At 42.9% G+C, this 143,318-nt stretch overlaps 6 protein-coding genes and 1 pseudogene across 17 annotated transcripts in view; 4 read left to right on the plus strand and 3 right to left on the minus strand.

The window, feature by feature from the left end:
• LOC112225401 (cystathionine beta-synthase) overlaps positions 1-16,627 on the minus strand; it is a 26,109-nt gene extending 9,482 nt beyond the window's left edge. Inside the window, exons 1-7 of one of the 2 annotated variants that reach the window (XM_024389347.2) lie at positions 16,367-16,625; positions 9,070-9,450; positions 5,378-5,484; positions 2,187-2,321; positions 1,763-1,842; positions 1,474-1,678; positions 1,286-1,377 (exon numbers count right to left, since the gene is read on the minus strand). In XM_024389347.2, the coding sequence (XP_024245115.2) occupies positions 1,286-1,377; positions 1,474-1,678; positions 1,763-1,842; positions 2,187-2,321; positions 5,378-5,484; positions 9,070-9,443 (993 nt within the window). In that variant the 5' untranslated portion in view covers positions 9,444-9,450; positions 16,367-16,625. Of the gene's footprint in view, positions 1-1,285; positions 1,378-1,473; positions 1,679-1,762; positions 1,843-2,186; positions 2,322-5,377; positions 5,485-9,069; positions 9,451-16,366 lie in introns of both variants that reach the window. The other variant, XM_042306324.1, reaches the window with a different exon arrangement.
• LOC112225402 lies at positions 10,553-11,604 on the plus strand (annotated as a pseudogene).
• Positions 16,628-34,402: 17,775 nt separating the features above from the next.
• On the minus strand, positions 34,403-47,187 carry LOC112225403 (splicing factor U2AF 35 kDa subunit). Of its 4 annotated transcripts, none has more exons than XM_024389349.2 (8): positions 47,051-47,187; positions 44,331-44,418; positions 37,012-37,078; positions 36,033-36,082; positions 35,688-35,786; positions 35,406-35,539; positions 34,907-35,002; positions 34,403-34,751 (listed from the first exon to the last, which is right to left on the minus strand). In XM_024389349.2, the coding sequence occupies exons 1-8, from the start codon at positions 47,092-47,094 to the stop codon at positions 34,616-34,618; spliced, it is 714 nt and encodes a 237-aa protein (XP_024245117.1). In that variant the 5' UTR covers positions 47,095-47,187; the 3' UTR covers positions 34,403-34,615. The 4 variants fall into 4 exon arrangements, with proteins under 4 accessions (XP_024245117.1, XP_024245118.1, XP_024245120.1 ...); XM_024389350.2 differs by lacking the exon at positions 37,012-37,078 and adding an exon at positions 38,959-39,025; XM_024389352.2 differs by lacking the exon at positions 47,051-47,187 and adding an exon at positions 38,959-39,025 and having other exon boundaries at positions 44,331-44,380.
• A 2,621-nt stretch (positions 47,188-49,808) lies between these two features.
• On the plus strand, positions 49,809-58,590 carry LOC112225404 (GA-binding protein alpha chain-like). Of its 3 annotated transcripts, none has more exons than XM_042306343.1 (10): positions 49,809-50,103; positions 51,704-51,801; positions 51,933-52,077; positions 52,302-52,386; positions 52,538-52,765; positions 52,970-53,164; positions 55,061-55,117; positions 55,533-55,661; positions 55,814-56,006; positions 57,819-58,590. In XM_042306343.1, exons 2-10 carry the CDS (start codon positions 51,725-51,727, stop codon positions 58,027-58,029), a joined length of 1,320 nt encoding a protein of 439 aa, XP_042162277.1. In that variant the 5' UTR covers positions 49,809-50,103; positions 51,704-51,724; the 3' UTR covers positions 58,030-58,590. The 3 variants fall into 3 exon arrangements, with proteins under 3 accessions (XP_042162277.1, XP_042162276.1, XP_042162278.1); XM_042306342.1 differs by having other exon boundaries at positions 49,810-50,103; positions 51,699-51,801; XM_042306344.1 differs by lacking the exon at positions 49,809-50,103 and adding an exon at positions 50,740-51,235 and having other exon boundaries at positions 51,699-51,801.
• Positions 58,591-60,693: 2,103 nt separating this feature from the next.
• Positions 60,694-90,487, minus strand: LOC112225405 (amyloid-beta A4 protein-like). Of its 2 annotated transcripts, none has more exons than XM_042306341.1 (17): positions 90,264-90,487; positions 79,468-79,635; positions 79,097-79,226; positions 78,917-79,029; positions 74,152-74,336; positions 73,769-73,959; positions 72,433-72,566; positions 72,056-72,130; positions 70,229-70,387; positions 67,514-67,642; positions 67,266-67,365; positions 67,010-67,077; positions 66,604-66,748; positions 66,407-66,460; positions 62,264-62,355; positions 61,883-62,029; positions 60,694-61,789 (listed from the first exon to the last, which is right to left on the minus strand). In XM_042306341.1, the coding sequence occupies exons 1-17, from the start codon at positions 90,321-90,323 to the stop codon at positions 61,688-61,690; spliced, it is 2,052 nt and encodes a 683-aa protein (XP_042162275.1). In that variant the 5' UTR covers positions 90,324-90,487; the 3' UTR covers positions 60,694-61,687. The 2 variants fall into 2 exon arrangements, with proteins under 2 accessions (XP_042162275.1, XP_042162274.1); XM_042306340.1 differs by having other exon boundaries at positions 66,407-66,463.
• A 5,508-nt stretch (positions 90,488-95,995) lies between these two features.
• LOC112225406 (CD276 antigen) lies at positions 95,996-126,667 on the plus strand. 2 transcript variants are annotated; one of them, XM_024389353.2, is made up of 6 exons: positions 96,000-96,260; positions 97,058-97,116; positions 111,213-111,521; positions 111,664-111,981; positions 112,605-112,738; positions 112,965-113,089. In XM_024389353.2, the coding sequence occupies exons 1-6, from the start codon at positions 96,247-96,249 to the stop codon at positions 113,031-113,033; spliced, it is 903 nt and encodes a 300-aa protein (XP_024245121.1). In that variant the 5' UTR covers positions 96,000-96,246; the 3' UTR covers positions 113,034-113,089. The 2 variants fall into 2 exon arrangements, with proteins under 2 accessions (XP_042162280.1, XP_024245121.1); XM_042306346.1 differs by lacking the exons at positions 112,605-112,738; positions 112,965-113,089 and adding an exon at positions 126,615-126,667 and having other exon boundaries at positions 95,996-96,260.
• Positions 126,668-135,241: 8,574 nt separating this feature from the next.
• LOC112225407 (phosphatidylinositol N-acetylglucosaminyltransferase subunit A) lies at positions 135,242-142,367 on the plus strand. Of its 4 annotated transcripts, none has more exons than XM_024389354.2 (8): positions 135,248-135,390; positions 135,672-136,415; positions 139,752-140,265; positions 140,486-140,756; positions 140,891-141,023; positions 141,108-141,240; positions 141,509-141,715; positions 141,863-142,367. In XM_024389354.2, the coding sequence occupies exons 3-8, from the start codon at positions 139,819-139,821 to the stop codon at positions 142,154-142,156; spliced, it is 1,485 nt and encodes a 494-aa protein (XP_024245122.1). In that variant the 5' UTR covers positions 135,248-135,390; positions 135,672-136,415; positions 139,752-139,818; the 3' UTR covers positions 142,157-142,367. The 4 variants fall into 4 exon arrangements, with proteins under 4 accessions (XP_024245124.1, XP_024245122.1, XP_042162279.1 ...); XM_042306345.1 differs by having other exon boundaries at positions 140,897-141,023; XM_024389356.2 differs by lacking the exon at positions 135,672-136,415 and having other exon boundaries at positions 135,242-135,390.
• Positions 142,368-143,318: the final 951 nt, after the last annotated feature.

Here is a 143,318-nt window from a genome sequence, read left to right on the forward strand (position 1 = left end):
TTCCACACTGATCTCGACATAACATTTCTGTATGGACCTGGCTTTGTGCGCAGGGGCATTGTCATGCTGAAACTGGAAAAGGCGTCCGCAAACTGTTGCCACAAAGTTGGAAGCACAGAATCATCTAGAATGTTATTGTATGCTGTAGCTTTAGGGGCCTAGCATGAACCATGAAAAACAGCCTCAGACCATTATTCCTCCTCCACCAAACTTTACAGTTGGCACTATGCATTGGGGCAGGTAGCGATCTCCTGGCATCTGCCAAACCCAGATTCGTCTGTCAGACTGCCAGATGGTGTAGCATGATTCATCACTCCAGCCGATGCTTGGCATTGCACATGGTGATCTTAGGCTTGTGTGCGGCTGCTCTGCCATGGAAAACCATTTCATTAAGCTCCTGACAAACAGTTCTTGTGCGGACGTTAGTGGTCCTGTTCTGTGAATTGTGTGGCTTACCACTTCACGTCTGAGCCTGTCACGATTTCCGCTGAAGTTGGCTCCCCTGCCTGTTCGGGCGGTGCTCGGCGGTCGTCGTCACCGTCCTACTAGCCGCTACCGATCCCTTTTTCGTTTGTCTGTTGGTTTTGTCTTATTAGTTTCACCTGTGTGTATTTTGGTTTAATTAGCTTCCCTATATGTAGTAGTTTGACCCGCCCTTGTTTTGTGCGGGATTGTCTTTTGTTACGTGTGTACATATTAGGTCGTGGTGTATTTTATTTTCTATACTGGACACCCTGTGATTTTGGGGTTGTCTGGTATAGTGTCCTGCGCCCTGTATTGTATTGGGCTTATCAGTTTGGTGTGCAGTAGTAAAGCACTTTACTCTGTTACTCTCTCTCTGCGTCTGATTCCTGCACACACACCTAGTCCCACGTGACAGAGCCGTTGATGCTCCTAGATGTTTTGCCTTCACAATAACAGCACTTACAGTTGACCGGGGCAGCTCTAGCAGGCCAGAAATTTGACGAACTGACTTGTTGGAAAGGTGGCATCCTATGACTGTGCCACGTTGAAAGGCACTGAGCTCTTCAGTACGGGCCATTCTACTGCCAATGTTTGTCTATGGAGATTACATGGCTGTGTGCTCGATTTTATACACCTGTCAGCAACGGGTGTGGCTGAAATACCCTATGGGTCTTAAATTGACGTTGTTGCCTTAAACGTTCAGCTAAATTCATTTGGAATTGTCTCTCCAAGACACAGAACACAAGACAGGGCAATAACATGCAAGTCAGATTGCCTTCTTATAGATCTTGGGCATTGTGTTTGTGACTCAGTGCACCACCTTGATGTTGGGGCATCTCTCCTTCAGCTTGCGGGCGATGCCAGTGATGGTGCCACCGGTGCCAGCTCCTGCCACCAACATGTCCACCTTACCTGCAAGAGCAGAGTGGCGCAGAAAGATTTGTCTATCAGCACAGTAGTACGAAAAGGGTATTCTTCACTCAATTTCTCTATCGCACACACACATACCATCACACTGCTCCAGGATCTCTTCGGCAGTGGTGTCGTAGTGGGCCAGGGGGTTGCTAGGGTTACGGTACTGGTCCAGGATATGAGAGTTGGGAATCTCATTCTTCAGACGCCAGGCCACGCCCACGTGGGATTCCGGCGAATCAAAGCGGGCGGTGGTTGGGGTACGCACGATCTCCGCCCCCAAGGCTCTAAGCACATCCACCTGAGGAACACAAGACCAGATTACAGTTAATTACATAACAAATGCCTACACATGGACACAGACACAAACACACAGCAGCCTCACCTTCTCCATGCTCATCTTCTCAGGCATGACGATGATGCAGCGATAGCCTTTAACTGCAGAGGCCAGGGCCAGACCAATACCTGCAGCACAAAAGAGAGAGAGAGAGAGAGAGAGAGAGAGAGAGAGGACAGGTGTAAATACAGGTGTGAATACCTGCAGGTCATGTCAGCAGTACAGACCATACTGCACAACACAGGGTTGCAGTAGATCCTAATGTCAAAGGTAGGCTGGGAGGTCTCAGTGATCACACCAGGCAAAACTCATTTTAAACGCACACACACGTGTACGCACTTGTATAGGCATACTCACACAAAAAAAACACAAACAAAAATCCTTTAACTGGGGTGTAATCTTTCTGCTGTGAGTCACATAGCCAGTTCCACAGAGAGGGCCTTGTCGGTCTGTCTCTCTCTCTCATGCGTACCTGTGTTGCCAGAGGTAGGCTCGATGATGGTGTCTCCTGGTTTGAGGATCCCATTTCTCTCTGCATCCTCCACCATCCTTAGACTGATACGGTCCTTCACACTGCCCCCTGCGTTAAAGAACTCACACTTGGCCACTACACACACACACACACACACACACACACACACACACACACACACACACACACACACACACACACACGTGTGAGGAAATGTTGAATTATGAATATGTACTGCGCTGGCTCATATTTAGAAAACACAATTTAGAAAACACTTAAGATCTTTTAATACCACAGAAAAGACTCAAACTAAAATCCCACTATGTACAAGTTAACTATAAAGCCCCTCAACAACACAAGGGATTACTTTAGAAGTTGCCCCAGGCATGGGGGGGATCATGGGAAGAGACTGAGCCCCCATGAGCCGATTTGGAAAATGAGGGGGGAGGGGGGGGTCGTCCAAAGGTCCGCACACATACCACACCCACTCTCCCTTTCACACGTACACAAGTACAATAGCCGATTGGCACAGATTCCAAACTGCCCCAAATCCACTATAGACAGTCAAAAAGTACATCTGAATCACGTGAAAATCCATGGAAGTACCATGGAAACAGGCCTCTTTGTCCCACTAAGCCATGTGAATCAACCAGAGATGGACTCTAAACAATCAGGCCCATAAAAAACACTCACTGGCGAGAGGGGAAAGATTTAGACTGAGGACCGTGACATGGTTCACATGCGGTGAACTCAAAACCCCCCCAACATGGAGGGTGGTACAAAACGGCACTATTATTAAGTCTAGTATTATCATACTTTACCGGTCATTGGTCAACTGTACCAATCAATCAGAGAAAAAACAAGGGTCTGTCTGAGCTAGTCGCCGGGCAGAATAACTGGTCTTTAACAAGAACAACAGATGCTACTATGTAATGACGGGAACATTTCCCTCAGAATCGACCTCCTGACTTCCCAAGACTTCCAAAGCCTTGTGACTGTCACAATCCTGCCTAGTGGCACCTGATACAAGACCTTGCCCCTCTCCTGCCGCCCCTCCCACCCCACCTTGCTACAGTGGCCCTAAGGTCACCTATTCCCACACAGCAGAGGGTCTTTCAGGTGACCATACCCCCCTCCACCCAGAGTGGACTAACCTACGTCAGACAAGACCTCTACCATCATACAGTGAAGCCTAGTGGACTGTAATGTCAGGAAAGGAGGCTATGTGATACCCTTACGTTTACTGTGAAGTAATGACAGTATAACAAAGGGTTCACAGCTAAACTGTACTACAGGAGGAGTCTAGAGAGCCTCCTCTACCTCGCTCTTGCACTCTTCTTTGGTCAATTATTGAATTCTCCCTCACTTCTATTTTATCCCTCTGTCTATATTTCTTTCTCCATCTCCTTCTCCCTCTCTCCATTCCTCCTAACCCTCGCTCCTTCCTCTCTCTCCATCCCTCCTAACCCTCGCTCCTTCCTCTCTCTCCATTCCTCCTAACCCTCGCTCCTTCCTCTCTCTCCATTCCTCCTAACCCTCGCTCCTTCCTCTCTCTCCATTCCTCCTAACCCTCGCTCCTTCCTTCTCTCTCCATTCCTCCTAACCCTCGCTCCTTCCTCTCTCTCCATTCCTCCTAACCCTCGCTCCTTCCTCTCTCTCCATTCCTCCTAACCCTCGCTCCTTCCTCTCTCTCCATTCCTCCTAACCCTCGCTCCTTCCTCTCTCTCCATTCCTCCTAACCCTCGCTCCTTCCTCTCTCTCCATTCCTCCTAACCCTCGCTCCTTCCTCTCTCTCCATCCCTCCTAACCCTCGCTCCTTCCTCTCTCTCCATCCCTCCTAACCCTCGCTCCTTCCTCTCTCTCCATTCCTCCTAACCCTCGCTCCTTCCCTCTCTCCATCCCTCCTAACCCTCGCTCCTTCCTCTCTCTCCATTCCTCCTAACCCTCGCTCCTTCCTCTCTCTCATCCCTCCTAACCCTCGCTCCTTCCTCTCTCTCCATTCCTCCTAACCCTCGCTCCTTCCTCTCTCTCCATTCCTCCTAACCCTCGCTCCTTCCTCTCTCTCCATTCCTCCTAACCCTCGCTCCTTCCTCTCTCTCCATTCCTCCTAACCCTCGCTCCTTCCTCTCTCTCCATCCCTCCTAACCCTCGCTCCTTCCTCTCTCTCCATTCCTCCTAACCCTCGCTCCTTCCTCTCTCTCTCCATTCCTCCTAACCCTCGCTCCTTCCTCTCACTCCATTCCTCCTAACCCTCGCTCCTTCCTCTCTCTCCATTCCTCCTAACCCTCGCTCCTTCCTCTCTCTCCATTCCTCCTAACCCTCGCTCCTTCCTCTCTCTCCATTCCTCCTAACCCTCGCTCTAACCCTCGCTCCTTCCTCTCTCTCCATTCCTCCTAACCCTCGCTCCTTCCTCTAACCCTCTCCATCCTCCTAACCCTCGCTCCTTCCTCTCTCTCCATTCCTCCTAACCCTCGCTCCTTCCTCTCTCTCCATTCCTCCTAACCCTCGCTCCTTCCTCTCTCTCCATTCCTCCTAACCCTCGCTCCTTCCTCTCTCTCCATCCCTCCTAACCCTCGCTCCTTCCTCTCTCTCCATTCCTCCTAACCCTCACTCCTTCCTCTCTCTCCATTCCTCCTAACCCTCGCTCCTTCCTCTCTCTCCATCCCTCCTAACCCTCGCTCCTTCCTCTCTCTCCATTCCTCCTAACCCTCGCTCCTTCCTCTCTCTCCATTCCTCCTAACCCTCGCTCCTTCCTCTCTCTCCATTCCTCCTAACCCTCGCTCCTTCCTCTCTCTCCATCCCTCCTAACCCTCGCTCCTTCCTCTCTCTCCATCCCTCCCTCTTTGTCATGTCCTCTACTGCTGGATTTATGCTTTAAAACATATAACTGCTCTCTTGAAGACAGCTGATCGCCCACAATGTGTAAATCAAACACACTCACAGTTTTTTTTTTTTTTTGGGGGACAGAAAATGTGAGTTAAAAATGACACAGCCTGATAAGTTTCTGTATTTCCATCATGTTGACACAAACAAGGAAGTGCAAATACAGACATTGCCTTTATCTGGTTGTCTTCTGGCTAGTGTCAATATGCTTAGTGGGTGCCGTGCTGTGTGTGTTGACTGTGTGTCATGCCTTCAAGGTTGACTGTGTGTGTCATAACATGACTGTGTGTGTATGTGTAAATACTCACAGAGTTCACACTTAAGGCCGAAGGCTTTGGGGATCTTGTTCATGCGGACCAGAGGTGTGTCTCCGATCTTCCCGAGGATGTTGGGTAGAATGCTGGGAGCTTCAGTCCTGAGAGGCGGGTATGGGATGGAGACTCCGTTAATATACACAGAGAAAACATGGATCATTCCCAAATAGACAAGGAAACAAGGCAACAAAAACAAATCTAATTGTATTTGTAAAATGCTCTGTAAACATGGGTATATTTGATCCAAAGTACACTATATAAAAAAAAGTATGTGGACACCACTTCAACTTAGTGTATTCGGTTATTTCAGCCACACCTGTCGCTGACAGGTGTATAAAATTGAGCACTCTGCCATGCAATCTCCATCGACAACACTGGCAGTAGAATGGCCTTACTAAAGAGCTCAGTGACTTTCAACGTGGCAACGTCATAGGATGCCACCTTTCCAACAAGTTAGTTCATCAAACTTCTGGTGTGCTAGAGCTGCCCCGGTCAACTGTAAGTGCTGTTATTTCGAAGACGAAACGTCTGGGAGCAACAACGACAAAGTGGTAAGCCACACAAGCTCACAGAACAGGACCACTAACGTCAGCACAAGAACTGCTCGTCAGGAGCTTCATGAAATGGTTTTCCATGGCCGAGCAGCCGCACACAAGCCTAAGATCACCATAAGCAATGCCAAGCGTCGGTTGGAGTGGTACAAAGATTGCCACCATTGGACTCTAGAGCAGTGGAAACGCGTTCTATGGAGTGATGAATCACGCTTCACCATCTGGCAGTCTGACAGATGAATCTGGGTTTGTTGGATGTCAGGAGAAACGCTACCTGCATGAATGCATAGTGCCAACTGTAAAGTTTGGTGGAGGAGGAATAATAGTCTGGGGCTGTTTTTCATTGTCCGGGCCCCTTAGTTCTAGTGAAACGAAATCTTAACGCTACGGCATACAATGATATTCTTGACGATTCTGTGCTTCTAACTTAGTGGCAACAGTTGGGGAAGGCCCTTTCCTGTTTCAGCATGACAATGCCCCCGTGCACAAAGCGAGGTTCATACAGAAATGTTTTGTCGAGATCGGTGTGGAAGAACTTGACTGGCCTGCACAGAGCCCTGACCTCAACACCATCGAACACCTTTGGGATGAATTGGAACGCCGACTGCGAGCCAGGCCTAATCGCCCTACATCAGTAAGTACCCAACCTCACTAATGTCCTTGTGGCTGAATGGAAGCAAGTCCCTGCAGCAATGTCCCAACATCTAGTGGAAAACCTTCCCAGAAGAGTGTAGGCTGTTATAGCACCAAAGGGGGGACCAACTCCATATTAATGGGCATGATTTTGGAATGAGATGTTCGACCAGCAGGTGTCCACATACTTTTGGTCATGTAGTGTATCTTCTTGAATGTTGTTACAGTTTTGTAATTTGGAAACTTTTGTAACAGGGTAACCTCTGTATCATGAAATCTTTGGGACAGAGAGTTTTGTAACATGGTACTGTATAGCCTATGGATTCTGTTTGTCAGTGAGACAAACACGCCTGTGCATGTGGCAGGCAGCACTGAGTTGTTGATGCTTTATATAACAACATATAACAACTTACATTTATTGAGTGGAGAGACTACAGTGTCAAACAGCCAGACTGTGCCAGAGAAATGCACACGCACATACCCTTTTCCCTAGGCCAAAATGCCAGCTCACTTCAGTGTTGCTGGAAACAATCCTAAAATTGCCATGTCATGGTGAAACACCAACCATCTTTTGCCCAACCCTTCCTCATTCCTGGGTCCTCTGTGGCTCTGGCCCTTTCAGGTGTGTCATTATGCAGGAAAATGGAGCCAGGCTATATATCAAATTCTTGCAAGTCAAAACAACATCCTGTTTTTAATGTTGTTGCTCAACAAAATGAGAGACATAAAAGCACATGGAGATGGGTTATCTTGGTTCTGTTTTCCCCTTTCAAGTGAAGCAAGCTGGTGACTATATCTTATCTACACAAGGGAAATTAGTGGAGTCAGTGAACTATGTAAACTATACAGTGCATTCAGAAAGTACTCAGACCGCTTGACTTTTTCCATATTTTGTTACGTTACAGCCTTGTTCTAAAATTGATTAAATCAAATAAAAAATCCTCATCAATCTACACACAATACCCCATAATGACAAAGCAAAAACAGGTTTATAGACATTTTTTGCAAATGTATTAAAAATATAAAACACATACCTTATTTACATAAGTATTCAGACCCTTTGCTATGAGACTCTAAATTGAGCTCAAGTGCATCCTGTTTCCACTGATCATCCTTGAGAAGTTTCTACAACTTGATTGGAGTCCACCTGTGGTAAATTCAATTTAATGGACATGATATAGAAAGGCACACCTGTCTATAAGGTCCCATAGCTGACAGTGCATGTCAGAGCAAAAACCAAGCCATGAGGTTGAAGGAATTGTCCGTAGTGCTCCGATATCTGGGGAACGGTACCAAAACAATTCTGCAGCATTGAAGGTCCCCAAGAACACAGTGGCATCCATCATTCATAAATGAAGAAGTTTGGAACCACCAAGACTCTTCCTAGAGCTGGGCGCCCGGTCAAACTGAGCAATTGAGGGAGAAGGGCCTTGGTCAGGGAGGTGACCAAGAACCCAATTGTCACATTTTGACAGAGCTCCAGAGTTCCTCTGTGGAGGTGGGATAACTTTCCAGAAGGACAACCATCTCCGCAGCATTCCACCAATCAGGCCTTTATGGTAAAGTGGCCAGACGTAAGCATCTCCTCAGTAAAAGACACATGAAAGCCCGCTTGGAGTTTGCCAAAAGGCACCTAAAGGACTCAGACCATGACAAACAAGATTCTCTGGTCTGATGAAACCAAGGTTGAACTCTTTGGCCTGAATGCCAAGCATCACGTCATGAGGAAACCTGGCACCATCCCTATGGTGAAGCATACTAGTGGCAGTATCATGCTGTGGGGATTGTTTTCAGTGGCAGGGACTGGGAGACTAGTTAGGATCGAGAGAAAGATGAACGGAGCAAAGTACAGAGAGATCGTTGATGAAAACCTGCTCCAGAGTGCTCAGGACCTCAGACTGGGGTGAAGGTTCACCTTTCAACAGGACAATGACCCTAAGCACGCAGCCAAGACAACACTGGAGTGGCTTTGGCACAAGTCTCTGAATGTCCTTGAGTGGCTCAGCCAGAGCCTGGACTTGAACCTGATCGAACATCTCTGGAGAGACCTGAAAATAGCTGTGCAACGACGCTCCCCATCCAACCTGACAGAGTTTGAGAGGATCTGCAGAGAAGAATGGGAGAAACTCCCCAAATACAGGTGTGCCAAGCTTGCAGCGTCATACCCAAGAAGATTTTAGCCTGTAATCACTGCCAAAGGTGCTTTAACAAAGTACTGAGTAAATGGTCTGAATCCTTATGTAAATGCGATATTTCAGTTTCTTATTTTGAATACAATTTCTAAAAAACAGTTTTTGCTTTGTCATTATGGGGTATTGTGTGTAGATTGATGAGGAAAACATTTGTTTTTATCCATTTTAGAATAAGGCTGTAACGTAACTAAATGTGGAAAAAGTCAACTGTTCTGAATAGTTTCCGAATGGACTGTAGGTGTTCAAAGAGGACGGAGGATCAGCAGAATATGTGTAAATACTCTGGTTCTGCTATGGAGATGTGACTCACAGTTCAGAGTGGCAGTGAGGGGACTCTACGGAAGACCCGCCCAGTTTCCAAGTGCATTTGCTGGGCAAGTCAGGACGGATCCACTGCCTCTCCTCCACGCCTGCGGCTGCCTTCTCTAGATCGTTCTCCCCCTCATGCCCGTTCACATGGACCGACCCATTCTGGGCCTTACGGCCAGCACTGTCCTCGTTCACTTGAGCCGATCCATTCATGGAGAGCTTGTGGCCGTTCAACATGGCTTCTCCGTTGACCTTGGATCCCCCTTTCAAAATGGCAGCCACTCCGTTGGCTTGTGCGTTGCTGAGCTTGGCTGCATTGGGGCAGACGGAGGGCTCGGCGCCCACAGAGTCCGTGCTGGAGAAAACCGACGACATGACTCACCTGAGAGAGAGAGAGAGAGGACAGAGAGAGAGAGAGGATACAAAGAGTAACTGAAAGATTATCAAATTATTGTAGTAAAATGTACTACCCTTCTCAGCTAATATGCAGATCTATGAAAAATAACACACACCCAATGTGGTTACATTCCGTATATGTATACATTATTACCATTCCTGTCCTTACATAACAAGGACAAGCCAGGATATGTCCAGGTGAATACTGCCAGGGAGAATAGAATGCTCCCCCAACAGGCCTACACACTGCAACCCAGACTTTCACACAGGTAACCTATATAGGCTACACACTGCAGAGACTAGAGTATAAAGCACGAAACCTCGGTCTCTGCCGTTGGGTCTCTTTTAAAAGGGCCGATTAGCCTAGCTCTGCATTCACAGACACACACGACTTATCCTGATTACTCTATTGGATAACAATGACAACTCTCCCTTTCTGTACGGCTTGAATAGACAAGCAAAGTACTTCTGAAATAGCAGTCTTCTCAGGGATTGCAGGTAGAAAGCCTAACAGGTCAAAATGGACGAAATGTACAGCAACTTTGACCAAACAAAGGTCCAATGTGAGAAACAATGCTCTGTCCAGGGTTCATTTGTAAATTCTGTTCATGCTCAGCTGGATTGGCCATCTGTATTCAACAGCACTAACATTCAAGAGCAATAAAACAAGCAAAACTCAATTGTATCATTTTAAGGCTCTTGCATTTCTGAATGTTTTAAAAGCCTTCACATCCCTACTCTCGTGACTGACAGACCATGACATGTGATAATCTGTAATCCATATAAAACAAAAGGGTCCAGGAAAGTAAGACATTCTTACTAAGTTGATGGAGTTCAAACTCATAAATCGAGATAATCTCGTACAGATCCCAATGCACTTTACATTTTCTAAGCTGGCAAACACCCAATCGCCTACGAATCTCATTACAACCCCCCTCGAGGTCTCTGATCACTACTTTTTCCCTTTTCTGTCTCCCTCTCCTCCAACCCCAGCCTCTCAGCCTCTACCCTGATGGTCATGTGTCGTCGTAATCTTCGCTCTCCTGATTCTGCCGCTTCGAACCTACTATCCTCCCTTTCCACATCCTATGACTCGCAGACTGCTCTTCTCTGTGTCACGAAGGCTCCCCCGCACTGCCAAAGCTGACTCTCTCTCCTCTGTTCCCATCCTTCTAGATCTATCCGCTGCCTTCGACACAGTGAACCATCAGATCCTTCACCACTCTCTCAGTGCTGGATGCCTCAGGCTCTGGATTGCATCCTACCTGGCAGGGCGCTCCTACCAGGTGACGTGGAGAGGATCTGTGTCTGCACCATATATTCTCACTACTGGTATTCCCCAGGGCTTGGTTCTAGGCCTTCTCCTCTTCTCACTATACACCAAGTCACTCGGCTCCGTCATATCCTCACATGGTCTCTCCTATCACTGCTATGCGGATGACAATCAACTACCTTTCTCCTTGCCCCTTCTGATACCCAGGTGGTGACACACATCTCTGCATGCCTGGCAGATATCTCAGCTTGGATGTCGTCCCACCACCTCAAGCTCAATCTCAACAAAATGGAGCTGCTCTTCCTCCTGGGAAAGGCCTGCCCCCTCCAAGACCTCTCCATCACAGTTGACAACCCCACAGTGTCCACCTCCCAGAGTGCAAGGAACCTTGGTGTGACCCTAGACAACATTCTGTCGTTCTTTGCAAACATCAAAGCAGTGACTCGCTCCTGCAGGTTCATTCTCTACAACATCCGTATAGTATGACCCTACCTTACACCGGAAGTAGCACAGGTCCTAATCCAGCCACTTGTCATCGCCCGTCTGGACTACTGCAACTCGCTGTTGGCTGGGCTCCTCACTTGTGCCATCAAACCCCTGCAACTTATCCAGAACGCTGCAGCCCGCCTGGTGTTCAACCTTCCCAAATTCTCCCATTTCACCTCGCTCTTCCGCACAATCCACTGGCTTCCAGTCGAAGCTCGCATCCACTAAAAGACCATAGTACTTGCCTACGGAGCAGCAAGAGGAACTGCATCTCCCTACATACAGGTTCTGCTCAAACCCTACACCCCAACCCAAGTACTCCGTTCTGCCACCTCTAGTCTCTTGGCCTTTCGTGAACTTCAGTACCACTAGCACTTGACTCCGTTCCCTCTTATTAGCTCTGACCTTGCTGATAGCTACTTTATTGAGGGAAAACGTACTTACTATGACATGTGGTTGTCCCACCTAGCAATCTTAAGATGGATGTCGCTCTGGATAAGCGCGTCTGCTAAATAACTCAAATGTAAATGTAATGTAGCAACATCGGAAAACAACCATAGAGATGGTCCACAGCTAACCCCAGCTCTGGGTGATGATGCAAGAGGAGCAAGGTCACCTTCACAGTGCGGATTATCCTGTCCTTTAGCTTACGACTACCCAGCAGGTAACAAATGGTTGAGTCAGCATCGTTTCCTTGTTATTTCAGGATACCCTTTCAACATTGCATCAACACTGCTATTAGGATGAATTTATAACCCGAGTCTATATGTGTTTTTGTTTAACACAGGTTAACAGAAAAAAGTCAAATGTTTCTACTTTGTTTTTAAAGGTCCAATGGAGCCATCTATCTCAACATCATATCGTTTCTCGGAAACAATTAAGTACCTTACTGTGATTGTTTTGAATTAAAATTGTCAAAAAGAAACAAAAATAGCTTCTTAGCAAAGGGAAATTTTTCAAGCAAGGACTGTCCGTGAGTGGTCTGAGTGGAGAGGGAAAAACTGAAAAAATAACAAATATTCTTGGCAGAGAGGTTTGGAACGTGTTCTTATTGGTCTATTAACTTAACTACCGCATGGTGATGCCACCATGGAAGGCCAAATCTCCATCCCACCAAAACAAATTCCAACTTCATAGTGTGGAAATAGATATAAAACACAGAGAAATGTGTTTTTGACTGCACTGGGCCTTTAAAATGTCAGATTGTGTGGGTTAACAACTCAATCAAATATCTATTATCACTGGACAGTGGTCCGTCATCTTTTCCTGCGAGTACAACGGCACTGAAAGGGTCTGGTTTAAACAGAAGTAGCCTACCAAAGCTGCTGGTTAAGTTGTTAACAAACAGAACACAGCAGCTTCTCCTCTGCCTGGCTGAGCATAACCTATTCTATGGTGAACTAGTCTGAACTTTAACGACTTAAACCAGGTAGAAAGTGTGTAGAAATGATCATGAACATACATGTTTTAATAATTTAATCTCTGAAAAATGTTTCTTCAAATCACAGTATTTTCAATATAGAGCTATTAGCAAAAAACAGTGAAATCACAGACGGTCCGGCCCAAAAAACAGTGAAACCACAGACAGTCCGGCCCAAAAAACAGTGAAACCACAGACGGTCCGGCCCAAAAAACAGTGAAACCACAGACGGTCCGGCCCAAAAAACAGTGAAACCACAGACGGTCCGGCCCAAAAAAAAAACAGTGAAACCACAGACGGTCCTGCCCAAAAAACAGTGAAACCACAGACGGTCCTGCCCAAAAAACAGTGAAACCACAGACGGTCCGGCCCAAAAAACAGTGAAACCACAGACGGTCCGGCCCAAAAAACAGTGAAACCACAGACGGTCCGGCCCAAAAAACAGTGAAACCACAGACGGTCCGGCCCAAAAAACAGTGAAACCACAGACGGTCCTGCCCAAAAAACAGTGAAACCACAGACGGTCCGGCCCAAAAAACAGTGAAACCACAGACGGTCCGGCCCAAAAAACAGTGAAACCACAGACGGTCCTGCCCAAAAAACAGTGAAACCACAGACGGTCCTGCCCAAAAAACAGTGAAACCACAGCCAGAGCGGACTGACAAAATGTAAAGTACTTTTCAAGGTCCATGGACGTCCAGTGTCAGTCAGTGCTCAGTAGGTGCGGATGATGGTTTCAGTAAATGGAAAGTGAGGGGGCTCATGGGTTGGGTAGGTGTTAGTAAGAGCCAGGAGAGGTGACATTGAAAAGAGGAGGAGGGGCTGTCCAGACTGTTTTCAGTCTTGCTTTGACCACCAGACAGAAAGAGAAAGAAAACAGTTATGAGCTGAACATAACAGTATGCCAGTGGAAGGGAGTAGCAAGTGACCCAACTGTGACTACTCTGATATCCCATTGTAGCAATTCAATTGCAGTAAGATAATTACGAGTTTTGATCACTTAATAATTCATAAACAAAACATGACATAAGTAAAAACACTATAACTAATTGGTAGGTCTACCTTTACTTGCTACTTCTATGAACTTGTATTATCCTCCCTCCTCATGAGGGAGAGAAATTAGAAAATATATTAAAGATAAGTGGGGTTTTGGTAAAAGAATTACAAGGCAATGTTTCTTAAACATACAGAAGGCAAATCATTTCTCCAAAACTAAATATATAAGTGTTGATATTAGTTGGCGGGGTCTATTGGTGTATTTGTAATATCTTTTAAGACGTTTTCTTGACCAGAAATCAAAGACTTTACTTATGCCAAAAACATTTATTATTGAAAATGGTTGAAAAATGAATCTATGCCTTAATTTCCCTAAAATATAGACTTAGCTTTAATTTGACACCCAATTTGATATGCTCCCATGAACTTGACGTCGCTCATGGGTCCTTTTACATGGAAATGACAATAGGCACACACAGTCTGTATCCATCAACTCTAAAAGCAGTTGTTAATGAGTGCTAAGGGAAAGGAACACACACAGGAACACACACACCTGCCCGGCACACACTGATTGACTGGTTACATGATGATGATGATGCAGACCAGCTCACACAGACAACAACAGCATAAGAAGCAACAGTGTTTGCCGTTTCCAAGACTGTGTACTTCAGTATGAGGCTGCAACATCCCTGCTACAGGTAAACTGATAGGGCTTTCTGAATATTCAAGTAAGCCTATGCAGACTAATTGACGTCTTACACATTTTTCCAAGGATCATATTAGTTTTTTGTTGTACTTATTTAACCCTTATTTTACCAGGTAAGTTGACTGAACACATACTCATTTACAGCAATGACCTGGGGAATAGATACAGGGGAGAGGAGGGGGGATGAATGAGCCAATTGGAAGCTGGGGATGATTCGGTGGCCCTGATGGTATGAGTGCCAGGTTGTGAATTTAGCCTCAATGAATAGTAATTTAGTCTGCCAGCTATATCGGATCATTAAAAAATGATGTTTTCCTACATTTATTCTACTATCTAAAGGCAAAACCAGGATGCACTGGTCTTTGTCACATGCGCCGAATACAACAGGTTACAGTGAAATGCTTACTTACAAGCCCTTACCCAACAATGCAGTTTTAAGAAAAATGAGTGTTAAGAAAGTATTTACTAAATTAAACTGTAATAACAGCGAGGCTATATACAGGGGGTACCGGTACAGAGTCAGTGTGTCGGGGCACACAGTCGAGGTAATTGAGGTAATATGTACATGTAGGTAGAAGTAAAGTTACTATGCATATATAATAAACAGAAAGTAGCAGCACCATAAAAATGGAGGTGGTGGGGGGGGGTCAATGCAAATAGTTCCGGTAGCAATTTAGTTGAGTTGTTCAGGAGCCTTATGGCTTGTGGATAGAAGCTGTTAAAAAGCCTTTTGGACCTAGACTTGGCGATCCGGTACTACTTGCCGTGCGGTAGCAGAGAGAACAGTCTATGACTAGGGTGGCTGGAGTCTGGGCTTTCCTCTGACACCGCCTGGAATACAGGTCCTGGATGGCAGGAAGCTTGGCCCCAGTGATGTACTGGGACATATGCACTACCCCCTGTAGTGCCTTGCTGTCAGAGGCCAAGCAGTTGCCATACCATTTATGATTCTAGTTATTGATTATAGGTTTAGTGTCAATTTGTTCAAGTGTCAGTCATCTATTCAGCATTAGATAAAGTGGACAGACAAACCTGTAATAAAGTGCACAGACAAACCTGTGGAGACTAATCTATTAAAAAACAGTTAAGTAACATTAGACCTAAAGTTTAAATTCTGACATCAAATTGATAGCTGCTAAAATGTATCCTTTCTATTGTAGGCAACACTTTTTCCCCTTCCATCGTAGGCTACTAAATTCTACACATCTTCCATCCACCATCATGTCAAATTGTACTTTCTGTTAGGCTCCAAAATTTCGTAAGAGATAGATGATGCAATCGCCGCATTTTACACTGAGGAGGTTCGTTTATCTGGCCCGGGTTACCCTAGTGGGAGGAGTTTACCCCGGGTTAAAAGTGATTGCATTCGTTTTGGAACAAGGATGTGTCCCGGTCGTGAGCCAGGTGTTCCGCTCTGGCGGATAGCGAAGACGCCTAAAAACAAAAGTGACGTAATTAATTGTTATACAAGCAAGCAAAAGTGATTGCTTTTGAAAAAAACGCTTTTATCTGCCTTCCCAATGAAAACTAGTTTGAAGAGACAACATTTATTTCATGGAAAAGAGATGTTTGTTTCTGGACGATGCACCATCTGCCTTGTTGACACCATGACCAATCGGCACAGATTACCGTTTGATATGAGATAGGCGCTCCTCCCTATCTTGACGGGACATTGCCCGGTTGATCCCAAACCAGCGTAATAGGACTCCACCATTGTCCCCGTTAGCTACAGTAGGCTACCTTGGCGCGACTGATGATGCTACTGTAAATGGTATTTCATCATGCTTGTTCATGTCACTCAGTTGTTTAAGATGGTCAAGTCACTCTACATGACACCACAAAATCAATGAACCCTATAACATAACACTGTAATAGATTGGAAAGAGACAGCGCGCTATGATGTTCAAGCGCCACACGTGAGGAATGATGGTATGTTCTGAATCAGTCAAAACAATACTCAAAAATAAAAATTCTAGGGTTATTAATATCGTTCTTTGGTAGTAACATTGATGTTCACTCACCTTTGAGTTAATTGAGGAAGCTAGTGGTGATGTACCGATATGTGATCCAATTTCAAAGGTCTTTCGTAGAATGCGACTATTTTAGCACTGCCAGCAGCCCAAGAGTGACAACGGTCCAATCTGATTCGAGTGTATTTGTTTGGTGTGTGCGTTGATTGGCTACCGTGGGGGCTTTTGTCGGTCTTGCTCTTCCAATCAGAGTTTACACATTTTGTCGGGCCTTTGCGCACATAAGACGCAAGATAGATCTACCAGAGATTTTAGAAAAGGAGGAGATAAGAATCCATTGGTAAATAGATGGCGAAACGTCTCATGCTCCGCCCAGCAGACTGTAGACCAATCGTGTTACCGTTGTCATTCTGCGTCACTCAGTTGCTAAGGGAATCGTCACGTAATCGTTTCTTAAAAGGTATGATGCCTTGTTCAGGGGAGATATGGCCTATTTCAGTCATGGATCAAATCATTCTGCTGGTGTTTTGACACATTCACAAGTTTAAAGGTGACGTTCTAGATTCCACATCTTCACAAGACGGGAGATGGGTCATAGTAACTGTTAAACTTGACAATGCTATTTTCATCATCTGTAATGCATATGGACATTAACGCACATGCTCCCAATAAGACCCTTTTTACCCAATTTACCAGGAAAGTACAGGATTTAAGCAACAAATACTCAAAGGCTTTTCTAATTATTTCAGAGGATTTTAATGAAACACCCGATGCATCTGCTGATCGTTTTCCTCCTAGAACGAGTCAAAACCCTCAAAATAGTAACATTATCATTACATTATGCAAGGATCTCTGTGTTGAGGATGCCTGGCGTTATTTGCTAAGGGTTATACCTGGACCAACAAAACTATGTCACGTACATCTAGAATAGATTTATTCCTAATTTCCCCTTTTTTGTTACAATTTGTTATAGATGTAGATCATCAGTTGGCTCCCTTTTCTGATCATCACTTGATTTCCCTGAATTTACAAGCTACTAAAAAATCTAAAGGTATTTGAGGATACTGGGAATGAAACAACACACTTCTTAAAGATACTACTCTCATTGAAAACATCAAATCATTAGCTAAAGATATTTTTGCAAAAAAAGACTTGGGTCATAGAAGTAGATTGGAATTTTTCAAATATGAAATCAGAGTGGTAGCCATTAAACGTGCCAAAGAGCTGATGCAATTAAATAAAATTAGAGAAAAGGAGATGGTGAGGAAGCTTGAGAGTTTTCTAAAGAAAGATAATCTATCTGAAGAAGAGGAGTCTGTATTCAAATCTTTACAACTAGAATTAGAACAGCTTTACACGGATCTGGCAATGGGTGCCTTTGTAAGGTCAAGAGTTAAATGGATTGAAGAGGGGGAAAGAAACACTAGTTACTTTTTTTGCACTTGAAAAGAGAAACTACCAAAGAAAATCTATAACTGCACACAAAATTAACGATGTTTTATGCAAAGATCCCATTACCATATTATAATTTGTCAATTCCTTTTATGAAAACCTTTACAGCTCTCAATTTCAGGAAGATGGTTGTGAAAGCTACATTTGCCACATTCAGAATTATGTCCCTGTCATTGAGGATAATTTCCACTCAGTTTGCGATTCACCTGTGTCAATTGAAGAAATTAGAGAGGCTCTGAATTCAATGAAAAAAGGGAAATCACCTGGCCCTGATGGGCTGTCAGTTGAATTCTATAGACAGTTTTGGGAGTTACTAGAAGACCCGATTTTCAATATGTTTCAAGATTGCATTAAAAATTGGGAAATGGTCTCCACTATGAACCAGGGCCTTATTTCATTGATTCTGAAGCCTGATAAAGACCCTTCTCTCATTGACAATTGGAGACCAATTACTTTACTAAATATTGATTACAAATTGATTGCTCTGGTTTATGCCAAAAGATTAAAGAAAGGAATAGATACCATTTTAAACGAGACTCAAACAGGATTTATGAAGGGCCGTCACATAAGCTCTAACATTAGTTTAGTCTTGGACCTTATAGATTATTCAGATGCAATTGACTCAGATGTGGTTGTCCTATTTTTGGACTTCTGTAAAGCCTTTGACACAATTCAACATGAATTTCTCTTTTATTAAAGTAATTTGCATATTTTACAAAGATATAAATAGTTCTATGCTACTAAACCTTAATACTTCCAAAAGATTCGGTATCAACAGAAGTGTACGATAGGGATGCCCAATTTCGCCATTTTTATTAATTTTGGTTGTGGAACTTCTATCTCTAGATATTCTGAATAATGCAAATTTGTATGGCTTAACCATTTTTAACAAAGAAATCAAAATCTCCCAACTGGCTGATGATGCTACTCTTTTCTTAAGAGACAAAGACCAGGTCACCCATGCCCTTAATGCTATAACTGCATTTTCTATTGCATCAGGATTAAAACTGAATGTTTCTAAATGTGAAATCTTATGTTTATTTGACTCTGATGATAAAGAAATAGAAAATATTCCTGTAAAGGACTGTGTTAAATATTTAGGAATACTCCTGTCAAAAACCCACTTAGTCAGACAACATTTGAATTTCTCTCCTAAAATTAAGAGAACTAAAAATATATTTAATAATTGGCTACAAAGAGATCTTTCTATACTTGGGAGAGTACTTCTGTCCAAGGCAGAGGGACTGTCACATTTTGTGTACCCCTCATTATCGTTATGTGTAAATCCAGCTACTTGTAAAGAGATTAATAAGACCTTTCTTGACTTCATCTGGAAGAATAAGTCTCACAAACTAAAAAAATCTGTCCTTTCTAACCAAAGAGCTGAAGGCCGTCTAGATGTGTTGGATTTTGTTGACATAAATAACACTTTCAAGATAAACTGGTTGAAAAAATGTTTGATCAATACTGATTCAATATGGTATTTCATTCCAAATAATGTGTTTAATAAATCTTCAATTTTTACTGAAATGTAATTATATTCCTGAAAGATGACCTGCTTAAATTGGCTAGGTTTCACCAACAAGCTTTAATGGCCTGGAAAATATGTTTCCTGCACAATTTTCCCCCACATAAAGCTCTTTTGTGGAATAATTCAGACATAACTGTAAGGAATAAGTCATTGTTCTACCCCAGCTGGCATGAGAGGAATATTGACTTTGTTCTTGATATTTTCGACAATAAATAAAGGTTAAATAAAGGTGAAATAAATAAAAAATAAAACAAGGGTAATATTCTCACATATGAACAATTTATAACATTGAACGAGTTTCCAAAACCTTTCACAGAGTTTATTTCTGTGATCAACGCCGTTCCCAGTGGTCTAACTACACTTATGAAAACTCATCTTAATTTTGGGACTGATCACAAAGTTTATCCAGAACTCAGATTGGAAGGCATGGGCTTACTTGAGAGATCTTGTTGTAATAAATATATAAGACAAATTCTTCATTCACAAAACCAACTTACACTGAGAGGAAAGTTTTTCTGGAACATGCTTATTCCTGCAATTGTCTGGAAAAATGCATGTTTATGCCTTACAAATACTGTATACCAAACAAAGTTAAGGAAGTGTAATTCAACATTTGACATAAGATATATCCATGTAATTCTATGATATCCACATTTGTGGCTATTGATGATATCTGTGTTTTCTGTGAAGAAGAAGATGAGAATCTGTCTCACTTGTTCTTAGAATGTCAATTTGTGTCAGAATTTTGGAAAAACCTTGCAAAATACTTATTTACCATTATGAACACTGCCTATGTTTTTGACATGAAAGATATAATATGTTACTATTGCAATGATAACAAGACCACTGAAATTATTGTTATTTTTATTTATTCTTGTTGCCAAAAACTTCATACACAAACAAAAATTCTATACCAAAATTATACATTTTTCTGATTGAATTGAATTATCTTATTAAAACATTAACCCTAGTTAATAACAACAAGAATAACATCTTCCTGAATCATTATAATAACATATTTTCAGAGTGAATACAATTGCACTAAAATTGATTATTTTTTGTATTATTTTATTTGATATTGATATTGTATGTTTGAGTATTTTCTTGATAATACCTGTGTTTTGTTTTGTTAGACATGTTTGATGTAGCAATGTAAGTTGATTTTTGTATTATGAATTTAAAAAAAGATTTTTTTAAAGATTTGAAAGAAAAAAAAAAGTTGCCTTGTTCACATCTACTCGGAAATCTTTGATTTCCCATTTCAGCGCATTCAAATCAACTGGGAACTCGTGGAAAAAACTATCTCCAACTGCGAAAATCATTTTAAACGGTCATACAGAATTCCAAGTTGGAAACACTGGCATCCTTCTACAACTCTGACTCTCCGACCTGAAGATCACTGACCATGATTTGACTTTGTTTTTTTCAGAGTTCCCAGATGTCCCAGATGTGTAGGCAGTCATTGTAAATTAGAATTTGCTCTTAACTGACTTGCCTAGTTAAATAAAGGTTATATTAAAATAATAAAAATTAAAGGCACCGTGAGTTGAGAAACCTGCCTATTATTTTCCTCTTAAGTATTAATGTCACGATTTCAAAGCTATATGATATTACAGAGAACATGTTAATTATATGACATCTCGGGAAAATATTTGAAATGTTTTAGCTTTACGTTATTCATGTTCATGTTGAGATTTCAAGCTAGTGCCCAATTGACTCCCATTCACTCCTTCCAATGGAGTTTCCCATCTAATCAAAAATATCTCTGCCTGGATCTACTAAGGATTTTGGTCAGTACTATCCAGGGTCCTTGGGATGTTCCCTTAAACCCTATCCTTAACACCTACCCTTACTATAACCTTAACCATAACCTTTACCTAACCTTAACCATTTTAAAGTTCTACTTCAATAGAGTAGGGATGTCCCAAAGATCCCGGATAGGACAGACGTTTTCTAAGGCTAACCAGCTTCAGCTTCATATTCCAGCTCAGGCTTCATCCGTACTATAACGGTGGATATTGCTCGTCCTCCTGCTGCTAAAGCGTAAATCATAGTCCACAGACGCTGAGACACGATAGTTCGCTGACCCATTGTGACATACAGTAGGTACGCGACTCTGAAACCACACCCACGAACGCGCACCTCCACACAATTCCCAACCAACGTGTCTCCAGGTATATGTCATCTATTCATTTGAATGTGTTGACAGTTGGAGAAATTGCTTGATCAATTTCGTGGCATTTTCCTGTAAAGATAACAAAAAATACAATTCCATGTACAGATCAATAGTTAAGCAGTTAGATTAAACAACTCCATTGTAAAATGAATGTTTTAAAATTAAACATGTATGGAAACAGGTGAATTAACACTCCTCAGTTAGCAGACTCAAGCAAGCTAAAACCCACATGGTAGCAAAAACTAACTAGCAGAAATTGTTAACAAACAAGAAATGATTTAAACACACTTTGCTGTAGGCTACTATTTACTAGTTAACAAAAAATCATGTGTCATATAAAATATATTCATACCACCCAGTATTGTAATCAAAACTTACCAGAAAGCATGTAGTCCTTGGCTCTTGTGTGCAAGATCTTGAGAATCAGCAGTACATGTGTTGGAGGAGTGCACTGCACATGTGATGGAAGAATGCACTGTGCATGCAGAGGGTTGCAATTCCATTGAACCAAAATATGCCACAGGACCTAGAATTGCCTTATGTGTATCCCACAAAAAAAGATTCACTGTTATAAGCTAACCTTTTTGATGAATTTAAGCAAAATTCCTGGGCTTAACTTCCCATGGAACATTTTTGGAAAATGTTTGACCCTTTGAAATCCTACTTGTAACTGGTCAAAATTAAAGAAAAGTTCTGTTGTAGTTATTGTGTAAAAAAGCTTTTTAGAAGTGCCACCTATATTTAAGTCATTAATGCAGACTTTGTTGTGCTTTGGTGTGCTTATCAATGCACAACAACAAGCACCTTTCCCCCCACTCCTATTGATAAAATAATGTACTGAAGTCATACAAAAGTGTTACTGAGCATGAAGTTGAAATATAATTCTGCCATTACTAAATGCGTAATGTGATATATTTTAATATTACATTTATTTTTTGTATATATTTTTTTAAAACATTTGATTAGTACAATATGTAAAGCTGCAATATGTAACTTTCTGGGAGACTGACCAAATGCACATAGAAATGTGAGTTATAGATATGTCAATCTCATTGAAGGCAAGTCTAAGAAGCGGTATATTTGTTCTATGTAGGCTATTTCTATGCTTCCCTTTCTTATGTTTTGTTTTTGTGTCTTTTCCTTTTGGTTTTGTACACCAGCTTCAAAAAGCTGAAAATACATCATTTTGGGTGCGTTGGTAAATTCACTGTCTATCTACTGCGATATCAGAGCACTCTTGTCTAAGTGTGCCAGAGCGCAGAATAACTGATTTGAGCGCTTAACACCCGTTGAATATGGCCATGCCAGTAAACGTTGAGTAAAAAACATAATTAAATTGTTGCCAGCAGCACAATTGCAGTCACCAATGCCAACTCTGCTAAGGCGAGGTGTTCTCTCATTTGTGTCTGGAAGTAGCTAGCAAGCTAGCCAACTTTAGCCAGTTAGCTTGAGTGCTTCACTGCTGTTGTGAGCTCGGATCAACCCTACTCCTTGGCCAGAGCATCCAGTATGCACTCTGAACGCTCCAAGAGCGAACCCTCTGAATTTGCGAACCCCAGAGCATACTCTGAGCGCACTCAGGCACTCCAGAGCGAATTTACGAACTCACCCTCAATAGGTGTTGCGCATTTGTAAATTCCTCAGTTATTCTGAGCTCTGGTACACAGAGGAGAGTGCTCTGCAATTGGAGTAGATAGCCCGAGTGAATTTACAAATGCACCCTTTGGGTTATAGAAAATATAATTGGATACTACGAAATTGGGGAGAAAAAGGGGTAAAATTCAACAACAAAAAACACAAAAAAAGAATCTATATCCACAGTAAAACAATTCCTATATCGACATAACCTGAAAGGCCGCTCAGCAAGAAGAAGCCACTGCTCCAAAACCACCATAAAAATGCCAGACTACGGTTTGCAACTGCACATGGGGAAAAAAAGACTGTACTTTTTGGACAAATGTCCTATGGTCTGATGAAACAAAAATATAACTATTTGGCCATAATGACCATCGTTATGTTTGGAGGAGCCGAAGAACACCATCCCAACTGTGAAGCACGGGGGTGGCAGCATCATGTTGTAGGGGTGCTGTGCTGCAGGAGGGACTGGTGCACTTCACAAAATAGATGGCATCATGAGAAAGGAAAATTATGTGGCTATATTGAAGCAACATCTCAAGACATCAGTCAGGAAGTTAAAGCTTGGTCGCAAATGGGTCTTCCAAATGGACAATGACCCCAAGCAAACTTCCAAAGTTGTGGCAAAATGTCTTAAGGACAACAAAGTCAAGGTATTGATGAGCCACTTTCGTGTGACCAGAGATGAACTCAGAGTTGGCCCAAAGTTACCTCGCTAATTCCTCAATGGATTTTGGCCGACATGATGCTAATTTCTCATTGTACATTATGCTAATTTCTCATTGATTAAAAGTTTAATCTCAGTACAGTTTTCTGTTCCCAAAACTAAAACCTGTTACGAACAGAGTGGACTAAGTTTTGTAGATTTTACCCTTTGCCAAAGTTTTAAAAGGAGTGCAAGGGTGAATTGATTCATTGCAGAAGTGCATTTCACAGAGTAGGAGTTCCCTAACTGAAATATGTTCTGCCCACTATGACTCATTGTTCCTTTTTAGAAACAACAGGCTGTGGTCTATTTTGGGTTAGTTATAAAAGTCTTTGGTTAAGCTCTCTTTTTTTCTAGATCCAGCCAATGACTTATACAAGATGACTAAAAGGGGCACCTTGTTGAAACCACTGTGCATTCATCTTGGCACTCCCCCACCTTTAGAATTTTTTGGAAGCTATAGAAATGCATTTATCTACATTTGTTTTTGCCACATTTATTTAAGAGGCACTGTTGCGCCATCTTCACCACACTGTCTGTCTGTGTGGATGGACCATTTCAGTTTGTCCATGATGTGTATGCCGAGGAACTTAAAACTTTCCACCTTCTTCCTGCTGTCCCATCAATGTGGATAGGGGGGTGCTCCGTCTGCTGTTTCCTGAAGTCCACAATCATCTCCTTTGTTTTGTTGACGTTGAGTGTGAGGTTGTTTTCCTGACACCACACTCCGAGGGCCCTCACCTCCTCCCTGTAGGCCGTCTCGTAGTTGTTGGTGATCAAGCCCACTGCTGTTGTGTCGTCTGCAAACTTGATGATTGAGTTGGAGGCGTGCATGGCCACGCAGTCATGGGTGAACAGGGAGTACAGGAGGGAGCTGAGCACGCACCCTTGCGGGGCCCCAGTGTTGAGGATCAGCGAAGTGGAGATGTTGTTTCCTACCTTCACCACCTGGGGGCGGCCCGACAAGAAGTCCAGGACCCAATTGCACAGGGTGGGGTTGAGACCCAGAGCCTCAAGCTTCATGATGAGCTTGGAGGGTACTATGGGGTTAAATGCTGAGCTGTAGTCAATGAACAGCATACCTCTTGTCCAGATGGGATAGGGCAGTGTGCAGTGTGATGGCGATTGCATCGTCTGTGGACTTATTGGGGCGGTATGCAAATTGCAGGGTGACAGGTAAGGTGGAGGTGATATGATCCTTGATTAGTCTCTCAAAGCACTTCATGATGACAGAAGTGAGTGCTATAGTCATTTAGTTCAGTTAGCTTTGCCTTCTTGGGTACAGAAACAATGGTGGCCATTTTAAGCATGTGGGGACAGCAGACTGTGATAGGGAAAGATTGAATATGTCCGTAAACACACCAGCCAGCTGGTCTGCGCATGCTCTGAGGATGTGGCTAGGGATGCCGTCTGGGCCGACAGCCCTGCGAGGGTTAACACATTTAAATGTCTTACTCACGTCGGCCACGGAGCAGGAGAGCCCACAGTCCTTGGTAGCGGTGGCACTGTATTATCCTCAAAGCGGGCAAAGTTGGTGTTTAGTTAGTCTGGAAGCAAGACGTCCGTGACATGGCTGGTTTTCTTTTTGAAGTCCGTATTTGTCTGTAGGCCCTGCCACATACGTCTCGTGCCTGAGCCGTTGAATTGCGACTCCACTTTGTCCCAATACTGACATTTTGCTTGCTTGATTGACTTGAAGGCAATGGAGCTCCGCTGGGTCTTTTTTTACATTTGGCACAGGGGGAAGCGTAGGCTACTGAGTGATAGTGAAAGGGCAAGATACAGTATGTCGTGTTGGCATTTTTCACCCGATTTGTCCAACTCAACACCTCTAAAATGTAAATGAAACACTATAAAGAGTGAATATAATGTCTCATTACATACATATTTGAAGGTTTGTGTCAAATTTGAATAGGGGTTTTAGGGAGGCGCTAAAGTTATCTTCACAAGTAAACTGCGGCTGTCACCGGTTTTGAGAGTCATGATGGCTCGCAGTGATGACACAAAAAACATTAACGATTGATTGAATGAACTATTGATGAACTCAAAAGTAATTCACTTTACACTCACCATCGATCATTCCTTGATAAATAAATAGCGTTAAATATACGAGTTACACAAAGTAGGGAACTTTATTTTCAGAGGGGTTGGATGTGATTCTGTTCAAAGAGAGAGATGAAGGAATATAATGTTACTTTATATAATGTTAACGTCTATACATATTGTTGAAAGTTTATCTAGCTTCTATAAACTAAAATTGTCATTTTAAAGTAAGTTACGTTTACAACGCTTGTGTGATAACCTTGTCTGGTGGTAGCTGGCTACCTAACTTGTCTCGTGTTGCTATGACAACAACTGCATAGCTAGAGAAGTCAACTATCACAATCACCACTGAATTATTGTCAGTTCTCCATGTTTGTGCTACGTTAAGGCTGAATCATTCAGCCAATTGAGCATTTCTTGCCGTTCTCATATCTCCAATGTGTCAGTTAATGCAAGATATTTAGGAAATGGAGTGAGACATTCAGGTGTATTAGGAGGATTTTAGTGATAAACACCGCTGTGGGTCTAACATTGAGTGGAGAGGGAGGACTGTTGTGTCCTAACCTGCCAGGGAGGGGAGGGATTCTTTGTTTCATTTGTTTTGATACATTTTGCAGGGTTATTGGGGTAGAATGGCAATCTGAAGGGATTTGTAATTCTACATATATCTGGTTTACAATTATTTAGTTGGCAACTGAATAGTCATTTTATGACTATCGTAAGTTACTTTTCTACCCTTTTATGCATCAAACTGGTATTCACATCACCACAGATGGATCATGGCTAAATTTGTGATCATTTCCTGAAATCTGAGGGGTTATAATGAGCCAAATAAGTGAATTAAATGTCTTGATTTAGGAATAAAGTTGACATTGCTCCATTGCAAGAGACACATCGTTTAGAGGGTGATGTCCAGACTTCAAAACAAATACTACAAACTGGCAGCTGCTTCCTGCTTTACATCTAAATCTAAATGGGTGCTTATTCTACATAAATGCAATCTACCCCTTACAATTGAAAAAAGTGGAAATTATAAACTGGGCAGATTTACTTACGTAGCCTAGTGGTTAGAGCGTTGGGCCAGTAACCAAAAGGTTGCTGGATTGAATCCCCGAGCTGACAAGGTAAACATCTGTCGTTCTGCCCCTGAACAAGGCAGTTAACTCACTGTTCCCCGGTAGGCCGTTATTGTAAATAAGAACTTGTTCTTAACTGACTTGCCTAGTTAAATAAATAAAATAAAAAAACATACATATGCTCCACTCTGTATGGAAGGAAAATAGCATTTGTATCTATTCATGCTCCTAACTCATATGACAAAGATGGTCTCCCTTCTGTAACCAGAAGCCTGATCAATTGACCAGATTATACGCTTGTTATTGGAACTGACATGAATGTCATTACTGATTCTAAGCTAGATAGATCTGGACCTTCTCATAGCTCATCACAAGTGAATGCTTCCAATGCACTTAAACCATTTTCTTTTTTAAAGATCTTCATTTTATTGACTGTTGGAGATTTTATAATCCCACAACTAAGGACAGCTATTATATCCCTACTATTTATTTTGTTTTTATTTAACTAGGCAAGTCAGATAAGAAAAAAAAAACGTATTTTCAATGACAACCTAAGAACAGTGGGTTAACTGCCTTGTTCAGGGGCAGAATGACAGATTTTTACCTCGTCAGCTCGGGGATTCGATCTTGCAAAATTCTGGTTACTAGGCCAACGCTCTAACCACTAGGCTACCTGCCGCCCCATAGAAAGATGAATGACTTTCTCGAGAACTGACTATGTTTTAACATCTACTGATATTACAGGTTACATGGAATTTATAAAAACATTATAAATTCTCTCTGATCATAATCCCAGTCTTTGTAAATGTCCAATGTTCCCAATGAAAAAGCACTGAGATGGAGCCTTAATAATACTTTACTACACAAGTCTGATTTCATCTTTCAGTTTAGATCCAGTTTTTGAAATAAATGACCACTCAGTGGAGGACTCAACTATGGTATGGTTAGCTGTAAAAGGTTTCATAAGAGGAAACACGACACATTTTTCCTCTAATTTGCAGAAATTAAGACTTCAGAAGATCAGTGAATTGGAATATCATTGTAAAATGCTGGAAGGCGTTTTGAGCTAAAAACAAGTAGACTGGAACTTAATGATCTGTTGCCACGTAGAGCAGAATTCACTATGCAGAGGGGAAAAAATACTTTTTTCAAGGGAGTAGGCTGAGCCACTTACTGTTGCTGCTGTTTATATCTTGAAACAAGATCAATACAGCTGATCAGATCCCATACTAAGGGACTGATATCTGATCCTGCAGAAATAAATACAACTTTTAGAGCATGTTATTCAAATTTATACAGTTCCTCACATAACTTTAATACTTCTGCTTGTCGGCAGTTCCTGGAGAACCTTACGTTGCCCAAACTTTTTTTTTAGAGGAACCTGTCACTTTATCTCAACTGAAAGCAGATCTTTTAAATATGAAGAAAGATAAAGCGCCTGGTATTGATGGAGTACCTCCAGAACTCATTTTCAACTTTTGGGATGAGCTAGGACCAGTTATTCTTGAATCGCTTAACATTGCTATTGAAAAAGGACAATTTCACAGAGACATCAATACGCTATTATATCCCTTATCCCTAAGAAAGGAAAAGACCTCACAAATTGTGATCATTTTTGGCCAATCAATTTAATCGGAACATAAATTAAGATGACAAAGTTCTAGCCATATGACTAGAGAAAGTTATTAACAAGCTCATACATCCTGACCAAACAGGGTTTATTGAGGCTCGTCAGGCAGCTGATAACATGGACCTGTTTCTTTTTTTTTATATATATTTTTTTACCCCTTTTTCTGCCCAACTTTGTGGTATCCAATTGTCCCATCACTGCAATTCCCATAAGGACTCAGGAGAGGTGAAGGTCAAGAGCCGTGCATCCTCAGAAACGTAACTCAGCCAAGCCACACTGCTTCTTGACACAATGCCCGCTTAACCTGGAAGCCAGCTGCACCAATGTGTCAGAGGAAACACCGTACACCTGGCGACCTTGTCAGCGTGCTTGCGCCCGGCCCGCCACAGGAGTCGCTAGAGCGTGATGAGACAAAGACATCCCGGCAGCCAAACCTTCCCCTGACCTGGACGGTGTTGGGGCAATTGTGCGCCACCCCATGGGTCTCCCGGTCTCCCGGTTGCAACAGAGCCTGGACACAAACCAGACCACTGCACCACTCGGGAGGCCCCATGCCACCTGTTTCATGTGGTTGCTAAGGCTTCCAATCTGGATTCCCCATGTGCTGTGTTATCATTAGATGTAGAGAAAGCCTTTGACCGCTTAGAGTGAGAATATTTATGGGTTGTTCTTGAACATTTTGGTTTTGGGGCTACATTTATACGTATGATTCGCAGCATGTATGTGAATCCATCTATTATATCTACTGGCACTACCCATTCTAATCCATTTACCATACAACGAGGACGTAAGCAAGGTTGTCCTGACTCCCTTGTGCTATTTGCTCTCGCTCTTGAACCGCTGGCACAAAGCATACGTAAAAAATTACGCTTCATCACATATCAAAATCAAACAAACTGAACAAGCAATTTCTCTGTATGCAGATGACATACTGCTCTACGTCGCAAATGTTCAGAAACCCTCCAGCCAATAATGTCTATTTAAACAGCATTCAGCTCATGGTCTGGTTACAAGATCAACTGGTCTACATCAGCTCTACTACCTCTTAACTCAGCTAAGGGAAGTGTTCAACTACCACCCATGATCCCAGTGAAGAAACAAATCACCTACTGTACCTAGGTATTACCGTATCCCCCTCATCACCATAACCCCTCTATTCACACAACTTGCAGGAAGAACTACTTAGAAACCTTTCCAAATATCAAAAAATACATAAAAAGACGGTCCGCTATGGCCACTTCTTTGCATGCTGAAATCTCAACGATTCAAATGATTGTCCTCTCTCATATCAATTTGATGAGTTCCATGTTTCCACTGCCTCCTCCTGTAGACTATTGGTCTAAACTTGACTCTGTCATAAAGAAGTTAATTTGGGGGAGAAAGAGACCACAGATTAAATATGCAACACTACAGAGGACAAAAGCATTAGATGGTCTTGCAGTTCCAAATATAACATTTTATCACCTAGAAACCCCAATCACCAATTAATAAATGTTTACTTTTGCCATAGAACCTATCTAACACCTCAAAAAAGACATCACATGGGTATCAGTCCATCACCATTATGTGTGTTCTGCACCACAGTGGACCTTGGTACCTTTCAGCATCTGGTTGAATTCTGGGGGAAAGTCAACGATGTCATCTCTGTACTTATAGATACAATTCTGCCATTAGATCCAATAGTGACGCTGCTTTGTGATGACTCTGATTTGCACTTGTCAGAACGCCAATGGAGAGTGTGGTTGGCAGAAACCACAGCTGTTTGCGGAATCCACCTCATCAGTTACCATTGCGACAATGGCTGCTCGCATTTAAAGAAATTGTACTTATGGAGCTCTCCACGGCCAGGATCCACAGGGCCAAGGTGTCTACTCTAGACACATAGAAAAAAGCAGTAGTGGACATTTCTGAACTCTTAACCAACGGGCCTTTACATCCATGAATGTGGATAAATAATTTAATACTATTTCTGAGATGTATTGTTCAGTAGATTTAGTATTTAGTAATATAAATGTATTTGTTTTTATCTAATGATTTATTTTGCATGCTATCAGATCGCTGGTGGGGCGTGGGGTGGGGATTCAATTGAGTTTATCTATAAATGTATTGTATGAATCCTATGAATTGAAATTGTAAAAAATCTACAGCAAGACTTGAAAATGGCTGTCTCACAATGATCAACAACCAACTTGACAGAGCTGTAAGAGAAGAATGTGCAAATATTGTACAATCCAGGCGTGCAAAGCTCTTAGAGACTTGCCCAGAACAACTCACAGCTGTAATCGCTGCCAACATTGACTCAGGGGTGTAAATAGAACTTATGTAAATAATATATTTCTTAATTTAATTTTCAATAAATGTGCAAAATTGTCAAAACATTGGTTTTCACTATTGGGTATTGTGTTTAATAATAACAACTGAAGCTTATCAAAGCACTTTGCTATACTCCTTCATTGCAGCTGCAGTACTGGTTGTAGCGTGAGTGGAAGTTAGCGTTGACAGTGCTGAATGACAACTTAAACTTGAACTTACTCATGAAAACTGCAGATCTTTGATGTATTCGTTGAGTCTCTCAAGTCACGGTTTTAAAAGTTTTAAAACCTCACATTATCAGCTTTGCTGTGCGTACAGTCTATGACTCGAGGAAACTGTGCAGACAAGTTGATCTTATCTATCTGATTGGCCAGCGGTAGACCTATAGGTGCACTTGATTTGCTCTCTGAGTTCTACCTTCAGACACATGAAATGGTTCAAAATGGGAACACTTTGCCTTCCCGGCGCTACTGCTGAATCATGTGCACCTTCCGCCAACAGCGCGAAACAAATATAATAAATAGGAACGCAAGGCTTTATTGTTGGGTGTTTATGCCTTGGAGACCAGTTGTGAGCAATGCAATAATAGCACAGATATAAAGATGAGTCCTCTATTTATCTCTATGGACTGCTTCTACTCGGGAGTGCCAATACGTCCGACCTGTGGCTTTAATGCCTCTCAACAGCCAATGCATAGCATCAGAAATCCAGGGTTCATACAGTGCATTTGGAAACTATTCAGAGTACTTGACTTTTTCCAGATTTTGTTATATTACTGCCCAATTCTAAAATTCATAATACCTCATAATGACAAAGTGAAAACAGGTTTATAGAAATGTTTGCAAATTTATTTAAAAAAATAAAGAAAAATGAATCTTATTTACATAAGTATTCAGATCTTTTGTTATGAGACTCGAAATTGAGTTTAGCTGCATGTTTCCATTGTTCATCCTTGAGACCTTAAATTGATTGGACATGATTTGAAAAGAGGCACAGATCTTGGGGAAGGGTACTAAAAGATTTCTGCTGCATTGAAGGTCCCCAAGAACACACTGGCAACCATCATTCTTAAATGAAGAAGTTTGGAACCACCAAGACTCTTGGCCGCTCGGCCAAACTGAGCAGTAGGGGAAGAAGGGCCTTGGTCTGGGAGGTGACTAGGAACCTGATGGACACTCTGACAGATCTCCAGAGTTCCTCTGTGGAGATGGGAGAACCTTCCAGAAGGACAACCATCTCTGCAGCACTCCACCAACCAGGCCTTTAATGGTAGAGTGGCCAGACGGAAGCCACTCCTCAGTAAAAGGCACATGACAGCCCGCTTGGAGTTTGCCAAAAGGCACCTAAAGACTCTCAGACCATGAGAAACAAGATTCTCTGGTCTGATGAAACCAATATTGAACTCTTTGGCCTGAATGCCAAGTCTGGAGGAAACCTGGCACCATCCCTACGTGAAGCACGGTGGTGGCAGCATCATGCTGTGGGGATGTTTTTCAGTGGCCGGGACTGGGTGACTAGTCAGGATCGAGTGAAAGATCAACAGAGCAAAGTACAGAGATCCTTGATGAAAACTTGCCCCAGAGTACTCAGGACCTCAGAATGGGGTGAAGGTTCACCTTCTAACAGGACAACAATCCTAAGCACACAGCAAAGACAACGCAGGAGCGGCTTCGGGACAAGTCTCAATGTCCTTGAGTGGCCCAGCCAGAGCCCAGACTTGAACCTGATCGAACATCTCTGGAGGGACCTGAAAATAGCTATGCAGTGACACACCCCATCCAACCTGACAGAACTTGAGAGGATCTGCAGAGAAGAATGGGAGAAACTCCCCAAATACAGGTGTGCCAAGCTTGTAGTGTCATACCCAAGAAGACTTTAGCCTGTAATCACTGCCAAAGGTGCTTTATGTAAATGTGATATTTCAGTTTATTTGCAAAAATGTCTAAAAAACAGTTTTTACTTTGTCATTATGGGTATTGTGTGTAGATTGATGAGGTGAAGAAAACAATTGAATCCATATTAGAATAAGGCTGTAACGTAACAAAATGTGGAAAAAGTCAAGGGGTCTGAATATGTTCCGAATGGACTGTATACATCATTGGACACAGCCCACCCTGTTCCAGCCCACCCTGTTCCAGCTCACCCTGTTCCAGCTCACCCTGTTCCAGCCCACCCTGTTCCAGCTCACCCTTCCAGTCTAATCTGGGAGGCCAAGTCAAAGCATTTTTACAGTGACTTTAACCACTCACGACCAGATGTAGCACTTCAACATCTGAAACAAGATCGAACATCGTGTGTACAATTTCCCTACAGACATACATTGTTTTTAGCTCAAGATTTCTCTATCCTTCCCACTCGTGCTCTGTTCTTTCTAAAGGGTGTGTTCCCTTTTTATGGTGCTGTATAACACTGTGTACCGATGAGTAGGTACAGCCAGACTGTTTGACATTTCTGCTTGCTGTTTAAAGAATGATGGTACAGGTTCTCAACAAGCTATAACTTTTTTTTCCAGCAAAAAAAGACAACCGTTACATAGGCAGCCTTCCTGTTATCAAACTTAACCATGATGTACTGGCAATTACTGTCTAGGGTTCTCTGTACAGAGGTGAAGAGACAGTGTTAAACTAATGGGATAGTGTCATTGATAGGTGGAGTGCTTTGTAAATCAAGCCTGTAGTCCAACACTCACTGAACAAAGCCTTGGTTTCAGTTTGAAATACAGTTGAGACTTTCAGACTTTGCATCCACCTCATGTTCACTTGCCATGTGAAATTCTGCATCTGGGGCAGTATTCTTGTCTCTGGCACTGTGCTTCTGTCAATTCTGAATGGAAACTACTTACAGTACCAGTCAAATTTGGACACACTTACTCATTCAAGGGTTTCTTTATTTTTACTATTTTCTACATTGTAGCATAATAGTGAAGACATCAAAACATTGAAATAACACATGGAATCATGTAGCAAGCAGAAAAGTATTAGACAAATCAAAATATATTTGAGATTCTTCAAAGTAAACACCCTTTGTCTTGACAGCTTTGCACACTCGTCATTCTCATATTGAATGGAAGTACCCAGAAGAATTCTGGATTAAATGTGTTACTTCAACCACACTATGGCCTTGACTCCTCCCTCTCCAGCCAAGTCAATTTATCCAAAATTATAGGTCAACAGTCAATAATATGTACTTGTAGACATAATCCAAACAGGCAAATGTTGGCATGGGAAACTGGAAAAAAAGAGGTATGATATGGTTATGGTTTAGGAGATAATCCTTCATATCTATGGCAACTGTCTTTTTGAGCCAAGTGAACACTCAGTTCACAGCTGAGCATGTTCTGTGTGAGAAATTAGCTGAGGGAGTGAAGTTACTGGGAGTCTATGGGAAGTATTTAAATTCCCTCACAGTAAGCCCAGTCTAGAGCATGATGACTCAAGGCAAAAGTAACAGTTACTCATAGCTGATCACTATAAAAACATTACTTTTTGTTTTCCAGAGTAACTATTTCAAAGAAATTTGTACAAATCATAGTTTTTTTAATGAAAAGAAAAGCATTCCATTTCTTGAAAAAAACAAAACATGTCCAACATTTTCCAATTAATGTCATTGGGACGCAATTATATGAAAGGGCCAAGGGTGAATTGATAGGCCGCAATGGAGGCAAGGATAGAGAGATTTGGGGATGGATGGAGAGTGATAATGGAGATGGGAGGGATGGCTGTTTGGTAGATGCTCTGTTTAGAATCTTCCAGAGCGTTCTCGGTCTCTGGAGCGCCTTTTCTCGCGGTCGCGTCCACCTCCACCACCTCCCCTTCCTCTGTCCCTTGAGCGCGAACGACGTTCCCTGGAACGGGAGCGAGAATGATGCCCCCCTCTGAGGAAGAGGGAAAAAAAGGAGCCATGAGAACTTGAGAACTTTCCCCCTCAAACATACGTGAAAACTATCGCGGCAGAAAGGTGCATTCCAGAGAACACTTGAAAGCAGCATAAGTTTTATGATTAGCGTTGACTCTCAGAGCCTGAGCTTACCCCCTCTTCCTGCGGCGTCCGTATAGCTCCCTCCTCAGCTCCCTAGAGATGGGCTTCAGGTGCATGAAGTTACAGAAGCCTCCTCGAGTGCACTCCCTGTAGAGAGAGCGAGAATGCAGTCAGTGCACTCCCTGTAGAGAGAGCGAGAATGCAGTCAGTGCACTCCCTGTAGAGAGAGCGAGAATGCAGTCAGTGCACTCCCTGTAGAGAGAGCGAGAATGCAGTCAGTGCACTCCCTGTAGAGAGAGCGAGAATGCAGTCAGTGCACTCCCTGTAGAGAGAGCGAGAATGCAGTCAGTGCACTCCCTGTAGAGAGAGCAAGAATGCAGTCAGTGCACTCCCTGTAGAGAGAGCGAGAATGCAGTCAGTACACTCCCTGTAGAGAGCGCGAGAATGCAGTTAGTGCACTAACTGATACAATGCATTTCTGTAGGTGTCACCATTAATGCAATGTTGAACTGAAAATGGTGTGCGTGTGGTCCAGCGGTGGAGTACTGACCCCATCTCGTACTGGCGGCAGCAGGCTTCTCTGAAGTCGGTAACGGGAGAGAGCTCGGCGTGGATGGGCTGACCGTTGAACCAGCGGTTATTCAGATCCATCACTGCCTTCTCCGCGTCTTCTTCACGACGGAACTACACAGAGACCATCACTGAGTTAGTGTGTGTGCAAATGTAGGTTCTAATGAGGCTGAGAATGACAGTGTGATTGAATGAGAAGAGGAACGTGTTTTCGTAAAAATTTTTACACAAAACCCACCATTACACACAGTCAGTGACACACCTTCACATATACGTTTCCGACCAGATGGTCTCCCAGGTTATCGCACACGTTCATCTCCTCCACCTCTCCATACTTCTCCTCCATCTCTGTGAAGACCTCCTAAAGCAAGAGAAACCGAGGGAGAGAGAATGGGATTGACAGACAGAAGGGCGAATACACTGTTTTAAATGGATTTAAATTCAAAGTACATTTCCCACACATGCTCAAAATACATTTGTATTCAGTTTCAGTACTTTGTACAATGATTCCCACATGGGCTGTGTGGAGGGGGAAGAGAAGCAAGGTAGACCTGAATTGCATCATCCACACCATTCAAATGGGCGTACTACCGCATCACTGACTCACCTCAAAGAACTCGTCATAGTGCTCCTGCATCTCCACATCACTGACGGCACCTAGTGGCCACAGGGGAGAAACTCACACATCAGGGACCAGTCAACGTGTTACAGTAGGTGACATCAGCATTGTGGTTTCATAAAACTACATGCACAGGATAAATATTTCTAACACCTAGGAGTCTGGACTACTATTAAAAATGTATTCAATCTAATAGCACACAGTCCAGTACAGATGAAATAAGGACGACAGCAAAGACAAAACTGTCCAGAGGCAAAGGGTCAATGCGAAAAATACGCTCATTGTGCCTCTGCACACCAAGGACGACAGTAAGCCTGGACATTTGACCTTTGAGAGGACAGAGTCTTTTGAGACTAATTTTAGTTACATTCAGTGAGTGCTAAGTAGTAATGGTACGGTCTGGCATAGACAATACAGCCTTCAATTGATGTTAAGGAATGGGACTCACTGGGGCCTAAACACAATGTCAGTCATACTCAATTCACCAAAATCACACCCCATGTGTCATAATTTTGTACAATAAAAACTAAAAATTTATCCTAAATTAGTTTGACCACCTGAGACTAGAGCAGGGTTAACCTCTAGAATATAATAGTGTTTTTTGTGTGAAGCTGTAACAATGATGAATAAAATGTTTTCCTAGAATACGTGTTAGGTTTTGAATGAATAGAAACATACTGTATGCATCAAAACATAATTTGGACTATTTCAGTTACACTGACTACATGGCACCAGAACGGTAGTATACATGGTCTGTTTTACTTAACATTAGTACCCGTTTTATAACATGTATATTACAGCACTAAAGGGCAGAGAATGTAGATCACTGATCATGTTAAAGGGCTAAATCTTAACATGTCAGATAGAGGTCAGATGGCACCCCAAAGGGAAGTGTGGGCAAATGAAGAGAAAGATAAAATGATAACATTTTGTGCCACAGGTCCCTGTTAACAAGTGGGAAACTTACAGCGCAAACCATCGGCAGACTGGGCAGTGTTTTGAGGGTTACGGTAAATGTTCAAGAGGGCAATGGTCTGAAATACAAAATGTACATTTTTGAGATAGTTTCAGGCAGATTTCTAAAATGGTAGTTAAATAGGTGCATTTACTCCCATCCCCATCCCTCAAAACTGTGTACTTGTGCCCCAACCAGGCCCAGAACAGGGTAGGAAGGGATGACTGAAAGAGGTTAAGATGATCCATGGGACTGGTCCACGCTGAAAGAGATGGAGCTGGAAGAAGTGAATGTCTCAGCATGACAATATTTGACTATGGAAAATCCAATACAACCGAAAATTTAGCCTCCCAAACATTACATACCAGGTCATGGAGGCTTGAAATGACCTCTAGAACTTGCTGAATCATAGGTGATTGGATGCCAAGATGTTTCTATTACTAGTTATCATTTCTTCCTTTCAATACATTTTTAAAAGTAACTTTTTGCCAGTCATTCTGAGTTTCTCAGCTGAGAAACAGAACAGTTACACATGACAGCAACAAGACCACAAACCCACGACTTACCTTAGAGGAAGCGAGTGGCAATGCATCAGCTCTGCTAGCCGGGGCTCAACATCAGGGTACCATTTACACATTTACAATATGGCTGATGACGTCTGAATCAGTCTAACATAAAGGGGCGGCAGTATTGCAAGAGCAAAAACCCCAAACTGTTCTGTGTCTAGACAGTAACTCATGTAGATTTGTTTGCTGTCTATAACCAGGTTCTTCTCCAACCTTTTAATGCGAGTAGAAACATGTCGGATGAAAAGAAGCCATGACAGGCCTGATGGAAACATTTTTCATTCAACTTTCCAAATGTCGACAAAACAAAATACACTAGACAAGGTGGGATCTTTTTGAGTTGGTAAAATTAATGCGAGAAATGTTGGTGGAAACGCTTTTAAGCGCAAATATTGATATATGACGTGGTCCTCCCACTATGACTCGTCGGTAAAGCATGCAGTTTATTAGACTACAGATAAAAGTTACAATGAACTTCACAGGGTGGTGAAAGTGCAAGGTGATGAGCTTAATGCTCCTTTCCAATAAATATTGAGGGTCTTGTTCTGATGACATGATTATCGATACTTGGCTGCCATCTGACAAAAATAATCTCACTCTTTTGTCCATAATAATAAATGTAATCATGTAGGCTGTACACGCACTCTAGCCAACAGTGCGTAGACAGCGCTGCTAGAGAGAACGTGCCAATACCAGAGTGGGCACACTGGCGATAACCCACGTTCTCTTGTGAGAAAACCATCAGTAGAGTTGAAAATGCAATGGAAACCAATTAAACAGCAAACTATTTTTTTATGTTCATTCTCATCACGCACAGCCTTTTATCTGCAACAGAAAAATATCTCATGGGGGAAAATGTGCACATCGTTTTATGCAGATTTTTGAATATTCCCATAAAATGTTGCCAATTGGATGGAAACCTAGCTATTCACAAACGCATGTTGGGCACTAGGGCAGGTGTATTGTCAGTCTTCTCTGAAAGCGCCTGAAAAATACCTAAAGTCTGTCATCTGTGCATTATAACTGTTAGAAAACAGGTACTATGTGGAGATTTCCTGTGGATAATAACTTTAAAGATCCAATATGAATTGTGGGGATCAAGGCATTATTTTTTTGAGTCCTTTTCAATGTCACTATCAGAGCATGTCATTCTACACCTAGGCTTAGACCTCTGAATGGCAACGGATTAAAAAATATATTTAATTTTTTTTTGATTCGATTGGCGATATACTAAAGTGTTGAGGTAGTGTTGTGGTACCCCCTGCTACCAGTGCTGAGACAGACCCTCCGAAGCCCTGCAGGAAGCCAGTGGAGACGCAGACCTAAAATCTGAGGAGGGGGAGAGAGCTAGAATGACCTGGTGGGCTGAGAGGACTGGACCGGAGGCACTTACAGTGGGAGCCGTCTGCCGTCTGCGCACTGTTTTGGGGGTTACGGTAGATGTTTTGAATCACGATGGTCTGCAGAGGGAAAAATCAAAAAATGGTTTATAAAAATACAAAAACTAAACCCCCCAAAAATAGGCTATATAGCTAACTAAAACAGACTTTATTTTTAACCCACAGGTGGTGCTGAAGGTAGAGGACTGTTTGGCCCCTCTTGCTAAAATGTGAAAAGGTTTAATCAATAAAATAAGAAATCCCGATACCTAGAACCTATAGGAGGGGGCGGACCAAATCCCGATACCTAGAACCTATAGGAGGGGGGGCGGACCAAATCCCGATACCTAGAACCTATAGGAGGGGGCGGACCAAATCCCGATACCTAGAACCTATAGGAGGGGGCGGACCAAATCCCGATACCTAGAACCTATAGGAGGGGGCGGACCAAATCCCGATACCTAGAACCTATAGGAGGGGGGCGGACCAAATCCCGATACCTAGAACCTATAGGAGGGGGCGGACCAAATCCCGATACCTAGAACCTATAGGAGGGGGGCGGACCAAATCCCGATACCTAGAACCTATAGAGGGTGGGCAGACAAAATCCCTGGATGTAGAGGAACCTTGAGTCTGTAGGAGGGGTAAGGGCAAAATAAAGCAGGAGTCCGTGCTTGACCGGTGGACACGCTGGGGAGTTTGTGTCTTTTCTCTGTCCCATGCAGGCAAGGCGAGCTGTAGGGAAACCTAGAGGAAGCCTAGAGTATAGATGTGCTATGTTCTAATATCTGTTCAGTGAGAGAGATACATCTGACTTTGAGATGGGAACGGGCCACAGAAATCCTACCACTTCAGACAACCCATTGCAGAGAGTAGGCCAACTGGTGGAAAAGTGCTAGCTATTGCAAAAGCTTGAGATTACTGTTGATAAAGAGGACGGAAATTATGTTCAGTGACTCGGTCATATTTAGTCGAACGCAGTCACAATATGTATTAATAGGAGGGAATGACGTAGGGGTGTGAAAGTTTAAACCAAATTGGGATCATTAATGTTAAGGAAAAAAAATGTCCAATAAAAATTGAAGTGTAGTTACCACAAAACATTTTCCATTGTATCGGCTAAAGACATGGGGAACGTTGCGCAATTTAAATAAAACCAGAGAGAAAGAGGCAAACTTGAGTCGATTTTGGTGAATTTGGCATGCAAGAGATTACCAAGACTAAACACACGTATATGTCTTCGGTCTGTTGTGTATAGAATACCCTAGCCTATTCATTGATGATAGGCCCTGCTTTACTGAAGTTGCGAGATATTGCAAGCCAAGAAATTGCGAGATACAGCATTTGATTGCCAATAGATAAGCCTAGTGCACGGTTCTGACTTGTCTGCCTGGTGTCCGACCTGCCTATACGGTACCCCTCTCCTCTCTCCACCTAGCAGTTAAGAGCATTGGGCCAGTAACTGAAAGGTCGCTGGTTCGAATTCCTGAGCAGATTAGGTAAAAATAAAAAATGTTGATGTGCCCGTGTACAGGCCACTTAACCCTAATTGCGCCAGTAAGTCGCTCTGTATCAGTGTCTGCTAAATGACCAAAATGCAAATGTTTGTGTTGTTGAAAGTGCATCAAAAAAAAAAAAAAGAAAGTCTCATCTGTTCCAAAAATACTGAATCTTAAGAGTTGATTCTGCTTGACACTCAGAAATAGGCGTTCACGTGCAAGGAAACAATTATGTTTGAGTCAACTGTCCACCACTACGCCATCATTGTTAATAGTTGGGGATACCAAGTGGGGTTGCACAACTGAATGGATTCAACCAAAATGTGCCGTCCAAATTTAACCCCTCGAGGTAGTACAGGTGCCATGCTTAACCATCTGAAAGGAACGCACCATAAGACCCAAACAGTTGCTAGCAGCAGCAAAGCTGCATTGTGAATTCACATGGAATCTTCAGATTTTTTGTTGTTGTCACATCCCTACAAGGGACATCAGGCGCATGACTGTCAATAATCCAGCCAAATGGTTTGAGCTCTGTCAAAAAACTAAGAAGGATTGCCAACAACCTGGAGAGAATAGTGAAAAACCCACTCTAGGGTAGAGTCAGATCTAACAGAGGCTGGCCAGAGTAATTTGCAGTCTGTTCAAGCAGACAACTTTCTGCATGGAATCTCTTGCAAAAGGCATGGCCAGCAATTTCAATGGAGATGCAGAGGCCATGTCACTGAATTACACTCCACTACATACACATGTGTGTAGATAGTGATGCTAACATTTTTAATTTGGCACTATATTCCAGCATGTTGGATTTGAGATCAAATGTTTCATATGAGGTGACAGTATAGAATCACCTTTTATTTTAGGGTATTTTTACACACATCAGATTTACTGTTTAGAAATGAAAGCTCTTTATAGATCTAGTCCCCCCCATTTGAAGACGTAACAAATGTCACATAGTATTAAAGTAGTCAAAAGTTTAGTATTTGGTCGGTATTCCTTGCACACAATGACATCAAGCTTGTGAATTGTTGGATGCAGTGTTGCCAACTTCGCAAGTATTCAGACCCCTCTAGTGACATATTTTCAAGAAAGCGACTAGCGACAAATGTAGCAAATTTTTCTGGTGTTATTGGAGACTTAGTGCTTGCGTATCGTTCTTACTCTTCTCAACAAGCAGAGGGTGCAGCCGTGGGCCCCAACCCTGTCCAAAGCACTCACAGGTGGTCCTCATGCTGCAGTCAGAGCAGGAGATGTTCACCCCTCCTCGTCCACACCGCAAATTTATCGCACATGCGGGAAGCCGCTGCTGGCTGATCCCGCCCTGGCTTACATTAAAATGAAAACTGAATTAGGGCAAGACTAGTTACCATAATGCTCTCACATTGCCATTGACAGTTGTTTCTATTGTCTCTTTTTGGTCCATTTAGATTGTATACAATTTTTTTTATTTTATGTTATGGTTAAAAATGTTCATGTTTTTACTGTGACTTGTTGTAGGCTCCTAAGTGGACCATAAGATTAAAAACCAAATCAAACTAAAAAACAAAAATGTTTAATAAAAAACTAAGTAACTCCGCCAGAGTCTCTCTTTTGGGTCACTTTTGCAGGTCCCAAGCCCAGATAAAGGAGGGTTGAAATTGTGACATAAAAAATCAATTTAAAAAAAGAATCGACAGAAGAAATTAAATTTGTAGTTCTAAACACATTTAGGGTGTTTTTACTCACTTTTTGTCTCTCCCACGACATTATTCCTCTCTCCTACAGCGTCCATCACAATTACATGGACAATTATGAAAATTAGGCGATGACATCATTTGGCGACTTTTAGGACAGCCAAATAGCTACTTTCCAACTGAGGAGTTGGCAACACTGGTTGGATGCATTTTTTGGTTGCGTTTCAGATTATATTGTGTCCAACGGGAAGTGAATGATGAATAATGTATTGTCATTTTGGAGTCACTTATAGTAAGTAAAAATAGATGTTAACACCTCAACATGAATGTGAATGCTACCACGATTACAGATAATCATGAATTAAATTGTGAATGGTGATGAGAGAGAAAGTTAGAGGGACAAAGATCATACCCCCCAACAACGCTGATCTACCCCATTATTGGTAATGGTGAGAGGTTAGCATGCTTTGTTGTAGCCGCCAACTTTCTCACTCGTCATCATTCATAATTTTTCTTCATCGTGGCATTATCAAGATTATTTACTCAATGTTTCTGAACACTTCTAAATCACTTAGAATGATAAATTACTCCAGTCATCCTTCAGTTCATATTGGGAAAAACAACCCCAAACAATCTGCAAATGCATCCAGAGTTTGTAAAGTCACAAGCTTGATGTAGCTAGACATTGTGTGCTAGGAATACGGGAACCATTTACTGAACTTTTGACTACTTTGGTACACTATAAGTGAAATTCCACCAAACACTTACGACATCTTCAAATGGGGGGATCAGATATGTATGAAAATGCCATCAACATCCAAAATGCTGGAGTAGAGACAAATGAACAAAAACAGGGAGTGTAAGAGAGCGACTCATGGGACCCCCGGGTGAATCTAGCTCTCAAGTCAAGCTCTCCGGCTCTTTAGATATTTAAAATGTGACGAGTGAAAGGGATGGAGGAGAGGATGACCTAGATTCAGGGCAGACATTTCCCTAAAAATTAGGGTTGTGACAATGCCAGTATCGCAATATGTTATCCTTGGCAAAAAATGAAAACAAAAGCAGACCAACCTCTTTGGTCCTTTAAAAACCTGCTGTATGTAAAGTATTGTGTGTTATAGCTTGGGGGAAATGTTTTATGTGACTCTGGATGACACCATAATGATGTTAGTTTCCAACCTTAGGGCTGTTTTCCTGAAGAAGTTAAAAATCAGCTTTGTGATTTGTTTCCTTGACAGGACACTAGCGAGTATCGCAATACTGGTATCATCCTGGCCCTACTAAGATTAGGAATTATTTGTCCTATTGGCATTAGAAACCGTACCTGTTAATTTATGATGGACTAGCTAGAGAAAAACGGTAAAGCAGGGAGACACTGTCGTTTGAGATATTTTTGTCTGGTATACTGAGACGCAGGATGCAAGAAATGCTTTGGATATTCGAAGAGAGGTCGCTGAACAGGCTTGGACCACCAAAAATGGAGGAAGTGTGTATATCGCTGTGCTTGTGTCAGTAGTATAGCTGCATAAAACACACTTCCTGTTTCATATATTTAGGACACTAACTTGAACAGTATTTAGTGATCTACATTCAAACTCATAACTTTCATCTTTTAGTAGTGTTGTCATTCAAGAGGATTATTGACAAGCCCTTCTGTTTTCATCAAAGGGAATCAGCTGATGCACAATCAAGCCCACATACACAAGCACACATACACAAGCACACATACACAAGCACACATACACAAGCACACATACACAAGCACACATACACAAGCACACATCCATCTCTCTGCTAGAATGAATCAAAATATATGTTAATGGTGGGAGAAAGAGTTATTCACACAACATTGAATAACACTCCAATTCAATGTTAATCAATTCCACTATTTTGTTTCACTATCTGAAAAACCAGTGCTGATAAACCTTTCCAATCTCTGATTAGAAGAACAAGGTAAACAAAGCATCAATCACTGGATCAAAGATAAACCAAAGATAATGGCCATTTTAATAATCTTGGTTAAACCAGAACTAAAATCTCACATAATTTGGTCATGCAGCATAGTTCCACAAGAGGTTACCATTTGTCAAAACAGCCTAGAGCATGACAACCACTTTATCTTGGCAGGAGAAGTTTTACACATGCTATTCCATTTCATGCAGCACATCTGGTAGAAGCAAATATTTTAAACAAGTTTGCTTTACTGAATTGACTTACCTGGCTGAAAGTTGGTTTATTATGTAATCTGGAGCATCGGTCACCATGGCGGCAGGCACCAATTTTAAAGTAGAAAGAACAGTTCACCCTGAAGGACAAAAAATAGCTAGCTAAACAGTCCTGAAATGCATAACTAGCTAGGTACATGAGTTCACACTCATGTACCCAGATGCAAATTAAATGAAATGTGCAACATTCCATTAAGTGATCAAGTTTGGAAAACAGCAGCATGTTCAAAGTCAAATTGCATTGGATTTATCAGTCACATTAGCTAGCTAGAGCAGATAGTATAACTAGGACCGAGGTAAAGTTGGTTGTATATTCACACATTCGGACATTGACAATCAGACATTCATCAGACATTCGCCAAACGCCATTTAAAAATCAATAACTAATAAATTGATCGTCACAGAAACATAAAACTAGATATGGTTTATTCTATAAATGTCTAGCATACTTTTAAAACCTTTGTTTTGAGGAAAAATTCCAGTTTTGACTTGATAGAAATACATATCTATAAAATGCCATTTAAAGCAACATAAATCAATGTTTTCAATTATGACAGAATCAAACTAGGTATGATTTACTCTATAAATGTCTAGTATACTTTTACAACCTTTGCTTTGAGAAGAAATTGCGGTTTTGATTTGATAGACATACAAAAAAAATGTCAAATATAGCATTTAAAGATGAAGAAATCAATAACTCTTTCAGTGATTGTCTCAGAAAGAAAGAAAAAACACTTGCAATAACTTTAAATGTTCATTTCAAGTGCCATTTGTTCTATATGAAGTCAGACAATGTTTACAATCTTAAAGTGTATGCCAAATCAATGTCTGCATTTTTAGTGCAACAGTTCCACATTTTAAAGTAGTTACAAGGCACAACAGTCCTTTATATGTGTCTAATTTAAAACAGCAAAGAGGTCCCATCCAATCATTATCTATTTTGGTTTTGTTGAAGTCCTTTGTCATCCCTAGACAAGCTGAATGGTACCATCTCGGGCACACAGCATTATGTCTGCAGTATTATAAACATAAAACAGGGTTATCTTTATTTACATGTAAATTACAGTTCTATAATACCCAAATTCTATTACATGCTTTTGCAATAAGGAACATTTTCAAATTGAATTGGATTTTTGTTCAATTGCTAAATTGACATGCATTTGACCACAACCTTGACAAAAGCACTTTCTTTCTTCTCCAACACTGTGTTTTTGTATTATTTAAAACAAATTGAGCATGTTTCATTATTTATTTGAAAGGTTGCTGGATCAAATCCCTGAGCTGACAAGGTAAAAATCTGTCCTTCTGCCCCCGAACAAGGTAGTTAACCCACTGTTCCCCAGTAGGCCGTCATTGTAAATAAGAATTTGTTCTTAAGTGACTTGCCTAGTAAAATAAAAGGTCCAATTTAAAAAAAAAGGTAAAAAATAATGTCAGTCTTTGAAATCAAAATCAGTTTAAATTGTGACTTGTGCCAGATACGTGTGTGCCTATTAAAGTAAATCTAGTGTCTCTCATAGTAGAATAATAAAATAAGAGTCATGATATTAGAACAGAGAAATAATACAAGGATAAACCTGATAGATGTTATGCATTTCTATCCAAACTAGAATTGCAAAGGTTGTAAAAGTATACTGGACATTCATAGAATAAATCATACATAGTTTGATGATTGTCATAGTCAGTGAAAATGTTATTGATTTATATAGCTTTAAATGGCATTTTATAGATGTTAAGCATTTCTATCAAGTCAAAACTGGAATTTTTCCTCAAAACAAAGGTTGTAAAAGTATGCTAGACATTTATAGAATAAATCATACATAGTTTGATGACTGTGACAAATGGGTGAATAAATTAATGGTTTATACAGCTTTAAAATGGCCTTTTAAATATTGTATGCATTTCCATCAAAACCGGATTTTTTATTCAAAACAGAAGTTTGTAAAAGTATACTAGACAATAATAAAATAAAGTATATCTATTTTTTATGTGACAATTAATTCGTTTTTTAAAACCATTTTAAATGGCTTTTGGCTAATGTCTGCTGAATGTCCGAATGTGTGAATATAAAACCAACTTTACCTTGGTATAACTAGGGCCCATATCAACTAACGTTAATAAATTGTGAACGGCCTAGTTACCTTATTGTCTCAATTTATTTAACTTGGATACACAACACGGGCATCAGTGGAGGAATTTGGGACTTGGAGCTAGCTAACTAGTTATCGTTAGCTAGTTACTGAATGTATAGCCACAGATTAAATAAATAATTGGTACAGCTAGCCTAGCAGGCTAATTTGGCAAATAGAGAAAGTTGCCCAGGCCTCACACGAAATAATGCCCCAAGCCAAGCCTAAATTGTCTGTCTTAACAAGTTAGCTAGCTAACTTCAGTAATATAGCTAATGCACATTTTAGAGAGATGGTACTGACAAACTGCTCACCACACACACAAAGATCCCTTATCCATCTATGCACACAATTGAGCTATAAAAGAACGGTCGGTGCATACGTTCAAACAACATATTACCCCATGCTAATGTTAGCGTCTAGTGTAGCTAGCTAACACATTGACGTTTCACAACTTCTAATGCTGCATGATATATCATAGGTAAGTAGCCAAGACAGCCACATGCAATGCGAAAGTTATCGTAGGCCTAAATCGTATGATTGTTTGACCAAATAAGCAAGCCTATAAGAACATTTTACTCACTTATCTTTCTCTGTACCGAAAATGGACGCCAGGTATTCCGCCATTTTCGATTATGTCGACTAAACCAAAGAGTGTAAAATGTGGACCACCAACAGAAAGGGTAACCCAGACACGTCAAATGGGCTATAAAGCTGAAGCATCCGTTTAGAACGTTTTCTCACCCCCAAATATGGTAGTGAGAGGAAGTCCAGTCGCGGGTAGTGGATGGAACTAGGCCAATAATTCTGCCAATTTCCTCATAAATGAAACATCTGATCTCAATACATTGGTCTGTTCCCAAAACTATAATACATTACGAACACAGTGCACTAAGTTTTATGGACTTGAAGCTTTGCCAAAGTTTTTATTTATTTTTTAAATTGCGTTGTCTAGGAGTGCAAAGTCGAATGGAGTAGGTGCACACCCGCGCTCAATCAAATGTATTTATAAAGCCCTTTTTACATCAGTCGATGTCACAAAGTGCTGTACAGAAACCCAGCCTAAAACCCCAAACAGCAAGCAATGCATCAATCAATCATGAATATTTTTGATTAACTTAAATTAGGTATCAAAAGCTTAAATAAATCTAGAAGTGGAATAGTTGGCCCATCTTATCAGAAATTATCAGGGGAGCTCTGTTGCGCATAGAAATCAAGGCTATCGTTAAACTTTGTAGGTAATCTTGATATGCCCCATAACTTGACTGGCCCTTTAACTTGATAACATACAAACACTGAAATTGGCTTATAACTGTAATATATTGTGAGATTGATTGATTGATGTACGTGAAGAGGGCACAACAAAGTCTTTCCCCCTCAGGAAACTAAAAAGATTTGGCATGGGTCCTGAGATCCTCAAAAAGTTTTACAGCTGCACCATCGAGAGCATCCTGACGGGTTGTATCACTGCCTGGTATGGCAACTGCTTGGCCTCCGACCGCAAGGCACTACAGAGGGTAGTGAGTACGGCCCAGTATATCACGGGTGCCAAGCTTTCTGCCATCCAGGACCTCTATACCAGGCGGTGTCAGAGGAAGGCCCTAAAAATTCTCAAAGACTCCAGCCACCCTAGTCATAGACCGTTCTCTCTGCTACTGCACAGCAAGCGGTACCGGAGCGCCAAGTATATGTCCAAGAGGCTTCTAAACAGTTTCACAGCTTCTACCCCCAAGCCATAAGACTCCTGAACAGCTAAGGGGGAAGATGCGTTGTCATGCCCTCTTCACAACTGTTACGGTGTGTTTGGATCATGATAGGGCCTTAGTGATGTTGACACAGAGGAACTTGAAGCTCTCAACCACTCCACTACAGCCCCATCGACTATTTACAACCCCCCCCCATACACTGCCGCTACTCTATTATCTATGCATAGCCACTTTATTAATAACCCTACCTGCATGTACCTATTTATCACAATTACCTCGACACCAGTGTCCCGGCACATTGACACATTGACTCTGTACCGGTACCCCCTGTATATAGCCCCGCTATTGTGATTTACTGCTGCTCTTTAATTCTTAGTTTTTCCTATCTTTTACTCTTTTTTTGTATTTTCTTAAAACTGTATTGTTTCTTTGGGGTCGGTGTCCCTTCCACAGGATGGTTGAGCTAATGTAGGCTAATTGTTAATGTAACCACACTGTCCAATTTACAGTAGTTGTTACAGTGAAATAATAACATGCTATTGTTTGGGGAGAGTGCATAATTTTGAACATGAAAAGTTATTAATAAACAAATTAGGCATATTTGGGCAGTCTTGATACAAAATATTGAACAGAAATGCAATGGTTCATTGGATAAGTCTAAAACTTTGCACATCTAGTGGCCAAAATCTAAATTGCAACTGGGCTGGAATAATACATTACGGCCTTTCTCTTGCATTTCAAAGATGGCACAAAAAAATTCAAAAGAACGGTTGGTTTTTTCTTTGAATGATCTTTTACCAGATACATTGTGTTATATTCTCCTCCATTCCTTTCACATTTCCACAAACTTCCAAGAGTTTTTCCTTTCAAATAATATGCAAATCCTTGCTTCAGGGTCTGAGCTAGAGTTAGATTTGAGTCATTTTAGGCAAAAATGTATCAAAAAAAGGGGCAGATCCTTAAGAGGTTGGGCTTGTAAGTAAGCATTTCACTGTAAGGTCTACTACACCTGTTGTATTCACCACATGTGACAAATACAATTTGATTTGATCATGGCTACTGAATGTGTTGCCCAGTCTGAAATCAGTCTATTGCCTACCACCCACTCCTTGCTTACTTGCTTCTTCCCTTGGGAAATTATTTTTGGAGTGAGAATGTTTGAGGTGTCTGAGCATTATGCATATGTCACTTACTGGTACAAGATTAGTATTCTTGGTGACTAGATATATCAACATTACATACAATATGTATTCATTATGAACAGGCACTGCAGCAATAGGATACTATTTAGATAATTACATTTTAGTAATTTAGCAGATTCTCTTATCCAGAGCGACTTACAGTTAGTGCATTCATCTTAAGAAAACATATCCCAGGCACACTTTTCCTCAATAAAGTAGTAACATGTATCAGCAAAGTCTGATCTAGAAAGGGGTGGGGGTCAAGTGCAAGTGTATACTAGATAACACTTTGAAATTAATAACACATCCTTCTGTAATAAGAACTCATTCACTTTACATGTTTGTTTGGGGATTTTATTAATAACATATTCAAATTTAGAATTTACTAGGATATCTATGGGAGGGACATTGTGGAATAAGAACTACTGATGGCTGGTTTATTTCAATACATAAGTGCAAGCATACAGCGACTATCTACAACAGCCTGTTGTTCCAAGTGGGTTAAATGCTAAAAGTCTGTAATTATGCTTGATTCAAACATCACATACATATACATAATTCATTACAACCAAATATCATTATGTATTTGTTTACAAGAGTAAACGCTGGTCTGTCTAAAAGGCAAGCTTGTCCCCGCCCCCTCGTTGACCAAAAACTTGCATGAATTCGATTTGAGTGAAGGCTAGCTAGCTTGTTATCCTACATCGACTCATAGCAAGTCCACAATCGTGGAGTGTACATTTGAAGAGGTATGAGTATTAACTATTTTTAATTTATATATATGAAATCCATAATATATGACAGGAAGTGTATCTCCTTTTACTATGCCTCATCGGTCTTCCCGCTTTTTGTATCAAACTATGTTTGCAAGTTAGCTGCTAGCTAACTAACGTTAGCTTGTTGATCCGCTAATGTTATGCCACATGCCATGGTGGATGCATTAACCTAACTAAAAGCAATAACATCAAATCCTAAATACTACTGAAATGAATAGTTTTCAGACGACTTTACAACTACAAAATAGCTTTCTAAAATGAGTTGCCTTCGATGTACCTCAAATCCCAAATCCAACTTTCGACACGTTTGCTACTAACGTTAGCTAGCTAGGTATAGTGCTAGCTAATGCCAACGACAGCTTGCGCGGTCCAGTTGTTCGCCGTGTTGATACGTTATACGGTTAGCCAAATATAAATAAGCTTTCTTAATGTCATAGCTAGCTAAATATAATTTTATAATCGAGCAAATTACTCCGGAATTTTCCCCTCACCGCTCTCGGAAGTCTAGACAACACTGTAAACTTAGCCAGGATTTCCGGCTCCTTTGCATTTGCCCCTCTGCTGTTTTGTTTCCGTTTCTTCCATTTCCGTTTCAAAGTTTTCCAGATTATAAGTTTCATAGTATATTTTCATCGACATTTAAATCAGTTATTTTAGTGAATACTTTTTTTACAGTCAGTATCAATTGTGTATTTCACATGAGAACCAACCCCCGTTTGGCGCTTGCCTCACCCCTCCACGTAACATCGCTGACAAATATGCTGGCTAGCGAGCTTTGTATTGCTACAACATTGTAGAGCTATGCTACGCGTAAAATGAGTATTCGTACCGATATATATATACACGAAGTGTTTGCTTTCAAGGGCGTTAAATTGATAAAGTTTATGTCATGATTTATAAACTAATGGCCCACCGCAAGGCCTATGCGTTGGAGAGGCCTCGCCCTGGAGTTAGTACTTAAGCGCACACAACTCTCTGCCGCCCAATGAGAAACCGATGAACTCTATTCATCAAAACTGTCAGTCACTGGTCATGAACCTTGTAGATTTTATTTTTTTAAGCATTTTATTTGGTAAAATGCCACTTTTCATTAAATGCATTCAAGGTAATTTACTAAATGTTTTACTGAAGTGACAATTTTGTTGCTATTCCTCAATGTTATTTTAATTGTATATGAAACAATATACCACGGGTATGACGATAAACATTTTTTTTACTCTTCTAATTATGTTGGTAACATGTTTCATAATAGCAATAAGGCACCTCCCGTTTGTGATATATGGCCAATATACCACAGCTAAGGGCTGTAGGCACTCTATGTTGCGTTGTGACCACGAACAGCCCTTAGCTGTGGTATATTGGTCACATGGTATACTGGCCATATACCACAACCCCTAGGTCCTTATTGCTTAAATATACCAATCAGCATCCAGGGCTCAAATTACCTGGTTCATAATTGATGATATCTGATGTGAAGCCATTATATGTGTTTTTAACATAACATCAGAAAATAATTGATGTAATCTAAATGTTGATTGATACTTACCCCCTGCCTGTCTTTTCTTCAGAATAGGTTTAATCTTGGTGTACAGCGATGTCTAAAAGCGAGACCGAGGAGATGATAGAGATCGAGATCGATGGACAGGAGAAACAGGAGTGTCTGGAGGAGGGGTGTGTGATATATTTTACAATGTGAAAAGGCACCCATAAGCCCATCAATTCAAACCCAGCTCCCTCCCTACTACTGATGACTTAACGTTACTATTTGTGTGTTTTTGTTTGTGTGGTTGTGTCATTTTCAGGGTTGAGGAGCAGACCATCACATCAGCCGATCTGATCCAACAGGACATCGACATCAATGAGCCAATCGGTAACCTGAAGAAGCTCCTGGAGCCCCGTATCCAGATGCCATTGGACGGATATGAGATCTGTCTACAGGACATCCAGGTACTGATAGAGGCCTGTATTTAAGGGGTTGAAATATCTGTCTGACCTGATACTAATGGAGAGTCTCATGTGTTTTAGAGTTTATCATTTGATGGAGAAATGTGTTTAGCATTATCTAATTTATTATGATCTCCCTTTCTGACCCTCCCATTTGCTCCCTCCTCTCTTATTATTCTGTCCTTTTCTCTCTCCCTCTCCCGTCCACTTTCTTTCTGTCTTTCCAGCTACATCCAGACCACAGCCTCTTTGATCAGGGAGTGAAGACCGATGGCACAGTGCAACTCAGCCTACAGATCATCACCAAGCCAGGTACACACATAAGACTGCACTAAGACTTTATCAAAACCCAGGCACCCAAACTATAGACGCACACAAATGTTGCACCATAACAATTAGACTGTCGATACTATTGAATCGCACTCTAACCTCCACTCACCCCCCCCTGCCTCCTTTCATCCAGGCGAGGAGAAGCTGAACATCCTGGAGATTGTGAAGCCGGTGGAGACGGTGGAGGTGGTGATCGACCCAGATGCAGCGGGGGAAGAGGGCACCCTGATGGAGGAGGAGGGCCAGCTGATCTCAGTGGAGCGCTCTTCCCTGTCAGACGACACATCGGAGCAGGTGACCCGCTGGGCCGCCGCACTGGAGGGCTACCGCAAGGAGCAGGTCCGCCTGGGGATACCCTACGGTGATGAGTACACACACTGAAACACATGAATAAGACACAACACAGATACACGCACACTCTGAAACATAAAAACATAATTAATCAGGCAGTTACACACCATTGTACAAAGTGAGGCCAGTTTGCTGCAGTTGCCTTGACATTTTTAACAGACAAAAAAGCTGTAGTCCGCATCCTAACAGTCTTGTAATGTGTCTCTCCTCTCAGACCCAGTACAATGGACGGCAGACCAGGTGATCCACTGGGCAGTGTGGGTGATGAAGGAGTTCAGCATTGACGAGATGGAGGTGGGTGGGATTCACATCCTGGGTTGCGACCTCTGCACTTTCACCCAGGACGAGTTCCTGCAGAGGGTCCCCAGTGGAGAGATCCTCTGGAGCCACCTGGAGCTGCTTCGCAAGTGTGAGTCACTGAGTTAGTGTGTTAGGGTTAAGGGTTAGCCTAAGTAGAGCCATAATAACCATATTGTTTACACATACTTTGTCCCTTCCCACTGAGAACAGACATCAAATAAAATTGTATTCGTCACATTTTTTTATTTTTTATTTATCTAGGCAAGTCCGTTAACAACAAATTCTTATTTACAGTGACGGCCTAGGAACAGTGGGTAAACTGCGTGAAATGCTTACTTACGAGCCCTTTCCCAAAAATGCAGAGTTAAAAATGACAAAAAAATAGCACAATCAAAAAAGGAAATGGTAACACAATAAAATAACAAGGCTATATACAAGGAGTACCAGTACAGAGTCAATGTGCAGGAGTACAAGGTAATTGAGGTACATGTAGGTAGGGGTAAAAGTGACTAGGCTATCAGGATAGATAATAAACAGAACAGCAGTGTGTGTGTGGTGTCAATATGCATATGTAGTGTGTGTTAGAGTGTAAGTGTAGTGTGTGGGTAGAGTCAATGGCCCCCCAAAAAGGGTATCAATGCAAATAGTCAGGGTATCCTTTTAATGAACTTTTCAGCAGTCCTATGGCTTGGGGATGGAAGCTGTTCAGGAGCCTTTTGGTCCCAGACTTGGTGCTCCGGTACCGCTTGTCGTGCAGGTAGCAGAGAGAACAGTCTATGACTTTGGTGACTGGAGTCTTAAACCATTTATTAGGGCCTTCCTCTGAAACCGCCTGGTATAGAGGTCCTGGATGGCAGGGAGATCGGCCCCAGTGATGTACTGGGCCGTACACACTACCGTCTGTAGCACCTTCTGGTCAGATGCCAAGCAGTTGCCAAACCAGGCAGGGATGCAGCCAATTAGGATGATCTCGATGGTGCAGCTGTATAACCTTTTGAGGACCCATGCCAAATCTTTTCAGCCTCCTGAGGGGGAAGATGCATTGTCATGCCCTCTTCACAACTGTTACGGTGTGTTTGGATCATGATAGGACCTTAGTGATCATCATAATGCCAGGTTTCTGACCTCCCTATAGGCTGTCTCATCATCGTCGGTGATCAGGCATACCAACGTCGTGTCATCGGCAAATGTAATAGTTGTGTTGGAGTTGTGAGCGGCCACGCATTCGTGGGTGATCAGAGAGTACAAGAAGGGACTTAGCACGCACCGTTGAGGGGCCCCCGCATTGAGGGTCAGCGTGGCGGATGTGTTGTTGCCTACACTCACTACCTACTTCCTGTCAGGAAGTCCAGGATCCAGTTGCAGAGGGAGGTGTTCAGTCCTAGGGTCCATAGCTTAGTGATGAGCTCTGAGGAAACAGCATTCTCACATAGATGTTCCTTTTGTCCAGGTGGGAAATGGCAGTGTGGAGTGCAATAGAGATTGCATCATCTGTGGATCTGTCGGGGCGGTATGCGAATTGGAGTGGGTTGAGGGTGCCTGGGATTATGTTGTTAATGTGAGCCACGGCCAGCCTTTCAAAGCATTTCATGGCTACAGATGTGAGTGCTATGGGGCAGTAGTCATTTAGGCAGGTTACCTTCGATCTTGGGCACAGGGACTATGGTTGTCTGCTTGAAACGTAGGTATTACAGACTGGGTAAGGCAGAGGTTGAAAATGTCAGTCAAGACACTAGCCAACTGGTCAGCGCATGCTTTTGAGTGTTCGTATTGTTAATCCGTCTAGTCTTACTCACATCGGCTACAGGGAGTCTATTCCACGTTGATTTCATTGAAATGATGTGGAAACATTGATTCAACCAGTTTGTTCCTAGTGTGTTCAGATCTGAAAATTCTGAAGGGATAGAGGCTATGAAAGGGGATTGAGAGCCTGGCCAAGCATGTTAATTGAAGTTGGTTTTTAGCTCATACTGTATCTGTCCCTGGCTGTCCCTGTTCTTTACAGATGTGTTGGCCAGTCAGGACCAGTCTGGCCAGGAGGCCACAGTCACCATCGACCAACGTATGTTTATTTCCTCTCTCTCTGACTCACTGTCACCCTGAATGCACCTACCACACTATCTTTCCCCTGTGTGAGTTGTTGCCTGTAATAAAAAGCATGAGCTGGTGCACACCCAGAGAAAATTATTTTAATGTGGAGGTGCTGACTAACGGGAAATAAACTGTAAGCTATAAAAAAAAATTGTTTCAGCATCACTGTGCCTTCTTCGGGGTCTTGAGAAGGCACGGTGATGCCGAAACATTGATGTTTTTTTTTTATAGCTTACAGTTTATTTCCCGTTAGTCAGCACCTCCACATTAAAATAATTTTCTCTGGGTGTGCGCTTTTAATTAGGAACACCAAACTGACCATAGATCAGTGTCTAACTTAATCATGTATGTTTTTGAGTGTTTGAACCTTCTGTCTCCGCCACCAGAGGTCCAGATCATCCCGGCTGCTGTGCCGACCTCGCACACCACCATTAAGGTGCTGAAGCAGAGCCGCGGCCCCAAAACACCCCGCATCTCCGGAGGAGAGGAACGCAGCTCACCTGGCAACCGCACAGGTATGCATACATGTGTGCGTACACCTGAAGAGCATAAGTCTTGATGTTTTTTATGAGTGCCTTAATGGTGTAAGTGTATGTGCTCAAATCTGATGTGGATGTACACACACACACACACGAACACACAAACGTCCTCTCACCTGTCCTTGCAGGTAACAATGGTCAGATCCAACTGTGGCAGTTCCTGTTGGAGCTGTTGACTGATAAGGATGCTAGAGACTGTATATCCTGGGTGGGAGAGGAGGGAGAGTTCAAACTCAACCAGCCTGAACTGGTTGCCCAGAAATGGGGCCACCGCAAGAACAAGCCGACCATGAACTACGAGAAACTCAGCCGAGCACTCAGGTATGTCAATCGGCCTGTCCCCCCCCCATTTTCCTCTCTTAAATTTCCTTTGCATAGATTTCTTGTCTTGTTTCATTTGAGCCCTTTGGCCTATGATAGGGCTAAATTGAAAGGTTTCTTACAGAAGAAATATGAAATTCATATGCATAAGCATGGTAGCAATTGAAAGGGAACAGTTTGGAGGTTATGGGAAAATGATGGGAAAAGCCCAAATGTGCGTAAACAACAGTTAACCTGACACGACTGAATTCAAACATTACACTGTAAACGTTTTGTGCATTTTACATATACTGTACTTTTTGCCGCATTTGTTGATAGCTAAATATGAACATACTGTGAATACATTCAGTCACATGATTAGGATATTCCTGTAAAATGTGTGGTAGGTGCAACATAAGAAGAAAACAAATGACAAAGGTTTGAGTGAGAGGACTAACTGGTGTCTCCAAGTGGCCACACACTTCTCCAAAATGCACAGTTCCTAAGTAATTTCAATGCACTTTTATGAAAAAATGTATTGAACTATAATATGCTTTCTTTGAGCTCTCCTAGCTGTGCCGTTGAGGAACTAGAGCAAGCACACTTGTAGTTGTTTTGTTTGGAACACAACCCGGTATCCCCATCACACAGTTATTGTTGTTTACGCAATCCAAAAACGGCCCATTTATCAATCGCAATCTGGGTCAGGAGGCCATCATTTGAAAGCTTGTTCTTTTACCAACATGACTAGCTAAGTTATAAAATCCAATCTTAGTGTTAGTTTCACAAGGCAATTCAGAGATGTTTTGGTGTGCATAGAAAGATTCAGGTGTGTGTTCCACAACATATGATCTTAAAAATAGACTGATATACTCTGTTCAGAACAGCCCAGGTTATGACGCCATGTCATCTTCTACCTCGAATATAGTGGCCATAAACGTTGACACTGTAAATGACATGAGTGTTTTATGGAAATGTGAGAAGAAAAAACACGACGTAGCACCCTTATGTAGACATAGCTCCACCCACATCTGTTCCATACACCAAATATAACCATGTGCATTTCAGAAATATTCTAATTAAGTGTTTACGTAAACATGTCTGTAAAACCAGAATGAGGACAACGTGGTTTTACAAATATGTTTTATGTTAACACTATTAGAATATTTATGAAATGCACATTGTTATATTTGGTAACCTGTATTTTCCCTCGACTCAACCCCATTCGATGCATGGAACGGATGTGGGTGGAGCTATATCTACATAAGGGTGCTAATAAATAAAACTCTCAAGCTCTGACGAAGGCCGTGAGGCCGATACGTAAGGCGTATTAAAGATCAGTGATTACTATTGAGAGCAGTGTGCGGGTTTCTTTTTTCTCCCTCATCTTATTCAACTGTTACCATGCACCTGCAAAAAACCTAGCTCAGATGTGCAAGTGCCTTTTGAATTATGATATGGAAATGTGTAGTGCTTGTATGGCATCACAGCGGTATTTATTATAATCCTCAACATCTCATCTTTCAAAATACATTGAGTCCTCTTTACAGCATTTCTCTCACTCCGATAACAAAACGTTTGCAAAAGTTGCCCAATTAGCGGGAGGGATGTGGGCAACTTCTTGTCCCGTGCAGTGCTCAAGTTCAGAACAGCTGTCAGTCAAAACCCATACAGCGCTGTGAAACGTAGGGCCTGGGCTCTGGCCATTTCATAGCATGTTAATGTACAGCCACTGCATTCCAATGTAGGTGCTTATCGGTGCACAAATCTGCCATTTTCAACCCCTATACAGGTATGAGTGTAAAAGGATACTTAATCTGATTATTTTCTCAGGTATTACTATGATGGGGACATGATCAGCAAGGTGCAGGGCAAGCGCTTTGTCTACAAGTTTGTGTGTGACCTGAGGACTCTGATTGGCTACAGCGCTGCTGAGCTCAACAACCTGGTGACTGAGTGTGAGCAGAAGAAGCTGGCCCGCATTCAGTTGCACGGAATTGGCCAGCCCATCACCACTGTGTACGCCTCCGCACAGGACAGCTGAGGGGGAGGAGCCTGGGGCTCTTTGATAAGGGTAGAAGTTGCCCATAGGCACAGATCTAGGATCAGACTACTATGACCAGCCCTAAGCTTAACCATTAGAAGGTGGAAATAATAAACTGACCGTAACTGTCTATGGGCAACTTCATCCTACTCCTTTGGGTTTGATTGGAGACGGGGCTGAGGCAGGATGGGGAGGTTGTTTTCTTATTTTATTTTAACCAGGGCGGGAGAGTGTCTGTGGATATTGTGTGTGTGTGTGTTTGAGTGAAGGAGTGTCTGGATATTGTGTGTGTGCCTCAGTGTGTGTGCATGAGCGTTTGAGTGAAGGAGTGTCTGTGCTTGAAATATGAGCTTTGCATTTTTTTTGTTCCTTTATCTGTAGCTTAGTATCCTTTCCATTGTATATACCGGTTCTCCATGTTTTTGATAGCCACAAGGACAGTGTATTTTCATATTTTCCATTTATAAATGATCTGTTTTGTATTTTATTTTGAGTGTCTTTTTCCCTGATGAGCTGGACATTTTCTGTCCTCCAGGGGGATTAAAATTTCAAGTTTTTTCCTAAGGACTCAGTGTAACATTGCTCCAATGTAATGTGTATACACAAACACACTCTTTTGCGCCATAACGTTTTCAAATGTTTTATAGTTCCTCCTATATAAAACACTTGTCATTCACACAGTACTCAAGCTCTGTCATGAATAGAGCAGAGCTCTGTATGTACATAACATTTTTTTTTATTGATGGGATGTGTGTAGAAAGCTTTGTAAAGGTACAACGAAAGTCAGAATTAACAAATGAAATATGGCACGAGAATCCTTGACAACACATTTACCTGATTCAGTTTGTGTGTGTGTAGATCTGTGGAATAATTGCACAATATGAATGTCACATTCATGTCTATTGGAGGCTGTAGTTTGACTTAATTTTGGGAGGGGGTATGTCTGGTCTCTACTACTGCCTCTAAATACTGATCCCAGATCTGGGGTGTGTTCAGTGAGGTGAAACATTCTGAATGGTGCAGATAGAAATGTAACAAACACTACCTAATAGACAATGACATCTGATCTAAACATTGACGTTGTGCCCTCCATATCAGGACCCAGATTCACAAAACCTTAAATGTATTCTTAACTGGCATTTTTTTCCTTAACTATAGATTTAAGAAGGAAATCAAGTTGCTATTCTTCAAAGGTTATTGGGGAAAACAATTGCGCTATTTCTTATGTTTTGCCTTGAGAAAAACATTAATAAATTAGATTATTTTCAACAATGTCCTTAATTCCAAGATATAGCTAAACTCAGGGCAGTGAGAGAAAAAGCTCATGAAAGCAATTGAACATATTTAATTCACTCAACCTTCATCTGAAAGTTTCAGTATTGATTATTTTAAATCCAAGAACATGTTTTACAACAGTATTTTCAGTAAGGAATATGCTAACACATTTGCCATGGCTAGCTAGACACCTTTTTTTTTAATGGCAAGAAGATATGAGATGTTCGTAAGAAAATAAGATTGTTGAGGAATTGCACTTAGGAGCTTATTTTTCTTAGGTTTTTGCACAATACGTGTTTTGTGAATCTGGGATCAGGTCCGTTTTTCACCTCGCACACATTGGTCCGAGATCAATTTTACCATCAAACTGGTCTGAGGTCAGTATTTCTTTAGCCTCTGCTTTTAAATTCAGGAGGTCTGAGACTTCGAGATTTGACAAGACAAGCAAGAAGGGGGATATCCACCATGAAACACAGGTACATGTATCAAACACTGGAGGGAATGTGTGTGTGAAGAGTGATGATACGAAAGGTGTCAGGGAATGTCAGATTTGTACGTTCTAATTTTTATCACACTCGATCCCTGCCCATCTCTATCAACATAAACTAATTCTCTTATACCAACTCCAAAGCGCCGCACACACACCAAGCCGACACAGCACAAAGAGAGAAGGAGTAGTAGAGAAGGGATGGGGAGCAAGGCTGTTGGGGGGGGCTATGGGACAGAGAGAGGGAGTGATAGAGAAGGGATGGGGATGGGACAGAGGGGGGTGATAGAGAAGGGATGGGGGACATGGGAGAGAGAGGGAGTGATAGAGAAGGGATGGGGAGCAGGGGGTTATGGGACAGAGAGAGGGAGTGATAGAGAAGGGATGGGGAGCAGGGGGGGGGGTCTATGGGACAGAGAGAGGGAGTGATAGAGAAGGGATGGGGAGCAGGGGGGTCTATGGGATAGAGAAGGGATGGGGAGCAGGGGGGGGGGGTCTATGGGACAGAGGGTGGGAAAGAAAGAAAATGAGTGAAAGCCTGAGAAAAATATAGATTATTTCTGTTCCATAAATTATATTCATAGATATTCACAGATGATATAGGAATTGGAAAGATTTCTGAAATAAAATGAGGAATGGAGCTGAAACACAATTCTATGGACATGGAATATCAGTTAACAGACAGGGAGTGCCGATAAACAGAGCAGTAATACCAGTAAATCATCTGACTCTAAATGAGTGCATAGAACACAAACAGTAACACATTCGACTTCCTTTCAGATACTATTACACTTCATATTACATATAGAGCATGCAGCTAAGACAGAATGAGGCATGGGGGAGGAGAAAACAAAGGAGAGCACAGATTCTGTTTAAAGCATGTCTCCGTGACAACAAAAAAACAGATTTGAAAAACTTTTTTTCTCTTCATATCACAAGATAAAAGAAGACAGTAAAATGTTCGATCCTGCTAAGTGTACATGTGAGGCCCAGTCCCCACGACAGGAGCCAGGTTCTCTATGTATATCCGTCATCAATATCACCATGCACTACATATAGTTACAGCTTTTTTCTGCCTTGTTTCAATACATTTTGCACAAAATAAAAACATTCAATATTTCTTCATTTACATATTTCTGAGGACATTATATATATATATATATATATATATATATATTTTGTATATATGTTTTACCTGAAAAACAAACCTGAAACTCTTGGGATATAATCCTGCAGAGAGGAGCTCAGGGTAGACTGAGCCCATCCTCCCTTCACTAGCACTAAGAGCTGTTATATCATCACCAAAAACAGCACAGCCGTCATCTGAGGGGCAGTGGGAGAGATGGAGGGAGGAGGGGGGGGAGAGGAGAGTACTTCAGAGGGAGGAAGATTACAGGTGTATATGAGGCCTCTGTTTAGCCCTCTTAGAGATGTGAGTGCTGTACTGTGGGGGAGGGCCAACCCACAGATACATGGACAGATAAATCAATGTGTTTCTCTACTCTGTACAAACGCTACAGGATCTCACCTGTGATTGGCTAAAAATGTGTAGGTGAAGAAGGATACCCTTGTCTGACTAATGCCAGCTATGGATGTTGATGTGCTGCACTCTACGAGGAAGAGATGGTGAGTGTGTGGCTTGGTTCCATTTAGCCTCCTAGTCCCTTGGCCTTCACCACCCCTGGGTAGCTATAAGTAATATGACCACGGCTCTTTCTAACCCAATAGATTTACGTGGAGCTTCAGTCATACTGGTTTCACCAATCCAGTCCTTTAAGATCCATTGAAATTAAGAGTAGGAGCGAGGAGAAGGGTTTAGGGACCAAAATGCAACGGGGCCTAGGTGTGAGGGGTTAAGGAGGGTTCAGGGTCAGTGAGGGATCAAAGGGTAGCTCCTTAGTTCTGCATCTGTTCGAAGAACTTGTAGGTGGGGTTCTCATAACCATTCTGCTGCATCTTGGACAGGTGTCGCTCCTCTGGGGTCACTGCAGCATCCACCTGCAACACACACACCAGGTTAACACACAGGTACAGAATACACACGCACAGACAAACACAAGCACGCACGCAAACACACACACTCTGTCTTACCTCGATGACTCCGTGATGGATGGAGGTGTACTGCTTCTTCCTCAGCATGATCAGAGTGATGACGATGACTGTCGCTATGACAACCCCGCCCACCATCAGCCCAATGATGGCACCTTTGTTGGAGCCAACATCCTCAGCAAAGAACACCTGGTAATAATCAACACAACACATGTCAATCAAACTGGATATGGTGAGTTTTTGTTGAGTGTTTCTACAGGTATAGACTGTGATGAAAACTGTGTCAACAAGTCTCCAATGCACAGATAAGCCATTATAGACATGTTCCCGTTTCTATGATAAACATGTGAACTACTGAGCCAGTTTGTGATGTATACATGTACGAACATGTACCAGAGTATAGGTACTGAATGTTTTCCGTACCAATTTTTGATGATGTACTCTATAGCTGGCGCTTTGCCACTCTCCTTTCTCCATCCGCACCTCATGGAACTCCTCAGGCCTCAGAGCAGAGACTCAACACACACAGAGAGAGAGAGCATCATACACCATGTAACGGTTTTCTAGTGGTGATGAAGGAGAGTCGGACCAAACTGCAGCGTGTCGATTGCGATCCATGTTTAATATAACAAAGAAACACGAACTTACAAAAAACAATAAACGAAACCGAAACAGCCTATCTGGTGCAAACTAACAACGAGTACACATAGGACACTAAGGACAATCACCCACGACAAACTCAAAGAATATGGCTGCCTAAATATGGTTCCCAATCAGAGACAACGATAAGCACCTGCCTCTGATTGAGAACCACTCCAGACAGCCATAGACCTTGCTAGACAACCCACTAAGCTACAATCCCAATACCACCACCAAAATCCCAAGACAAACACACCACAATTACAAAAACCCCATGCCACACCCTGGCCTGACCAAATACATAAAGATAAACACAAAATACTTTGACCAGGGCGTGACAGAACCCCCCTAGGTGCGGACTCCCGAACGCACCTCAAAACAATAGGGAGGGTCCGGGTGGGCGTCTGTCCATGGTGGCGGCTCCGGCGCGGGACGTGGACCCCACTCCTTTAATGTCTTAGTCCCCTCTCCCTTCGTCCCTGGATAGTCCACCCTCGCCGCCGACCATGGCCTAGTAGTCCTCACCCAGAACCCCACTGGACTGAGGAGCAGATCGGGACTGAAGGACAGCTCGGGACCGAGGCAGCTCGGGACTGAGGGGAAGCTCGGGAGTGAGAGAAAGCTCAGGAGTGAGAGAAAGCTCAGGAGTGAGAGAAAGCTCAGGAGTGAGAGAAAGCTCAGGAGTGAGAGAAAGCTCAGGAGTGAGAGAAAGCTCAGGAGTGAGAGAAAGCTCAGGAGTGAGAGGAAGCTCAGGAGTGAGAGGAAGCTCAGGAGTGAGAGGAAGCTCAGGAGTGAGAGGAAGCTCAGGAGTGAGAGGAAGCTCAGGAGTGAGAGGAAGCTCAGGCAGGTAGATAGATCTACCAGCTCCTGGCTGGCTGGTGGTTTCAGCAGATCCTGGCTGACTGGCAGATCCTGGCTGACTGGCAGATCTGGAAGAGTCTGGTTGACTGGCAGATCTGGAAGAGTCTGGTTGACTGGCAGATCTGGAAGAGTCTGGTTGACTGGCAGATCTGGAAGAGTCTGGTTGACTGGCAGATCTGGAAGAGTCTGGCTGACTGGCAGATCTGGAAGAGTCTGGCTGACTGGCAGATCTGGAAGAGTCTGGCTGACTGGCAGATCTGGAAGAGTCTGGCTGACTGGCAGATCTGGCGGCGCTGGGCAGACTGGCGATGCTGGGCAGACTGATGGCGCTGGGCAGACTGGCGATGCTGGGCAGACTGGGGGCACTGGCGGCGCTGGGCAGACTGGCGGCACTAGCTGCTCCATATAGGCTGACAGCTCTGGCGGCTTCTTACAGACTGACCGCTCTGGCGGCTCCGTGCTGACTGGCAGCTCCTTGCAGACTGGCAGCTCCTTGCAGACTGGCAGCTCCTTACAGACTGACAGCTCCGTGCAGACTGACAGCTCCGTGCAGACTGACAGCTCCTTGCAGACTGGCAGCTCCATGCAGACTGACAGCTCCTTGCAGACTGGCAGCTCCATGCAGACTGGCTGCTCCATGCAGACTGGCTGCTCCATGCAGACTGACAGCTCTGGCTGCTTCATGCAGACTGACAGCTCTGGCTGCTCCATGTAGACTGGCTGCTTCATGCAGACTGGCAGCTCGGGCTGCTTCATGTAGACTGACAGCTCTGGCTGCTCCATGCGGACTGACAGCTCTGGCTGCTCCATGCGGACTGACAGCTCTGGCTGCTCCATGTAGACTGACTGCTTCATGCAGACTGGCAGCTCGGGCTGCTTCATGTAGACTGACAGCTCTGGCTCCTCCATGCAGACTGACAGCTCTGACTGCTCCATGCAGACTGACAGCTCTGGCTGCTTCATGCAGACTGGCAGCTCTGGCTGCTCTATGTAGACTGGCTGCTTCATGCAGACTGGCAGCTCGGGCTGCTTCATGTAGACTGACAGCTCTGGCTGCTCCATGCGGACTGACAGCTCTGGCTGCTCCATGCAGACTGACAGCTCTGGCTGCTCCATGCGGACTGACAGCTCTGGCTGCTCCATGTAGATTGGCTGCTTCATGCAGACTGGCAGCTCGGGCTGCTTCATGTAGACTGACAGCTCTGGCTGCTCCATGTAGACTGGCTGCTTCATGCAGACTGGCAGCTCGGGCTGCTTCATGTAGACTGACAGCTCTGGCTGCTCCATGCAGACTGACAGCTCTGACTGCTCCATGCAGACTGACAGCTCTGGCTGCTTCATGCAGACTGGCAGCTCTGGCTGCGCTGAACAGGCGGGAGACTCCTGCAGCGCTGTGTCGGAGGAAGGCTCTGGCTGCGCTAAACAGGCGGGAGACTCCGGCAGCGCTGGAGATGAGGAAAGCTCTAACAGCGCTAGATAGGCGTGAGACTCCGGCAGCGCAGGAGAGGAGAAAGGCTCTGGCTGCGCTAAACAGGCGGGAGGCTCCGGCAGCGCTGTAGAGGAGGAAGGCTCTGGCTGCGCTGAACAGGCGGGAGGCTCCGGCAGCGCTGTAGAGGAGGAAGGCTCTGGCTGCGCTGAACAGGCGGGAGGCTCCGGCAGCGCTGTAGAGGAGGAAGGCTCTGGCTGCGCTAAACAGGCGGGAGACTCCAGCAGCGCAGGAGAGGAGAAAAGCGCTGGCTGCACTGAACAGGCGAGGCACACTGAAGGCCTGGTGTGTGGTGCTGGAACTGGTGGTACTGGATCGAGGACACGCACAGGAAGCCTGGTGCGGGGAGCTGCTACCGGAGGGCTGGGGTGTGGAGGTGGTACTGGATAGACCGGACCGTGCAGGCGCACTGGAGCTCTTGAGCACCGAGCCTGCCCAACCTTACCTGGCTCGATGCCCACTCTAGCCCGGCCGATACGAGGAGCTGGAATATACCGAACCGGGCTGTGCACCCGCACTGGAGACACCGTGCGCTCCACAGCATAACACGGTGCCTGCCCGGTCTCTCCAGCCCCCGGTAAGCACAGGGAGTTTGCGCAGGTCTCCTACCTGGCATAGCCATACTCCCTGTGAGCCCCCCAAGAAATTTTTGGGGCTGACTCTCGGGCTTCCATCCGCTCTGCCGTGCTAGCTCCTCATAATGCCGCCTCTCTGCTTTTGCTGCCTCCAGCTCGGCTTTGGGGCGACAATAATCTCCAGGCTCATTCCAGGGTCCTTTACCGTCCAATTCCTCCTCCCATGTCCATATCTCCAGGTGGTGCAACCTCTCCCACTGTAGCTGTTGCTGCTCCTGCTGCTGCTGCCTCTGTTGCCTCTTCTCCTGTTGCTCCTTTGGGCAGCTACACTCCCCTGGTTTAGCCCAGGGTCCTCTCCCGTCGAAGATCTCCTCCCATGACCAGAAATCCTTGGTGAGCATCTCCTTTTTCGGCTGCTCCTGCCTGTTGACACGCCGCTTGGTCCGTTGGTTGTGGGTGATTCTGTAACGGTTTTCTAGTGGTGATGAAGGAGAGTCGGACCAAACTGCAGCGTGTCGATTGCGATCCATGTTTAATATAACAAAGAAACACGAACTTACAAAAAACAATAAATGAAACCGAAACAGCCTATCTGGTGCAAACTAACAACAAGTACACATAGGACACTAAGGACAATCACCCACGACAAACTCAAAGAATATGGCTGCCTAAATATGGTTCCCAATCAGAGACAACGATAAGCACCTGCCTCTGATTGAGAACCACTCCAGACAGCCATAGACCTTGCTAGACAACCCACTAAGCTACAATCCCAATACCACCACCAAAACCCCAAGACAAACACACCACAATTACAAAAACCCCATGCCACACCCTGGCCTGACCAAATACATAAAGATAAACACAAAATACTTTGACCAGGGCGTGACACACCATCCAAACATACACACATAATCAAAGAGACAAACACAACCGAAACCACAAACATACCCATGCAGCGTAAACACAATCATACACATACTATAGGAACACACACACACTTACCAGGCTGAGTGGGCAGACCTCTATCTGGAAGTGGACGAGCGTCAACAGGCTCAACTGCTTTAACAGAGGAAACACTCACTGACAAAAAGCTTTAGAGCATGACCAATTTAATAAATAATGCACGAAACAGCTGTTCTGTGTGTGTATTTCCGTGGTTTTCTGGGCTGTGTGTTAGGCTGGTTGTGTTAGTGTGTTACCATGGTTGTCGGTGTTGGGTTGGTTGAAACTCTCTGGGTGGATGAAGCCGAGTCTTTCCAGGCCCATGCCAGTGTCCAGAGGGGCAGAGCTGTAGGCCTGGTCAGGCATCAGGGCATCGTTCCCATAGCTCACCCTGACATCAGTCTGCAAACACAGGATACACATGACTGACTTTCAGTGTGTGTATCAAGTAAACTTCAATAACAGTTCTATATATATATATATATATATATATATATATTTTTTTTATATATACATATATATTTTTTTTATTTTATTTTATTAAATCACTCCCTGAATTGATTGCCTTCCATCTGAATTGGTCCCAGCCCTGGTGTGTGTGAGATAGGAGAGATTGTAACATTTTTATGAATGAGAGTGTGCATGCCTGTGTATAAAACTCACCCTCTCATCACTCTGCAGAGATGAGACTTGCTGAGACAGCTCTGACTGAACCCTCTGCATCAGGATTGCTACACACACAGAGACAGAGACAGAAGGGGAAAATAGAAGGAAAAGGAGACAGAATGAACAAGCCAGAAAGGAAAAGGTATAGTCGGTACATAAACTCTGTAATAACACAATATAGTATTACACTGTGTATGGACCGAATAATAACACGAAACTGCAGTATATGGGTAGGAGTAGGGCGGACACTCACAAACTTGGTCTTGGATTTTGTTGGCCATGCTGGGCACTTTGAAGAGCAGCCCCAGGGATTGGTTCATCCTCTCGTCAATCACACGCAGGTGGGTCATCACCTGGAAGTCAGAAGTGCTGAGGTCAAAGGAGTTACACGGGACACAGAGTGAATGAATGGGCTGAATGTAGTGTATTATAGTAGGTTGAAGGGTGAGCATAGGGGCTTATGGGTAGTGGAGTGTGTTATAGTGGTGGTGGGGGGTGTACCTGGGGTCGGATCTGAGCAGCCTTCTTGGGGTCCACCATGCGGACGTGTTCGTAGTGTTTCAGGGTGTGTTGTCTGTCCTTCTGCTCCGCACGGACATACTTCTTCAAAAGCCCCAGCACCTGACGAGGCTAAGGGGGGGGATGGAGGAGAAGAAAGTGAAATGAGGGAGAGAGGAAGTGAGAGAAGGGGGACAGAGAGACAGAAAAACTAAAAGAGAGAAATAAGAGGTATTGATGTGGACAACGTGTGTGTACAAGTGAGGATGTGTTTGATTATAGTGAGAATGACTGGTCAGTGGGTATCCACAGTAAGAGTATATGTACAGTATGTAATGAGTGAGTATCTGTGTACATTATACATGGTTAGGGATAGATATATATATATATATATAGACAATATGTATATCTATGGTAGTGTGTGTATAATATGTAATATATATATAAGTTTGGGATCACTTAGAAATGTCCTTGTTTTTGAAAGAAAAGCACAATTTTTGTCCATTAAAATAACATCAAATTGATCAGAAATACAGTATAGACATTGTTAATGTTGTAAATGAGTATTGTAGCTGGAAACAGCTGATTTTTTGTGGAATATCTACATCGGCGTACAGAGGCCCATTATCAGCAAACATCACTCATGTGTTCCAATGGCACATTGTGTTAGCTAATCCAAGTTTATAATTTTAAAAGGCTAATTGATCATTAGACAACCCTTTTGCAATTATTTTAGCACAGTTGAAAATGTTTGTTCTGATTAAAGAAGCAATAAAACTGGCCTTCTTTAGACTAGTTGAGTATCTGGAGCATCAGCATTTATGGGTTCGATTACAGGCTCAAAATGGCCAGAAACAAAGAACTTTCTTCTGAAACTCGTCTATTCTTGTTCTGGGAAATTAAGACTATTCCATGCGAGAAATTTCCAAGAAACTGAAGATCTCGTACAACGCTCTGTACTACTCCCTTCACAGAACAGCTCAAACTGGCTCTAACCAGAATAGAAAGAGTAGTGAGAGGCCCCGGAGCACAAGTGAGCAAGAGGACAAGTACATTAGAGTGTCTAATTTGAGAAACAGACGCCTCACAAGTCCTCAACTGGCAGCTTCATTAACTAGTACCCGCAAAACACTAGTCTCAACGTCAACAGTGAATAGGCGACTCTGGGATGCTAGCCTAGGCAGAGTTCTTCTGTCCAGTGTCTGTGTTCTTTAGCCCATCTTAATATTACATTTTTTTTAAGATTAAGATTACCCTTCACTGGAACTAATATTAATTTTTTTTTAAGATTAAGATTACCCTTCACTGGAATTTAGGGGCCTATACTGAACCATGGAAAAACAGGCCCAGACCATTATTCCTCATCCACCAAACTTTACAGTTGGCTCTCTGCTTTGTGTCAGGTAATATTCTCCTGGCACCCGCCAAACCCAGATTAACCCGTTAGACTGCCAGATGGTGAAGCGTGATTCATCACTCCAGAGAACGCGTTTCCACTGCTCCAGAGTCCAATGGAGGCAGGCTTTATACCACACCAGTCAACGCTTGACATTACGCATGGTGATCTTAGGCTTGTGTGCGGCTACTCTGCCATGGAAACCCAATTTCATGAAGCTCCAGACAAACCGTTATTGTGCTGAGATTGCTTCCAGAGGCAGTTTTGAACTCAGTAATGAGTGTTGCAACCGAGGACCCTTTTCACTCGCTTCAGCACTTGGTGCTCCTGTTCTGTGAGCTTGTGTGGCCTATCACTTCGTGGCTGAGCCGTTGTTGCACCTAGACGCTTCCACTCCACAAAAATGACACTTCCAGTTGACCGGGGCAGCTCTAGCAGGGCAGAAATTTGACGAACTGACTTGTTGGAAAGGTGGCATCCTATGACGGTGCCACGTTGAAAGGCACTGAGCTCTTCAGTAAGGCCATTCCACTGCCAATGTTTGTCTACAGAGATTACATAGTTGTGTGCTCGATTTTATACACCTGTCAGCAACAGGTGCTGGGACATTTTCAGCTTCCAGGAATTGTGTACAGATCCTTGCGACATGGGGGCGTGCATTATCATGCTGAAACATGAGGTGATGGCGGCGGATGGCATGACAATGGATCTTGACACTATCTTGATAAAATCCAATTGTGTTCATTGTCTGTAGGTTATGCCTGTCCATACCATAACCCCATGCCACCATGGGACACTATTCACAATGTTGACATCAGAAAACAGCTCACCCACACAACGCCATATACGTGGTCTGCGGTTGTGAAGCCGGTTGGATGTACTGCCAAATTCTCTAAAACAACATTGGAGGTGGCTTATGGTAGAGAAATTAACATTAAAATATCTGGCAACAGCTCTGTTGAACATTTCTGCAGTCAGCATGCCAATTGCATGCTCTCTCAAAACTTGAGACATCTGTGGCATTGTGCTGTATGACAAAACTGCACATTTTTGAGAGGTATTTTTTTGTTGTCCCCAGCACAGAGTGCACCTGTGTAATGATCACGCTGTTTAATCAGCTTCTTACTATGCCACACCTGTCAGGTGGATGGATTATCTTGGCAAAGGAGAAATGATCACTAACAGAGATGTAAAATAATTTGAGAGAAATTATATTTTTGTTCGTATGGAACATTTCTGGGATATTTTATTTCAGCTCATGAAACCAACACTTTACATGTTGAGTTTATATTTTATTTTTGTTCAGTATATACTGTATATACCCTGGGTGGGTTGGCCTGCAGGGCGCTACGGTAGTTATCCAGGGCCATGCGACGGCAGCTGTTGAGCAGGGCCTCCACCCGGGCAATGTGGGTCTCAACCAGCTGCTGTCTCTCTCCTGCTGCCTCCTGCTCCAGGGCCTCCACCTTCTCCTGGAAGTGCTGCACACAAGAGCACACAGAAACATTCATACACACTAGTATACACACACACACACACACACACACACATTACTGACACGCACATAGGCACGCACGTGTATTGATGGGCTCATCTGTAAGGGCTCATCTGTAAAAGAGACCTTGGTTTCAGCATGACTCTATGTCATAATTAAGGTTAACTTTTTATGGCTGCAGGGGCAGTATTGAGTAGCTTGGATGAAAAGGTGCCCATATCAAACGGCCTGCTCCTCAGTCATAGCTGCTAATATTTGCATATTATTAGTAGTATTGGATAGAAAACACTCTGAAGTTTCTAAAACTGTCTGAATGATAACAGAACTCATATTGGCAGGCAAAATCCTGAGTTGAAATCAAAATAGGAAGTCAGAAATCTGAGTTTGTATAAATTCACCAGAGTCCCCAATGAAATCCCCTTGAGATATTAATGATGTTGCACTGCCAAGGGGTTCCGCTAGATGTCAACCATCAATAAAAATTATAATGAGGCTTCTATGTTGTTGTGGGAGTGAATGAGAGCAGAATATATCAGATGTCCATCAAGCAGCCATTTTGTGATCCCACTTTTTCCTCATGGTAGTCACTTGCGTTCCATTGCTCACGAAGACAAGAAAGAATATTCCGGAACTTTATTGAAGCTATATGTTAAAAACATCCTAATGATTGATTCTGTACTTAGTTTGAAATGTTTCTTCGACCGGTAATATCACTTTTTGAAGTTTTTGTCCGATATAACGCTAACCAGAATTAGCGTTTGGATATGTATACCAAACGCTTTAACAAAAGAAGGTATTTGGACATAAATAACGGACATTTTCGAACAAAACAAACATTTATTGTGGACCTGGGATTCCTGGAGTGCTTTCTGATGTAGATCATCAAAGGTAAGGGAATATTTATCATATAATTTCTTGTTTATGTTGATGCCATCAATGCGGCTGTGGTGTTTTTAAATTGAGCGCCGTCTCAGATTATTGCATGCATTTTGTTTCCCGTAAAGTTTTTTTGAAATCACACACAGCGGTTGCATTAAGGAGAGGTATATCTATAATTCCACGTGTATAACTATATTATCATCTACATTTATGATGAGTATTTCTGTTGAATGATGTGGCTATGCAAAATCACTTGATGTTTTTGGAACTAGTGAATCTAACACGCCAATGTAAACTCAGATAACATGGAGTCCTATGAGTGTCATCTGATGAAGATAATTCAAGGTTAGTGATTCATTTTATCTTTATTTCTGGTTTTTGTGAAGGCTATATTTTGCTGGGAAATGGCTGTGCTTATTGTGGTTTGGTGGAGACCTAACATAATCGTTTGTAGTGCTTTCGCTGAAAAGCCTATTTGAAATCGGACACTTTGGTGGGATTAACAACGAAAATAGATTTAAAACGATAGACACGTATGTTTTAGCATGTGACCAAGCATTTCGCTACACTCGCATTAACATCTGCTAACCATGTGTATGTGACAAATAAAATTTGATTTGATTTAGGATTTGTAATTATGAGATTTCTGTGGTTTGAATTTTGGCGCCCTCTATATTCACTGGTAGTTGTCATATCGATCCCGGTATCGGGATTGCAGCCATAACAGGTTCAATAAAAACTATATATACTGCGCGCGCACACACAGCCCAGGTACCTGAATGACAGCCTTCTTGTCAGCGTGAGGGAGACTCTTGGCCTGCCTCTCTGCCTCCTCCCACTCTCTCATCACCTGGAGAGAGATACATCAGAAAACACACCTTTCAGTTCACATCAGAGAAGGGATCTCACACACACACACACACACACATACGCACATCCGATAATGCCCCTAATATAACATGGTGAGGTAACTGGTAATTTCATTTCATTTGGAACCTTTGCATCATCACATCATAAACCCAAGGTCAGTTATCGTCACCCTGTGTGTGTGTTGATATGCTGTGTTATGGGCAGAATGTAACTATTCTCGCTGTTAATGCGGTGACGTGCCAAAACTGACTGACTGACTCTCTCTAGCTCAAACACACACACCTGGGACATCCTCTCACGGTGCTTGGCCTCCAGACTCTCTTTGGCCTTCTGGAAGTCGGCGTGTTCGTTGTCGTCTCCAGTAGACTCCAAGTAATGGTCGACTACGTCAGGGGGGGCAGGGGCCATGGTGGGCACTGGGGGAGAGGGGAGGAGAGGTAGAGCGGAATGTGGATGTCCACAAAAGGTTCCAGAGAGAGAAGTTAACTGTTAAACAGTGACATAGCCTCCTCCACAAGTCTACATTATCTGCCACTGTAATCTAAAACTGTACTAAGACGTTCGAGGCCTGTCTGGCGGCACAGACAGATTACAGCAGCTAAGCCTGTCAGCCAGTGAGCGACCGGTCATATATCTGTTTGCCTTGACGTGTGTGTGTGTGTGTGTGTGTGTGATGTGGGAGACTGGAGATAAGATATGTGTATCAGGGCAGGTGCTGAGTCATCCTCTCCCGCTGAGGAGTGTTGTGCTTAACTGGGCGGAAAGTACCAGAAAAGAGAGGGACAGGAAAAACAGACACAACCCACAGACCCACACTGATAGTCATATGAAGAGAGACTGTTGTTGTTAGGTTAAGCCAGTTAGGATATGAACTCATTAACACACACACAGTCAGACGAGCATAAATCACTAGACATAAATATTGTCGCACACACAAGACTCATAAGCTCCAATGTTATTGAGCTGATTAGTAAGTGATGGAGTGAGTAAGAGAATTGTTGTGAAAGCAGTAAAAGGTTAAGTGAGTAAGTGAGGGAGGGAGTGTGATGGCTATTTTCCTGCTTAGATAGTTCCTAATTTCTCAGGTGTTTCTTAAAAGTCTCTATCTCTTTTTTTAAACCAGAATGACCTAATCGAAAGGTTAACCTCTGTCTGTACACCCACTAGATCAGACTATATTGATAGGAACCCTCTGCACTTCCCACAGTATTCAATAGCTGAGATGGACTCAGGCCCCGCACTCAGGCCCCGGACTCAGGCCCCCGAGTCAGACCAATGAAAGACCAATAAAAGGTCTGAATGCAGTGTTTTTTTATTGACCTTCCATTGTCCTTCATTGCTTAATCTCGAACAGAAACAAGGCCCAAGGTAAGGGGCACAGAGGGCCGACTCAGCACGTGTCCTACATACCTCAGAGACACACACACTCTGGCGCTGCAGTACAGCGCCCTTAACCACTGCGCCACCCAGGAGGCCTACACACACACTCTTAAACACACACACACTGCTTGGGTGTGTGTTTACACATAACATGTTCAAACATACACACTCCATCTTATCCATCTCCACAAATCAACCAACAAGTATTTCTCTCTTTCCATCCATGGCATGTTCTTACCTCTGACAACTTCCTCAACCGACTCGGTGGTGGTCGTGGTGGTAGTTGTCATGGCGATGTTGGAGGTGCGTTCACCACTGTCCCGTTTGTCAGTCACATCATCTTCATCCTCATCACCGTCCTCTTCCCTATCGAAGGCATCCTCATCATCCTCAGTGGTGGCAGCCCCCTGATCCGCCTGGTGAAGCATGCTGTAGGGAGGGTGGGTGTTTGTGAGTGTGTAGTCTGGTAGTGAAGGTTATCTGTCAAAAGTGTTTAACCACTGGTTTATGAACTTGAGTAAGAATTTAAGATTATATATGTGTGCTTAATTGTCTGTGTTTTTGTGTCTGACTGTATGCACCTGTGTGTTTGTGTGTGTGTGTGTGTGTATGTGCGCATACCCATTATCGGTGTATTCAGTCTCGGCTCCGCCCCACCACACGTCAGACTCAGTCAGCTCGACGCTCTCTGACTCGCGATGCGTGTCTGCCGGGCAACACACAAACTCCACCCCTCGGAAACGGTCGATGCCACATGGCAACAGCATGCCGTAGTCATGGAGATTCATGGTGCGGTCTCTACAGGACTGATAATAATAGCAATTTGAAAGAATCTCTTTTTGAGACACAGGTCTTTACACGCAATTACATATCTCTAGACGGTTTCCTGGTCAGGTCACATTGTCAGGAAAAATCAATCATATGAAGCAAAAAATAACCTTCTTACAATTATAACTCTGGTTGATTATTTCTGTGAAATAATTGGAGGGAGGAATGCAGGAATGGATGGATGGAGACAAAAAAATTGCTGAGTCACCACACCACAGCACACACTCTCCCAGAATACTAGAGAGAAAGGAAAGAGAGGAGAAAGAACACTAGATATGTCACGTTCTGACCTTTATTTCCTTTGTTTTGTATTTAGTTAGTATGGTCAAGGGCGTGAGTTGGGTGGGCAGTCTATGTTTGATTTTCTATGATTTGGGGATTTCTATGTTTCGGCCTAGTATGGTTCTCAATCAGAGGCAGGTGTCATTAGTTGTCTCTGACTGAGAATCATACTTAGGTAGCCTGGGTTGCACTGTTTGTTGGTGGGTGATTGTCTATGTTGATGGCTTGTTTCAGCGCAGCTCGCATTAGCTTCACGGTTGTTATTTTGTTTACTGTTTTTGTATAGGGTTTCAGTGTTCAGTGTTTTCTTTATTAAAATTCATGATGAGCACATATCACGCCGCATTTTGGTCCTCCGATCCTTCTCGCCTCTCCTCTTCAGATGAAGAGGAGGACGACCGTGACAAGATAGATAGAAAGCGGAGAGGAGTAGAGAATACGAGAGAGAGAGTGAGAGGAGGAGAGAATACTAGATAGATGGAGAGAGCAGAGGAGGAGAAAACACTAGAGAGAGATACAGAGATAAAGAAAGATATTAAAATGACAAGGCACGGAAAGAGTACAAAGAGAAGCTCCTCATGGACAATCCAGAGACACTTTTTGCTGACTGCTACAAAAATGGAAACGTAAGCAACCTAATCTCAAACACAGACCATCCCTGGGCATGGCACACAGTGATAACAGCACACTACCCCTCTTTTAAGAGGGTATTGGTGGAGGTAGGAAAATCAGAATAGTGGAAAACAAGGACCCTGAGACTGAGACACCCTCTGTCAACCTGTACAACAATGGAACAGTGGTGGTGCAGGGCAACTTCATACATTTCCAAAAGGACTTCCACAGAATCAAAGTGAGAGCACGGCAGGAGAAGCCTCGCAACATGACAGCTGCACATATTCCCAGGCTGTGAGCAGAGCAACAGGCCCAACCCCCACTAATAACCCACCCAAGCCACATCCTGCGACCTAAGAGGTATGTATCAGATGCTCAACATGCTCTGCTCACACCTACTGTAATGGTCCGGGCCTAAATCACACAAAAAAACTAGAAAATATGGAACACAAAGCTTTTAATATCTCATCCTGGAACATACAAGGTCTGAGGTCATCTGCCTTTGGCCTAAAGAGCAGGAATCCATACCTCAAAAAATTGGAAATACAGACATTGTCATCCTACAAGAAACATGGTACAGAGGAGATGGACCCACTGGTTTCCCTCTAGGTTACAGAGAGCTGGTAGTCCCATCCACCAAACTACCAGGTGTGAAAAAGGGAAGAGACTCAGGGGGTAATGCTAATTTGGTATAGAGCAGACCTAACCCACTCTACTAAATGAGTCAAAAAGGGAACATTTTACATCTGGCTAGAAATTAATAAGGAAATTATCTCAACATCGACAACAGCCACCCTCGAAGCAGCGTTACCCATGCAGAGCAAGGGGAACAACTACTCCAAGTCTCAGAGCGAGTGACGATTGAAACGCTATTAGCGCGCATCCCGCTAACTAGCTAGCCATTTCACATCGGTTACACCAGCCTAATCTCGGGAGTTGATAGGCTTGAAGTCATTGCGAAGAGCTGCTGGCAAAACGCACGAAAGTGCTCTTTGAATGAATGCTTACGAACCTGCTGGTGCCTACCACCGCTCAGTCAGACTGCTCTATCAAATCGGACTTAATTATAACATAATAACACAGAAATACGAGCCTTAGGTCATTAATATGGTCGAATCCGGAAAATATCATTTTTTAATAAATGTATTCTTTCAGTGAAATACGGAACGGTTCCGTATTTTATCTAACGGGTGGCATCCATAAATCTAAATATAAATAAATAATTACGTAAAATTCTGGCAAATTAGTTCACAATTAGCCAGGCGGCCCAAACTGTTGCATATACCCTGACTCTGCGTGCAATGAACGCAAGAGAAGTGACACAATTTCACCTGGTTAATATTGCCTGCTAAACGTTCTTTTAGCTAAATATGCAGGTTTAAAAATATATACTTCTGTGTATTGATTTTAAGAAAGGCATTGATGTTTATGGTTAGGTACACGTTGGAGCAACGACAGTCCTTTTTCGCGAAAGCGCACAGCATCGATTATATGCAACGCAGGACAAGCTAGATAAACTAGTAATATCATCAACTATGTGTAGTTATAACTAGTGATTGTTTCTTATAAGATAAGTTTAATGCTAGCAAGCAACTTACCTTGGCTTCTTACTGCATTCGCATAACAGGCAGGCTCCTCGTGAGGCAGGTGGTTAGAGCGTTGGACTAGTTAACTGTAAGGTTGCAAGATTGATTCCCTGAGCTGACAAGGTAAAAATCTGTCGTTCTGCCCCTGAACAAGGCAGTTAACCCACCGTTCCTAGGCCGTCATTGAAAATAAGAAGGTGTTCTTAACTGACTTGCCTGGTTAAATAAAGTTGTGGGGAAAAAACGGCAAAATCGGCGTCCAAAAATACCGATTTCCGAATGTTATGAAAACTTGAAATCGGCCCTAATTAAATCGGCCTTTCCGATTAATCGGTCGACCTCTAGCCTATACCCCTCCCAGTGGAATTCCCATACTTCAACGATGACATTATTCCATCCTAGAGGGGGAGATCAACCATTTCCAGCCCCAGGGACATGTACTAGTCTGTGGCAACCTAAATGTCAGAACAGGACAAGAACCTGACACTCTTAGTACACAGGGGAGCAGACACCAGACACCTACCTGGAGCTGACAGCATTCCCTCCCAAATATGCCACCCTACACACAAATGTGACAAAACAACCAACAAAAACGGGTCACAACTCCTGCAGCTATGTCGAACACTTGGTCTATACAGAGTCAATGGTAGGTTTCGAGGGGACTCTTACAGTAGGTACACCTACAGGTTATCCCTTGGCAGTAATACTGTAGATTACTTTATCACTGACCTCAACACAGTCTCTCAGAGCATTCACAGTCAGCCCAGATCACAGCAAAATCACAGTCTACTTGAACAGAGCAATATTCAACCACAGAGTTACACATGGAGTAAAACCACTTCCTAACCTCCTACCAAATGTATGACCCTATTAGAGACATATTTCCCCCAGATTACACAGACTTGTTGCCACAAGAAAAAGCCAACCAGTGAAGAACAAACACCATTGTAAATACAACACATATTGATGTTGATTTATTTTCGCTTTGTACTTCACCTTTCACCTTTACTTCAACTATTTGCACATCGATACAACACTGTATATAGCCGTAACATGACATTTGAAATGTCTCTATTCCTTTGGAACTTTTGTGAGTGTAATGTTTACTGTTCATTTTATGTTGTTTATTCCACTTTTGTTTATTATCTATTTCACTTGCTTTGGCAATGTAAACATGTTTATACTCAGCCTTGTCTCAGGATGGTAAGTTGGTGGTTGAAGATATCCCTCTAGTGGTGTGGGGGCTGTGCTTTGGCAAAGTGGGTGGGGTTATATCCTTCCTGTTTGGCCCTGTCCGGGGGTGTCCTCGGATGGGGCAACAGTGTCTCCTGACCCCTCCTGTCTCAGCCTCCAGTATTTATGCTGCAGTAGTTTATGTGTCGGGGGGCTGCGGTCAGTTTGTTATATCTGGAGTACTTCTCCTGTCCTATTCGGTGTCCTGTGTGAATCTAAGTGTGCGTTCTCTAATTCTCTCCTTCTCTCTTTCTTTCTCTCTCTCGGAGGACCTGAGCCCTAGGACCATGCCCCAGGACTACCTGACATGATGACTACTTGCTGTCCCCAGTCCACCTGGCCGTGCTGCTACTCCAGTTTCAACTGTTCTGCCTTATTATTATTCAACCATGCTGGTCATTTATGAACATTTGAACATCTTGGCCATGTTCTGTTATAATCTCCACCCGGCACAGCCAGAAGAGGACTGGCCACCCCACATAGCCTGGTTCCTCTCTAGGTTTCTTCCTAGGTTTTGGCCTTTCTAGGGAGTTTTTCCTAGCCACCGTGCTTCTACACCTGCATTGCTTGCTGTTTGGGTTTTTTGGCTGGGTTTCTGTACAGCACTTTGAGATATCAGCTGATGTACGAAGGGCTATATAAATAAATTTGATTTGATTTGATTCAATAAAGCTCTTTGAATTGAATTGAGAGAGAGAGAGAGCTAGATAGAGAACGAGAGAGATAGGAGGAGATAATACTAGATAGATATAGGAGAGAGATAGCGAGAGAGGGGAGACTGGGGAAGAACATACCTGAACACAACAGAATGGCGTGAAAATTAAGTGAAAAGCATGTGTCCTCACCTCTTTAGCCACGGTGTGCCAGTGCAGGTGCCTCTCACACATGTCCATTCTCTCCTGGTGCAGGAACTTGCACTTATCAGGAACCAGCAACGCATCACTCACAAACTCCCCAACTGCAAAACACACACAGATTACAGAGTCTCTCACACACACTCAAGTACACACACATACACCACTTACCCAGGCAGCGGTAGGGCACCACGATGTGTGTGTGACTGCGACACTGCTTGCGTCCCTTCTTGCACCAGTTCTGGATGCTGACTGGCTGATTGGCCTCCACCACGTTTGTGCTCTGGAGCTCAGGGTACACCTGCGGAAGGAGCAGGGTTCTATGAATGTCCAAGACTTCACACAGTTGTTTTGTATTGGTGTAATATTCACAACATTTACCTCAGATCTCCCTTGTTTATCTTTCTCGCCCTAATTTCATTCCGGTTCCACCCCTATATCTTCCACTCTCCTTACACCTTTCTTTATTTCTCTTTTTACTACCACTCACCCTTTCCTCTCTCTGCCACCCTTCCCTCCACCCTCCCTCCCTCTCCTCCAACCTCCTGGCAGTACTGCAGGATGCCCTCCTTGGTTCCGATGCAGCTCTTGGTGCCGGAGGGGTCTGGCTCCCACTTGCCACTCTGGACGTTGACGTGCATGTTGAGCTTCCCACAGAACATGGCTACCTGGGGCTCCACTAGCAGAGCCACTGAGTCATCAGATGGCACCTGGAGGGATGGAGGAGAGAGACCAAGAGAGATGGTAGATGGTGGGAGGAAGATGGGAGGAGCGAGGGAAGTTAGAGGGGACAGAGGGAGTAAGGAGAGGGAGAGAAGGTAGGTAGATGAAGGAATAGAGGGAGGACATAGGAATGACCGGGGACGAGAGGGAGGTTGGAGAGTGAAATTACTGTAATTACGGTTTAAAAACTTTAGTTGCAGTTGAAGTGCACTCAAAAGCTAAAGTGACTCAAAACACATGTATTCATTCCCACGTTGCAGCTGAGATCAGGTCAATCTGGCTGTAGCTTTCATAATTTCCTCTTAGAACAGACACCACCGTGACAGAGGTCACACACTACTTGGGTTAATGTTACCCTCTCTCTCTCTCTCTCTCACACAGACACACTCTCATATACACACACACACACACACACTGACAGGCAAACAGGCAACAGCACTGAGAACTGTGCCTACAGTGTGTGTGTGTGTATGTGACTGTGCTTGTATGAGCTCTTGTGTTGGTGTCCTGAGTGAATTGGAAGTGTTGTTCATATAGGAAAGGACGAGCTCAGAAGCATTAGGTGAGAAAGAGAGAGAGAGAGAAATAAAGAAATATAGAATGTGTGCAAGAGGGAACGTCAGACACAGACAGATAGCGCTAGAAAATGTGTGTGTGTCAGAGAGGGAGGTGGAAACAGAGAACTGTATAAAAATAGATCCACTTTGTCTATCACTTAGTGTTTAGTTTGTACCTTTTTACCTCCCCCTTCTAACTAAGCTAAACCCAAAGCATTCCGGGATCGTTTTTCATTCCGTGATGCAATCGGAGGAAGTTTCATTGTAGCTGGCTGTCTAGCTCTCCTTTTCGTCTTGCGCACATCCGAATATACAGATGCTGCAAACTACCAAACAGGATCCTGCTGCCATTCTGCTGGTAAATTACCAAAGCAAAGATGGTGCTGTGTTTGCCTTTGAAAAAACTAGGCCGTAGTTATTTCAGCAGCCTGTAGTGTAGCAGATTATGATTAATATTAACCACATAAACTTGAGAAAATCTGCTACAGCTTTTCTCCCCATATTCAAGGTTGCCATTTTGTATGCAATACATGTGTTATAGAAGCACACGTTGTCCTTTTATGCAGCAGTTAACAAACAGTTCTCAGTAGATGCTGCTGTTGGTGTATTTGTATTTTTTTTCCTTTATTTATGAGCTAACACCCTGTGTAATTCAGGGAGTGTGCTTTTCTCTCACTAGGTGCTCGTTGCATGATTACCTGCAGGGAAGCTCTTTGACACTGCCGGTTAATTGTGTCTTTTCCTCTTTTTTTAAATGTCTTGCGTGGGTGTGTCCATGAGTGTGTGCGTTTAATTTTAAGGGACCCTGACAGAACATGGCTGACACGAGGAACACAATCATAAATCATAGCTATCATCTTCCAATGAGCCTGAATGGAAGTTGATATTATGAGGAGGTGGTGGGATGCCAGAAACAACTGATGCGATGGGGAGAAGGTAGCATTTCCAAGATGGTGTCTCACTCTCAACAGCAATGCTGTTGGCATGGCAACAGAAATACATAGCATCAGCAGGGTTGCAGGTGGTCCTAGAATCTTAATTCACTTCATTTCATCAAGAGTTAAGACACACTATCTACACTGAACCAAAATATAAACCCAACATGTAAAATGTTGGTCCCATGTTTCATGAGCTGAAATAAAAGATCCCATAAATGTTCCATATGCACAAAATCTGTATTTCTATCAAATGTTCTACTTTGCCAAGATAATCCATCCACCTGAAAGGTGAGGCATATCAATAAGCTGATTAAACAGCATGATCATTACACAGGTGCACCTTGTGCCGAGGACAATAAAAGGCCTGTTTTGTCAAGTTTTGAGGGAGCATACAATTGGCATGCTGACGCAGGAATGTCCACCAGAGCTGTTGCCAGATAATTGAATATTAATTTCTCAACCATAAGCTGCCTCCAATGTTGTTTTAGACAATTTGGCAGTAAGTCCAACCGGCCTCACAACCACAGACCATGTGTATGGCCTCGTGTGGGTGAGCGGTTTGCTGATGTCAACGTTGTGAACAGAGTGCCCCATCATATGGTGGCCGGTGGGACTATGGTATGGGCAGGCATAAACTATGGACAACAAACACAATTGCAATTTGAATGCACAGAAATACAGTGACTAGTTCCTGAGGCCCATTGTGAGGCCCATTTTCTTTTAACGGTATCTGTGACCAACAGATGCATATCTGTATTCTCAGTCATGAGAAATCCATATATTAGGGCCTAACGTATTTATTTCAATTGACTGATTCCCTCATATGAACAGTAACATATGAAATTATTGCATGTTGCGTTTAAATTATTGCATGTTGCGTTTATATTTTTGTTCAGTATAGATTTGTCAGGCATGAGTCAGCACATTGGACTAGGTTACAGTGCTGGTCAACGCTCTGTGTAGGAATTTAAGAATGAGGGCAGAGGAGAAAGCCATGTAACAGTAGTGTAGCTGGGACAAAGATAGTACTGCAACTGCACTTTTGGCCATGGTACGTAACAGACTAGCCTGCTTTTAGTCACTCAACATTTATATGGTAGGCTATGTGACAGCCAGGTAGTAAACCAATCCAAAGAAAAGTCCTTGTTATTGAGGGGGTCAGTTGCAACAGGAGTAAGAGAAACCACATTCCACAATGTTAGGACCTTGGGAGTGTCTGTTATGCTTAGGAAAGAGGATGCTTGTGTTTATGTAGCTTGCCTTGTTCCAACCCTGCCTAGATGTTATATGATACCTGCCACTGGCTGACTGGCACTCTGCACTCTGGTACCAACTAACATTTACTAGCTAGCTAGATGACAGTTGACTTCAGGTCCCATCGTCTCAGGGAAGGTGACATCCCCAGGAGAGGCTGCACTATAGCAGAGAGTAAGAACCACTTCTCTTTGACCTCCTCTTCTCTGCCGTAATCCCAGCAGCTGAGACATCCAGTGTGTTCCCCAGGTCACTTGCAGCAATGAAGCATGTTACTATTCTGTGTCAGTGTTCAATATCATACTCCCTCCCAGCCTCCCACCAGCACTTTTCACCCTGAAGCCAACCCTACACACCACACCACCCTACACACCACCGCCAGAAGTTGACCTGTCACTCTGGAGACAAGTTGACCCGAGGTGTGAGAGAACCCTTATGGAAAAAAACATGAATTTCACGTGAACACATTTGATCTCATGTGATTTAATTTGATAACATGTGAAGCAACATGTGACTAGAGGTCGACCGATTAATCGGAATGGCCGATTCATTCGGGCCAATTTCAAGATTTCATAATAATCGGAAATTGGTATTTAGGGACACCGATTTGGCCAATATTTTTTTTTCTTTTTTTCACAACCTTATTTAACTAGGCAAGTCAGTTAAGAACACATTCTTATTTTCAATGACGGCCTAGGAACGGTGGGTAAACTGCCTTGTACAGGGACAAAACGACAGATTTTTACCTTGTCAGCTCAGGGATTCAATCTTGCAACCTTACAGTTAACTAGTCCAACGCTCTAACCACCTGCTTTACATTACACTCCAAGAGGATCCTGCCTGTTACGCAAATGATGTAAGAAGCCAAGGTAAGTTGCTAGCTAGCATTAAACTTATCTTATAAAAAAGAATCAATCAATCGATCATAATCACTAGTTAACTACACATGGTTGATGATATTACTAGTTTATCTAGCGTGTCCTGCGTTGCATATAATCGATGCGGTGCGCATTCGTGAAAAAGGACTGTCGTTGCTCCAACGTGTACCTAAACATAAACATCAATGCCTTTCTTAAAATCAATACACAAGTATAAATGTTTAAACCTGCATATTTAGTTAATATTGCCTGCTAACATGAATTTCTTTTAACTAGGGAAATGGTGTCACTTTTCTTGCAACAGAGTCAGGGTATATGCAGCAGTTTGGGCCACCTGGCTCGTTGCGAACTGTGTGAAGACTATTTCTCCTAACAAAGACAGCCATCTTCGCCAAACGGGGGATGATTTAACAAAAGCGCATTTGCGAAAAAAAGCATAATCGTTGCACGACTGTACCTAACCATAAACATCAATGCCTTTCTTAAAATCAATACACAGATGTATATATTTTTTAACCTGCATATTTAGCTTTAAAAAATCCAGGTTAGCAGGCAATATTAAACTAGGTGTCACACCCTGACCATAGTTTGCTTTGTATGTTTCTATGTTTTGGTTGGTCAGGGTGTGATCTGAGTGGGCATTCTATGTTGGATGTCTTGTTTGTCTATTTCTATGTCTGGCCTGATATGGTTCTCAATCAGAGGCAGGTGTTAGTCATTGTCTCTGATTGGGAACCATATTTAGGTAGCCTGGGTTTCACTGTGTGTTTGTGGGTGATTGTTCCTGTCTCTGTGTTTTGCACCAGATAGGACTGTTTTAGGTTTTCGCACGTTTGTTGTTTTGTTAGTTTATTCGTGTACAGCTTCTTTATTAAAGTACAATGAATAACAACCACGCTGCATTTTGGTCCGCCTCTACTTCACCTAAAGAAAACAATTACACTAGGTAAATTGTGTCACTTCTCTTGCGTTCATTGCACGCAGAGTCAGGGTATATGCAACAGCTTGGGCTGCCTGGCTCGTTGCCAGAATTTTACGTAATTATGACATAACATTGAAGGTTCTACAATGTAAAAGGAATATTTAGACTGGATGTCACCAGTTAGATAAAATACGGAACAGTTCCGTATTTCACTGAAAGAATAAACGTCTCGTTTTCGAGATGATAGTTTCCGGATACGACCATATTAATGACCTGTGGCTCGTATTTCTGTGTTATTATGTTATAATTAAGTCTATGAATTTTTTTATTTTACCTCTTTTTTTCTCTCCAATTTTGTGGTATCCAATTGTTAGTAGTTACTATCTTGTCTCATTTCTACAACTCCCATACGGGCTCGGGAGAGACGAAGGTCGAAAGCCATGCGTCCTCCGAAACACAACCCAACCAAGCCACACTGCTTCTTAACACAGCGCGCATCCAACCCGGAAGCCAGCCGCACCAATGTGTCGGAGGAAACACCGTGCACCTGGCGACCTGGTTAGCGTGCACTGCGCCTGGCCTGCCACAGGAGTCACTAGTGCGCGATGAGACAAGGATATCCCTACCGGCCAAACCCTCCCTAACCCGGACGACGCTAGGCCAATTGTGCGTCACCCCATGGACCTCCACACAGAAAATATTGAGTGTTAAATCAACACTGACAGTGTTAAATGTAACACTGTGTTTAGTGCTACGCTGTTACACTATGTCAGTGTTAGAGAATGAAAACTTTCAGTGTTATGCAATAAAACATTATTTTAACACTAGGAAGTGTATATAGTTTTCACCAATGGTGTTACGACATAAAACCTCATAGTATTTTTCATCATTACACCAAGAGGTCTTACTCTCTTGTTATTCCGTGTTGGGTTAAAGACATTACAATAATGTTAAAAAGTCTTTATTGTCATATGCTCTTATATAAGCATTTATGAAGACTTCGGCACTGACAATAGACATACTCAAACTTTTAATTCAAATAACCATAGACTACTTACACGGTACAACACTTCCATTCACAGTTGGCCCAAAATAACTAATTGAAAGCCACATCCCAACTAAGCAATGCCTCCAATATAATTTGCCAGTGTCCTTTCCTTTTTCGAGTTAATTGTAGAGTTACCACCCATGAAAGGCAAGGCACTCTGGAAAATATGCAAAGAAGGCTTTACACTAAGCAGTGTGTTCATTTAAGACTGAAAAGTATGGACCTGTATTGACACTGGACCAGTGTTAAATGTAACACTCAGGGTTTTTTTAACACTGGAGAATTTGCTGTATGGTAATGTTTTACTCTCCGCAGATTAAAACAAATACTCTCACACTAAAGACTAGATATTAACACCAACACTGGTGTTCTTTTACACCAGAGTTAATTAAACTGCTGAATCAACACTAAATTGTTCACTAAAAAATATGAACACTAGTTAACACCACCTGATATATACACTAAGAACTAGAGATTGCCTCAAAGATGACCAACTTTTGTTTTCAATATAATCTACTCACGTTTGCATTTGCCGTTACGTGGATGCTGCCATCTTTCTTACTGGGAATACTCTGCTTGCGCACTAGCACTCAGTGCGAACTGGACAGCGAATATGCTTTGGAAACTCGGTCAGAGCAAGTGGACAGCTAAACAAGCCAACCAGCACTTCCCTGGCTAGCTGTGGTCATGACTGCAGAGCACGAACGTAAAATGATAATATCTTTAGTGATAAAAAAGTGATAAAAAATATATATGTTCATTTTTTTATAACTCACAGCCAAAGATTAACATTTTACATTCGTGCCTTCCCGACAATAATTTTAACAGATGTTTTGTGCATAAAGGTGATGACTGAAGTGTCTTACTAGGGGTTTTATAATTTGACTTCTCTATGGGGCCATTAATGGGAATTGTTTTTGTCGGCCGTCATTGAGTTAAACTGCAGTACCAAAGCAATACTGTCGGTGCAGTCAAAAGCATGCTTCCAGACCGGAACCCTTGCCCCTTGGGTAACACTGCTCAATTTGCTGTCCAAGTATCTTAACACTGCAGCACTGACACCATCTTGCTTGTGTCGAGCTTCGTCCTTTTCTGTTCTCCTCACCACATAACCAACCCACCAGCCTCCGCTGGCCACTATGTGACATGCAACATTATATCATGTTAACGTAAGGTCAATAAAGGCATCCACAGGCTTCTCAATCTGAAACAGTTTGTGCCAGTGTTGTCAATATAGCAACTTTGATGCTAGATTAAGCAAGATTTCAGACACCTCCAGCGATTTTAGGATTGTGACAAATGAAGCTACTTTTTAAAGCTGCCGCCAACTTTTGGATGATTTAGCGACTTTCCAGTTTGTGCCCGCTCGGCTGAGCCTTGTTGCGCTGCTCTGCAGTCTGTACCCTCTCTGCGGCTCTGCCTGCTGCTGCATCTGTCACTTGTGGCCCTTCCCCTGCCTTTCTCTGGTCCTCTCCACGCTGCTACAGCGAGTTGAGGGAATTTATTAAAATCGGTTCCTTGTTGTTAAATGACACCAAAGCTCTCCAAGGCATAACTAATATTTACATTTTTATTTATTTACTTATTTTATTGGTTCCTTTTTACTCTCTTTCAAACATTCTATTTAGTATTGCTTTGGAAAATGTGTCATTCATTGCATGAGACACTGAGGGACAACATGAGCATTAAAAAATATACAGAACCAGTCAAACGTTTGGACAGACCTACTCATTCCAAGGTTTTTACTCAAACGCATTAAGGAAATAAATTCCACAAATTAACTTAACAAGGCACACCTGTTAATTGAAATGCATTCCAGGTGACTACCTCATGAAGCTGTTTGAGAGAATGCCAAGAGCGTGCAAAACTGTCATCAAGACAAAGGGTGGCTACTTTCCAGAATCTCAAATATAAAATATATTTTGATTTGTTTAACACTTTTTTGGATACTACATGATTCCATATGTGCTACTTCATAGTTTATTTTTACTATAGAAAATAGTAAAAATAAAGAAACCCTTGAATGAGTAGGTGTGTCTAAACTTTTGACTGGTACTGTATATATACACACATAAGGAAGCCTTAAGATAAATCATCCACTTGTTTTTGAGTAAAGTAGTAATATGTTAGGTTAGTATGTTGGGGGAAAATGCCCCCTCCTTCCAACTGGGCGAGAGGCCCCTGAGGGTTGATTATTTGTTTTTATCTGTAATTTGCTAGCCCAGTTAGGTAACTAGCGACTTCAATAGCAGAAAGTCTGAGTTGAACTAAATGTTAGCCAGTTAGTTAGCATAAGATCATGTCTGCTAGCATAGCTAGCTGACCTTCAGTTTGCAGGGTTAGGGTCAGAATAGGGGGTTAGATTAGGGGTCAGTTCTCCACCGTTCCTAAGATATACATACATACATACATACATACATACATACATACATACATACATACATACATACATACATACATACATACATACATACATGCATACATGCATACATGCATACATGCATACATACATACATACATACATACATACACTACCGTTCAAAAGTTTGGGGTCATTTAGAAATGTCCTTGTTTTCGAAAGAAAAGCACATTTTGTTTGTCCATAAAAATAATATCAAATTGATCAGAAATACAGTGTAGACATTGTTAATGTTGTAAATTACTATTCAAGCTGGAAACGGCAGATGTTTTATGGAATATCTACATAGGCGTACAGAGGCCCATTATCAGCAACCATCACTCCTGTGTTCCAATGGCATGTTGTGTTAGCTAATCCAAGTTTATCATTTTAAAAAGGCTATTTGATCATTAGAAAACCCTTTTGCAATTATGTTAGCACATCTGAAAACTGTTGTTCTCATTAAAGAAGCAATAAAACTGGCCTTTTTTAGACTAGTTGAGTATCTGAAGCATCAGCATTTATGGGTTCGATTACAGGCTCAAAATGGTGAGAAACAAAGACCTTTCCTCTGAAACTCGTCAGTCTATTCTTGTTCTGAGAAATGAAGGCTATTCCATGCGAGAAATTGCCAAGAAACTGAAGATCTCGTACAACGCTGTGTACTACTCCCTTCACAGAACAGCGCAAACTGGCTCTAACCAGAATAGAAAGAGGAGTGGGAGGCCCCGGTGCACAAGTGAGCAAGAGGACAAATACATTAGAGTGTCTAGTTTGAGAAACAGAGTCCTCAAGGCCTCACAAGTCCTCAACTGGCAGCTTCATTAAATAGTATCCGCAAAAACACCCGTCTCAACGTCAACAGTGAAGAGGCGACTCCAGGATGCTGGCCTTCTAGGCAGAGTTCCTCTGTCCAGTGTCTGTGTTCTTTTGCCCATCTTAATCTTTTCTTTTTATTGGCCAGTCTGATATGGCTTTTTCTTTGCAGCTCTGCCTAGAAGGCCAGCATGGTAATGCAAAACACATTCAATAAAGAAACGGGGTTGGCAGGCATAGGCTATTTTTACGGTTTTATTAAGCAACACCCAGAATTCTCCATCCATATCCCACAAGCAACCAGTCTGGCTCAAGCTGTTGGCTTCACCCCAATTATGACCTCTAACCTTGCCACAACATCAAATGCCGCCACATCCTCCACCCCCAGCACCCACATGTCTCCAGTGACCTTGCTCCGAATGTTGGTAAGAAAAGACATCAGCACTGATTTAAGGAAATATATAGTAGCATATAGAGTGATTAGAAGTAATTGTTTTTTGAACCAATACTCATGAGTTCTTGTTGTTAATTTGTTTGTTTGTTTTTATTAAAAGTACCAGTTGTACAACAAACAGCAGCAGAGGTCATATTGGAATATCCATGCCAAGGATACAGGAGGCAAGGTCTGGGAAAAGAAAGGCTGAGTCAGCTACAGTCCTGACAGCCTCACTTCACAAGTTTCCAGGAGGACAAGGCAATAAAAACTAAGAGAGAAGGAAGAAAGCAAAGGGAGAAAGAAACCAGTGACACTGAAGAAAGCTGTGGCGCCACTGAAAAAGGTTGTTCCAGGTTCCAAAACCACAACAAACACTCTAAAAGAAGGGGATGCCGAAGGCTTGTTTTGTAACGAGCTCTTCTCTGTTACCGGTGGGGTCTGGATACGGCGTGAACAGTATCAGAGGTGGGCTCATGAGCTATGCTCAAATTTAAATGGGGTGGGATTCATTTGAAACCTCTGTGTCAATAAACATTTTTGAGAAAATGCCATTGTGTTAAATGATTGTCATTTCTTAAAGTCCAATGAATTATTTTATTTTTTTAATCATTACAAACTATTGAAAACCGTTTGCTCTTGAACTTTATTTTAAAGGTTGCTGGGATTTAAAATATTGCTTTATTCAAATGGTAATGAGTTTAGTTTAACTGTACATAATGGAGTGCAAGGAAAAGGTCAAAGAAGACAGATAATGATGTGCAGATGAGGTAAAAAAAAAAAAAGAAGGGACACTTCTGTGAAACCCTATGGTTTTTTTGTGTGTTCAACTAGACAATGATCTGAAGGGGGGGGGTAAACCTAATTATCTGGTTTGTTTGTGGTCTATAAGAAGAAAAACTGAACAAACATGCTTGTGTAATTCTGAGCCCCTTTAATCTACAGTGCCAAACTGTCAATCCAGTGTCGTTGACAACTATAAGGGTAGGCCTAAAAAGTAATAGGCTTAGTCAGGTCTTTTGGTTTACGCATTATGATATTCTACTCCACAATTAGGCTGATAGAGATTTTTTTTTAAAAGCTTCTTCTCGCCACTACGAAATTGAAAAAGGAAGGTAGCCTAATCGCAATAACATCTATGGCGTTGACACGTATGGTGTCTTAAAAACATTGTAGGCTATCAACGTAATTTCTAACATTTCTGTATGTATCCAAACAAATGCAATCTTGATTCACCCTTGGTCTGAATTCCGTTATTTTCACTCCTGATTTTAGCCTCACCCGTATCCTCCGCTGCTTACAATGAGGGGAAATACCTTATGAAAGCTCGTGCATCATCCAGAAGGCACCAGTTTTCTCCCTTTTACTTACCTCCGATGTCAGCGTCAAGGTTGCCACCCATAACAACAGAAATGCTGTTCGCTCGACCATGCCGTTGACCCTAAATCAGTTCCGTCCAATATCTTGAAAATATTCAGATCAATCCGTTAGTATGAGCCTCTATCCCGTTCCCGTGCACTCCCGCTTGGCGACGGTGCTTGTTACGAGCATAGGATGATGGAGAGCGACGAGGCTGGCCAGCTGCTCCAAAGCCTGTCACCTGACCGGGCCGCGAGAAAGCGCTATGGGAAGAAACTAGTGTGGGGGAAGAGGTGGGTGGGTGGCAGCTCCTATTGGGAAGTACTGTAGGGTAATAGGTGAGGATTTTGTATTTATTTATTTCACCTTTATTTAACCAGGGAGGCAAGTTCTCATTTACAATTGCGACCTGGCCAAGATAAAGCAAAGCAGTTCGACACATACCATGACACAGAGTTACACATGGAGTAAAACAAACATACAGTCAATAATACAGTATAAACAAGTCTATATACGATGTGAGCAAATGAGGTGAGATAAGGGAGGTAAAGGCAAAAAAAGGCCATGGTGGCAAAGTAAATACAATATAGCAAGTAAAACACTGGAATGGTAGATTTGCAGTGGAAGAATGTGCAAAGTAGAAATAAAAAATAATGGGGTGCAAAGGAGCTAAATAAATCAATAAAATAAATAAATACAGTAGGGAAAGAGGTAGTTGTTTGGGCTAAATTATAGGTGGGCTATGTACAGGTGCAGTAATCTGTGAGCTTTGATTGAGATGTGTAATTAAGCAGTAAGGCCCGAGGGGGTGTGGTATATGGCATCTCCTATTGGGAAGTACTGTAGGGTAATAGGTGAGGGTTGAGATGTACAGTATAATTAAGCAATAAGGCTCAAGGGGGTGTGGTATATGGCCAATATGCAGGCTAGTCAAATTCTTCCACAAGATCTCAACATACCATTTCTGTATAGACCTCGCTTTTGTGCACGGGGGATATGTCATGCTGAAACAGGAAACTGTTGCGATGTTGGAAGCACAGAATCGCCTAGAATGTCATTGTATGCTGTAGCATTAAGATTTCCCTTCACTGGAACTAAGGCGCCTAGCCCGAACCATGAAATACAGCCCCAGACTGTTATTCTTCCTCCATCAAACTTTACAGTTGGTACTATACATTGAGGCAGGTAGCTTTTCTCCTGGCATCTGCCAAACCCAGATTCGTCTGTCAGACTGCCAGATGGTAACGCGTGATTCATCACTCCAGAGAATGCGTTTCCCCTGCTCCAGAGCTTTACACCACTGCAGCCAACACTTGGCATTGCGCATGGTGATCTTAGGCTTGTGTGCTCCAGACGAACAGTTCTTGTGCTGACCGTGCTTCCAAAGGCTATTTGGAACTTATTAGCACTCAGCGGTCCCTTTCTGTGAGCTTGTGTGGCCTACCACTTCGCGGCTGAGCCGTTGTTGCTCCGAGAGGTTTCCACTTCACAATAACAGCATTTACAGTTGACCGGGGCAGCTCTAGCAGGGCAGGATACAGTATACAGTATATACATATGAGATGAGTAATGCGAGATATGTAACATTCTTAAAGTGGCGTTATTAAAGTGACTAGTGTTCCATTTATTATAGTGGCCAATGATATCAAGTCTGTAAGTAGGCAGCAGCCTCTCTGTGCTAGTAATGGCTGTTTAACAATCTGATGGCCTTGAGATAGAAGCTGTTTTTCAATCTCTCGGTCCCAGATTGATGCACCTGTACTGACCTCTCCTTCTGGATGGAAGCGGGGTGAACAGGTAATGGCTCGGGTGGTTATTGTCCTTGATGATCTTTTTTGCCTTCCTGTGACATCGGGTGTTGTAGGTGTCCTGGAGGGTAGATAGTTTGCCCCCGGTGATGTGTCGTGCAGACCGCACACTTTGCTGATTCCTGAAGTCCACGATCATCTCTTTTGTTTTGTAGACAAAAGTCATGTCTGCTCCTGCTCTTCCCCCCTGGCGCTCGACGGCGTCAGGCTGACCTGCATCACGCACTCCTGCCATCATCAATTACGCACACCTGCCTTCCCTCGTCATGCACATCAGCGATATTGGATTCACATGGACTCCCTCATCTCCTGTCTCCCCTATATTTGTCAGTTCCCCTGCTCTGTTCCCTGCTGATGCATTAATTGTTTTTATCTTTGTTACCCTTGTGCTGACGGTGTTCCTGTCTTGTTCCATGTCCGTTATTTATTAAATGTTTGACTCCCCGTACCTGCTTTGTCTCTCCAGCGTCAATTATTGTGACAGAATGCATCAGCCAACATATGAAGCATCGGGGAGTACTGGCATTCCGGTTGGTGGTGACGTCGGCTCTGGGTCGCCGTCGATGGAACTGGGGGTGCCTAGCCAGCTCATCGGGCTTCCGCGCCCTAGCTAGCTCGAGAGGTTTCCTTGCCCCGGTTGGCTCGGAAGGCGCCCATACCACGTCGGGCCTCAGCCGGATCGTCAGGTCTTGTTTGCCCAGCTGGCCCAGGAGTTTTTTTGTTTGTTGGTTTTGTTGGTGACGTCGGGGTGGAGTCCACCGCCGATGGAACCAGGGGTGCCTAAGCCAGCACGTCGGGCTTTCACACCCTGGCTGGCTCGAGAGGTTTCCGTGCCTCGGTTGGCTCGGCAGGTTTCCATCCCACGTCACGCTCAAAATTGTTGCAACCCCTATTACTAGCCTGTTCCACCTCTCTTTCGTATCATCTCAGATACCCAAATATTGGAAAGCTGCCACGGTTATCCCCTCTTCAAAGGGGAGTCACTCTAGACCAAAACTGCTATAGACCTATATCCATCCTGTCCTGCCTTTCTAAAATCTTCAAAAGCCAAGTTAACAAACAAATCACCGACCATTTCGAATCCCACCGTACCTTCTCCACTATGCAATCTGGTTTCCAAGCTGGTCATGGGTGCACCTCAGCCACTCTCAAGGTCCTAAATGATATCATAACGATAAAAGACAATACTGTGCAGCCGTCTTCATCGACCTGGCCAAGACTTTCGACTCTGTCAATCACCACATTCTTATCGGCAGACTCAATAGCCTTGGTTTCTCAAATGACTGCCTCGCCTGGTTCATCAACTACTTCTCAGATAGAGTTCAGTGTGTCAAATCAGAAGGCCTGTTGTCCGGACCTCTGGCAGTCTCTATGGGGGTGCCACAGGGTTCAATTCTCGGGTCGACTCTTTTCTCTGTATATATCAGTGTTGTCGCTCTTGATTGGATTTGATTTGTATCTCTTTTATTCCCCATTTGGACTAATCTTCTAAGAGTCCTTAAACATTAAAATACAATTTATAATGAAAAAACACACTTTCACATATAACACACTATTACAAACATCCATAATACTAGCATAATGACCCAATAAATACAGCAGCTCTTACTGCTGGTGATTCTCTCATTCACCTCTATGCAGACGACCCCATTCTGTATACATCTGACCCTTCTTTGGACACTGTGTTAACAAACCTCCAAACGAGCTTTAATGGCATACAACACTCCTTCCGTGGCCTCCAACTGCTTTTAAATGCTAGTAAAACTAAATGCATGCTCTTCAACCCACCCGCCCGACTAGCATCACTACTCTGAACGGTTCTGACTTAGAATATGTGGACAACTACAAATACCTAGGTTTCTGGCTAGACTGTAAACTCTCCTTCCAGACTCACATTAAGCATCTCCAATCCAAAATTAAATATAGAATCAGCTTCCTATTTTGCATCAAAGCCTCCTTCACTCATGCTGCTGAACATACCCTCGTAAAACTGACTATCCTACCGTTCCTTGACTTCGGCGATGTCATTTACAAAATAGCCTCCAACACTCTACTCAGAAAATTGGATGTAGTCTATCACAGTGCCATCCGCTTTGTCACCAAAGCCCCATATACTACCCACCACTGCGACCTGTATGCTCTCCTTGGCTGGCCCTCGCTACAGATTCATCACCAAACCCACTGGCTCCAGGTCATTTATAAGTCTTTGCTATGTAAAGCCCCACCTTATCGCAGCTCACTGGTCACCATAGCAACACCCACCCGTAGCTCACGCTCCAGCAGGTTTATTTCACTGGTCATCCCCAACGCCAACACCTTATTTGGCCGCCTTTCCTTCCAGTTCTCTGGTGCCAATGACTGGAACGAATTGCAAAAATCACTGAAGCTGGAGACTTATATCTCCCTCTCTAACTTTAAGCATCAGCTGTCAGAGCAGCTTACCAATCACTGTACCTGTACACAGCCCATCTGTAAATAGTAGACCCAACTACCTCATCCCCATATTGTTATTCATTTTTTTTGCCCTTTTGCACCCCAGTATCTCTACTGGCACATCACCATCTGCACATCTATCACTCCAGTGTTAATGCTAAATTGTAATTATTTTGTCTCTATTTATTGCCTTACCTCCCTGATCTTACTACATTTGCAAACACTGTACATAGATTTCTTCTATTGTGTTATTGACTGTATGTTTGTGGCTACCTGGACTATTTGCATTGTGTGTGTGTCCCAACCCCTATTTTACGCTGCTGCTACTCTCTGTTTATCATATATGCATAGTCACTTTAACTATACATTCATGTACATGCTACCTCAATTGGTCTGACCAACCAGTGCTCCCGCACATTGGCTAACCAGGCTATCTGCATTGTGTCCCGCCATCCACCACCCGCCAACCCCTCTTTTACGCTACTGCTACTCTCTGTTCATCATATATGCATAGCCACTTTAACCATATCTACATGTACATACTACCTCAATCAGCCTGACCAACTGGTGTCTGTATGTAGCCTCACTACTTTTATAGCCTCGCTACTGTATATAGCCTCGCTACTGTTATTTTTCACTGTCTTTTTACTGTTTTTATTTCTTGACTTGACTTACCTATTGTTCACCTAATACCTTTTTTGCACTATTGGTTAGTGCCTGTAAGTAAGCATTTCAACTGTATGGTCTACAACTGTTTTATTCGGCGCATGTGACAAATAAACTTTGATTTGATTTGTTTATCCCATATGTAACTCTGTGAGGTTGTTTTTGTTGCACTACTTTGCTTTGTCTTGGCCAGGTCGCAGTTGTAAATGAGATCTTGTTCTCAACTGGTCTACCTGGTTAAATAAATAAATAAACTTCTCTCTGTAGGCTGTCTCATCATTTTTGGTAATCAACCACTGTTGTGTCGTCTGCAAACTTGATGATTGAGTTGGAGGCGTGCATGGCCACGCAGTCGTGGGTGAACAGGGAGTACAGGAGGGGGCTGAGAACGCACCACAATCATATCAATTTCATTAGGTCTAATTACATTTTATTTGTCAATTCTTTTAACTTTAAATACAAATATTGAATTTTTACACTGTCCCAAGCAATTGGTTCATAATCCCTAGATTTGGTTCTTGACTGAGGCACTGATGACCTCTCTGGGTAAAATGCAGATCTACTCCTCTCTGGTGGCAGGTGCTGTAATGCCACAGTAATTTATGCCTGTGCAAGTAATTACTGTACTAATTTATTAGTCTCATTATGAGAAGAAGACAATGGTGTTGGTGTGGTCATTGAAGTTGATGTAGGTTATTACACAGTTTTACCAGTCGATAGGGCTGCGTTACATAACGTTACATTTCCCGAGCAAATTCATTCAAACAAGCATTTTGCAACATCCGCATGCATGTGACCAATACAATTTGATTTGAAATCCCAATAATCCCATTGCCTTGAACTCAGGCTCGCACGAGCGTTAACTGTCCTGTGAACACACATTTGGCTTTCCCACCAGTGACGGTGCAAGTCAATATTATGTAGGCTACTTTAATGCTGTTGTAGCAATCTTTCTTTGCGGAAGCTTGACGTCAATCTATATATAAATATATAAAAAATAACCGACAACCGACACTCGTGACTTTTATGCATTCCACGTGTGTCGTTCAACTGGGATACACACACAACTTTGATCTCGTCTGGAGAAAATGAAAACATACAGGTACATTTAATAATGATCATTTTATAAAACATACTTTGTGATTCATTTCAGAAAATGAAAGTGAATGTCATTTCGTCTGTGTGGGAAGACATTAAATTACGCTATGATTGTGTCTCAACCGATAGCGGGCACAACACAACTTCAGATGAAGTAAAAACTACAACATCGACATTTTAAGAAAAACACATCATAGTTTAACGTTAATTATCGAAAAACGCGTAAACGTTAAATAAAAAATGACATATTTTTCAAGAAATTACAAACATGGTTGTCAATCAATTTGATAAGCTTTTGAATTATATCAAACTCCAACTATGTATATTTTCCATTGATGAAGACATGGACGTCTCATGGTATGCTGTGTACCCTTTGACCACCATTCTCCAAAAAGGCACTTTCTGACCACTTCTTCCATGGGAAAACGTGTCTGGAAAGTTTTGTTTAAATCAAAAAGGGATGCTGTTAAAAAGTGATTGAATTCAAATAGATTTAGGTAGCAAACACCATTATTAACTATAGTGTATGGATTGTAGACTGGTGGGCGATGAACTGACACATCAGTCAAGAATGTGATTAGACAGACCACTGAACAAATGGGGTTGCGTTGCTTGGATTGGACAATGTCTTCTTTATACATTTATGTTCCAATCAATATTGTGAAAATTAAGCAATCCATTATCAGTCAATATTATCAACCCACCACCTGTCCTGTAATGCAATCTGGGATTTAATTAGCTATGGTCCTTCACATTCTGATCAGCAAGCCCCCTGACATATTTATACATTTTCTCCTGCAGAATACACTTTGTCATGTGGACTGTCCTGGGATTAGCAGCAGTCTTCATCTCTTCCTCGGGTAAATATTTCTCATAGCCTCAGTAGACGGCATAGACGTAGTCAAAGTTTTAGAAGGGGTGGTGGACAGCAATAAATCACAATTGCTTGTAGAGTTATGGACAAACTGTTTCATGTTGTAACATCCTCGTTCTCTGGAATTTCAAGTGCGACATGGCTCTGAGGTGAAGGTCGTTATTTCTGTTTTCACATCCTCATTTATGTGTCCTTTTTCTGAGTCCTTTTGACCTTTTTCCCACACACACGCGCATGTACACACACACACTTTATATCTCAATGAAGACTGTTTATCTACTCCTCGTATGTGTGCGTGTGTGTGGAGAGAGATAGGAAACACATTATTAGGAGGTGAGAATTCGGCAGATGAATAGGATGTGTGACCGTGATGAGTGCAATGTCCAGCATTTTATGAGAGCGAGAGAGTTAGTGTCAGTATAATTTGGCATGGGGATGAAGTAACTTGCCATATCAACATGGAATATTCAGATTTTAATGTGTCACTAGATATCCTCCTCATCTGAGCCAACAAATATGTATTATTCCATGAATTCTATTCAGGTCAAAATGTCTCATTATAGCTGCATTGTCAGTTTCAGGGCAGTAAGAGACTTGAGTTGAGTCCAAGATCAACTCTAAAATGTGCTAAACTGTCCCTGTTGAAGAGCTATGGGGGAAGCCAGTAGCATTTGGGCAAACCCATGGAAAACATAACTATTCCTTAGATATCTGTAGACGATTTATGATCCGGAGATGATAGGTTGACTTCTAACTGTCTGGCTGTCTCTTATCTATAGTTGCATAACTATCAGTGATATAGGATATACTGTGTTTAGTGTTCTTGGACAGCTATGATGTTCATGAAGTCAAATTTGAATTCCTATCCAGGCTGGTCTGTTTTGTAGATTGATAGAGCTATTGTAATATGGTCTTTTGTTGCTTTGGCATAATTTTTATGTAATGAAATCAAATACACTAATACTAGACCTTCTATATTTCTTTGATTAAGTAATTCTACCTTTTCAGAACATATTGGTTGTTCATTGTTAGAAGCCGTTCCTTTGTGACCTACATAAAGACAATAACGTTAATAACTGGCTCTACATTTGAAATCCACAACAGATCTGGCAACAATTTAATTTACTTCCGCTTCAAATAGCTCACCTGGGAGTGTTGCTCCACTTTCAAATTACTCTGTTTACTTAATACAATCTCTTATGGGCTATTGAATTTGAAGAACTGTTTGTTACTTTGTATGTGTTGAAAGTAATAATCTATCATAATTTCTAATCTCTCAACATGAGATGTCAAAGATTATCCCAACACCACATGCACCACCAACTATTGTATGTCCCAAATGAATGCAAAACATGTGCACATGCTGCCATGATGACCTCTAATCATTTTTCAGTCTAAGGAGAAGGCTAAATGCTAGCCAGACACTGCTAGATATAACAAATGGGCACTTACAATCTGTCTGTGGCATTGAACAACAGCCAAGGCTGAGTGTGTTATTCCACTGACACAACATTCCTCACATTGTTTACTAGAGGTCGACCGATTAATCAGAATGGCCGATTAATTAGGGCTGATTTCAAGCTTTCATAACAATCGGTAATTGCCATTTTTGGACACCGATCATAGCCGATTACATTGCACTCCATGAGGAGACTGCGTGGCAGGCTGACTACCTGTTATGCGAGTGCAGCAAGGAGCCAAGGCAAGGTGCTAGCTAGCATTAAACGTATCTTATAAAAAAAACAATCTTAACATAATCACAAGTTAACTACACGTGGTTGATGATATTACTAGTTTATCTAGCTTGTCCTGCGTTGCATATAATCGATGCGGTGCCTGTTAATTTATCATTGAATCACAGCCTACTTCGCCAAACGGGTGATTTAACAAGCTCATTCGCGAAAAAAGCACTGTCGTTGCACCAATGTGTACCTAACCATAAACATCAGCGCCTTTATTAAAATCAATACACAAGTATATATTTTTAAACCTGCATATTTAGTTAATATTGCCTGCCAACATGAATTTCTTTTAACTAGGGAAATTATGTCCTGTATTCCCTGTTCACCCACGACTGCGTGGCCACGCACGCCTCCAACTCAATCATCAAGTTTGCGGACGACACAACAGTGGTAGGCTTGATTACCAACAACGACGAGACGGCCTACAGGGAGGAGGTGAGGGCCCTCGGAGTGTGGTGTCAGGAAAATAACCTCACACTCAACGTCAACAAAACTAAGGAGATGATTGTGGACTTCAGGAAACAGCAGAGGGAACACCCCCTATCCACATCGATGGAACAGTAGTGTAGATGGTAGTAAGTTTTAAGTTCCTCGGCGTACACATCACAGACAAACTGAATTGGTCCACCCACACAGACAGCATCGTGAGGAAGGCGCAGCAGCGCCTCTTCAACCTCAGGAGGCTGAAGAAATTTGGCTTGTCAACAAAAGCACTCACAAACTTCTACAGATGCACAATCGAGAGCATCCTGTCGGGCTGTATCATCGCCTGGTACGGCAACTGCTCCGCCCACAACCCTAAGGCTCTCCAGAGGGTAGTGAGGTCTGCACAACGCATCATCGGGGGCAAACTACCTGCTCTCCAGGACACCTACACCACCCGATGTCACAGGAAGGCCATAAAGATCATCAAGGACAACAACCACCCGAGCCACTGCCTGTTCACCCTGCTATCATCCAGAAGGCGAGGTCAGTACAGGTGCATTAAAGCTGGGACCGAGAGACTGAAAAACAGCTTCTATCTCAAGGCCATCAGACTGTTAAACAGCCACCACTAACATTGAGTGGCTACTGCCAACACACTGACTCAACTCCAGCCACTTTAATAATGGGAATTGATGGGAAATGATGTAAAATATATCACTAGCCACTTTAAACAATGCTACCTAATATAATGTTTACACACCCTACATTATTAATCTCATTTGTATACGTATATACTGTACTCTATATCATCTACTGCATCTTTATGTAATACATGTATCACTAGCCACTTTAACTATGCCACTTTGTTTACATACCCTACATTACTCATCTCATATGTATATACTGTACTCGATACCATCTACTGCATCTTGCCTATGCCATTCTGTACCATCACTCATTCATATATCTTTATGTACATATTCTTTATCCCTTTACACTTGTGTGTATAAGGTAGTAGTTTTGGAATTGTTAGGTTAGATTACTTGTTGGTTATTACTGCATTGTCGGAACTAGAAGCACAAGCATTTCGCTACGCTCGCATTAACATCTGCTAACCATGTGTATGTGACAAATAAATACATTTGATTTGATTAATCTTTTTGATTATTTGAGCTGTTCTTCCCATAATAGATGGTACAATGATTACCTACGCTATACTTGCTTTTTTTGTCACAAATTGAAATTAGGTGAACTATTAGAATTTTAGAAACCATGAAATGGCGGCGCAGTATCTGCATAGTGCATCTATCATTTTCTATGTTTTACTTGCAACTAGTTACAAGTGGGATATAATACAATTCACAGTAACTTACTGTAGCTAATCCATCACACTCACTGACACGATGGTCTGGTAGGAAATGGAGTATTACAATTACATGGTGACTAGCTATAAATGAAATATTGTATGCAAATTTGGTATACATGTGAGAAGGGAGATACTCTTCATCAAAGAACTATAGAATTGATGGAATGGACTTCTTCACTACATCCACCATGTGGGTCAGTCTGTGTGCACAATAACACCCTTGATAGGCACCCTGCTTCAAACATCCAACACATTCCAATCCGATATCTTCATGAGGCGCAGAGCACCCTCCTTCTGTTTCATAGATACACAAAAAAACGAAATAAACCCACCTCTCGTTACTCTCACCGAAGCCACCTTATCCAACTCATCCACAATTTCCGTAGTTTAAATTTTCAGACTTCAAATGGATCTCCCAGATAACAGCATCGAGCCAAAACCCTTTCTCCAACCAAAAATGAATTAGAAGGCTTGGATATACTAGATTCCACTCCTCCGCACCTAGTCTGGTATTGGAAACCTGGTTGGTGCTGGATCTGCAGAGGGGAGGAAGGACAACCTAAGGAGAGGACAGACCCACAAGGAAGACCATGAGATCAATGGTGGCACTCCTCTGTGGTCTTCCTGCTCTGAGTGAAAGTTATATCTTTGGTCCCTCCGTGCCTGTTCTGGTGGTGGAACTGGGACTGGTGTTGGATCTGCAGATGGGAGGGGGAACAAACTGAGGAGCGAGCCGATACACTTGGAAGCCCAGGACCCGGAAGTCAGTGATGGTACTCCCCTGTGGCCTGCCCGCTCCAGGCTTAGGTCTATATAATTGGTCTTTCCTCTGCGCCACTTCTGGTGTGGTGATGAATGGTTCCTGGTTCTGGTCTGGTTCTGTGAGAGGGATAGGTATAGTGGGAGGAAGGGGGAGAGAGATGGTGAGGGAGAGAGATGATGGGGAGGGTATGTCCATTGGCCTGGTGCTAGGTGGGGGCCGTTTGTGAGACATCTTGGGTGGTGGGTTGGTCGGTGCCTGTGTTAAGGTATGGGTCTGGTTCTGGGTCTTCGTTGTTGTTGTCTGGTGGAGGGGGAGGGATTTGGGCTAGTGGGGTTGGTGGCATTGGCCATTGCTCTGCCGGCCTAGGAATTGGTGTAGGTTATGAAGAAGTGCCCCCCTTTCCCGCACAGGTTGCAGGGTCGTGTGGAAGTGCAGTCTGAGGTGGGATGGTCCCCTTTACAGATTCTGCAGATAATGGCTGGGCAGTTGGTTCTGGTCTGGTCGTTGGTCTGCTATTGTCCTGCAGGAGGAGGAAGGACAAACCTCAGAGCAAGCGGACACCTGGAAGCCCATAGGTCAATGGAGGCACTCCCCTGTGGTCTGCTCGCTCCAGGCGTAGGTTGGTGTCTCCGGTTCTGGTGGCAATGCAGCCTGATCTGCTCCAGGTGGGTTGGCAATTGGCTGGTCCTGGTCTGGTCGGTGGTGGCCTGAGGAGGGCAAAAATAAATAAATAAAGGCAGGGGAAGAGGGCTACAGGCCAAGGGTAGTGGGAGTAAGGAACGCCTCTGCAGTACTCTACTCGCCTCAAGGCCTGCATTCCATCATCTCCTCCTCAGGCAGCTAGTCCGGTGCTGGTTCTGGATGCTGAGGGGGGTCTGGGGTGGGCTATGGACTTGGGAGGTGTCAAACGAGGTGCTCTGCTTGCGTTGGCATAACACTTACTGTAAACTGCTATAACACTTCCACGGACAGTTGATAGGTGAGAATTGTCTGTTAATTGAATGACTAGAATATTCCGCCCTGAAACATATAATTGTATGGAATTGATTAGAATGTATAAAATCATAATCAATAAATGTGTAGTCTTAGTCAGAATTAGGGTAAAACAATATGTCTTTATGGTATTTTAAACACAGACTGTCTGAGCTTGGTGCCAACCTGACTAGAGATTTGGGAGAGGACGGGGAGTACGTCTCAAGGACAAGGTCACTATCTCTGTCGGCTGGGTAGTGAGACAGACAGTGTGTGTGTAGCAGGACATGTGTGTATGTGTGTGCTTATTAGAGGTCGACCGATTATGATTTTTCAACACTGATACCGATTATTGGAGGACCAAAAAAGCCGATACCGATTAATCTGCCAATTTTTTGTGGTGTTGTAATACTGACAATTAAAAACAATACTGAATTAACACTTATTTTAACTTAATATTAAACATCAATAAAATCAATTTAGCCTCAAATAAATAATGAAACATGTTCAATTTGGTTCAAATAATGCAAAAACAAAGTGTTGGAGAAGAAAATAATATGTGCCATGTAAAATATGTGCCATGTAAAATATGTGCCATGTAAAAAAGCTAACGTTTAAGTTCCTTGCTCAGAACATATGAAAGTTGGTGGTTCCTTTTAACGTGAGACTTCAATATTCCAAGGTAAGAGGTTTTAGGTTGTAGTTATTATAGTATTTATAGGACTATTTCTCTCTATACCATTTGTATTTCATATACCTTTGACTATTGGATGTTCTTATAGGCACTATAGTATTGCCAGTGTAACAGTATAGCTTCCATCCCCCTCCTCGCCCCTACCTGGGCTCGAACCAGGAACACATATCGACAACAGCCACCCTCAAAGCATCGCTACCCATCGCTCCACAAAAGCCGCGGCCCTTGCAGCGCAAGGGGAATAACTACTCCAAATCTAAAAGCGAGTGATGTTTGAAACAGTATTAGCGCACACCCAGCTAACTAGCTAGCCATTTCACATTGGTTAAGGCTGATAGGCTTGAAGTCATAAACAGCGCTGTGCTTGCGAAGAGCTGCTGGCAAAACGCACGAAAGTGCTGTTTGAATGAATGATTACGGGCCTGCTGCTGCTCAGTCAGACTGCTCTATCAAATCAGACTTAATTATAACATAATAACACACAGAAATACGAGCCTTTGGTCATTAATATGATCGAATACGGAAACTATAATTTTGAAAACAAAATGTTTATTATTTCAGGGAAATACGGAACCGTTCGGTAGTTTATCTAACGGGTGGCATCCCTAAGTCTCTAAATATTCTTGTTACATTGCACAACCTTCAATGTATGTCATAATTACATAAAATTCTGGCAAATTAGTTCGCAATGAGCCAGGCAGCCCAAACTGTTGCATATACCCTGACTCTGGAAATCGGCACCCAAAAACACCGATTTCCGATTGTTATGAAAACTTGAAATTGGCCCTAATTAATCGGCCATTCCGGGTATGAGAAGTCAGTATAAAATGAATTGTTTTGTATTCTTGACTTTAGAACGTTCCCGGGAATAAACATTTGTGTAACGGTCGTCGGAGGAAGAAGGTGAGGACCAAAGCGCAGCGTGGTACTTGTTCATGTTATTTATTTAAACTGAACACTATCAAACAAAGAAACAAAAACACAACCAAAACAGCTCCGTCAGGTGCAAACCACACTAAACAGAAAATATAGTCACCCACAACTCAAGGGTGAAAACAGGCTGCCTAAGTATGGTTCTCAATCAGGGACAACGATTGACAGCCGCCTCTGATTGAGAACCATACCAGGCCAAACACAGAAATACCAAATCATAGATAAAAGAACATAGACCGCCCACCCAACTCACACCCTGACCATACTAAAACAAAGACATCACAAAGGAACTAAGGTCAGAACGTGACAATTTGACTATTGTAGCTGGGCCTCCGCCTGATTTAATTTCAACCAGTTTTCCACAAATTCTGGGTTTCAGGCTGAGAGTAATATAATTAAATTGGGTTATGTACCTGGAGAACATTTCTCTTGACCACGCCCCAAATATGCTTTGAGCCCCACCAGTACACTGCCCACTCCTATCAAAGTGATGATCGTACCTTATATTCAAAATATTGGGTAGAAAAATGTCCCATTATACCTACAAGGTACCAAACTGTACGATGCAAGTTCATATGTGTACCTGTGAAATGTATCGTTGACCTAACCATGCCCTTATTTTTGGTTTGTTAATATATATTGAACGAACATGCAACAATTTCCAAGATTTTACTGAGTTACAGTTAATTTCAATTATAGTCCATTGAAATAAGATCATTAGGCCCTTATCTATGGATTGCACATGACTGGGAATACAGATATGCATCTGTTGGTCACAGATGCCATTCAAAAAAGGTAGGGGCATGGATCAGAAAACCAGTCAGTATCTAGTGTGACCATTTGCCTCATGCAGCACGACACATCTCCTTCGCATATAGTTGATCAGGCTGTTGATTGTGGTCTGTGGAATGTTGTTCCACTCCTTTTCAATGGCTGTGCGAAGTTGCTGGATATTTGCGGGAACTGGAACACGCTGTTGTACACGTCTATCCAGAGCATCCCAAACATGCTCAATGGGTGACATGTCTGGTGAGTAGGCAGGCCATGGTAGAACTTGGACATTTTCAGCTTCCATGAATTGTGTACAGATCCTTGCGACATGGGGCTATGCATTATCATGCTGAAAAATGAGGTGATGGCGGCAGATGATTGGCACGACAATGGGCCTTAGGATCTCATCATGGTATCTCTGTGCATTCAAATTGCCATCGATAAAATGCAAATGTTTTCATTGTCCGTAGCTTATGCCTGCCCACACCATAACCCCACCGCCACCATGGGGCACTCTGTTCACAACATTGACATTGGCAAACCGCTCGCCCACACAACGCCATACACTTGGTCTGCGGTTGTGAGGCCGGTTGGACGTACTGCAAAATTTTCTAAAATAACTTAAGGTGGCATATGGTAGAGAAATTAACATGTAATCAAATGTGTGTTCAAAATTTGAGAGAAATATACTTCTTGTGCCTATGACAAATGTCTGGTCTCTTTTATTTTAGCTCATGAAACATGGGACCAACACTTTACGTGTTGCGTTTATATTTTTGTTCTGTGTATGTTCCAAGCAATTAGTATGAACCAATGCATTCTTAAACAAGGGGGTTGTATACTCTACGTAAGGGCTCTTCAAACCTGATCCTGGAGACCTACCCTCCTGTAGGTGTTCACTCCAACCCCAATTATAACTGACATGATTTAGTTCATCAACCAGCTAATTATTAGAATCAGGATGGTAGCTCTGCAGAAACAGGGTTCGAGAGCCCTGCTCCTTGAGCACTGCTAGTTTTGATGTTACGCTGGTGTTGATAATTTGACCATATTTATCCAATTTTAACAAAGTTCAGAAATGCATTCTTGCCAACAAGTGTGTGGCCATATCTCTTTCACACTCACATATCTGGTGGTGTAGCTGCACTGTAGACTGCACATTTCAGGTTGCTAGCGACCAAGAGGTTACGAGTTAAAATCACATTTGTGGTCACAGTACAATATTTTACAGCAATTGAAATCAGAATAAAGCAGCATACTGTCAATTGTCGAAATTACCCCTTCAAGTTGTTGTATACATTTATTTTGTTTTTACTAGAATGCTAGGCAAAGTGCAAAAATGGTCAGAATACATCTCCATTAGGTTATGTTCACAGAACTGGTGGCGCAGCAGGAAATGCAACAAACTTGCTGTAAAACTGCAACATTTTTGCTACACCCCATGCAAAGGGGGCCGGTAAAATGTTCTGCACGCAAGAACAATCATGACCCCGGCCAAAAAGGTTCTCCCTCTGTGTCACAATGGGATTCGATTAAACTATTAGCGTCCGTTGCTATATCAACGTTGTGATGACCTAATGATTAGAATTCCAGCCTAAATTATGTTCTTATCATAACTATGTAAACCTGGCTGATTTCATAAAAAAATGTGCTGTTTAAACAAGTTTTGATTAGCTAATAAAATGAAAACATTACTTCGAACTACTTTTGGGTACCTTGTTAACATTACAACTTGAAATCCATGTCTTAAACATTGCTAAGTTTCAGAAATGGCAAAGAAAATGTGCCATCTGCTTGACACATTAAAGTTACTTACCTTACAGATCACAAAGTCAGCAATATACACTCCATTAAAATGCGTTTGATTCATACACTGACATACACTGACTTGTCTGGCTGTCATGTTTTTATTTCAACCTGCCCCTCCCTTGTCTACACTGAAATAATATAATTTCAGTCTAGTTTATTAATTCGACCATTAAGAATAAACAAGCACACAACTTAAAAGCCATACATGCACATTAATAAAATCATTGAGGATAACACACAATAAAGTCTGGGACTTATTTCCATTGTGGTCCTCGTGAGACAAGATGGCTAGGCAAGATCCAACACAGTATGGCAGTGAAATAATAAAACTAAAACAGAAGAACATCTATCTCATCGTTCCAGTTACATCATAGGGGTTATTCATATGGGCACAGAAGACATCAAACATATTTTTACTTTATTTTTAAAGCTGCCCGGAGAGGATGTTGTTTTTATAGGCAGAGGCAACTCATTCCATTCTGAGGCTCCAGTATACAAGAAAGTACCTTTCCCAGCATTACTCCTGAACCTGTATAAGCACACATCAGCAACACCTGATCTGGTGCTGTGATTGTGTGCTCATCCCTAACATGAGGAAAGTAATCACTTAGATATCTGGGCGCAGGACCATAAATACTCCTGTAAACCAAACCTAGTCTAATCTGGGACACCCTATCCTCAACAGGCATCCAGTTTAGTTCCTGAAAGCAGCTCCTGCCTATGTGAGTACGTGGACTCACCTTCAATACTACCCTGATCAGGTTATTCTGGGCTATCTGGAGCTTCCCCTTCATAAGTTTAGATAAGCCCCCAAACCAGGAAGTACTAGCGTAGTCAAAATGGCATTGAATGAGGGCAGTAGCAAGCACTTTCATGGAGTCCTTATCAAGCAGCTTGGACTTTTTAACCAAAAACTTAGTCCTGCCATTAGTCCTAGCACCTTATTGGCCATGCTCACACCTCCCAAGCTTCCATCAAGGATACATCCCAAGTAGCTAACAGAGGTTTTAGTAGTCAGCACCTCACCCCCTAACTCCACTCTGATTTCAGACAACCTACACAATTTAGGTCTGGATCCAAAAATAATTGCTTCAGTTTTCGCCAAGTGCAGAGATAGCTTATTATCTCTAAACCGTTTGCTAATGTTAGTAAGCTCTGTGCTAAGTATGCTCTCCAACAGTTTTACTTTTGTGAGACACCAGAAGTGTAGAGTCATCCGCATAAAGAAAAAGACTGCAGTAGTCCTCTTAGGATTCATTTTTGTTAGTACACCCTTGTGGTTGAATATAAATGTATCTATTGTAGGTCCTAGGATACAACAATGAATAATGTGGAACAAATAAATACCATCAAAGGAAACCTTACAACTTATAATAATGAACACCCTGTAAAACAGCTGTGAAAACCAACCTGGCAATATTTAAGATTTGAATACATAAACGTTGATATTTTTTGGTACAGTTGTGTATTTTCACAGATTTTTAGTACACTCACATAGACTAAAATACTGAATTCTGGTGTGTGGAATATAGAGGAGGTGGTTGCTGTGCAGGTGAGAGGTTCTGCCTGTCACTTGTTCTCAACAGGCAGCCAGTCTCATAAGGGGGACTTGAAGAGGGAGACTGCAAAGTCCAGGCACTGCTGCTCCCTTTGTTCTGAGTGTTTGCAGTGCTAGTGTTTTTAGTTCATCTGTGTATCTCACATATTGATAGAGCAAGAAAACTGTTCTCTGGGACCCTAGGTCCTAGAGAACAGGGGCTGAGTTAAAGGGAACAGGGGAGTGGACAGAGACGTAAACAAGCAAACACACAGGTTACACTTTACTGGAAGAACATTTTATGGGATTAGTCCAGTGTTATAAATGGGAGGTATGTACTTTTCACTATCAAAATAAAGAGCGTCACACACTCCATATATAAACTTCAAGTAATCTATTGGGTATTTACCAATGTTTTGGCATCACTGTGCCTTCTTCAGGGTATATACTTTTCAAACACTTTTGGAAGGTAAAGCCTACCTCATACTGGTCCCCCGACTCAGAGCACAGAGAATCAGACTGATCCGAACTCGCTGGTTCTGGTAGATGGGATACCTCCTGGGGGGCTCGGACATTCGATGGTTTGAAAGTAATTTGGAGAGGTAAATTGTTATAAGCTCAGTATAACTACCATTTCTTGCTTTTTGAAATGTCAACCAAAGCATAACATACTTTGTCTATTGGGCTTCACCGAAGTGTAGGGCGTCAGTACTTTCAGTGGTCGACCGTCCAACTGGAGAAGATTGTTGGCTTCCACCGAGGTAACCCTAGGAAGACAGATAAAAAATATCAGTGTTAAGGAAACTAAAACTACCTTCAGGTTATTTTGTGTGCAAATGCAAATAGTTATGAGATTTTTTTATATTCACCTTAGCAGATGGTGACCCCAGCTAGGAGCGAAAGAGCAGCGAGGTTCCCTTGGTCTCGCCTTCCTTTCGTCCTTCTTCCAAACCAAGTAATTAGCCCGGATGTCTTCCTTTACCGACCTTAATGGGTATTGCCTCCACCCACTTGGTAAAGTGATCGGTTGCCGTCAGACACCAGCTGTTGCCATTCCTGGATTTGGTGAAGAGTCCGATGAGGTCCACCCCTAACATTTAAAGTGTTGGAGAAGGTTGCTTTTATCTTATCTTATCTGTGTCATACAGTATGCAGATGTTCATATTTGTAAGGATACTGACACACACACACACGTTCTATAATAGTGAACTCTGCTTTGGTCAAATAAAGCAACCATTACAAAACAATTTATCAGGGCAAGATTTGAATTGGGACACTTACTGATCATATGACATGGTGAAACAACTTTGATGGGCTGCAACTCCAGCGCCACAGTCTTCACCCTCTCAAACTTCTGGCAGACTAAACAGGTACTGACCTTTTTAAGCAAAAAGTGACAAATTGAAACATTGTGTGCTCTCTGATATGACATTCATTGAAATCATAATTTCAGATATAATAGAATGTGATTGATAAACAAAAGGTTATTTCACTTGCCCAACTGTGCACCTCCTTGACAATTCCCTGTCAGAAGAAGCGTAGGTTGATTTTGGCAATCATGCACTTCACTCCGAAAGTAAGCATTTCACTGTAAGGTGACCTGTTGTATTCGGCGCATGTGACTAATACGATTTGATTTAAAATGGCCAGCATGCATCTCGGTCAGCACGGCCTCCTTCTCCTTAGTAAAAATCACCCTCAGTGTGGCTGGCCATTCTTCCCTGTAGGTACATATGATTGCCTAACAAGTTGGAAGAGTTGTTGAAATACTAAAGTCTAATTACATTTGCACTGCTGTCTTTCTCTCTACATCTCTCTCTCTGTCTGTTTTCCACTCTCTTCCAACCTCTCTCTCACTTTCATCCTTTCTCACTTTCTTCCTCTCTCCCTCTTGCTCTGTCTTTTTAGTGATGACACCTAGTTAAGGGCATTTGGAATTACCGTTAATTGCTTACATGTCACGCCCTGGTTTTAGTATTTAGTGTTTTCTTTATTATTTTGGTCAGGCCAGGGTGTGACATGGGTTAATTATTTGGTGTGTTTTGTCTTGGGGTTTTTGTAGGTATTGGGATTGTGGTATAGTGGGGTTGTCTAGAAAAGTCTATGGTTGCCTGAAGTGGTTCTCAATCAGAGGCAGGTGTTTATCGTTGTCTCTGATTGGGAACCATATTTAGGCAGCCATATTCTTTGAGTGTTTCGTGGGTGATTGTTCCTGTCTCTGTGTTAGTTGTCACCAGATAGGCTCAGTCACTTTGGTTTTTCTTTTTTCATTGTTTTGGAAGAGAAAAGAACGTGCGCCATTCTCCTTGCGGAGATGGTGCTAAATCCATCAACACGGTCGGTCCCTGGGATTGGGCTGGCCAACACGATTCGGTTTGCTTAACGTTACCCTGAATTGTGAATTTCTCTGAATGTGTCGCCTCTTGTCGATCAGTGGTGCCTTCATAGTACTTCACCTGGTTGGAAAGATAAAAGAAAATCTCCTCAAGGGATGCCATTGAAGTGCAAGCTACATACAAACGAAAAGCTACAATAACAGTTACAGTTAACTAAATAAAATCGTCTGGCTAGCTAGCTACTGTAGCTGGCTAGCTGACTAGGCAGGCTGAGGTAATAATACAGTAGCTAGCAATGTCAATCTAAAAACGGCTTAAATGATTTCTTCATATTTTCTTTATGTAAAGACAAATATATGGTAAAGAAAGAGTGTTGTCTTTCCAGCCTTTTCGGTCTTCTGAAGCAGCAGGTTTCAGGGGGGCAAAAGGCTAGGGCCATCTCTGACTGCATGTGTTGGTATAGATGTGGGTATGCAGACCTGTTAGCCCCTTATGATGAGTTCAGATTTTTTTGTGGCCCCCACCCCCATCAAAGTTGCCCATTGCTGTTTAAGAGTCTGGCTCTTCTCGTTTCCTATATTCCTCGGTACCAAGGGGAGTTTTTCTAATCCACTGTTGCCATTTTCCAACTTTTTCTTATCTTGTTACAGACAAGTACAACTTGGCAAAAACTTTTGGAAATTAACCTTGGGAAATTGAAACTATTCAAAAATGCCTTTTTTTTGTCTTCTAGCCCTCTCAGGTGTGAAAGGAATTGTGAAACAGAAGGTCCTCCTGCATTGCCCCTGCGTAAATAGAAATGTGAGAAAGACAATTATCTGGCAGCTAGAAGAGCATACCATCGTGCTCCGTCATGATGGAAGTAATAACCACACAACCATAGGGGAGAGATATGAAAACAGGGTCAGTCTCTTTCTAAATGAAGAGAAGGACAACTGTTCGCTGCTCCTCTCAGGCATCACTGTGGCAGACAACGGGACATACAAATGCTCCTTTACAGCCAACGCTTTTGTCTACGAAAAAGTAATTCTACATGTGGCTGGTAAGTCATTTGGTTTGTTTGTTCATTCAGTCATTCAGTCATCGGATGATTTCATTGTTTACTTCCCTTCCTTTCTTTTCTACTTAAAAAATGACTCAATTTCAGGCACGCTGTAGTTGATTATCTCCTCTCTCCTCTTCAGCGAGCTACAGTGTCTGTATGGACCTCGTCTCAGACCAGGCTTCGGTGAGTTCCGGAGGGGGAGAGGGGTCGGGGGTGTACCAGTGTAAAGCCTCTGGGGGCTATCCAGAGGGCCAGATTCACTGGAAGCTGGAAGGACATCCTCTGGTGAACCCCTCCAGGAGGGATGTGACCCACTTGGACAACTTTACAGGACTCTACAGCCTGACCAGCAACCTGACCATCGAGCTGAGTAAGGATGAAACACTGCAATGTGTGGTGGAGAACACAGCCTTGGCCTCCAACCTCACCTCCAACTCCAGCTGCAATCAAAAGTCTAGTGAGTACAGGAGACGAGTGATACCAGTAGATCTACTAACCAGTAGCACTATATCATGGTAGTCAGGGTCTGGATTTTCACCACTAGGGTGAATACATTGAATAATTTTGATTTGGGTCTCGGCTTGTACATAAAGTCCTAAAAGATCTGCATGGGAATACATGAGAATGAAAATCTAGGAGTGGGTGCTTGAGGGTGGGGGAAAGCTTGGGAAAGCCCAGGCATAAAAACACAACAGGGAAAAACCTTAACTCTGCTAGAGTGAAACTACAGAGAAACAACAGTATTATCTCTATTAGCATTATCAATGAGTAGAGAACAGTGTTTCCTCTGACTGAACCCAATGTTTGGATAAAAAATGAAGGAGCTGGAATCCACAGTGATGTGTTGACGAGTAAGTCAATAAAGAAAGTTACACTGCTGTGGCATGTTGGGAGGAAGTGTGTGTTTTTGTTGGAAAGCCTTTTCACCACAGGTCAAGTTACACCAAGAGGTCTGACTTTTCAAATTCTTCCTCTGACAGATTTTTGGCTTCACCTTCTCTTATCTAAAACATGTTTCTGGAGCGTGTCATAGTTTATATTCCCTATTCATATGTTTTCTGTTTCCTCTCTCCTTTCCAGTGTCCTGGGAAGGTAGCGGTCATTATAAAGTAGAGGTTGCAGCAGTTGTGGCTGTCAGCCTTATTGTGATTTTTATTGTGGGAGTCCTGCTGGTGTTCTTACTAACTAGATGTCGCCGACATGAAAGGTCAACGGTGAGCCTTTCCCCTCATTATTTGCCAGGATTTCTGGCCAGTGTTTAATGCTGTTTGGATCTAGAAAAAACAAACCAGAGAGCAAAGTTCAAAAATAAATCCATTGTGTTTGAGTTAGAAATAAAACATACTAATAAACTAGTTCTTAAATAGTGATTGAATAGAGTTGTGAATTGAACGAGCATTTCAGACTTTGTGTGTGAGAAATGTTTTTTGTTTTTCCCAGAGAGACACAGAGAGGCAGGAAAGAGGCGTGACCCATTCGTTTAATGTGTATGAAGATGACTCTGCCTGAATGTGTAAAGCGTCTCCCCCCTCTGATGCAACAATCTCTCTTCAACTGGCAGACAACAAAATGGAGGGATGATGATAAGAGGAACTGAAACTTAAAATAAGGCCTGTGTTCAATGTAGAACTTGGAGCAACATTGAGCAATGTGTTGTGCCGTCATGTCTGAACTATTCTTTGTTGTGTTACGCAAAGAGGCAAACGGCGCCTGAAAGTGGTTAATCATGGTTTTCCCTAGTTCGCTGACACTGAACTGAACCCTGAGTTATGAATATGATGACGAGAGCAGAGTACAAAATGTGGCCATGGAGACAAGGTTTAAGAACTAAAAGAGAAGAGAAGAACAGCATGATGGGAGAAATGACTGTGATCAATGAACCGAAAGTGAGCTAGACTCAGTGAATGAAGCCCCCCCCCCCAAAAAAAGGGAGCCTGTGTATTGCAATTGTAGAGTTTACTCACTTCTTAAAGTACAGGTGCTTTCATATTTCTAAGAAGAGTAACATAATCAAACCAGACTACTGTAGTTATATAGCTGATACATGACTGAATAGCCATCGTTGTCTTTATGCATTTTGTATACTGCATGTTCCTGGTGTTGGTCTAATGTAGATCTGTCTGCTCTAAACAAGATTTCCCTCTGTAAATGCCAAACTGGAATGGGGGAGCCCCTACTGTGCTATTAAAACCCCTTATAATGTCACTGGTCACATTATAAGGAAGCTGCAGTAGGAAGTGACTACTTTGCTGAACCATTTGAATCATGCTGAGGATTCAAACGATTTGGTTTTATGTTAGACCAAATGATTAGTTTTAATGTAAATAGTCAATGACGTTATTTTACTTAGAATTCTGAATTTAATTCTCTGAATGTGTGAAGAATTGGACATGTTAATTGCTTATTGTTATGTAGCTTGCTGTGAACTAAGAGACCATGACATGTGATGACTAATGTCAAGGATTATTCAATTTACAAATGTCAAGCAAATTATCTGTTTACTCCAGTTTAAAGGTCTTCACAGGTCCACCTGAATATTCCAGACTTGACTTGGGACCGGGTCTGAAATGAAATCTTTTCGTTCTGGTCTGGGTCGTGTCCTGTTTGATTGTCATCAGGTGTCAAGTCTATGTACTGTAAGCACAGATCAAGGCTTTGCATAGCCTATAGAGGGCTTGACGTACGATGCCTCCTGACGGTCATGTTTGAAGACCACGGCATTCATTATTCTGTTCTGACAACAACAGCCAAGTGACTACACCAAACTGCATGATAACAGTGGCCAGTGCCGACCCGTCATTCAGGGCAGGTGGAGCTTTTGAGACCCACATTTTTAGAAAAAAATTTTTTGGCAGGGCTTGCCTGTTTTGCATGTTATTTTGGCATTAATACGTGTCACATATCAGTTTGCAAACAATGTAAAAAAACACACACAAAAAAAAACACTCGTTCAAACGTTTGGGGTCACTTATAAATATCCTTGTTTTTAAAGACATACAGTATAGACATGGTTAATGTTGTAAATGACTATTGTAGCTGGAAAAGGCAGATTTTTAATGCAATATCTACATAGGTGTACAGAGGCCCATTATCAGCAACCATCACTCCTGTGTTCCAATATAGATCAAACGTATCGGTGCTCGTCGGCCATTGGACATAAACATTACACAACAAGTTGGAAATTGCAAATTCAACAATGAGTGGTTTGTAAGGAAGTGAGCACAACTAGGTGATACTTTATACTGATACATAAATGATGTAATATGCCAGGGAGTTATGTATACTGTAGCTAAGAAAGTAATACTACGTGTGTGGTGTGTAGTAAGCTGTTAGTACCCCATGTGCCTCACGTTAATAATTTGGTCCCTTTTCCCCTCTTTCGCCTACTGTTCTGACTTGGTGGTGCACATGCACATGTAGTCTATAGCCTGTTTTAGAGAAATGTAATCATAGAATATTATAAGAGCTTTCATTGTCTGCTTATTTGGCCCCGTTATTTATTCTACGGTTCTGACTTGATGTACAAAGAGAATACTGTAAAAATGCCCATGATCTGTCGCTGTATACTGCATGTTCCTGGTGTTGGTCTAATGTAGATCTGTCTGGTCTAAACAAGATTTCCCTCTGTAAATGCCAAACTGGTATGGGGGAGCCCCTACTGTGCTTTTAAAACCCCTTATAATGTCACTGGTCACATTCAAAGGAAGCTGCAGTAGGAAGTGACTACTTTGCTGAACCATTTGAAACATGCTGAGGATTCAAACTATTAGTTTTGATTCGTTTTCATGTAAACGATTCCTCCTGGTGGTCATGTTGGAAGACCACGGCATAAATTATTCAGTTCTGACAACAACAGCCAAGTGACTACACCAAACTGCATGATAACAGTGGCCAGTGCCGACCCGTCATTCAGGGCAGGTGGGGCTTTTGAGACCCACATTTTTAGAAAAAACATTTTTGGGGGGGCTTGCATTAATACAGGTCACATATCATTTTACAAACAATGTAAAAAAGATATGTATCATTGAGTTAATAAAGCCGCATACAAACATGGTCTCTTTTTGTGTTTTCTTGAGTAAGGCAGCTCCCAAATGCAGGTGTTTCTGCCCAGCTCAGTGCTTTCTGTGGTGGGGAGGCAAGCCAGCAGGTTGAGGTTGGGGGATTATGGATGCCAGGTCATCTGATGCAGCACTCCATCACTCTCCTTGGTCAAATAGCCCTTACACAGCCTGGAGGTGTGTTGGGTCATTGTCCTGTTGAAAAACTAATGATAGTCCCACTAAGCCCAAACCAGATGGGATGGTCGAACTTCCGGCGCCGACAGAGATGGCCGCCTCGCTTCGCGTTCCTAGGAAACTATGCAGTTTTTTGTTTTTTTTACGTGTTATTTCTTACATTAGTACCCCAGGTCATCTTAGGTTTCATTACATACAGTCGAGAAGAACTACTGAACATAAGAGCAGCGTCAACTCACCATCAGTACGACCAAGAATATGACTTTCGCGAAGCGGATCCTGTGTTCTGCCTTTCACCCAGGACCACGGAATGGATCCCAGCCGGCGACCCAAAAAAACAACTTCGTAAAAGGGGGAAACGGAGCGGTCTTCTGGTCAGACTCCGGAGACGGGCACATCGTGCACCACTCCCTAGCATTCTTCTCGCCAATGTCCAGTCTCTTGACAACAAGGTTGATGAAATCCGAGCAAGGGTAGCATTCCAGAGGGACATCAGAGACTGTAACGTTCTTTGCTTCACGGAAACATGGCTCACTGGAGAGACGCTATCGGAGTCGGTGCAGCCAACTGGTTTCTCCACGCATCGCGCAGACCGAAACAAACATCTTTCTGGTAAGAAGAGGGGCGGGGGCGTATGCTTCATGGTTAACGTGACGTGGTGTGATCATAACAACATACAGGTACTCAAGTCCTTCTGTTCACCTGATTTAGAATTCCTCACAATCAAATGTCGCCCTGTGCAACTGGGTACTGGACTTCCTGACGGGCCGCCCCCAGGTGGTGAGGGTAGGCAACAACATTTCCACCCCGCTGATCCTCAACACTGGGGCCCCACAAGGGTGCGTTCTGAGCCCTCTCCTGTACTCCCTGTTCACCCACGACTGCGTGGCCACGCACGCCTCCAACTCAATCATCAAGTTTGCGGACGACACAACAGTGGTAGGCTTGATTACCAACAACGACGAGACGGCCTACAGGGAGGAGGTGAGGGCCCTCGGAGTGTGGTGTCAGGAAAATAACCTCACACTCAACGTCAACAAAACTAAGGAGATGATTGTGGACTTCAGGAAACAGCAGAGGGAACACCCCCCTATCCACATTGATGGAACAGTAGTGGAGAGGGTAGTAAGTTTTAAGTTCCTCGGCATACACATCACAGACAAACTGAATTGGTCCACCCACACAGACAGCATCGTGAAGAAGGCGTAGCAGCGCCTCTTCAACCTCAGGAGGCTGAAGAAATTCGGCTTGTCACCAAAAGCACTCACAAACTTCTACAGATGCACAATCGAGAGCATCCTGTCTGGCTGTATCATCGCCTGGTACAGCAACTGCTCTGCCCACAACCGTAAGGTTCTCCAGAGGGTAGTGAGGTCTGCACAACGCATCACCGGGGGCAAACTACCTGCCCTCCAGGACACCTACACCACCCGATGTCACAGGAAGGCCATAAAGATCATCAAGGACAACAACCAACCGAGCCACTGCCTGTTCACCCCGCTATCATCCAGAAGGCGAGGTCAGTACAGGTGCATCAAAGCTGGGACCGAGAGACTGAAAAACAGCTTCTATCTCAAGGCCATCAGACTGTTAAACAGCCACCACTAACATTGAGTGGCTGCTGCCAACACACTGACTCAACTCCAGCCACTTTAGTAATGGGAATTGATGGGAAATGATGTAAAATATATCACTAGCCACTTTAAACAATGCTACCTAATATAATGTTTACATACCCTACATTATTCATCTCATATGTATATGCATATACTGTACTCTATATCATCTACTGCATCTTTATGTAATACATGTATCACTAGCCACTTTAACTATGCCATTTTATTTACATACTCATCTCATATGTATATACTGCACTCAATACCATCTACTGTATCTTGCCTATGCCGCTCTGTACCATCACTCACTCATATATATTTATGTACATATTCTTTATCCCCTTACACTTGTGTCTATAAGGTAGTAGTTTTGGAATTGTTAGCTAGATTACTTGTTGGTTATTACTGCATTGTCGGAACTAGAAGCACAAGCATTTCGCTACACTCGCATTAACATCTGCTAACCATGTGTATGTGACAAATAAAATTGGATTTGATTTTATTTTATTTGGTGTATCGCTGCAGAATGCTGTGGTAGCCATACTGGTTAAGTGTGCCTTGAATTCTAAATAAATCACAGTGTCACCAGCAAATCACCCCACACCACCTCCATGCTTTACAGTGGGAAATACACCTGCAGAGATCATCTGTTCACTCGCACCGCGTCTCACAAAGACATGGCGGTTGGACCCCAGAAATTTGGACTCCAGACCAAAGGACAAATTTCCACTGGTCTAATGTACATTGCTCATGTTTCTTGGGCCAAGAAAGTCTCTTCTTCTTATTGGTGTCCTTTAGTAGTGTTTTCTTTGCAGCAATTTGACCATGAAGGCCTGAATCACCCAGTCTCCTCTGAACAGTTGATGTTGAAATGTGTCTGTTACTTGAACTCTGTGAAACATTTACTTGGGCTGCGATTTCTGAGGCTGGTAACTCTAATGAACGTATCCTCTGCAGCAGAGATAACTCTGGGTTTTCCATTCCTGTGGCGGTCCTCATGAGAGCCAGTTTCATCATAGAGCTGGATTGTTTTTGCGACTACACTTGAAGAAACTCAAAGTTATTGAAATTTTCCAGATTGACTGAACTTCATGTCTTAAAGTAATAATGGACTGACGTTTCTCTTTGCTTATTTGAGCTGTTCTTGTCATAATATGGTCTTTTACCAAATAGGGCTATCTTCTGTATACCACCCCTTCCTTGTCACAACACAACTGATTGGCTCAAACACATTAAGAAGGAAAGAAATTCCACAAAATAACGTTTAACAAGGCACACCTGTTAATTGAAATTCATTCCAGGTGACTACCTCCTGAATGCCAAGAGCGTGCAAAGCTGTCATCAAGGCAAAGGGTGGCTACTTTGAAGAATCTCAAAAATATTTAGATTTGTTTAACACTTTTTTGGTTACTACATGATTCCATATGTGTTATTTCATAGTTTTGATGTCTTCGCTATTATTCTACAATGTAGAAAATAGTACAAATAAAGAAAAATCCTTGAATGAATAAGTGTGTCCAAACTTTTGACTGGTATTGTGTTTTATTTATATATATATACATATACACTGCTCAAAAAAATAAAGGGAACACTAAAATAACACATCCTAGATCTGAATGAATTAAATATTATTGTTAAATACTTTTTTCTTTACATAGTTGAATGTGCTGACAACAAAATCACACAAAAATTATCAATGGAAATCAAATTGATCAACCCATGGAGGTCTGGATTTGGAGTCACACTCAAAATTAAAGTGGAAAACCACACTACAGGCTGATCCAACTTTGATGTAATGTCCTTAAAACAAGTCAAAATTAGGTTCAGTAGTGTGTGTGGCCTCCACGTGCCTGTATGACCTCCCTACAATGCCTGGGCATGCTCCTGATGAGTTGGCGGATGGTCTCCTGAGGGATCTCCTCCCAGACCTGGACTAAAGCATCCGCCAACTCCTGGACAGTCTGTGGTGCAACGTGGCGTTGGTGGATGGAGTGAGACATGATGTCCCAGATGTGCTCAATTGGATTCAGGTCTGGGGAACGGGCGGGCCAGTCCATAGCATCAATGCCTTCCTCTTGCAGGAACTGCTGACACACTCCAGCCACATGAGGTCTAGCGTTGTCTTGCATTAGGAGGAACCCAGGGCCAACCGCACCAGCATATGGTCTCACAAGGGGTCTGAAGATCTCATCTCGGTACCTAAAGGCAGTCAGGCTACCTCTGGCGAGCACATGGAGGACTGTGCGGTCCCCCAAAGAAATGCCACACCACACCATGGCTGACCCACCGCCAAACCGGTCATGCTGGAGGATGTTGCAGGCAGCAGAACGTTCTCCACGGCGTCTCCAGACTGTCACGTCTGTCACATGTGCTCAGTGTGAACCTGCTTTCATCTGTGAAGAGCACAGGGCGCCAGTGGCGAATTTGCCAATCTTGGTGTTCTCTGGCAAATGCCAAATGTCCTGCACGGTGTTGGGCTGTAAGCACAACCCCCACCTGTCGACGTCGGGCCCTCATACCACCCTCATGGAGTCTGTTTCTGACCGTTTGAGCAGACACATGCACATTTGTGGCCTGCTGGAGGTAATTTTGCAGGGCTCTGGCAGTGCTCCTCCTTGCACAAAGGCGGAGGTAGCGGACCTGCTGCTGGGTTGTTGCCCTCCTATGGCCTCCTCCACGTCTCCTGATGTACTGGCCTGTCTCCTGGTAGCGCCACCATGCTCTGGACAATACGCTGACAGACACAGCAAACCTTCTTGCCACAGCTCGCATTGATGTCCCATCCTGGATGAGCTGCACTACCTGAGCCACTTGGTGGGTTGTAGACTCCGTCTCATGCTACCACTAGAGTGAAAGCACCTCCAGCATTCAAAAGTGACCAAAACATCAGCCAGGAAGCATAGGAACTGAGAAGTGGTCTGTGGTCACCACCTGCAGAACCACTAATTATTTGGGTGTGTCTTGCTAATTGCCTATAATTTCCACCTGTTGTCCATTCCATTTGCACAACAGGATGTGAAATTTATTGTCAATCAGTGTTGCTTCCTAAGTGGATAGTTTGATTTCACAGAAATGTGATTGACTTGGAGTTACATTGTGTTGTTTAAGTAATCCCTTTATTTGAGCAGTGTATATACTGTATATATATATATATATATATACACACACACAGACACTACCGTTCAAAGGTTTGAGGTCATTCAGAAATGTCCTTGTTTTTGAAAGAAAAGCAATATTTTGTCAATTTAAAACAACATCAAATAGGCGTGCAGAGCTCCCCCCATTGTCTTAGACTCTAAGGAAGTGAACACTATATTAAATGCCATAATAAATTATATTAAATGACAAATGCTTGTTCAATGATACATTCTAATCATCCCTCTGTCTAAGATGACCTCTGTCACAATGATTATATTTGTATTTTTTATTTTAGTTAAATAAAGGTTAACTAGGCAAGTCCGTTAAGAACATTCTTATTTACAATGACGGCCTTAACGATTTACTCTAACGATTTACTCTTTACAAGAGTCGATACAGTTAATACATATACTTTTTTTGAGACCATTAAAAACGTCATTAAATGATTGATTTACCTGTGGCATTCCATCCGTATGCAGTCATGCCGTGGGTAGCTCAGCCTAATCATCGTTCCAAATCAACCTTGCTGAGCTTTTTTGGGCATGGTTTCAACTAGAGTAAATGGGTATATTGTATTCTTGTTCACAAAGATAAAGGTTTCAAGTTAAGCAATACTATGGACTAAAAGCTGCAAAATAAGGAGCTCTCTATACATTTTAGTCACAAGTTTTATAGATATAGTTGTATCCATAGCCTACTATTATTTTAATGGGCATGTGTGTCTGATTGTTTAATATCTATCAATGTAGCTATATATTGTACACAGAGCGCCAGGCACACCCCTACTGATAATAGGTTATCTGTGTGTTACAGTAATCAAAGGCGTGCCCTTACGTCTATTGACGCACCCAATCTAAGCAACATAATAAATAATCTGTTTTGCTCTATGAATTCCACAAGTGTCATGGAATGTAACCCATACAAATTAATGTAAGTGTCAAAATCAAATCAAATTTGATTTGTCACATACACATGGTTAGCAGATGTTAATGCGAGTGTAGCGAAATGCTTGTGCTTCTAGATCCGACAATGCAGTAATAATCCAACAAGTAATCTAACTAACAAAAAAACTATTGTCTTATACACAGTGTAAGGGGATAAAGAATATGTACATAAAGATATATGAATGAGTGATGGTACAGAGCAGCATAGGCAAGATACAGTAGATGGTATCGAGTACAGTATATACATATGAGATGAGTATGTAAACAAAGTGGCATAGTTAAAGTGGCTAGTGATACATGTATTACATAAGGATGCAGTAGATGATATAGAGTACAGTATATGCGTATACATATGAGATGAATAATGTAGGGTATGTAAACATTATATTAGGTAGCATTGTTTAAAGTGGCTAGTGATATATTTTACATCATTTCCCATCAATTCCCATTATTAAAGTGGCTGGAGTTGAGTCAGTGTGTTGGCAGCAGCCACTCAATGTTAGTGGTGGCTGTTTAACAGTCTGATGGCCTTGAGATAGAAGCTGTTTTTCAGTTTCTCGGTCCCAGCTTTGATGCACCTGTACTGACCTCGCCTTCTGGATCATAGCGGGGTGAACAGGCAGTGGCTCGGGTGGTTGTTGTCCTTGATGATCTTTATGGCCTTCCTGTAACATCGGGTGGTGTAGGTGTCCTGGAGGGCAGGTAGTTTGCCCCCGGTGATGCGTTGTGCAGACCTCACTACCCTCTGGAGAGCCTTACGGTTGTGGGCGGAGCAGTTGCCGTACCAGGCGATGATACAGCCCGCCAGGATGCTCTCGATTGTGCATCTGTAGAAGTTTGAGTGCTTTTGGTGACAAGCCGAATTTCTTCAGCCTCCTGAGGTTGAAGAGGCGCTGCTGCGCCTTCTTCACGATGCTGTCTGTGTGAGTGGACCAATTCAGTTTGTCTGTGATGTGTATGCCGAGGAACTTAAAACTTACTACCCTCTCCACTACTGTTCCATCGATGTGGATAGCGGGGTGTTCCCTCTGCTGTTTCCTGAAGTCCACAATCATCTCCTTAGTTTTGTTGACGTTGAGTGTGAGGTTATTTTCCTGACACCACACTCCGAGGGCCCTCACCTCCTCCCTGTAGGCCGTCTCGTCGTTGTTGGTAATCAAGCCTACCACTGTTGTGTCGTCCGCAAACTTGATGACTGAGTTGGAGGCGTGCGTGGCCACGCAGTCGTGGGCGAACAGGAAGTACAGGAGAGGGCTCAGAACGCACCCTTGTGGGGCCCCAGTGTTGAGGATCAGCGGGGTGGAGATGTTGTTGCCTACCCTCACCACCTGGGGGCGGCCCGTCAGGAAGTCCAGTACCCAGTTGCACAGGGCGGGGTCGAGACCCAGGGTCTCGAGCTTGATGACGAGCTTGGAGGGTACTATGGTGTTGAATGCCGAGCTGTAGTCGATGAACAGCATTCTCACATAGGTATTCCTCTTGTCCAGATGGGTTAGGGCAGTGTGCAGTGTGGTTGAGATTGCATCGTCTGTGGACCTATTTGGGCGGTAAGCAAATTGGAGTGGGTCTAGGGTGTCAGGTAGGGTGGAGGTGATATGGTCCTTGACTAGTCTCTCAAAGCACTTCATGATGACGGAAGTGAGTGCTACGGGGCGGTAGTCGTTTAGCTCAGTTACCTTAGCTTTCTTGGGAACAGGAACAATGGTGGCCCTCTTGAAGCATGTGGGAACAGCAGACTGGTATAGGGATTGATTGAATATGTCCGTGAACACACCGGCCAGTTGGTCTGCGCATGCTCTGAGGGCGCGGCTGGGGATGCTGTCTGGGCCTGCAGCCTTGCGAGGGTTAACACGTTTAAATGTTTTACTCACCTTGGCTGCAGTGAAGGAGAGTCCGCATGTTTTCGTTGCAGGCCGTGTCAGTAGCACTGTATTGTCCTCAAAGCGGGCAAAAAAGTTACCTGGGAGCAAGACATCCTGGTCCGTGACTGGGCTGGTTTTCTTCTTGTAGTCCGTGATTGACTGTAGACCCTGCCACATACCTCTTGTGTCTGAGCCGTTGAATTGAGATTCTACTTTGTCTCTATACTGACGCTGAGCTTGTTTGATAGCCTTGCGGAGGGAATAGCTGCACTGTTTGTATTCGGTCATGTTACCAGTCACCTTTCCCTGATTAAAAGCAGTGGTTCGCGCTTTCCGTTTCATGCGAATGCTGCCATCAATCCACGGTTTCTGGTTAGGGAATGTTTTAATCGTTGCTATGGGAACGACATCTTCAACGCACGTTCTAATGAACTCGCACACCGAATCAGCGTATTCGTCAATGTTGTTATCTGACGCAATACGAAACATATCCCAGTCCACGTGATGGAAGCAGAGTGTGGCGGTAGTTTTGTGCTAACAAAAATAAGGAGTTAAATATATGTCCAAAAAAACAAAAATATTTCCTGAGATTTCTTTTATCTCCTAGATTTAGGTCAGACACTTCAAAACCTTATTCCTTGTGATTTATTTTTTGACTGTCTTTTTTTGCCGTTTATAAATGCGTTATTCAAAGCGTTTCTATGGGCTAAAGGCCATAGATTGTATTAACTGGATCATCATACTGTACATCTACTATGTGCTTTAAATCTAAATATTCCACTAATAATAACTTAAAATCTATACATTGTTGGCAGATGTATACAAATACATCTGCCAACAATGTATAGATTGTAAGTTATTATTAGTGGAATATTTAGATTTAGATATGTCCTGGCAGTTTCATGATCAAATGCATCTCTTGAGAGACTATGATCTATGTTTAAGATACTATCCAAGAATCACATTTGAAAAGGTGGATGTGAGAGTGTTAGCCACTTCCTGGTTTGTATAGTTTGATCATCTGTTGGAACAGTGAAGTGGGACATGGAAAATCCCTGCGTGTCCAGTATTGTTGAGGGAACTGTCATTAGAACATAAAATTCCCTCTCTCTGCCCAGACAAGCCTGTTTGTGCAATCCTGGGGACAACTTCAGCATACATTGAGTAGTTCGATATATAAGGGCCATAAAAAAAAGATCATAGAGAAAATGTCTCTACAGAGGCATAATAAAAGTATGTAACAAAGTAAAAGTTATTTGACTTATGCATTTAATTCACATGAAGAAATCTGTTTTAAGTCCATCTTCCCAGAACAAGTTGGGAATCACTGCCTACTGGGCACAGACATCAGTTCAACATCTAGTTTTGATTTTCATTTGGTTGAGTTGTCAACTAACGTGAATTCAATGTGAAATAAATATAGCATGTCACCACGTCATTTAGGTTCAAAGTTGGGTGAAAAAAAGACTAAATTCCTTAACGTTGATTACTTTTTTCAAATCCAATCCATTTTCCATGATTCAAAGTCATCTCGTAGAATTTCTTTGTTGAAATGACGGTGGATACAGCGTTGATTCAACCAGTTTTTGCCCGGTGGGTGATTTTCATTGACACCACCAATGATGGATTGTGTCTGTCTAAATTAGGGCTGTTGCATAGGCCTACAGACACAATACCAGCATTGGCAAATAACGCTAATGCAATGGCAAAGTAAAGTAGCATAACAACAATGTATGAAGGTTGAAGGTTCTGAAAATTAAGAGGCATTCCTCCTCTTTAGTGTGACACAGGGCCTAAAAGAAGATCTGAAAAGACAGAAATTACATCCCTGCTGCTGTTGACCAAAACAATGAGGCACCAGGAGTTGACATTACATTTCAATGAAACATGGTGAAGCCCCAAAATTGCCCTCGCTGGAAGCCTGTGTTTCGGACATAAGGAAGTGGATGGCCACAAACTTTCTACTATTAAACTCGGACAAAACAGAGATGCTTGTTCTAGCTCCCAAGAAACAAAGAGATCTTTTGTTGAATCTGACAATTAATCTTGATGGTTGTACAGTCGTCTCAAATAAAACTGTGAAGGACCTCGGCGTTACTCTGGACCCTGATCTCTCTTTTGACGAACATATCTAGACTGTTTCAAGGACAGCTTTTTTTCCATCTACGTAACATTGCAAAAATCTGCAATATTCTGTCCAAAAATAATGCTGAAAAATTATTCCATGCTTTTGTCACTGCTAAGTTAGACTACTGCAATGCTCTACTTTCTGGTTACCCGGATAAAGCACTAAATAAACTTCAGGTAGTGCTAAATACGGCTGCTTGAATCCTGACTAGAACGCAAAAATGTGATCATATTACTCCAGTGCTAGCCTCCCTACACTGGCTTCCTGTTAAGGCAAGGGCTGATTTCAAGGTTTTACTGCTAACCTACAAAGCATTACATGGGCTTGCTCATACCTATCTTTCCGATTTGGTCCTGCCGTACATACCTACACGTACGTTATGGTCACAAGACGCAGGCCTCCTAATTGTCCCTAGAATTTCTAAGCACACAGCTGGAAGCAGGGCTTTCTGCTATAGAGCTCAATTTTTATGGAATGGTCTGCCTACCCATGTGAGAGACGCAGACTCGGTCTCAACCTTTAAGTCTTTATTGAAGACTCATCTCTTCAGTAGGTCCTATGATTGAGTGTAGTCTGGCCCAAGAGCTTGAAGGTGAATGGAAAGGCACTGGAGCAACGAATCGCCATTGCTGTCTCTGCCTGGCCGGTTCCCCTCTCTCCACTGGGATTCTCTGCCTCTAACCATATTACAGGGGCTGAGTCACTGGCTTACTGGTGATCTTCCATGCTGTCCCTAGGAGGGGTGCGTTACTCCCTAGGAGGGGTGGGTTGAGTCACTGACGTGGTCTTCCTGTCTGGGTTGCCCCCCCCCTTGGATTGTGCCGTGGCGGAGATCTTTGTGGGCTATACTCGGCCTTGTCTCAGGATGGTAAGTTGGTGGTTGAAGATATCCCTCTAGTGGTGTGGGGGCTGTGCTTTGGCAAAGTGGGTGGGGTTATATCCTGCCTGTGTGGCCCTGTCCGGGGGTATCATCAGATGGGGCCACAGTGCCTCCTGACCGTTCCTGTCTCAGCCTCCAGTATGTATGCTTCAGTAGTTTATGTGTCGGGGGGCTAGGGTTAGTCTGTTATATCTGGAGTATTTCTCCTGTCTTATCTGGTGTCCTGTGTGAATTTAAGTATGCTCTCTCTAATGCTCTCTTTCTCTTTATTTCTTTCTCTCTCTCAGAGGACCTAAGCCCTAGGACCATGCCTCAGGACTACCTGGCATGATGACTCCTTGCTGTCCCCAGTCCACCTGGCCGTGCTGCTGCTCCTGCTGCTATGGAACCCTGATCTGTTCACCGGACGTGCTACCTGTCCCAGACATTCTGTTTTCAACTCTCTAGAGACAGCAGGAGGGGTAGAGATACTCTCAATGATCGTCTATGAAAAGCCAACTGACATTTACTCCTGAGGTGCTGACCTGTTGCACCCTCGACAACTACTGTCATTATTATTATTCGACCATGTTGGTCATTTATGAATATTTGAACATCTTGGCCATGTTCTATTATAATCTCCACCCAGCACAGCCAGAAGAGGACTGGCCACCCCTCATAGCCTGGTTCCTCTCTAGGTTTCTTCCTAGGTTTTGGCCTTTCTAGGGAGTTTTTCCTAGCCACCGTGCTTCTACACCTGCATTGCTTGCTGTTTGGGGTTTTAGGCTGGGTTTCTGTACAGCACTTTGTGGCATCAGCTGATGTAAGAAGGGCTATATAAATACATTTTTATTTGATTTTGATTTTGATTTGACACTGCATTCTCGGAGTGCACGTCCTGGTAATCCGTCTGGCCCTGTGGCCTTGTGTATGTTGACCTGTTTAAAATGGTCTTACTCACATCGGCTACAGTGAGCGCGATCACACAGTCGTCCAGAACAGCTGGTGCTCTCATGCATGCTTTGGTGTTGCTTGCCTCGAAATGTGCATAGAAGTAATTTAGCTCATCTGGTAAGCTTGTGTCGCTGGGCAGCTCGCGGCTGAGCTTCCCTTTGTAGACTGTAGTAGTTTGCAAGCCCTGCCACATCCGACGAGCGTCGGAGTCGGTGTAGAACGATTCAATCTTAGTCCTGTATTTACTCTTTGGCTGTTGCCAGGATGGGAAAGATTGATGGGGGTGGGGGCCACAAAAAAACGGAACTCATCATGAGGGGCCAAAGTGGCTCTGTGGTCTGGTCATGGGACTTGCAACCGCTTATTCGACAATTCTTACTACAAGTTTAGATAACTGGCCGCTCAACAGCAAAAATGTTTTAATGATATGAGCTAATTGAAATACTTCTGATGCACTAGCAAATGTATAAATTGCACCTTGTGCATTCTATTATTCTAACTTTCAACAGTAAGTTGCGAACCCGACTGAGTTCCTAAATATTTCTACACACACACACACACACACACACACACACACACACACACACACACACACACACACACACACACACACACACACACACACACACACACACACACACACACACACACGCAGTGCAATCAGAAAGTATTCAGACCCCTTGACTTTTTCCACATTTTATTACGTTACAGCCTTATTCTAAAATGGATTAAATAAAATGTTGCAAATGTATAACAAATAAAAAATTGAAATATTCAGACCTTTTACTCAGTACTTTGTTGAAGCACCTTTGGCAGCGATTACAGCCTCGAGTCTTATTGGGTATGATGCTTCAAGCTTGACACACCTGTGTTTGGGGAGTTTCTCCCATTCTTCCCTCATCTCAAGCTCTGTCAGGTTGGATGGGGAGCATCGCTGCACAGCTATTTTCAGGCCTCTCCAGAGTTGTTCAATCGGGTTCAAGTCTGGGATCTGGCTGGACCACTCAAGGACATTCAGAGACTTGTCCCGAAGCCACTCCTGCGTTGTCTTGGCTGTGTGCTTAGAGTTGTTGTCCTGTTGGAAAGTGAACCTTCGCCCCAGTCTGAGGTCCTGAGCTCTCTGACTAGTCTCCCAGTCCCTGTCACTGAAAAACATCCCCACAGCATGATGCTACCACCACCATGCTTCACCATAGGGATGGTGTCGGATTTTCTCCAGACGTGACTCTTGGCTTTCAGGCGAAGAGTTCAATCTTGGTTTCATCAGACCAGAGAATCTTGTTTCTCATGGTCTGAGAGTCCTTTACTCCAAGTGGGCTGTCATGTGCCTTTTACTGAGGAGTGGCTTCTGTCTGGCCACTACCATAAAGGCCTGATTGGTGGAGTGCTGCAGAGATGGTTGTCAATCTGGAAGGTACTCCCATCTCCACAGAGGAACTCTGGAGCTCTGTCAGAGTGACCATCTGGTTCTTGGTCACCTCCCAGACCAAGACCCTTCTCCCCCAGTTTGGCTGGTCAGCCAGCTCTAGGAAGAGTGTTGGTGGTTCCAAATTTCTTCCATTTAAGAATGATGGAGGCCACTGTGTTCTTGGGGATCTTCAATGCTGCAGAAATGTTTTGTTACCCTTTTCCAGATCTGTGCTTCGACACCATCCTGTCTAGGAGCTCTACGGACAATTCCTTCGACCTCATGGCTTGGTTTTTGCTCTGACATGCACTGTGTGTGCCTTTCCAAATCCTGTCAAATAAGTTTATTAATTACCAGACTCATAAATTTCAGCCCAAATAAATTCTGCAGAGAGTTCACATCTCAACATCAACTGTTCAGAGGAGACTACGTGAATCAGGCCTTCATGGTCGAATTGTTGTAAAGAAACCACTACTAAAGGACACCAAGAAGAAGAAGATACTTTATTGGGCCAAGAAACATGAGCAACAGACATTATACGAGTGGAAATCCATCCTTTCGTCTGATGAGTCCAAATGAAAGATTTTTGGTTCCAACCGACGTGTCTTTGTGAGACACAGAGTAGGTGAACGGATGATCTCTGCATGTGTGGTTCCCACCGTGGAGCATGGAGGAGGTATGATGGTGTGGGGGTGCTTTGCTGGTGACACTGTCTGTAATTTATTTAGAATTCAAGGCACAACTAACCAGCATGGCTAACACAGAATTCTGTGGCAATACGCCATCCCATCTGGTTTGCGCTTAAGATGACCTGGCCTCCATAATTACCCAACCTCAACCCAATTGAGATGGTTTGGGATGAGTGGGACCACAGAGTGAAGGAAAAGCAGCCAACAAGTGCTCATTATATGTGGTAACTCCTTCAAGACTGTTGGAAATGCATTTCAGCTGAAGCTAGTTGAAAGAATGCCAAGAGTGTGCAAAGCTATCATCAAGGCAAAGAAAGGGTGGCTACTTTGAAGAATCTAAATTATAAAATATATTTTCATTTGTTTAACACTTTTTTGGTTTATACATGATTCCACATGTGTTATTTCATAGTTTTGATGTCTTCACCATTATTCCACAATGTAGAAAATAGTAAAAACAAAGAAAATCCCTTGAATGAGTAGGTGTTTCCAAACTCTTGACTGGTACTACACACAGAGAAAGTTATTTTTGGTGCCGTCCCCATGGCCACCAGTTGCCCATCGCTGAAATACAGCAACAAATAAATCACACTGTGAATGGGGGATGGTAGTAAGTGACAGGTGTAATGGTTTGTGCCAAGAACTGCAACTCTGCTGGGGGGATGCAACTGAATAATAGGAAGGTGTTCCTCATGTTTGGTATGCTCATTCCCTGTCAATAATGTTGGGTACAGATAGGATATTTGTTGTTTTCATTTGGTTTGAACGTGCAGAGATCTGATCTGCTCAGGGCGTGTCACAACTTTGTCTCACACATCAAAAGTGTATTGCGTTAAAAACATGAAATGATAATTGTTGGAAACTGGCCCTAAACTGTCAATACTATCACTCATCAACCTAGATAAATTCAAAGTTTCACCAGAAATAATCCTCTCTGATCCCATATCATAATATGCACCAGTGACAAAGAGTAAGGATTTTCAGTAGTTCTGCTATCAATCATAGTAGTTCTATGGCAAGGAAACTTTTGGGTAAGTGATTTGGTGTCATGAAGGCTTTTGACTGAAGGCTAAATATATATACAGTATATATATACATTTTATTGACTGATCTCTCAGCCTTTATCTATAAACCTTATAATAACAATCTGTCACTTTATGGGAGTATTAAATTGAGGGCCAGCATTTACAGTTGGTAATTCTAGCCTACTGTTTGTTTGTCTCATTCCTTACCTTGTAGAATTAGGGAAGGTTCTCATTCTCTGTCTCTGTCAGGATGCTACCTACAGTTCTTGCAGATTGTTTGTTGTGACTTAAGTGTCTGAGTGCAATGAGGTGCTATAAGCATGTAAGATTACGTGATACCGATAGTATCTGCATCTTGCCTATGCCGTTCTGTACCATCACTCATTCATATATCTTTATGTACATATTATTTATCCCTTTACACTTGTGTGTATAAGGTAGTAGTTTTGGAATTGTTAGGTTAGATTACTCGTTGGTTATTACTGCATTGTCGGAACTAGAAGCACAAGCATTTCGTTACACTCGCATTAACATCTGCTAACCATGTGTATGTGACAAATACATTTTATTTGATCTTTCATAACGTACCCAAATCAAAAACCATGGACTTGAGGCCTCCAGAGTGGCGCAGCGGTCAAAGGCAATTGGCTCAGGGGAGGGTTTGGCCAGGGGGGGGGGGGCTTTACTTGGCTCATCGTGCTCTAGCGACTCCTTGGGCGGGCCAGGCGCTTGCAGGCTGACTTCAGTCGTCAGTTGAACGGTGTTTAGTCCCAAGGTCCTTAGCTTAGTGATGAGTTTTCAGGGCACTATGGTGTTGAACACTGAGCTGTAGTCAATGAATATTCTCTGTAGTCAATAAATATTGTATTCTCACATAGGTGTTCCTTTTGTCCAGGTGTGAAAGGCCCGTGTGGAGTGCAATAGAGATTGCATCATCTGTGGATCTGTTGGGGCGGTATACAAATAGGAGTGAGTCCAGGGTTTCTGGGATAATGGTGTTGATGTGAGCCATGACCAGCCGTTCAAAGCACTTAATGGCTACAGACCTGAGTGCTATGGGTCTGTAGTCATTTAAGCAGGTTACCTTGGTGTTCTTGGGCACATGGACTATGGTGGTCTGCTTGAAACATGTTGGTATTACAGACTCAGACAGGGAGATGTTGAAAATGTCAGTGAAGACACTTGCCAGTTGGTCAGCATATGCTCGGAGTACACGTCCCGGAAATCCATCTGGCCGCGGCCTTACGGATGTTGACCTGTTTTAAAGGTCTTACTCACATCGGCTATGGAGAGCGTGATCACACAGTCGTCCTGAACAGTTGATGCTCTCATGCATGTTTCCAAGTTACTTGCCTCGAAGCGAGCGTAGAAGTAATTTAGCTAGTCTGTTAGGCTCGTGTCTAGAGGTCGACCGACTATGATTTTTCAACGCCGATATCGATTATTGGAGGACCAAAAAAGCCGATTCCGATTAATCGCCCGATTACATTTTTTAAAAATGTATTTATTTGTAATAATGACAAGTACAAAAATACTGAATGAACACATTTATTTTAACTTAATATAATACATCAATCAAATCAATTTAGCCTCAAATAAATAATGAAACATATTCAATTTGGTTTAAATAATGCAAAAACAAATTGTTGGAGGAGAAAGTAAAAGTGCAATATGTACCATGTAAAAAAGCTAAAGTTTAAGTTCCTTGCTCAGGACATGAGAACTTATGAAAGCTGGTGGTTCCTTTTAACATGAGTCTTCAATATTCCCAGGTAAGACGTTTTAGGTTGAGGTTATTATAGGAATTATAGGAATTCTCTCTGTACAATTTGTATTTCATATACCTTTGACTTTTGGATGTTCTTATAGGCACTTTAGTATTGCGAGTGTAACAGTATAGCTTCCGTCCCTCTCCTCGCCCCTACCACATCGACAACAGCCACCCTCAAAGCATCGTTACCCATCGCTCCACAAAAGCCACGGCCCTTGCAGAGCAAGGGTAACAACTACTCCAAGTCTCAGAGCGAGTGACTTTGAAACGCTATTAGCGCGCACCCCGCTAACTAGCTAGCCATTTCACATCGGTTACACTCGCCTAATCTCGGGAGTTGATAGGCTTGAAGTCATAAACGGCTCAATGCTTGAAGCACAGCAAAGAGCTGCTGGCAAACTCACGAAAGTGCTGTTTGAATGAATGCTTACAAGCCTGCTGCTGCCTGCCATCGCTCAGTCAGACTGCCTCTATCAAATATCAAATCCTAGACTTAATTATAACATAATAACACACAGAAATACTATACTTCTGTGTATTAATTTTAAGAAAGGCATTGATGTTTATGGTTAGGTACATTCGTGCAACGATTATGCTTTTTTCTCAAATCCGCTTTTGTTAAATCATCCCTGTTTGGCAAGTTGGCTGTCTTTGTTAGGAAGAAATAGTCTTCACAGTTCGCAATGAGCCAGGCGGCCCAAACTGCTGCACATACCCTGACTCTGTTGCGCAGAATGCAAGAGAAGTAACACAATTTCCCTAGTTAACAGAAATTAATGTTTGCAGGCAATATTAACTAAATATGCAGGTTTAAAAATATATACTTGTGTATTGATTTTAAGAAAGGCATTCATGTTTATGGTTAGGTACACATTGGTGCAACGACAGTGATTTTTCGCGAATGCGCTTGTTAAATCACCCGTTTGGCGAAGTAGGTTATGATTCAATGATAAATTAACAGGCACCACATCGATTATATGCAACGCAGGACAAGCTAGATAAACTAGTAATATCATCAACTATGTGTAGTTAACTGGTGATTATGTTAAGATTGTTTTTTACAAGATACGTTTAATGCTAGCTAGCACCTTACCTTGGCTCCTTGCTGCACTCGCATAACAGGTAGTCAGCCTGCCACGCAGTCTCCTCGTGAAGTGCAATGTAATCGGCCATGATTGGTGTCCAAAAATGCAGATTACGATTGTTATGAAAACTTGAAATCGGCCCTAATTAATCGGTCATTCTGATTAATCGGTCGACCTCTACTCGTGTCAACTGGCAGCTCGCGGCTGTGCTTCCCTTTGTAGTCTGTAATAGTTTGCAAGCCCTGCCACATCTGTTGAGGTTTGAAGCCATTGTAGTACGATTCGATCTTTGTCCTGTATTGACGCTTTTCCTGTTTGATGGTTCGTCGGAGGGCATAGCGGGATTTCTTATAAGCTTCCGGGTTAGAGTCCAGCTCCTTGAAAGTGGTAGCTCTACCCTTTAATCCATGGCTTCTGGTTGGGGTATGTACGTACAGTCACTGTGGTGACGACGTCATTGATGCACTTATTGATTAAGTCAGTGACTGATGTTGTGTACTCCTCAATGCCATTGGAAAACTCCCGTAACATTTTCCAGCCTGATGCAAAAATTACACAGATACAGTACAAAGATGAGTCCTCTATCTATCTCTATGTGAAGGTCATGCGAGATGGAGCTTGAATCTGATAATGGTGGAAATAAGTATGTTAAACTAATGTAGGAAAGTTAACTTCTAGTGAAGGTATTACCCGGTTGAATCTGGTAGGAGTTCGTTTTCTGGGAGAATTGGGTCCCGATTTGGTGGATCCGTGGGAAGTATCCAAAATGATAAAGAAAGCCTTGAGTAAAGTACAGTCAGTGAAAATCACAAGGGCTGGGCTTGTGCTGATTTTGTGTGTTTATGCTGATCAGAAGGATAATTTTCTGGGCCTCAAAATTGAGTTAATGATTATGCTATGTCATGTATTGACCTACGGAGTAGTGTGGGTGCCTGTCAAAGGAGTAAGTTCTGGAGTGTCTGAGAATGTTGACATTAACATGCTAAAGAAAATTCCTGGAGTGGTCGACATTCGTAGGATGAATCGTTTGGTCAATGGAAGGAAGGAGAACTCTGCCTCTGCAATGCAGTACTGCAAGGCAAATGCAGCATTTAATTGGAAATGTACTTCTGGTGTACCAAAATGCTGTCGGTGTGAACGAGGCGTAAAGAGGCAGGCACATAGGACAAATGTGCTAAATGTTAAATGACACATTTCTCGAGGTAGGAATATTAAAATCTGGCATGTATGATAGACATCTTTGCAATATAAAAGTCATATTCCTATTAATTTATAGGGTAGTGAGAGTGACTTTATCACAGTGCATTGTCATACTAGCCATATTTCTGCCTGCTAGAGCCCCAATAGCTCAGATACACAGGAAAACATTAAATGACCCAGGGAATCAACAGGACATCACAAAAACATATTACATTCAAAATGGGTGAACCTTTCCTTTTAACATCCGAGGAGCTACATGGATGACTGACTCGTGCAACCAATTTTGTGAATTTAATCCCCGTCCAGTTAGAGGCGACAAACATTTTTGCATGTAGCTCGCCAATAAATCCAACGAATAATAAGATGAAGACACGATCAAAGATTTTATAACGAAACCAAGATAGACCACATCTTGACGTTTCCAATGGGAACGAATTAGTCATAGTGGACTGAACAAGCAAGGAGGTGGGCAGGGCCATGCACACGTTAGCGATAACCTATTGGCGCGTTGTAGTACACGTCTCCATATTTCGTTAGGGAACGCCTACTATGAATTCCCTTGTGCAGTAACTCAATTCGGATTTGCACTCCCAAACAGCGAAATTTAAAATTTGCAAAGAATAACACTTCATAACAAGTGTATTGAGATCAAATGTTTCATCGATTAAAAAATTTGCAGTGTCGGCCAAAATCCATCTCGTTCCCTCTTCTCCCACTACGCGTTAGTAGGCACCTCTCACTACCATATTTGCTTGTGAGTGGAAACGCCAACCGGTTGCTTCACATTTATACATCCAGTGAAATATCTGTCTTGTTGTTCTATCTTTGACATGATGACGCGAAGCAGGAAGTGTGTGCTGTTTTGATTGACGGAATATGGTTGAATAAGGATGAACTGAAACAAAATTGTTGATTTATATAAAACAAAAATACATTTCTCTTTGCTTTGAAGGTAAGGTCATAGTCTCAAGTCTGAACCCTCAAATTCCTTTGCAGCATCATAGCAAACATACTAGCTTACCTAGCTTAATTTCTAACGTTAACTAGCCGACTAAAAAGTTACAGCAGCTAGTTAACGTTACCTCCAAGCTACAAACGAATGGGTTATCTACACTGTACAAAGATTAGGAACCATGAATGTATTCATAGATGCCAAGGGAAGCCAGGCTAAAAATGCATATAACAATACATATTTTGTCTCTCTGTGTTTCATAATTGTCCTTCAATTCGCAGAATTCGCTGAATGTATCTCACCGGAAAAAAAGCATCCGAGCAAACTAAACAGCGAACATCTGTCTCCCTACGTGTATGCCATCTGTCTGATGCTGTCTGGTCTAAACTCTCACTCGAGTATGACATTGTTGCTGCCCAAACTTGATTGGAATGCAACGGAAGCCAGCGAGCATGATCGGACATTTTTTTTTATATATATATTTTTTTTTATCAGCGTTAATTAAGCTAAACTGAGCCAGTTCAACTGTGAATGGTCCTGGCTCACCCCAAAAAAGTGTCAAGGAAAGCCAGCTTGGATTTTGCCATCCCTCACATCAAATCGCATTGAGATCATTGACAAAACAACTTGAATTGTTGCATCCCGTTGTGTTGTAGCCCTTTGGTGGCTAGATTGCTTGCTAAAATTGGCCCTTTCCTAAATTATCCATGGATGGCGATAGGGAGTTGGTCTTGTGGTTTTACTTAATTCTCCATACTAGACAATGATTATAATGACGATTCTGATGAAACCATTAATTCATGCATTGTTGTGCCCTGGCCTGAGAGGATGGACATTCAGCATGTAACAGGCTAATGTTAACCAGCTAAAGTTGTCCATGAATGGAATTAGGCTTGCAAGTAAGCATTTTAGCCAGGTAGCCTAGGACAACAAAAAATAAACACATGTACTGTATGGCTGAGTGATAGACTGTTTCGTCAACATGAAAGAAAGGAGGATGGCATTGGTGTTTCTCTACAAGTAGGGTGAGTCAACATATTTTCTACTTGCGTTCACGCATACTCATGCAGCCACATTTTATTTTGCTTACGTTGATTGCAATAAATTGTTTTTGGTATCTTTTAGTTGTCACTGTATTAGACTAAGCAGAGGTGATGGAATGGTGGAGGCAGCTGCTGTTTTCTTTGCGACTTGCGGTAACTCACTGTGGTTCTAAATCAATAGTTCTTTAGTGATCCGTAAAATCTGGAAACATTAACTTGCTTGACCATGCTGTTGGTCATGTAACTGTCTGTTACATGTAATAAACTCAGAAAAAAAAAACTTACTCTCACTGTCAACTGCGTTTATTTTCCGCAAACTTAACATGTGTAAATATTTGTATGAACATAACAAGATTCAACAACTGACATAAACTGAACAAGTTCCACAGACATGTGACTAACATAAATTGAATAATGTGTCCCTGAACAAAGGGGGAGTCAAAATCAAAAGTAACAGTCAGTATCTGGTGTGGCCACCAGCTGCATTACTTACTGCAGTGCATCTCCTCCTCATGGACTGCACCAGATTTGCTGGTTCTTGCTGTGAGATGTTACCCCACTCTTCCACAAAGGTACCTGCAAGTTCCCGGACATTTCTGGGGTGAATGGCCCTAGCCCTCACCCTCCGATCCAACAGGTTTCAGATGTGCTCAATGGGATTGAGATCAGGGCTCTTCGCTAGCCATGGCAGAGTACTGACATTCCTGTCTTGCAGGAAATCACGCACAGAACGAGCAGTATGGCTGGTGGCATTGTCATGCTGGAGGGTCATGTAAGGATGAGCCTGCAGGAAGGGTACCACCATGAGGGAGAAGGATGTCTTCCCTGTAACGCACAGTGCTGAGATTGCTTGCAATGACAACAAGCTCAGTCCGATGATGCTGTGACACACCACCCCAGACCATGACGGACCCTCCACCTCCAAGTCAATCCCACTCCAGAGTACAGGCCTCGGTGTAACGCTCATTCCTTGAACGATAAACACGAATCCAACCATCACCCCATGCGCACAAAACCGAGACTCGTCAGTGAAGATCACTTTTTGCCAGTCCTGTCTGGTCCAGCAACGGTGGGTTGGTGCCCATAGGTGACGTTGTTGCCGCTGATGTCTGGTGAAGACCTGCCTTACAACAGGCCTACAAGCCCTCAGTCCAGCCTCCCTCAGCCTATTGCGGACAGTCTGAGCACTGATGGGGGGATTGTGCGTTCCTGGTGTAACTCGGGCAGTTGTTGCCATCCTGTACCTGTCCCGCAGGTGTGATGTTCGGATGTACCAATCCTGTGCAGGTGTTGTTACACGTGGTCTGCCACTGCAAGGATGATCAGCTGTCCGTCCTGTCTCCCTGTAGCGCTGTCTTAGGCGTCTCACAGTATGGACATTGCAATTTATTGCCCAGGCCACATCTGCAGTTCCTCATGCCTCCTTGCAGCATGCCTAAGGCACGTTCACGCAGATGAGCAGGGATCCTGGGCATCTTTCTTTTGGTGTCTTTCAGAGAAAGGCCTCTTTAGTGTCCAAAGTTTTCATAACTGTAACCTTAATTGCCTACCGTCTGTAAGCTGTTAGTGTCTTAATGACCGTTCCACAGGTGCATGTTCATTAATTGTTTATGGTTCATTGAACAAGCATGGGAAACAGTGTTTAAACCCTTTACAAGAAGAGCTGTGAAGTTATTTAGATTTTTATGAAGTATCTTTGAAAGACAGGGTCCTGAAAAGGGGACATTTCTTTTTTTGCTGAGTTTATGATTGATGGACAAAACTGGACAGAGGTTGCTATCCGATTTTGTGATAAAACAAAGGTGTCTTTGAATTTATTTTACCACTGTGTCTAATTGTTTCAGCCTTTAGGCCTAAATATCACTGTCGCAAGGCATATGAATTAACAGGTTATAAGAGCAAACAACGCAATTGTCACTACACAGGTTGTAATATGGCCTTCTCTTCTGGCTTCCCCAGTGATTTTACCACCACTGTTAGGAACACCTACTCTTTCCATGACATATACCGACCAGGTGAAAGCTATGATCCTCTATTGATGTCACTTGTTAAATCCACTTCAATCCTTGTAGATTGACAGGTTAAATAATGATTTTTAAGCCTTGAGATAATTGAGACATGGATTGTGTGTGTGCCATTCAGACGGTGAATAGGTTAGACAAAAATTTGAGTTCTGGGCCTCCCGGGTGGCGCAGTGGTCTCAGGCACTGCATCGCAGTGCTAGCTGTGCCACCAGAGCCCGTCCCTGTCGCAGCTGGCCGCGAGGCCCATGGGGCGGTGCACAATTGGCCCAGCGTCGTCCGGGTTAGGGAGGGTTTGGCCGGCAGGAATATCCTTGTCTCATCGCACACTAGCGACTCCTGTGGCGGGCCGGGCGCAGTGCACGCTGACTAGGTCGCCAGGTGTACGGTGTTTCCTCCGACACATTGGTGCGGCTGGCTTCCAGGTTGGATGTGCGTTGTGTCAAGAAGCGGTGCGGCTTGGTTGGGTTGTGTTTCGGAGGATGCATAGCTCTCGTCCTTCGCCTCTCCCGAGTCAGTACGGGAGTTGTAGCGATGAGACAAGACTGGATACCACGAAATTGGAGAGAAAAAGGGGTTTTAAAAAAAGAAAAGATTTGAGTTCCTTTGAACGGTAGTAGGTCCCATTGCAGTTCTTGAGTGTATCAAGAACTGCGATGCTGCTGGGTTTTTCACGCTCAACCGTTTCCTGTGTGTATCAAGATTTTTTCATTTGTAATTTTTTTAACCTTTTATTTAACTAGGCAAGTCAGTTAAGAACAAATTCTTATTTTCAATGATGGCCTAGGAACAGTGGGTTAACTGCCTGTTCAGGGGCAGAGCGACAGATTTGTACCTTGTCAGCTCAGGAGTTTGAACTTGCAACCTTCCGGTTACTAGTCCAACTCTCTAACCACTAGGCTACCCTGCCGCCCCTAAGAATGGTCCACCACCCAAAGGACATCCAGCAAGCTTGACTCAACTGTGGGAAGCATTGGAGTCAACAGGCCAGCATCCCTGTGGAACGCTTTCGACACCGAGAGTCAATGCTTCAACAAATTGTGTTTGTTCTGAGGGCAAAAGGGGGTGAAACTCAATATTAGGAAGGTGTTCCTAACGTTTTGTACACTCAGTGTATGCGGCAAGATGATATCTCGACTAGCTAGCTTGCAACCGCTTATTCATAAGATCATCTTTCGATAAGCTTCATTACCAAAGTGTATGATATAGTAATTAGATTGAGTCCTAGGCTAGTCTGAGCAGATTGTGTTGTTGTAGCTAGCCATTGTAATTGATATATTTTTCATTATTTACACAGGTGCATGGTTGCTCTACATGTGAAACGCCTGTATGAGTGACGCACACAACCACAGCACTCCACCACCATGGGCCAGCGAAGGAGGGGGGCGGTTGCCCATGCTCCCCCAGCAAACAGACACCATGACGGGCTCACAGTAGCTCCCCAGGCCCCAACCAGGAAACACAACATTTGCATGGTGTCAGACTTCTTCTACCCCAATATGGGAGGGGTGGAGAGCCACATCTACCAGCTATCCCAGTGTCTGATCGAGAAGGGCCACAAGGTGGTGATCGCCACCCACACCTACGGCTGTAGGAAGGGGGTCCGCTACCTGACCAATGGGCTCAAGGTCTACTACCTGCCCCTGCAGGTGATGTACAACCAGTCCACCGTCACCACCTGCTTCCACAGCCTGCCACTTCTGCGCTGTGTGTTCGTCAGGGAACGCATCACCGTGGTGCACGCCCACAGCTCCTTCTCCGCTATGGGACACGATGCACTGTTCCACGCCAAGACCATGGGCCTCAACACGGTGGGTAACCATGGGCCTCAACACAGTGGGTAGCAGTCTAGCAGAGAGGGTGTTGTGGGTGATGAAACTAAGCCTACCTTTGACCAAACGTAGTGCACTATAGGAATAGGGTGCCATTGCAGACTCAACCTACGGCAAGGCGGTAACATATCACATTCCTGAAATAGCTTTTTATGTGTCCATCTAGTATAAATAACTAAAGGTTGTTTTCTGTTTACAGGTGTTCACTGACCACTCCCTCTTTGGTTTTGCTGACGTCAGCTCGGTGCTGACCAATAAGCTGCTGGCTGTGTCTCTGTGCGATACCAATCACATTGTGTGCGTGTCATACACCAGTAAGGAGAACACAGTGCTCAGGGCAGGCCTCGACCCCGAGATTGTTTCTGTCATCCCCAATGCCGTCGACCCCAGAGACTTCACCCCCGACCCCTCCCAACGGCATGACGACAGGATCACCATCGTTGTGATCAGCCGTCTCGTCTACCGCAAAGGTAGGGTGGGGTGAGACTATACTGTATATAATGTAGCAAAAACTTGATCTACGTAATTTATTATTACATACAGTTCCTGTAGGTATGATTGTAGGAGTGTGAAGTGTCATTTCCTGCTCTTTCCCTTTTTTAAGGAATAGATCTTCTGGGAAGGATCATCCCAGAGCTCTGTCTGAAACATCCAGATGTACATTTCTTGATTGGTGGAGAGGGACCAAAGAGAATCGTGTTGGAGGAAGTGAGAGAGAAATACCAACTACACGACAGGTACAATTATACAGTGTTGTATGTGTGTGGTTGTATGTGTTTATATGTACTGCATGTGTCTGATTTGCTTCTCTCTCTCCCAAGGGTGCATCTCCTGGGGGCCCTGGAGCATAAGGATGTGCGTGGGGTGTTGGTCCAGGGACATATCTTTCTCAACACCTCCCTGACTGAGGCCTTCTGCATGGCCATAGTGGAGGGAGCCAGCTGTGGACTACAGGTGGGTTCATCCCTTATCACAACACAAGCCAGGTACAGTATACGTTAGCTGGTGCACTGTGAGATAAAGTGGTTGATACCTGGAACTGGTTGGGTGTAAGTCAGGGATTGTCTAATGAGAAGCAGTGGTGGATTGAGTGGGTGTTTGTCCATTAAGATGAATGGGGCAACGAGGTGAACTTTGTACATGTGTGGGTGTTTAGATGTATAGTATGCTTGTAATGTGAGGGAGTTTGAGATCTGATCATTTTGTGTGTGTGTGCGTGTAGGTGGTAAGTACGCGTGTTGGAGGGATCCCAGAGGTTCTGCCAGAGCATCTGATCACCCTGTGCGAGCCAACCGTGCATTCTCTGTGTGCCGGCCTGGAGAGTGTCATCGCTAGGCAACTATCGGGCCGCGTTGCCTCCCCCGCCACCATCCACGCCCACGTCCGCACCCTGTACACCTGGAGGAACGTCGCAGAGAGAACAGAGAAGGTAGGCTCATTCATGCTTACATACTCTCTATTTTATTATGTTTCATAAATCTACACTGTGATACACTTTCATAATACCTTTCATTGACTCCGACTGAGATACTGATGAGGTCTAATTCATTGATACTAACTCTCTCTGTTCTGTCAGGTATATGATTGCGTCGCTGGGAAGGAGGTTCTTCCTCTGGACAGACGGCTGCTCAGACTGAGGGCCCACTGTGGCCCCGTGGCAGGCTCCATCTTTGCCCTCTTTGCTGTTCTCGACTTCCTCTTCCTGCTCCTCCTCCGCTGGCTCCTCCCAGACCGCCTCATAGATATTGCCATGGACGCCACGGGCCCTCAGGGGTTGTGGAGGCGGGGCTTGGGTGATAGGAAAGGAACTCGCTCTAAAAGTGCCGTCTTGACAAAGGAGGAGTCAAGTGGTCACAAGACCAAGCTCTGATCACAACTCCAAGCAGGCACAAATCCTTATCCTCAATTGTTATATAACTCCTGAAAATACAATGTTTTTTTGTTTTTTACTTGATATCTTGGCGGTGTGTTTTCAATAGGATTGTTTGTTTTTTTAAATTATTTTTTTGTTTTGTTTTCCTCTATATATTTAATGTATTATTTCTTAAACGTTATATGATTAAAAGGATCAATACTTTGTAGTTATGTATCTTTTGTAATGTTATTTCTTTGTTATTTTAAAAAATTCTTCTGAGTGGCAGAATCAAATCAAAATTTTTTTGTCACATGCGCCGAATACAACCGGTGTAGACCTTACCGTGAAATGCTTACTTACAAGCCCTTAACCAACAATGCAGTTTTAAGAAAATAAGAGTTAAGAAAATATTTGCTAAATAAACTAAAGTTTTAAAAAAAGTAACACAATAAAATAACAACTAGGCTATGTACAGGGGGTACCGATACCGAGTCAATGTGTGGGGTTCAGGTTAGTCGAGGTAATATGTACATGTAGGTAGGGGTAAAGTGACTGCATAGATAATAAAGTGGGGGGGGGGTCAATGCAAATAGTCCAGGTAGCCATTTGCTTAGTTGTTCAGCAGTCTTATGGCTTGGGGGTAGAAGCTGTTCAGAAGCCTTTTGGACTTGGTGCTCCGGTACTGCTTGCCGTGCGGTAGTGGAGAGAACAGTCTAGCAAACAAATAAATTCATAAAAAATCCTACAATGTGATTTTTCTGGATTTTTTTTTTCTCATTTTGTCTGTCATAGTTGAAGTGTACCTATGATGAAAATTACAGGCCTCATCTTTTTAAGTGGGAGAACTTGCACAATTGGTGGCTGACTAACTACTTTTTTTGCCCCACTGTATATAGGAACAAAAACAACACAGTTTTCACTGTAAACAGCTGACCAGACAAAACGCATAGCTGAAAGGGGAGGAGATGTGGCTGGCATTCCTTTATTTCAAGTCTAAGGATAGGGCACCATTCACACATCATTAGGGGTGTAGACTGGGTAATGCACATCTATTGTTGCCACTATAGAACACATTTACTGCCTAAAGAGTTTTTTTTTATTTAACCAGGCAAGTCAGTTAAAAACAAATTCTTATTTACAATGACGGCCTACCCTGGCCAAACCCTAACCTGGACAA

Source organism: Oncorhynchus tshawytscha, linkage group LG26 (assembly GCF_018296145.1).
Source record: "Oncorhynchus tshawytscha isolate Ot180627B linkage group LG26, Otsh_v2.0, whole genome shotgun sequence".
NCBI classification, from domain to species: Eukaryota; Metazoa; Chordata; class Actinopteri; order Salmoniformes; family Salmonidae; genus Oncorhynchus; species Oncorhynchus tshawytscha.

Excerpts from the sequence above, each read along its gene's own strand:
- LOC112225404 (XM_042306343.1), top strand. The coding sequence starts at position 51,725 with ATGTCTAAAAGCGAGACCGAGGAGATGATAGAGATCGAGATCGATGGA. Across the intron at positions 53,165-55,060 it reads CCTGGAGCTGCTTCGCAAGT|ATGTGTTGGCCAGTCAGGAC; the intron begins GTGAGTCACTGA and ends TGTTCTTTACAG. Across the intron at positions 55,118-55,532 it reads CACAGTCACCATCGACCAAC|AGGTCCAGATCATCCCGGCT; the intron begins GTATGTTTATTT and ends CTCCGCCACCAG.
- LOC112225407 (XM_024389356.2), top strand. The coding sequence starts at position 139,819 with ATGGGCCAGCGAAGGAGGGGGGCGGTTGCCCATGCTCCCCCAGCAAAC. Across the intron at positions 141,024-141,107 it reads AAATACCAACTACACGACAG|GGTGCATCTCCTGGGGGCCC; the intron begins GTACAATTATAC and ends CTCTCTCCCAAG. Across the intron at positions 141,241-141,508 it reads GAGCCAGCTGTGGACTACAG|GTGGTAAGTACGCGTGTTGG; the intron begins GTGGGTTCATCC and ends GTGTGCGTGTAG.
- LOC112225406 (XM_024389353.2), top strand. Across the intron at positions 97,117-111,212 it reads AGTCTTCATCTCTTCCTCGG|CCCTCTCAGGTGTGAAAGGA; the intron begins GTAAATATTTCT and ends TTTGTCTTCTAG. Across the intron at positions 111,522-111,663 it reads AGTAATTCTACATGTGGCTG|CGAGCTACAGTGTCTGTATG; the intron begins GTAAGTCATTTG and ends TCTCCTCTTCAG.
- LOC112225405 (XM_042306340.1), bottom strand. The coding sequence starts at position 90,323 with ATGGTCGAGCGAACAGCATTTCTGTTGTTATGGGTGGCAACCTTGACG. Across the intron at positions 79,636-90,263 it reads CCTTGACGCTGACATCGGAG|GTGCCATCTGATGACTCAGT; the intron begins GTAAGTAAAAGG and ends CCATCCCTCCAG. Across the intron at positions 72,131-72,432 it reads ACCGTGAGAGGATGTCCCAG|GTGATGAGAGAGTGGGAGGA; the intron begins GTGTGTGTGTTT and ends ATCTCTCTCCAG.
- LOC112225403 (XM_024389349.2), bottom strand. The coding sequence starts at position 47,094 with ATGGCGGAATACCTGGCGTCCATTTTCGGTACAGAGAAAGATAA. Across the intron at positions 35,003-35,405 it reads TGCCGCCAGTACGAGATGGG|GGAGTGCACTCGAGGAGGCT; the intron begins GTCAGTACTCCA and ends CTCTCTCTACAG. Across the intron at positions 34,752-34,906 it reads GGACGCCGCAGGAAGAGGGG|AGGGGGGCATCATTCTCGCT; the intron begins GTAAGCTCAGGC and ends CCTCTTCCTCAG.